The sequence below is a fragment of the Acanthochromis polyacanthus genome, chromosome 11, assembly GCF_021347895.1.
Source record: "Acanthochromis polyacanthus isolate Apoly-LR-REF ecotype Palm Island chromosome 11, KAUST_Apoly_ChrSc, whole genome shotgun sequence".
NCBI lineage: Eukaryota > Metazoa > Chordata > Actinopteri > Pomacentridae > Acanthochromis > Acanthochromis polyacanthus.
This window is the reverse complement of record NC_067123.1, coordinates 24,900,496-25,030,588: the sequence shown is the minus strand read 5'-3', so window position 1 is coordinate 25,030,588 and position 130,093 is coordinate 24,900,496. Positions and strand designations below refer to the sequence as shown.

General features: G+C 41.7%; 9 protein-coding genes across 16 annotated transcripts; 1 reads left to right on the top strand and 8 right to left on the bottom strand.

Moving 5' to 3' along the window:
* The first annotated feature begins 13,249 nt into the window (after positions 1–13,249).
* heyl (hes related family bHLH transcription factor with YRPW motif like) lies at positions 13,250–17,602 on the top strand. The gene is made up of 5 exons (XM_022218248.2): positions 13,250–13,794; positions 15,834–15,900; positions 15,985–16,068; positions 16,182–16,263; positions 16,513–17,602. The coding sequence occupies exons 1-5, from the start codon at positions 13,715–13,717 to the stop codon at positions 17,196–17,198; spliced, it is 999 nt and encodes a 332-aa protein (XP_022073940.1). The 5' UTR covers positions 13,250–13,714; the 3' UTR covers positions 17,199–17,602.
* Positions 17,603–25,641: 8,039 nt separating this feature from the next.
* LOC110968374 (coagulation factor XI-like) lies at positions 25,642–32,239 on the bottom strand. Its single transcript, XM_022218238.2, has 9 exons — positions 32,103–32,239; positions 31,787–31,943; positions 28,772–28,881; positions 28,504–28,666; positions 27,933–28,054; positions 27,335–27,467; positions 26,961–27,067; positions 26,024–26,183; positions 25,642–25,819 (listed from the first exon to the last, which is right to left on the bottom strand). Exons 1-9 carry the CDS (start codon positions 32,164–32,166, stop codon positions 25,696–25,698), a joined length of 1,140 nt encoding a protein of 379 aa, XP_022073930.1. The 5' UTR covers positions 32,167–32,239; the 3' UTR covers positions 25,642–25,695.
* A 754-nt stretch (positions 32,240–32,993) lies between these two features.
* On the bottom strand, positions 32,994–72,823 carry LOC110947741 (glutathione S-transferase A-like). Of its 8 annotated transcripts, XM_051955668.1 has the most exons (7): positions 42,099–42,338; positions 40,895–41,129; positions 40,674–40,739; positions 39,600–39,705; positions 38,644–38,765; positions 37,773–37,852; positions 37,324–37,657 (listed from the first exon to the last, which is right to left on the bottom strand). In XM_051955668.1, exons 2-7 carry the CDS (start codon positions 41,060–41,062, stop codon positions 37,528–37,530), a joined length of 672 nt encoding a protein of 223 aa, XP_051811628.1. In that variant the 5' UTR covers positions 41,063–41,129; positions 42,099–42,338; the 3' UTR covers positions 37,324–37,527. The 8 variants fall into 8 exon arrangements, with proteins under 8 accessions (XP_051811622.1, XP_051811623.1, XP_051811628.1 ...); XM_051955662.1 differs by lacking the exons at positions 37,324–37,657; positions 37,773–37,852; positions 38,644–38,765; ... (1 more) ...; positions 40,674–40,739; positions 42,099–42,338 and adding exons at positions 32,994–33,331; positions 33,469–33,548; positions 34,218–34,339; positions 34,936–35,041; positions 35,216–35,281; XM_051955663.1 differs by lacking the exons at positions 37,324–37,657; positions 37,773–37,852; positions 38,644–38,765; ... (2 more) ...; positions 40,895–41,129; positions 42,099–42,338 and adding exons at positions 32,994–33,331; positions 33,469–33,548; positions 34,218–34,339; ... (1 more) ...; positions 35,216–35,281; positions 35,438–35,684.
* On the bottom strand, positions 42,888–46,367 carry LOC110968380 (glutathione S-transferase A-like). The gene is made up of 6 exons (XM_051955687.1): positions 46,111–46,367; positions 45,891–45,956; positions 45,600–45,705; positions 44,711–44,832; positions 43,727–43,806; positions 42,888–43,594 (listed from the first exon to the last, which is right to left on the bottom strand). The coding sequence occupies exons 1-6, from the start codon at positions 46,276–46,278 to the stop codon at positions 43,465–43,467; spliced, it is 672 nt and encodes a 223-aa protein (XP_051811647.1). The 5' UTR covers positions 46,279–46,367; the 3' UTR covers positions 42,888–43,464.
* Positions 56,888–60,450, bottom strand: LOC110968379 (glutathione S-transferase A-like). Its single transcript, XM_051955670.1, has 6 exons — positions 60,206–60,450; positions 59,816–59,881; positions 59,526–59,631; positions 58,597–58,718; positions 57,713–57,792; positions 56,888–57,588 (listed from the first exon to the last, which is right to left on the bottom strand). The coding sequence occupies exons 1-6, from the start codon at positions 60,371–60,373 to the stop codon at positions 57,459–57,461; spliced, it is 672 nt and encodes a 223-aa protein (XP_051811630.1). The 5' UTR covers positions 60,374–60,450; the 3' UTR covers positions 56,888–57,458.
* Positions 63,434–66,576, bottom strand: LOC110968377 (glutathione S-transferase A-like). Its single transcript, XM_051955692.1, has 7 exons — positions 66,326–66,576; positions 66,113–66,178; positions 65,828–65,933; positions 64,886–65,006; positions 64,366–64,372; positions 63,895–63,974; positions 63,434–63,777 (listed from the first exon to the last, which is right to left on the bottom strand). The coding sequence occupies exons 1-7, from the start codon at positions 66,491–66,493 to the stop codon at positions 63,648–63,650; spliced, it is 678 nt and encodes a 225-aa protein (XP_051811652.1). The 5' UTR covers positions 66,494–66,576; the 3' UTR covers positions 63,434–63,647.
* Positions 72,824–75,750: 2,927 nt separating the features above from the next.
* Positions 75,751–78,871, bottom strand: LOC127536140 (glutathione S-transferase A-like). The gene is made up of 6 exons (XM_051955691.1): positions 78,622–78,871; positions 78,409–78,474; positions 78,120–78,225; positions 77,375–77,496; positions 76,666–76,745; positions 75,751–76,533 (listed from the first exon to the last, which is right to left on the bottom strand). The coding sequence occupies exons 1-6, from the start codon at positions 78,787–78,789 to the stop codon at positions 76,404–76,406; spliced, it is 672 nt and encodes a 223-aa protein (XP_051811651.1). The 5' UTR covers positions 78,790–78,871; the 3' UTR covers positions 75,751–76,403.
* Positions 78,872–94,513: 15,642 nt separating this feature from the next.
* Positions 94,514–99,117, bottom strand: LOC110972856 (glutathione S-transferase A-like). Its single transcript, XM_051955679.1, has 7 exons — positions 99,047–99,117; positions 98,776–98,966; positions 98,563–98,628; positions 98,273–98,378; positions 97,302–97,423; positions 94,973–95,052; positions 94,514–94,849 (listed from the first exon to the last, which is right to left on the bottom strand). The coding sequence occupies exons 1-7, from the start codon at positions 99,105–99,107 to the stop codon at positions 94,720–94,722; spliced, it is 756 nt and encodes a 251-aa protein (XP_051811639.1). The 5' UTR covers positions 99,108–99,117; the 3' UTR covers positions 94,514–94,719.
* A 15,502-nt stretch (positions 99,118–114,619) lies between these two features.
* Positions 114,620–123,697, bottom strand: LOC110972855 (glutathione S-transferase A-like). Its single transcript, XM_051955693.1, has 7 exons — positions 123,662–123,697; positions 117,281–117,471; positions 117,066–117,131; positions 116,776–116,881; positions 115,813–115,934; positions 115,098–115,177; positions 114,620–114,980 (listed from the first exon to the last, which is right to left on the bottom strand). The coding sequence occupies exons 2-7, from the start codon at positions 117,446–117,448 to the stop codon at positions 114,851–114,853; spliced, it is 672 nt and encodes a 223-aa protein (XP_051811653.1). The 5' UTR covers positions 117,449–117,471; positions 123,662–123,697; the 3' UTR covers positions 114,620–114,850.
* Positions 123,698–130,093: the final 6,396 nt, after the last annotated feature.

Genomic DNA, 130,093 nt, shown 5'->3' with positions numbered 1-130,093 from the left:
TAAAGAAGGAAAAACCCACAATTCTCACTGAAATCACTTGAAACTCACAAAAGTAACAATAAATAAAAATTTATTGAAAATTAAATAATCAAAATCAGCCATCACTTTTGAATTGTTGATTAACATAATTATTTAAAAAAACAAACTAATGAAATAGGCCTGGACAAAAATGATGGTACCTCTATAAAAGATTGAAAACTATTTGACCAGAGTGACATGATTAACTCAGGTGTGTCATTTAATTGACATCACAGGTGTTTCCAAACTCATAATCAGTCAGTCTGCCTATTTAAAGGGAGACAAGTAGTCACCCTGCTGTTTGGTGAAAAGGTGTGTACCACACTGAACATGGACAACAGAAAGCGAAGGAGAGAATTGTCCCAGGACATCCGAAAAAAAATTATAGACAAACATCTTAAAGGTAAAGGCTATAAGACCATCTCTAAACAGCTTGAAGTTCCTGTGACAACAGTGGCTCATATTATTCAGAAGTTCAAGACCCACGGGACAGTAGCCAACCTCCCTGGACGTGGCCGCAAGAGGAAAATTGATGACAAATTGAAGAGACGGATCGTTGGAATTGTATCCAAAGAGCCCAGAGCAACCTCCAAAGAAATTAAAGGTGAACTCCAAGGCCAAGGTACATCAGTGTCAGATCGCACCATTCGTCGTTGTTTGAGCCAAAGTGGATTTCATGGGAGACGACCAAGGAGGACACCACTGCTGAAAAAAACTCATAAAAAAGCCAGACTGGAATTTGCAAAAATGCATGTTGACAAGCCACAAAGCTTCTGGGAGAATGTCCTTTGGACAGATGAGACCAAACTGGAGCTTTTTGGTAAGGCACATCAACTCTATGTTCATAGACTCAAAAACCAAGCATACGAAGAAAAGAACACTGTCCCTACGGTGAAACATGGAGGAGGCTCAGTAATGTTTTGGGGCTGCTTTGCTGCATCTGGCACAGGGTGTCTTGAAAGTGTGCAAGGTACGATGAAATCTGAAGACTATCAAGGCATTCTGGAGAGAAATGTGCTGCCTCGTGTCAGAAAGCTTGGTCTCAGTCGCAGGTCATGGGTCTTCCAACAGGACAACCATCCAAAACACACAGCCAAAAACACCCAAGAATGGCTGAGAGAAACGCGTTGGACTATTCTAAAGTGGCCTTCTATGAGCCCAGATCTGAATCCCATTGAACATATGTGGAAGGAGCTGAAACATGCCATTTGGAGAAGACACCCATCAAACCTGAGACAACTGGAGCTGTTTGCTCATGAGGAGTGGGCCAAAATACCTGTTGACAGCTGCAGAACGCTCATTGACAAATACAGAAATCGTTTAATTGCAGTGATTGCCTCAAAAGGTTGTGCAACAAAATATTAAGTTATGGGTACCATCATTTTTGTCCAGCCCTATTTCATTAGTTTGTTTTTTTTAAATAATTATGTTAATCAACAATTCAAAAGTGATGGCTGATTTTGATGATTTAATTTTCAATCAATTTTTATTTATTGTTACTTTTGTGAGTTTCAAGTGATTTCAGTGAGAATTGTGGGTTTTTCCTTCTTTAACTGAGGGGTACCAACAATTTTGTCCACGTGTGTGTGTGTGTGTGTGTGTGTATATATATATATATATATATATACACACAGTCACCAAAAAAAAGTTATTTCTTTCCATTTCTCATCATCAAATTTGGGTTTCTTTTTTATTAACATGATCCCTTCCTGCCTTACTATGGCTCAAACACTGCAAAACTACATAACAAAGTGTTGGCGCATTAGATTAATTCAGTCATACATGTTCTACCTACAAACAGATTCTGTGGAAGAACATAGTACAGAAGGTCCCAACCTGCGAGCTGACTTGATTGGTCCCTTAGGTTTGCAGCACACTGCATCTTCAAGATGGAAATAGTCAGCCATGATATTGACTTTGAGGTATAAGCAGTAGTACATAAAACACCACATGAACATGTTAACTAGTTGAAACAAACCACATTGTCACCAGACGGGGGCTTTAAAGTTAATGCCAGTCTTCTTTTGCCCCCTTAGCCCCGACATTCCAGCAGCACAAGCTGGACAGAGTTAAGATGACCACAGTGTACACATATTAGCTGGTGGGTTTTTACCTAATTTATGGAGTGTCTGATTAAATCCAGTATGTCCTATCTTCCTCCCAACAGCAATTGGCCTCATCAACAAAGCCAGAGACCTCCAGTGACCTCTGCCCCCCGCTCCCCACAATAGACACTGACTTTATGTGTTACATGAACACACCACTGTTTACATTTTGTGATCCCTTGATGTACTGCATTTGCTGTTGATTTGACTTGTAACACGCATTGTCTACTGACTTGTTTGCATTATTTAAAAAGGTGTCTACATGTTAGGACTTTCTGTTATGGACCAAAGCACCAGGTCAAATTCCTCATATGTGAAGACCTACTTGGCAAATAAACTGATTCTGATTCCTGAGACGGGGGAAGACTGCCTTTTCTTTCTGTTTCTGCTCAGTCTCCTCCCCAAACCAACATGCTTCTGAGCATTATAAAGATGTCTTTCTGCATCATTTATTCCCCAGTATTCTTGCCATACTTTTAGCATTTGTCTTTGTGATGGTTTCACCCTCTGCTGCAGTGGAATTTTCATTTTATTTTCGCAGTTCGAGTGAATACTAGCTCAGTATATCTGCATCTGTATTTCCCTCTGCTGCTGTATAGGCAGAAACAGAAACAAAGCAAACTCTCAGATCCTTATTGTACAGGCTGTATACTGAATATTGTAATTCAAAAAGAAGATGTCGCGGGATTTCACCGATTTGATGCTTATGAGTGCTGTCCGATTATCAGATGCAAGTAGTGCATTATTATTCCACCAAGGAACAACAGAGTTATGTGATGATTGGTATACATTTGTCTGGCTGTCTGTCTATCTGTCTGTCCGTTAGCAACATTACTCAAAAATGGATTAACGGATTTGGACTAAATTTTCAGGGAAGGTCATGAATGACACAAGAACCAAGTGATTAAATTTTGGCAGTGATGCAGCTTAATAGTCTGGATCTACGGATTTGTTAAGGATTTCCGTATCATTCAGAGCGAGCGTCACGGCGTCACTGTAACTATGACAGCAAGTGAACACTACATCAGCTGCCTGCTGACGGTCACATGATTGCGATCCTACTATAAATTGACCGAAATGACACAAGGAACAATTGATTAAAATGTGGGGATGTTTCCAAGTCCCTTCAATTCCCGCCGCCCGCTACATATTTAGGTCACATGATTGGGTATCCGTACATAACGTACACATGCATAACACACGCCTGTTCTCAGTGCAAGGTCATTTTGTTTGTGGGTACATCTATTTTAAATGACCACATTCTATGTTGCTGTGATTTCTGCCACAAATTTTTTCAAGGTTTCAACCGTTAGAAATGATACGACTGAGCAGCCTTGGTGGAGTACTGCGCTCTCTGAGTGGTTTTCTTGTCTTTTTTTTAAAATTCTGTTACAGCAAATCCCTCCCCTGGTTGTTTTCTTTATAACTTGTTCAAATTGGGGGATTAAAAACTGAAGCTATTGCATATCTGGTCTTTTGAGCCGTCTGTATATAAAACCAATTGATCCACAGCTGCACATTTCTGTTCAGACTTCAGTTCTTCCTACATTACTATTATTTGTCATTTGTGCTGCCATCAAGAGAAATAGAATAACCAGGGAAGTAAAGCTAAAGACTAAGAGAGACTATATTGTACAGTATATGACATCAACCTACACTTTTAATATTTCCTATTCCTCCAAATCTTCATAATTGTTATGCTCTCAAGAGTCCTGCAGAATGGCCTTTGGAGGATATGAGTTTAGCACAGCTTCTAATTGTACAGACAGCACCTCATTTCATTATATGTGAACCGTGTACAATGCACTAAATAAGCTCACAATATTTGTAGCTAAGTTATGAATCTTAATGATTAAGTTTTTAGAAAAATGTTGGATAATTAAAGCATTTTGCATTAATGTTGTACTGATCATCATCAGTGAATTCTTGGAAATCACACTCTGCTCTCTAGTAATATTAGTTGCAAGCCTAATTGATTGATTAAAATCTTTGGTTAATTTGGCACTCACAAGTCTCCACGAGGTTTTGAAAGAGTCGTTTCAAAAATCACAACAGAGACTTTGCTAGAAGTGCAACGTTTGTCTCACATTAATATTTTGCCTCAGCAGTTAAAAAGGTTGTTCTTGTTTTCATTGATATGGATGATGACAGTGATGCTGATGGTGTTGATGTTTTGAGGGAAGAACCTCCGAGTGTCACCCTCCAACCGAGTCCAGCATGCCGCTGAACGACCACAAGCTGCTCGCGCCTGCCCACATTGTCTGCTCAAGAATACTTGTTTATTTGCCTTCCATTTCAGAGAGAAAATAGTTCCTTTTTTATTTTCAGACATAGCAAGAGTAAACAAGAGGTTCCTTTAGCGCTGCACCACACCCTCTCAGCACAATCCACAACTCTTAGAAGTGTTTTTACACTGATGGGTGCCGACCAGGCAACTTATTTGTTTCAGATATTTTCCCATGGCAAACAGGGCGAATACAAAGGCTTCGTGGTGGCCTAGAGAAACCACAGGGTAGGCGTACATGAGCCTCCACACTCACCCTTTTTTTGAAAATGAAATTTATGGCACCTCATAAAAACTCTATTCATTCTTATACGCACTAAATATAAACTAGTATAAACCAGTAGGGTTTCGCTCAGCCCTTGTAAACTTGACCTAATGGAGCATTGTGTCCGGCTGAAGGCAAGGCCAACTGTCAGCTGACCCAGCTGCCCGTCCTGAACACGAGTCTGTACCAACACAAAGCTAGAAATGGGTTGAACTCTGAGGTGGCTCTGGTTGCTGACCTTCTTCTTGCTGTGACTCAGGGAAACACAAAGCCTTTGTTTTGGTCGTTTGTTGACTCCGGGGCAGGAAACTCCCTCTCTGTAGAACTTTCACAGCCAGGCAATCGCCCTGCAGTTCCTACAACACTGCCCTATCTGTGTGGCAGTTTAATGCTCGTTTACACCCAGCAACCCCATAGGAACAAATAACATTCATGATTTGCGACTGGGTTTTGGCTCATGCCTGTGATTATGATGCCGTATGATTTAGTGATCGAAGCCCAGACAAAAAGTAAATAGATGTAGCGATGGCTGTTATGTAAGGCAGCATCCAGACTTGGGACCTCACTCATTGTGTGTGTTAGCCACTCTGAGACCCATGGCTGGCACAGAGGGCTCCAGCAGCACCCCTCTGGGTCCCTGTGGTCTGCGCCTCAGCACATAACAGCCACTTAGGCCGGCATTTTCCCAGGCTGAGACAACACACCACGGTGGCAGCGCGAGCCACAGAGAGGGCCTGATTAAAGAGTAGGGACAATGGAGGGAGAGAGAGCCGGGGACCGTGGTGGCATTTTCCATCTCCGCCGCTGTCTCCTGGGGGGACCAAGTATGTGCCGTGAAACGTTTGAATTATCCCAGAATCTCTGGAATTCAGACAGAGGCACCGCGGAGAGGACCCTCGACCAGGGATCAAAGAGCTTTGAGAGGAGTGCGGTGGACTGGTGGTGAAGTCGGGTACATAGGGGAGCATGAGTGTGTGTGTGAGAGAGAGAGAGAGAGAGAGAGAGAGAGAGAGAGAGAGAGAGAGAGAGAGAGAGAGAGAGAGAGAGAGAGAGAGAGAGAGATTCAGAAAACTAACTTGAAAAAAGATAAAGACAATATTTGAATCATATTTTCTTTTATGGCTTCATGTCTGAAGATGTTTTTCAAGAAAGCCATGTTTGACTTCTGAGGAGGCAGCGATCATTGAGCAATGAAATACAGGCATGTGGTGTGTGTTGCCGTCCTTTTATCCCTCATGGGATCAGATAATGCAATCATGGCCAATCATTGAGAGTCTAATACAGTGGGCGCCCCTCTTTAGTTCGGAGACGCCACTCTCTGTGGTGGTAGAGGAAGAGGAAGAGAGAAGCGAGAGGGGGAAACCTCGCCTCTCTCTTTCTGTCTATCTCTCTCTGTAATTATCACTTAATTTCTTTGGTAATCTGGAGACGTCTGTCTCTTGCTTAGTCCTTTCTTCCCTCACTGGAGAGGAAATGTATGAGTCTGAAATAAATCTGCCAGCCTTTTTATTATTATATATTTAGCACCAGAACAGAGTAGTAAATGGAACCGACCCAGACCACAAGCTTCCGGTAGCGCAGGGCCTCAGCGCTGGCTGGCTGTCTTTGCCACAGCCAAGTCCAAAGATCAAAGCCTCTCGTACTATATGCAGTTAGCTAGTTGTCCTCAGGATCTGACCTCAAGCAAGTTTTCATGTCTGAGAAAGACAGCTTGTGTTTGTGCCCGAGCTACACATAGAGTGTATGGAATTAGTTCACTCTACAAATATGCCTTTCAACAAGTTTTTCAGTTTTGTGTGGGCATCTGAATGTTTTTTTTGAATGTTTGCAAGCACTTCTCTGTCTGTCTGCATCCACGTCACTGAATCTGTTTGTGCACTTCAATAAAAAATATGTACAAAGACATGGCACGGTAGTCAGTGAACATAATGTGCATCGTATATGATCTAATACAGCGTTGGATTCACAGTCACTGCTTGTACTATGGTGGTGCACCTTTAGTTGTCAGTGCATATGAGAAAGCCCAGTTAATTTAATTTATAAGAAAAATCCCAAAATTGAGCAAACTAGATATTCAAATGGGATTACAAATTGCTGTGATGCTGCACTTTAGCAACTTTACAATGATCAGTGAATTGCCTATAGTAGCTGTAATATATTAAGGCCTTCAGTGCATCTGCGTGTGTGAAAACAAGTGATAAGAAATAGCAAGTTAAATGAGATCAAATAAAGCAGCAGAAGCAGAAAGTGATACATTTTTTGTTAAAATAGTTAACTAAAGCAAGAAATATGCAGTTTACTCTCAAGATTATGGGCAAACAGTTCAATTAGTTCAAAGTAAGCTGAAATACTGGCGGCACAGCTCAACCAAAGAGTCTAAATTTACAGTTCAATTCTGTTGAAGATATAGGAATCATGTAGATTTTTATATAATAATAATCATCATTTTATAAAAACAAATATTTGGAACATAGTTGTGTTGGTAAAAGCGGACTTGAGCTCATCCGACAGGGTTGTGGGTGTGTCTGGTGAGACGGGCTGGGAAAACTCTGTTCAAAAGAGGATCATATTGGTTTTTTTTTTGGCTTTAGATGAAATGCAAGTTTATAGATCAGCTGTCTCCATCTGATTTGGACCCAGTTTTGCGTCATTAAAAACAGTAAAACACCACAAACAGAAATCCAGATTCAGCATTCAGTGCATCCCTTATTTCAATTCCAGTTATTTTTAATAATAAAAGCCACTACCAAGACCAATAAAAAGTGGTAGCAACTCCCCGAGGAGATGAAAATGATGTTCGTCATTACCCACATCCTTCCTCCATCAAAGTCCTCGTTTCATTCCGCGCACACTCACCCATAATCCCTTTCCAGGAACGCTAAAAATGACCCGGCAGTGTCGTGGCGGCAAGTTTTTATGCCGGTTTCTAGGGGCTTACGCTTGCTCTCCTGAGCTGCCGTCTGGACGAGGTGTTCACAGGATGCCTCATTGATAAGGCTGTAATCTGAGGTGTAAAGTTATAAGAGGGATTAGGGGAAGTGAGAGGCTGTCAAAGAGCAGCAGCCAGTGGGGCAGCGAGAAACATGGAGGAACCATGAAGGTTTATGGCCTTCTCGACTCCGGTTCTTTTCAAATCTCTGAATTTCAAGTACAACGGAGCAGCTGTGTGTGTTTTCTGTGTGGAATATGTTAGCTGCATATTCTACACTGGCTGCCCTTTTCTGTTGGTAAAAATAGAAAGCTGATCAAGGAATGAGGCATCACATGACCCCACGCACCAAAAATTAGTCTCCTCCATAAACTTGAATAATAGTCAGAATGCTGAAGTAAAAGTAGTTTTACAGCAGCTAATATTAGCTGAGTCTTAAACCTCCTCTGCTCATCAAATCAAGCAGCATGCATGACTGAGGAGGAGAAGGAGGCCGAGCAGGCTAGCCCCCAACTCTTTCATTTTTCACTTTCCCCTTTTCCTCCTCCTCTTTCTCTGCGGCTCATAAAGGATTGTGTCCCGTGTGTGATGTGGCAGAGGAGCCGTGCAGTCAGAATGAACTGATTACGGACGAGGGCCAACGTGCCTTTGAGTCATGGCACCGAGCAGCATTCTTCAAGCGCTTAAAAATAGTAACAGTTGGCTTTTTTCAGGTTTGTTTTTCTCATTGGAGGACTTTGGGGCATCCACTGTCAGCTTTTTTGGAGACTCAAATCATAACCAGATTCTTTTTTTTTCTTCTACTTCCCCTTCCCAATCTCTTCCCCCCTCCTCTCCAATTTTCTTCCATCTTGTTATTGGTTAGTTTGTTTAATCTTGTGAAAATTGGCTTAGCGTGGGAAAGGCAGAATTCTTTTGGGGATAGGTTGTGTTGTTTTTGGGTTGCGCGTATTGTTGCTTTTTTTTTTGCCGTTTGTTTGTTTGTTTTCTTTGTCAGCGCAGGAAGAAAAAGTGCCAGCTTGTGCCAAAACCTCATGAAGTACAGATAAAAAGGGGCTGAGTGAGAGGGAGGCCGCAACACCGCGACAAAGATATGGGCTGTCTAAGCAAAGAGCTTTACAAATGACAATCTCCAGGGGGAAACTGGAGGGAGGAGGAGGGGTGAGGCAACATGAGGGAAGGAAGGGAGGCGAAGAGGAGAAACAAATGTGGATGGATTGGTGGGAGGAGAAGGGGAAGATGGGCACCGGGGGGGAAATAACGCCGAGCAGCGAAGAGTAGGAGGGGGACGAGAGGGGAAACATTCCCCCTTGCCCACATTAAAGACATAAAAAAGAAAACAAACAGAAAAACATGTCTGACATAAAGAGGCTGGTTTCCGCGGCGACAGCACAATGGCTGCCTGTGGCTCTCGGGGCCCTCGCCGTCCCGTCTGGGGCCCGGCACCAGCGAAAGTCACCGCAGTCACAGGGCCCGTCCAGCGAGTGTGTGTCTGTGTGTGTGAAACATGGTGAATGTCATCACAGGCCCAGTGCTGTGGGAACCGCCATGAAAGGGACCCCACTCGGAAGCCACAAAAGCTCCTTTCTGCTCCTTCTCTTCGGCTTTTAGCCTCTTTATTTATCTTTGCATAGGGGGGAGCCGGATGAGGAGGGAGGACTCTCTCTCTCTGCCCCTCTGTCTCTGCTCTCGCTCTATATCTCTCTCCCTCTCTGACAGACAGTATGACCCATCGCTGCAGCCATCCCGCCCTCTTGACACCTCGAATCACAGCATCCGCTACTTCCAACATGTATATACTGACTGTGTCTAACAGCGTTTCTCTGCTGCTTTATTCACACCTCATATCAGCTCAATCAGAGCATAAAAAAACACAATGCACCTCTGTGGAGACGCCCTATAGGAACAAACCTGGCCTTTCCCGGAATGCCTCGTATATTCAGGTTATTCCGAGTGAATCGTGGAGACGGCCAGACAGCCAGTGCCACAGGTCCCAGGCATTCCTTATGTGTCTGAAAGGCAGATAATTCCCTCATGGGTCCAGACCAGAGAGTGCCAAACTACTCCGGTGCCAGTTCCCATGCCAATCCAATCTGGATCCTAGTGACTGAGCGGCCAGCTACAGGCTGACTATTACAATGGCCTCATACCAATAAGGAATCAACAGATTTTGAGGGTTTACTGTATGTCAGCAGCACTTGCATACAGCAGGGCTCCATGCAGGGCTTCTTTCACCACATTTGGCCTTTCACTAAATCCTCCACAGGGCTTCGAGACAGTGAATAAACTTTTGAGTGGCTTGATGCTACTTGATGAGATTTGGTCGAATTTTTGGGATGCCTTGTACTTTAAAATTTATATTTTATAAACATAACAGGCCACAGCTGTGAATAATATGGAGAATATTTAGAAAAATCTGTATTTTTACTCTTGATTGTACTTTTACTGTATTTAAATTAACAACAATGTGATTGTTTTACGGGCATTTGCTATTATTTGGAGGAAAAGTTAGTTTTCTTGGTTTGTTAAATAACAAGCAATAGTAAAATCCTCTAGCAAAATCACCACCGTCCATGTCAGAATTCTATGCTTTGACAAATAGTAGATTGTTTTTTGCATTGTGTATCACTGTAAAATGAGATGTTTTTTTATGTATTTATCAGCTAAAGAGTATAACTCTCTAGAATTCTTTACAGTTTTTAACATTAAAGCACCACAAAAACATTTTTACAATGCAGCAGTGATACAAATAATAACAAAATAACATATGTGAGGTTTTAAACCTTTAAACATTGTGATTTTTCTTTGTATTTTTGTATTAAAACACTATCTCTAATCAGTTGTTTTTGTTGCTGCATGTTATTGCTGATCAGTGAACTCTGGGTTTCTGCACTTGCAGTGATTTTTTTATTTTTTGGGTTTGTCATGAATGATTACATTCTTTGTTTCTGACTGGGAAATTTCTCCTTTTAACTTTCAAAGGAAGTTTAGAATGAAATGATGACATTTTGCAAATGTGAATGATATTCCATTTTAAGTTATTTTATATTTGCTTCCTCATTGCGACGACATTTTAAATGTCTCTTTCATAACAGCCTGTTTTCCTAATATGTCTTGTTTTAATGTATTTTTGTGCCTTATGTAAATCATTTCAAATTGCATATCTGTGGTAATGTTTTCAGCAAGTAAGCTTGCGCGGGATATTTTTCATTGATTATATTAAACCATTATTGCTTATAAAAGTGCCCTTTTGGGCAAAATAAAGGTTTACTGTGCGTTCTGATGTATTAATTTAATCCACTTTTATTTGTGTTTCTCTTTCAACAGGTTTGAATTCTTCTGAGTGTCTTTTAAATGTGGAGTATATAATTTGGGGTGGGAATAATGTCACTGGAAGCTGGTTTTCTGTTGCTGAAGCACACAGCGCAAGTAATCAGAGACATATCTGATCAGTTATTCAGCTTAACACGAAGGCAGAGAAAAAGTCACAAACAAAATATCCTGCTGAGCTGGTTCCATCTCACAGACTTTCAAACAATAGCAATAGTCATGCATCAGAAACAATAATTGCAGCCGAGTGTTTGTGTCTTATAAATTGTGGCTTTGCACTGTCCACATTCGTGTGAGGGAGTTGCGTGGTGTGTGTGTGTGAGTGTGTGTGTATGAATCAGTTCATGGCCTCATGTGTACGTCCTTGAGCGTTTGCACGTTCATATTTGAGTTGTGCGTGTGTGTGCAAATTGTAAAAGTATGAGCTTGTTAATTTCAATAAGGGACGTTTGCCTTGTTGTGGTTTGGTGGGATGGGAGGGAGACGACTTGAAGTGGCCGACCAAGATCGCCAGAAATCTCCCAGAATTCCATCCCACCATCCAGTGCCAGCATTCCCTCTCTTCGCTCTTCTGTTGAGTCTCCATGCGCCCCCCCCCCCCATCCCTCCTCCCCCACCCCCACCATGAAACCATTTTTATAATTAATGTATTTATTTATTCATTCATCTTCTTAATTACTTTCCATTTCTTGCTTGGGTTTTCATGCCTCATCCTGGAACGGTTGGGAAGTGTGGCCGGCCTCGCACGAGTCAAAACCAGAGTGATCTCATTAATATAAAATGGTGATACAGAGAGGAAAAGTTGATCTTTGAAGAGAAGGAGCAAAGGGTGGGTGGGTGATAAAAATAACAACAGAGGAGACTGAAGCTGGACTTCATAGATGTGTTTTTCCCCCCTCTTCCTTTCTTCCCAGTTTTCTCATGCTGAAATGAGATCCAGATCTGAATTAAGGAATGATTGGTAATGAAAGGATATGTGGATGGGGGTTGTTTAGAGGGAGAGAAGAAGGGAATTCTCTTTTCTGTTAGTCCTGACTCATACTCACCACACTGCGAGCCCCCCTGGTGATGGTCACACTGATTACTGACAAGTGGGTGTACAAACACACGCACAAGCACATGTTTTCAGTTATTTTACTACTTTACACATATGACATGAGAAAATGCTGGAGGATAGGGCTGAATTACACCCAGTGTAAGCCAGATGAAGATTAAAAACGTGAAAGTATTTTTTAAAAAACACCTGATTTAGGGAGCTCGTTACCACTCAAAAACGACACTTTTCTCGCTCAACAAATAAACACAAAGATCTGGCGCATTGTGCTACGTTTAAACTAACACACCCTTCCAGTCTGCCAGGCAGGAAGAGACACACTCAGCTGGGCATTGTGTGGAAAGGGGGGCACGCCGCTCGGCCTCCCTGCGTCTTTCACATGCACATATGAACACACACACCGCTGGGTCAGTCAGGCATCGCTCCTAACAACCGGCGCCTGGGTCTCATGTTTCCATGGCAATCTGTAGCAGTAATCTTCCCACGGTGGCAGCGGAACCAAGTGTTGCAAAGAGCGGTGTGTGTGTGTGTGTGTGTGTGTGTGTGTGTGTGTGTGTGTGTGTGTGTGTGTGCGTTATAGAGTGTGTAGAGAGAGAGCGCTATCTTGTCCGGTGAAGAGCCCAGATGTTCAGACACTCACTGGGCTGATTCCTCTCTTGACCTCCTTGATGCCATGATCCCAGACTAGAGTAAATGTGGGGCAAAAAGTTTTCAAAAGTTGGCTTTAAGCAGGTTTTGTGGTGCAAATCTGAGACTGGCAATTATTTGAGACAATTAAAGAGCTGAAATAGCTAAATCATGTAGTTCAATACAAGAATATTGATTAGAAGTGGAAAACTAGCACAAATCTTCATGTTTTTATCTCTGCATTTCCCCTCTCAGCTGTTTGTCTTTCACTTTCTTACAAAAAGTCGCCTCCTGTACTGGTCACCTGTGTGTCTCTACCATCACAAGAAGTTCATAATTCCCACAGCCCTCACCTCTCTCCTTCAGCCTCCCTCCCACCGCCATTGTTCCACAAAGCAGCATAATTAAAGGAGCAGAAAAGAGAAAGGAGGACAGAAAGAAGGGAAGGGAAAGCAGGATGAGATTGGAAGGCTAATTGACGGAGGATGACTGAGCAAAGGAGGCGGAAAGATGGGGCTGTATGGGGGGTGTGGTGGAGGAGGGAGGGACGGAGGGACGGAGGGACGGAGGGGGCGACAAGCCGGGGAAGGGCAGATTAAAGGGGAGGGAGGGAGGGACAGGGAGAGGAGGCAGCGCGGGGGGGAGCCAAAACTGGCAACCCTGCCCCAACTGCCAAAGTCCTATTTTGTCATTGGGTGGCTGTGACAGAGAGAGCGAGCCAAGGGAGAAATAACAGAGAAAGGGAGAGAGAGAGAGACACTATGATTGGATGCCAGTGATAGAGGGAAAAGACTAAAAGCAGCTTGTGAATTTTCTTAGTTGTCATGGGCCCTTGGGGGTTGATCAAGTGGTACCGCTGACTCACCGAGGACAGGAGAGGAGACACGCGAAGAAACAACAGCAACAAAACAAACACCGCTGACAAGAAGTAACTAAGGACAACAAGGCTTTTATAAGTAACCGGCGGAAGAGAGACAGAGAGTGAGGGGCAACCCGGGTGAGTTCTTCGTCCAGAGCGAGACGCTCAGCAGAGAGAACGGCCGACCAGATCATCAGATCCGTCATCCATCATCAATCCTGCCAGTGAGGAAGAGGCAGAGAAATGAAGAGACCTCACGACTACAGCTCCCCGGACTCGGACACAGACGAGTTCATTGACGTGGGACAAGAAGACAGCTACTGGTGAGCATCTGCCAAACACACCTGAGTCCGCAACACCTGCAATCCTGTCACACCTTACAGGGAAATTACACAGCTCAGTTTACAAGCAAATTTGACTTAATGTTGCAGTAGAATGAGGCCTTTACACAAAAAGCAACGGGAAAAGTGTCAGTTTTAGGTCCCAGACGCCTTGAAGAGAAGCTGCTTCCTAAAGAAACATTAAAAAAAACTTTGACCGTGTTAGTTAAAAGTTTTCTGCATTTAGATTAGTTTTTCCACGTAATTAAAAATCCTGTCATCCAGATAAACCTAAGCTGTCAGTGTAAAAATGAGTTTCCCAGAGATCCCGTCTTCTGTGAAGTCATTCCTGCTTTTTGCTACTAATACACGTGCACATCAGTAAGTACAGAGGCTGTGGTAAAAATTATAGGTTAAAAATGACGTTGGGCCTGTCATGTCTGAATCGTGGAGACAGGAGCTGAGGTCACGAGCAGGATTTTCAAACTCGGTCCTGTTTGAAAGTAAATGTTTTGTAGATATATATGTATATATATAATATTAAAAAAATATTGTCAAATCAAATGAAATAATGTGAATACAGTTCAGATTTTTTTCCTTATTTCTGGCTGATTCGTAATTGCAAACCAAAAAATGAATTTAAAAAAAATAATCTTTTCCTGTTCTGGAAGTCTCTGATGCCACATAAAGCAGAAAAAAACTAACTGTCCAATAAAGCAACAGGCAGCAACAACCCAAAAATTAAATATATTTCGTGGCATTTTGTAGGAACATATGATGCACACGGTGTTTGTGAGTACAGTGAGATGATTTTATTACATAGCCTTTCTTTGATTTATGTCAGAAATGGTGAGATTTAATTCATGATCAGAAATGCTGCAGTTTTAAATGTTCCTTTTTCTTGTCAGTGGAGCTGTACTCAGGTTATAAATTTATCCAGGAGGGTTTTGCTCATTATTAAATTCTGTTCATTTCAATTATATTTGAACTGAAAAATGAACAAAAACATCCAAGTTTCCTGTGCAAATTTATAGGAAACTTGGGTGTTTTTGTTCATTATTCAATTTTTTTTAATGAATACAGTAAAATACAGCGTTTTAGAAAAATATGCTGGAAAATTAAGACAATGAGAACTTTTAAATTAGTGATAAGTTATGAACCTGTGTATCCTGTTTCAGTGTTGTAGAAAACTGTCTTAAAAACACTGAAATTACTCTGCAGACTCTCTTTTAAAATCCATTATACCATTTTACTTTTTAAGGTGAATTAGTCCAATTCTTTGGTCCACATTCCAGACATTCGGATAAAAGTCATTAATGATTAAAGTGTATTGCGTAACAGTGCATCTACAGAAAAACACATTCACAGCAGTTCTGGTTACATCACAGGCCCTGAACAGGCCAGTAACACTAAAGACGGTTTGGATAAATTAAATTGCCATGTGACATGCAAACAGAAGACAGCGCTGCCTTTTCAAGTCAGCCCCATCAAACATAAACCTAAACAAAAACACACAGCTAAACTGGCAGCCTTCATGTTCAAATCTAATAGAAACGCAGTAAGTCTCTGGTGGGGCAGTTTGATGGAAACTCCAAGCTGTCAGGCTCTTTCAGGCCCGTAAGATGAGAGTTCACAAACAAACACAATCCATATTGAGTGACTGTACTCGGCGCAGCTCAGATCCCATGCTGCATTGCTGGAGCCCCATGCGAGCGAAAGCGTCGCCCCGAGGCTATATAATCATCTTTCTAAAAGTGCTTTCGCTCAGATGGAAAGGAGAACAGCATGTCATTTCACTGAGACTAATGTCCAGAAACGCATTAAACCAAAAACAATCTCATCTTCCCTCCTCTCCCGGGTACTCCTCTGTGCCCAAAAAACAAATTAGATTGAAGGGGAGCTGATGTGCCATCCAGCCTCTGTGTCATATTAAGGAGGGTAATAATAACAATATGCAGGAGAATCAAAGATATTCTCTCTCTGTGTGCCACCTCCCATCTCCCTCATTGCTCTGTTTCTTTTACTCTATGCGCATGGTACAGTCCAGTCACCGGGTCCATGTCTCCAGGCAGCGCCTCACAGATTCTGGCCCGTAAGAAGAGAAGAGGGGTGAGTGTTTGACACCTCCCGATCTTCATCTGTCCTAGTTCTGTCTCTTTGCTTGGCTCTGAATGTCCTCTTCTTGATGTGTAGATCATAGAGAAAAGACGCAGAGATCGCATCAACCACAGTTTGTCAGAGCTCCGGAGGTTGGTGCCCAGTGCCTTTGAGAAACAGGTAACTGCCTGTAAAGAATATTTACAATTCTTTCAAAGTTGCACAATAAAACTAAACTTTTAACAAAAAATCATAATTTTGACAAGTAAAATGTTGCTCTGCTTCACCTGTAGGGTTCATCGAAGCTGGAGAAAGCAGAGATTCTGCAGATGACAGTGGACCACCTCAAACTGCTGCATGCCATGGGAGGAAAAGGTGAGAATTCTGTTGAGTCTGTTGAACTTTTTAACTTTTTTGAATTGTCATTCACTTTCTATGGAGCATTGACAAAAAAGCCCTTGAAGCAAAGCTGGAAAAGAAACTAAAATTTAGCAGAAAGCAAAGAAATATTATTTATTGCCTTCGTTTTACTTGGAAAGCTTGAAAAATCTAGGGTGGGTTTGTTTTTATAGCATTCCATTAGGTTTATTCAGTGCATGACTAAACTCTGTTGTTCTCCCTCAGGGTACTTTGATGCGAGAGCTCTGGCAGTGGACTACAGGACCCTGGGCTTCAGGGAATGTGTTGGAGAGGTGGTGCGGTACCTCAGCTCGCTGGAGGGGGAGTCCCCGGACCCTATCGGAGCTCGCCTGGTCTCCCACCTCTCCCACTGCGCCAGCGAGCTGGACCCCCTCCTCCTGCAATCACCCCCGGCCTCCACCCTGCCCTTCCCTCCGTGGCCCTGGGCGTCCTTCCCTCAGATCTCCCCCTCATCGCCAGCGTCCTCCTCACCTCCTTTCCCCGGCGGCCGAAGGGATCTGGCCCTCCTGGGCAGCTACCCGTCACCCGCCTCCCTCCGCCTCGCTCCCCTGGCTGGGTGCCAGCAGGGTGCACCACCGCTCCTCGCACCCACAGCTCTGGCCACCGTCCACAGGGTGCCCTCCCTCACAGCGTCCCCCAGCTTAGCCCCCTCCAGACCAACCCAGCCGTCCCCTCACAGCACCACCCGGGCCTCACCTCTACCTCTCCCCACCCCTTCCTCCTCCTCCCCCTCCACCTCCTCCTCTTCTGCCACTTCGTCATCTGCTGCCCCTCCGCAAGTCTCTTTTAGGCCCTTTGCACCTCTGGGGTCGCCCACAGTGCAGCGCAGGGGCTTGAGCGGATCAGCCAAGGCGGCCCAGGGATGGGGGACTGAGATCGGAGCTTTCTGAGAATCAACTCCGTTTCCCAAATGAACTCTGTGCAGTGGACATGGACCTCTCATGTGCACCATGTAGCAAACATGATACCTTTGGAGCAAGAAGTGTTGAACCTTTTATGATGATTGTTTCTGCTTTTGAGGGATTCTAAAAGCCATATCAGACTGTGGGTGAAGTTTCTGAATATAGCAATCAGTATATAATGGAGTAATGAAAGAATGTGAAGGTTTGAATAAACAAATAGAAGAGGGTCCAACAGAGCCATATATAAAGTCTAACGCTCAACAGAGGGATGTTGAGTTGTTACTGATCTTTGGACCGTGATCTTTCCTTTTTTTTCCCTCCAAAACATTTATACGTTTGATTAATTTTTTCTTTTCTGAAGAATGTTTGCCTATAAAGACAGAGTGCCTTTACCGCTGCTTCATGTTTTCTCTGTTGTTGTTTTTCCTCTCTGTCTGTACAAGTATATGCAAACATGTAATTGCAGCTGTTTGATCTGCTGTCAACACAAATGGCAAAGGAATGGTTAAAAAAAACTGCACATTTATCCATATTCGCCATGTCTCCAAACACTGCTTGCATGTTCCCCAGCCGTAACCCCCTTCGGTATCTAAGCTGTCTCCAGTGATGGCTGATGGGAGCTGTGGTCTTGTGGCTGCTGAGGATAAACATGGTGGGAGATGGTGATGTTTTTGGGATGCCGCGGCGAGGCAAACAGACCCATCACTTTGCCCTCTAATTGGCAGTCCCCTGTAATTAACTTTACCCTCATATCAGCCTATGTATCTTCCTCTCCTCCACTGTCTCTCTGCCATTCTTTCTCTCCAATCTTGTGGTACACCAGCGGATATCTTCTCTCCCTGTTTGTCTGCGCCACTGTCTCCTCAACAATGGACAGACAGAAAAGAAGAGGGCAAGAGGGAGGAATGGAGAGAGACCGACAGAGAGAGAGGGGAAAACAAAAGGAAAAGATCTGAGGAGCTGTGGTTGGGTGACTGATTCGGCGTAGACGTTCAATAACAGGGTGGAAGGGAGGCAGGAGACAGGGTTAATGGGGAGATGAGAGGGACTGTGAGGGGGTTGAAAAGGACAGAAGGAGAAAGAGTGTGAATCACAGAGAGTTGGCCAGCATGTACAAGGGCGCACAAGAAACCCCTTGAACAATGATGAATGACAGTTGCGACGAGTTGTTTCTCAAGAAGATCAGCATAATTGTGCCATGCTTCACCAAAAAGTGCTCGGCGGGGATGAGAGAGCAGAGAAGAGGCTGGTGTGTGTTTACTGCTGGAGAACGCTTTGATCTACTTCAGGATGCAATGTCTGTGGTCTGCGGTCCAAAAAATGTGTGTGTTCCGCAAAGTGCATATTGTTTATTTGAGTGAGTGTGCTTGTGTGTGCTCAAGCCAGTCTCATGCGCTGTCCTTCCCCATGTGTGTGTGTGTCTGTGTGCTTTTGCTGAGTATTTTGTTTATGTGGTGTGCACACACGCCGTGTGTGTGTGTGTGTGTGTGTGTGTGTGTGTGTGTGTGTGTGTGTGTGTGTGTGTGTGTGTGTGTGTGTGTGTGTGTGTGTGTGTGTGTGTAATGTGAGTATTCAGGGCTGGCGTCAGGACTGAACCGCGGTGACGGCGTGGCTCTCGTGCGAGGCCGGCCGGCGGTTGGACGGACGGTATGGTGGTGGAATGTTTGTGGAGGGTGCGAGCACACACACACAGAGACGTACACACAGACAACACACAAACGCAGACACACACAGGCTGGATGGCACTATTCTAGCCTCTGAGCGGAGGAGCCAGAGTCACCACCACAGCTTCCAGGAAGGACAACCACAGTCACACTGCGCTGGGTTTCCCACGGGGGAGGGGAGGCTGGAGGGAGGCGAGGAGGAAGGAGGGAAAGGAACGGGGGAGAAAGTCGGAGGGAAGTGCTGTGTGTTCGTGAGGGGAAGGGGGATATGGCACAAGCTGGACGAGGAAAAGAGAAGGGCTCAGTATGCAGGGAGGAGGGCAGAAGTGAGAGGGGGAAAACTCAGGAGGTGAGAGAACAATTTTTTTCCACACAAACTCATCCTTACTGACGCGTCACTGCTGAGTCTTTCACCTGAGCAGATTTTTTTTATAACAGAGTTCTGGCCAGTTTCTTTTGACTTTCCACCATGATGCTGGTGCCTGAGATCACTTGACCAAATACCCCAATTAGTGTAATTCCACAATTAAGAATTTGTAGCAAAATTTTGTTTTAAATCTTGTCTGTCCAGACTTGTTTAAGTCTCTCAACCTCCACATTTTCACTTCTTTTAACCCCCCATAATCCAGAGACTTCATGTCAGAAATATTGCATCTCAAGCATTTTTTTTTTTGCCTTAATAGCAGCATAGTTCCATATAGTGTTTTATAAATTCCAGAACAGATGAAATGAAACAAGCAGCTAACATCATGACAGAGCATTTCTACCTTCACACTGCAGTAAACGTAACAGTCTCAAAAACATGGATTTGAGGCACCAGATTTCAAATATAACAAAAGTTCTCCACATCATTCTTTTCAGAATCAGTTTCTGCTCCGAACATGTATGAATTACTCCAATATTATAGCAGAACACTGTGCAGCAAAGAGGAGCTTTGAGCACTTTTTAGACGTACGATCAGTAACATTTTTGCCTCATCAGTCCATTAAAACTCTTACGCCATCATTCCATGATTGTTCCTCGTGTTTACATTCAGGCATCTGATTTTTGTCACTCACGCCTGATTAGACTTTACACCAAGTGATGTATAGTACAAAGTTTAGTTGGCAGCTGAGTAGCTTTCAAATTATGAAACAGAAGTGAGTGAGTAACGTGCTGAGTGATTTTTGGTGTACAAACTGTGTCTTGTCTTCTCCGTTTTGCTTCGGACGAATATTAGTGCTGAAACGTGGAAAAAATCCTTCCCTAAATCACTTCACACAGCTCAAAGTATCGCTGCTTGTGCGCGTCTATCTGTTAATGCGACTGTGCAGTTCAGACTCGTGCCATGTTGAAAGTGATACGGAAATGTTAATAGGTCCAACCTAGTAAGATTGACGGTGCGACTCTTTCAGGGGCATGACCAGGGTGCTCGTTCAGACACGATGCCGACATGTTCAGCAGCTGTCAGATCTACAGAACAGAGTCAGTGCCTAAATCTGCACATTCCATTGGAAGCCTCACTGTGGAGTTATATCGAAGCCATTTTAAGACTGCAGTTATTTTCATGTAAATAATAAACAAAAACAAATAAGTTTTCAGGGGTTTCATCAAAGACTTAAGAGGGACTTTAATTGTTAAGAACCTGCCTTCAGAACCACAGAAGATGTTATGTGACAGACTGACAAGGACTACAGTACTAATCATTCTGCAGTAGTACTAATCGAAGTATTTTAATCTGAAACTGTAAAAAAAAACTAATCATCACATTTGCAACAAAAATAGGCATAAAAGACTTAAACAAAAATATTAGGGAGAAAAGGTCTTGTGCAATATATACCAGGCCTGGAATTAAGCACATCTGGGATGATCCTGATATACGGTGCATATGAAGGTGAGAGCAACACCATCAGGCTGGCATTTAACTGCGGCCAAGGAAGAGAGCTTTTGGACAACAGTGAGGTATGCCTGTTCACAGCTGTGTAGATTTGAAGTTACAACTTTTGCTTGAAATTCTAGGGAAAGTAACATGGTACAGTTAAGTAACAATAAATCGCTGGACTGAATAAAAGGAATCCTTTTTCTTCTGAAATTACTTATCTGAAATATCTAATTTTGAGTCCTCAGGTGTAATTAAATCTGAGTTCATGACTTCATTATTCATTGTATTTCCATGAGAAGTGACTCTCCAGCAGTGGCTCATGGATATAGTTTAGTGACCTCTGCTGTCAAAACTACAAAGGTGCAGGAAAAAAAGAATTCCAGAGGCAAAGATGTATTTTCCCATCCATCCATTATCAGTACACCGCTTACTCCTCATTAGAGTCACGGGGAGGCTGGAGTCTATCCCAGCTGACTTAGGGCAAAGGAAAGGGAAACCCAGGACAGGTCGCCAGTCTGTCACAGGACAACCCGATGCTCACCAGAGAGCTTCACCTGGAATCTGTTCCTCTGCCTAAGCCTCTTGAAGCCATGGTTCTCGATGGCAAGCTCCTCTGGCAAGAGTGCCCACCACACCATCCATCCATCCATCCATCCATCCATCCATCCTTTCTCTATACCCGCTTTATCCTCATTAGGGTTGCGGGGAGGCTGGAGCCTATCCCAGCTGACTCAGGCGAAGGCAGGGGACACCCTGGACAGGTCACCAGTCTGTCACAGGGCTACATATACAGACAGACAATCACACTCATATTCACACCTATGGACAATTTAGAATAATCAATTAACCTCAGCATATTTTTGGACTGTGGGAGGAAGCCAGAGTACCCGGAGAAAACCCACGCATGCACAGGGAGAACATGCAAACTCCACGCAGAAAGATCCCCACTACGCCACTGTGCAGGCCCCCACCACACAACCTCAGTAAAAAATTACATTCTTGAAAAAACACAATGAAAAGCTCAGTTTTCACTTTGTGAATTCAGCTCAACACTACCTTTTCTGGCTTCAGAAAAAATAACGTCTACAGCAGGATTACTGCCTCAATCACCTCCAGGACTTTCACGTCCTCCTCCTGCTCTTTGGTCGTGTTTTTGTTGCCCTGTTTTATTGCCACTTCCTGTTTTGTGTCCATACTCACCTTCTGTCTTGTTTCAGGTCAAATGAGGCTCCCATCTTTGTCTGCTTTCCCACCTGTGTGATCATCTGGCCCTAATGTGCTCCACCTGTATGTCATTGTCTCTCTTGCTCCAGTGTATACATACTCACCCCTTACTCGTGTTCCTCACAAGTTTGTCTTGTGCCTCCGTGCCAACATCCCAGCCTTGCTTTTAGTGCTTAGTGCTTTTGAATGTTGCCTGTATTGACCACCCTTTATGCCTATGTATCTTCTATACCTCTGCCTAGTAATGGTGCTTTGCTGTACAATGAACTATTACTTTTACCTTAGTGACGAGTTGTGCGTCCTTAGGTCCTACTCCTGTTTGTACACATGTGATTCATGGGAACATAACTAACAGCAAGAAACAAAGAAAACCTGCTATTACTCGTGCAATCTTGAACAACACAAGAAACGCGCTGCTTCTTGTTGGTGAATTTTAATCTGTTGTTGTATACAGAACTCAGAATTTATGACACTTGTACACAGAATTCTTATCCATTGGTTTGTTCTGAATGTGTCAACAATTTCACTCATGAAATTCTCTGACCTTATCAGAAACTTTTAGCCTACATTACATATGTTGACAAAAGAGCATTGTCATATCGGAACCACATTCAGATAAGCGTCTGAGTTTTCTATTTTTGACCTGAATTATGCAACTCACACTGCACATTACTGAAAGCACTGGCCAGCTTTATCTTTAAAATACATAAACATATATTTTCTCTGCAGATGAGTCAACATAGTAATTCAGTCATTCTGAGTAGATAACATATAAAGTAACACAATAACATGTCAGTAGCATAAATGATAAGCAATGCACTTACAGCTGAGCATATTTTCACATCATCGTTTTTGACCATTGCATAATCAGAAAAAAGAGTTTTGTAAATAATATTTCAAGAAATACTGTAGAACAATTTAAGAAACAAACAGAATCTTAGTAATTGCAAACATTTCACTACTTTGTTTTCATTCAGTTGACAGTGCTGTGCATCAGGAGAGTAGAGAGGATGTCTGCCTGTTCCAGGGAAATCCACGTTCTCCTGGAGCTCTCGATTGCATTCTACAGCCATTAAAAAAGAGACGTATCCATGTATCAGAAAAGTAATCCTAATGTAATAACACATTTTTCAAACCACATATTACTGGTGAAACAAAGACATGTACATGTGATCAAACATGGGTAACACTAGGTCCTGTCAATACCATACATGTTGCATGTATTCCCTTGACTGAAGGAAAGACTGCAGAGGGAGAGCAGACAAACCACAATCAAACTGGCTGCCATCATTTAGTTTTGCTGGTACTGAGATCCTGAAGCATAACTATAGCTAAAGAAATGGCTAAGTTAATCAAAGGACTATTTCCCAGTAACAGCTTTGATCTGTTTGCAGATCTGATTGTTGATACACTCAGCTACTCATTTACAGTGGTCTAATGTCCAGCTACCTTTGTGTGCAGTGACCAAGGAAACAAACCTGATTTCACCCTAAGGGTTCATTTTTGTTTATATTATATTTACCAAAAAATCCCACACTATCTGATTTTTATGATGATGTTTATAGTAGCGCTTATGTGAACTTTATATAATCTACACTGAGGTTGTCCTTTCACCTTTTTCGGGTATCACTTTGACTAAAAGCTTCACAGTTTCTCTGCTTTGTGTTTTCATGTCTCTGTTGCAACATGCAACAAAATATAAAGCCTGTTACTGCCTTGTTTCAGTCACTTCACTGTTTTGCAGGAATAAACACGGGTAAAACTATGCGTATATTCCAGTAACTATACTTAGTATCCCTGAACTAAATAGAGCACACACACATGGGATTTCATCGTGCAAACAAATCTTAATCACAACATTATTGTTTAGCCCTGTGTCTAAGTTCTATCCATACTCCTGACTTCCCAAATGAATACTCAGAATCGTCTCTCAAGTCAAAGCAAAATGTTATTTGCACAAGGAATCACTTGAACACAGCAGAGTCTGAACGAGTGACTGGCAATAGGTGGAAACACTTTAGTTCTTAAGCAGGCACATGAACAAGTTACATTGGTATTATCAGTTGCTGAGCAGCCAGTTTCAACTGGCTGCTTACAGGATCAACTTGTTATAGTTTCATGTCCAAAGTTAAATCATGGAAATTTACTGAGCACAGGGTTACAAGAGTTCAGTTACACAGGTACACAGTAGTTTGAAATCATTAAGAGGATTTAATCATTAACAGCTGACTCCACCTCCCCTCAAAAGTTATATAAAATATAGAAGTTCTTCAATTAACACTTGAGCCGTAAGCAGAGGTGACTGTGAGGCTCCACAGAGAAAAACTGTCATTGGTCGAAATGTTCTGTCTTATAAAGGCAGCGTACAGTGGAACAGTCTGCCAATGACAGTGAGGGAGATCCCCACCTTTACAGCTTTTAAAATTAAACTAAAAGATTGGCTTAGGTTAACCCAAACCTGTGAGCATAATTAATGTAAAATAATAAATGCACCTTAGGGTAATGTGCAATGCACTATGGCACCTTAAGAGCGAATGTGCAATGCACTATAGCACTTCATGGGAAGTATTTTTAGAAATTATACTGTATATTTTTATAAACCAATTTAAATAATTTCTATTTATTAGTATGTACACCACTAAATTCACCTTAGGGCAAGTGTGCAATGCACCAAAACACTTAAAAAAGTCCATTTACTGTGATATTTTGCTTTGTTTGGGTGACTTTGCGGGGATCCTTTGTTTGATCTTCTATGGAGTCTTGTGGATGTAAATTGTCCTTGTATCTTGTCCTCACTGTGTCTGTCCTACATATAGTCTCTCTTTATTGTTATAGTATTGTTATCAGGAGGTTATGTAATCACCGGAGTTTGTTTGTCTGTCTGTCTGTCCATCTGTGTGTGTGTGTGTGTGTGTGTGTGTGTGTGTGTGTGTGTGTGTGTGTGTGTGTGTGTGTGTGTGTGTGTGTGTGTGTGTGTGTGTGTGTGTGTGTGTCTGGTGGCCATCTCTCAATTGTCCTTCGACCTTCAAAAAATTCCTGGATCCAGACGGTGATTCGGATCACCTCCAAAATCTAATCGATTCTTACTCTTCCGGACATCCTGTAAAAATTTGGTGAAAATCCGTCCATGACTTTTTGAGTTATGCTGTTAACAGACAAACAAACAGACAGACAGACAGACAGACACACACACACACACACACACACACACACACACACACACACACACACGCACACACACACGGACACACAGACGGACAGACAGACAAACGGCATGGCGGAGGTATGCGCTCTCCGAGTGCTTTTCTAGTTGTGATTTGTGATTCCTCTGTCCTCCTTTGTCCTTTTGTATTTGTGAACTGTTTATTTCATGTTTTATGTGACACATTACATCAACCTGGCAGGGACAACAGATGGAAATTAGCCTTTGGCTATAATCTGGCATATTTACACTTGTGTTCATTAATATGTACTGTCCCTATGAAATAAATAAATAAAAATAAAATAAAAATAAACAACATCATAATTTTAGAACAATACTGCATACGGAAGGATAAAAGAAGAAGTGTGGTTTAAAAAGCAGTGTTCATGTACACACATGGATTGATTGGGAAGTGAGATGCAGTCTTAAACCGATGTGTGCAGGCTTTAGTCAATAGGGTGAGAAAACACACAAAAAGAGTAATGTTTGCCTGTTAGCTGTGACAACTTTAATTAGTTTACCACAGGATTTAACTTAAACTGGTGATGTTTCAAGTTGGTTACAGTTCCTCAGAGAGAATCCAGACACAACATTGGTCAGTTTGGTAACTTTGGGGAGAGCAGGCATGGTGATGACACGCTTCAGATAGCAGCGACGCCTACAACACAAGAAACATCTTCAATCAAGCACCAGAAATACAACTGATATTGAATTAAGAAAACAAGCAGGGTTACAGCAACATCTTACTACTGAATGTTAAATGCCAAATGATTTCTGGGTAATAATGTAATGGCTGACATGACTGGATTTTGAGCAGATTTGAAGCAGATTTGCATGCATGCATAATGAGGAAATACTGTACCAATAATTCTGGTCAGAGAAGTTGTTATGGACATAGGTGTAGAATTGGCAGGTAGGATCATCAGTACAGGTCCTCTGACATTGGTCTGCATCATCCATCAGCTCAAAGCGAATATCAGAACCTCGGAAATCTACTCCCTCCTGAGCCACCTTCAGCCAGTCTGTTAACAGAGATGAATAAGGTTAACTTCTGCTGCAACCTGAACACACAAACAACATACTGAAAGGACAGATAGACACAGCATGTGTACGTGGTGAATTATTTAGATACTATAGACTGCAAACTAACCAAATCTGGTGGGAAACTGTATTGTTTGTGAAATGAGAGAGTACCGTGGCCAGGAAGCTATTTTCTGATAAGTACAGAAAACGACAAAATCTTTTGGTAAATGGTTGTATTTATATAGCGCTTTCATCCAAAGCGCTTTACATGATATGTCACATTCACCCACTGATGGCGGAAGCTGCCATGCAAGGCACTAACCACAACCCACCAGGAGCAATTAGGGGTTAGGTGTCTTGCTCAGGGACACCTCAACATGAGCACGACGGGCCAAGGATGGAACCGGCAACCTTCCAGTTACAAGACGGCCACTCTACCCACTGAGCCATGCCACCCCTTTTGAGATGTTTCAGTTAAAACGACAAGTGTGAAGGTCAAGCTTGTGCTAGAAGTCACCAAAGAGGATCATTAAGGTCAAGATAAATTGTCTATCAAACATAAATAAGCCAATCTCTCTTGAGATATTTCACTGGAAAAGTAAAAGCAGGATCGAGCAGGTCACCATCTACTAGCACTGTTTGAGCCTGATTAAAAGAAATGGGTAAATCTATAACTTGAAGTTAGACCATAAACAGTTAGCATGGTATGTGGTTTGTGATGATCTCCTCAAAGCGTGTCCTATCTCACAGGTCCGGTGTTGATCAGTGGTACATACTGTTATCAGGCTGACAGAAGCGTGTTGGCAGTCCTGATGTGTATCCATCTCTTGCTTTGGTCACCATTTGGTTTGGATTGTTCTTCAACTGACAACTGAAGGTATTACTGCAAAGTCAATGATAATTATTAACAATTAAAGCATGTCTGAATTTTGACGTATCCACAAGCAGAGAACAGATTTGACTGAAAAGGAAAATCGGCGTCAGGACGGTCAAGATAATGATGCCGGAACAGTGAATAGGCAAATACAATTCAGGGCACAACAACTTATTGGAGTTTTATTGGACTACCAGTAACTGTGGCCAGCATTCGACATGAAAGATTGTTTAAACATTTGTGTCACTCTGAGAGAATGTGTCAAAAACACAGTACCTGACATAAGTGAAGTAGGTGCAGCTGTGATGATGAGAGCACAGAGCCTGACAGTGTTCAGGAGAGGCAGCATCTAGGACAAGGCTGTTTTGTCCTGAGATTTCAATGCCTGGGAACAGTTTGCTCCGACATACTGTTAAAAATATAATCAATACAGTGAGAAAAGAACCACATACAGCCATGGCCATAAGTTTGGACACAGCATGATTACTATGTCTGTTTTGATGTCTATTACAGAGCATAACTAATATTTTTTGACAGCACCAGTTTAATTAGTCAACAAATCAACAAAGGATATAATATTTTCAATAAATTCCAACAATTGGAACAACTTTGTTCCCAAAACATAATATTAGAAGAAAATAACAAAAAAAATGCAGTACTTTCACAACCGAATTTGGTAAGAATAACAAAATGACACCAAACTCTTTTGATGTTTTTTTAAAATATGAAACTTAATATAGTTCTCAGGAGTTGTGTACTGTATTGTAAGTGACAATTTTGTGGTATTTTCTAAGATTCACAAGGGTCATGGTACTTGTGTCCAAACTTATGGCCATGGCTGTATCTATGACACTGGTTGTGACTGTTTGTGTACCTGTGTCATAGTTTTGAGCTGTCATTTGTGCATTGTGGGAGAATCCAGATGTCACACCAGCCTTTCTTTCTACAATATCAGTCCTTGGTATATTCCAGCTGAATTTAAGATGACATTTATACCTAGAACAGAGCAAGAAATGACAGCATTATTAAAGATGGAGGCTATGATATCATGCCGCATATGTACGGATTCCTGAGCTAAATTGTCTTTCTCACTAAATGGATTCATTCAGTTCATTACTAATGAGGAGGTCTACTCAGCCAGGAGGAGCTTTGACAAGTCTAAGCAAACACAAGAGTTATATTAGCTTGGACACAGAAGTAAGAATTGTTGAATAGAAAGCTTGCATAGAAAGAAACCTCGGCATGGAGCTTGAAAGAAGACTCTATCAAGCTGAATTTTAGAAAATATGGGGTCAAGAAATATTGGAGCTGGACTTGTAAGAGAGCATGTTTCGTCTTTTTAAAATCTCTCTCTTATGAATCCACCCAATGGGAATAAACCTAATTTTTGCACCAATGACAAAGTGTTTCAAACTGTAATGTACCATTATGTGATTCTGATTTACCTGATTACCGTGTTTGCGAAGACCTCATTTGCAAAAGTAAAGTACTGACAGATTGGCTCCTGAGTGCAGACCCTCTGGCATTCCTCATAGTCAGCTGTGAACAAGAATCTATAGTCTGCACCTGGAAAGTCAATGTTCTGGTAGACCTGAGAAAAGCAAAGTTCTTTTACAGACAACAGAAACACAAACAGTGAAAGTTAAAAGGATGCAACCATACATTATGAATTAATCAAAGGCGTCTGTGGTTCCATAATGGTTGTGAGCTTACGGCTGTCTGGGATGCAGGGTTTCAGAGAATAGCCAGAGGTGACACCCAGTAGTGGAGTCTCAACATTGGGCTTCCCAGTGGGAGTGGACTTCAGGTAGCAGTAGAAGTGCCTGTAGAAGGGGGAAGATGGTTTAAGGCAGTACAGTGATGCAATGGTTAGCATTGTCACCTCGCAGCTCGAAGGGTCTACTTGTTTTGCTGGGGACAAAGCAAGAAACTGAGAAGTCTCGTATGAAAGAAATTTTAAATCTGCACTACTTGAGCCTTATGTACCAATGACAAGTCTCTTGAGGAAATGCTGGATTTAACCATAAGCTTCAGTAACAGGAAGAATGTGTGTGGTCATGTCAATAAATTCAACATGGCATGCAGATATAGATGCCAAATAAACTTTAATTGTTCATTAACAATGAAAGTTTACTGCTCAAACACCTCAAGCAGCCCCAGGTGGTTGATGTGCAGTTTGCACTGTGCCAACATTTACAAATTTCTCGATATCCTTCAGTAGTCTTTCATCTCCTCAGGAAAGCTTCTGTGGATACCACCTTTCAAACACACCCTCCCTATTGGGGAGCCCTGATGCAGGAGTGTGGGCTTCCTCAAAAAGTGGAGAGCTAACAAGCAAGTTGGAGTTATTCTCAATCTTGCCTGGAAGTGATGCAGCTGGTAAGAACAAGTCTAGCAGCAATGAAACACTTTGTTCAACCCTTGCTCCAATGGAGTGGCATGTAGGTTGAGTGGGTGGCTGCAGCTTCATCGACTGGGAGCCTAAGCTTGTGGACAGTGCTGCCCTGTTGGGAGTAGACCGTGGTGTTGCAGGACTGCAAGAGATGGAAGAAAATTTCGGCCTTACATCATACTGAGGCACAGAATCTGTTTCTTCTTCAGCTCCAATTTCACCTTTTGGCATCACCTTTTGCGAAAATCATGGTTGCTTGAGAATCAAGTTTGTACTCATAGCTAGACATGATTTGTTTTAAATTGTTTTTATTTTGTGCTATCTGCCTGCTGCCAATGTTTGCTATGTCTGCATCTATCAATGTTATTGTGATGTTTGTTGTATGATGCTGTGCTGTGTGGCTGTTGTGACTGGTATTGGTGTTATCACTGTATTTTAATGAATTATTTACTCTTATTTTGTTATGCTGTTGTTGGCATTTTCATCTGCCCAGGGACTACAGTTGGAAACTAGCTTTATAGCTAAAACTGGTACATTTACAGAAATGTTGATTAATGTGCACTGTCCCTGTTCAAATAAACTAATAAAATAAAATAAAATACAATGTCCAAACAGGCTCAGTGGAAACTGACTTATTTCGATTAATGGCCCTGTCTCTACATCAGAGTCAGCCACAGTTATCTCTTTGTCACCATCAAGGAAACCATCTTTCTTCAAGGAAGGTGGACCACACAAACAATATGATCTGCAGTGATCTTAGTGTCAAAGGACTGTAAGGATGTAGCAAAGACATAAACTTTTCCAAACACATCACCAGGTGTTTCTGCAGCATGATGATGGAGATCAACACATAGGCTCTGCAAGCTTGAGCTCAATAGATTTTCTGCAGCTGTAACATTGACAACATGCATTGCCTGGATGGGAGATTTGTGGAGATGCATATGCTGTGGTTGCAGGACAGCCGGCATTGCAGTGGCAGCATACTGACAACGCTAATCCTTGTGCTCCTTCTTTGTGAAAACATGCATGTCTGAGCCAATGTGCAACATGCCATCATCATCATGGTGGGCTGCTAGTCCACAATGTGCTAGCTCAGTCAGAGGGCTGTGGCCCAAATATATTCCACATGGTCAGCACAGCTAGCAATGGGTACTTCAATCAGAAACTCCTCATGGTCAGACAAAGTTGAGTTCTTTGGAGAGGAGGGGAGAGGGTCATGCAGCAAATTGTCTTTAGTGTAACTTTATCCAGAAACATGACCCATCTCTCCAGAGTTGAACACTGAAGCTGATGTCAGCACTCACACTCAGTCACATGAGCACCTAAGCGGACAATTCCCAAACATATGAGAGGTGCTTTGTTCTGGTCCTCGTGATGGAAAGAGAAGTCGTGCAAACAGACGACTTCTTCTTCGCTTTGGGCTTGGTGCTCATACTGAGACACGAAGCTCACAACTTACAAGAGAACATCAAAATTAGTGTTCTGTGAGCAGCCACACTTAACAACAGAGGGAGCAGCGGCTTACACCAACTGGGACCATTAAGTTAAATTTGAGTCAGCAGTAAAAACAGTTAAGTAGCAGTAGCTAGCTAGCCCGTCTTAAAAGAAATGTTTTCGGACCACAAACAGCATAGGAACTGAGGGACTGTGCTGACAGGTGCTTGTACAGCCATGCAGGACTTTGAAAATGTTATCACAGATCATCTGCCCTACTGACGTGAATAGAGATGTCTTCAGTTAGGCCAGGCGTAGTCTCACTCTCCACATGTAGGTTCCAGATCGAAGTCTGCCAATGGCTGATCATTTTTAATCAACATCTCCTATATGCCATGTCAAACACTTTGAGTTAGTCAACCAAAGGGGAATCTTCCATGACTTTTCTGATTGTAAACAATAAAAGACACACTTGACTGGTCACTGGTACATTTTAATCTACTGAAACAGGTAGAAGTACAGAATTTGTCCAACATCTCTCAGAAAAGTATGAGAATAACAATCAGACTGAATCATTGCATAATAATCCAGTATTTTTTTTAATGGTATCTCTAAATCGACTGAAAAGTAGTTGAATAAACAGACACTTAGCACTGGAAGAATGTGTACTCCTCTCACTTCTGTAACAATCTTTATTCACTTTCTTGACATCCGAAAGTATAATAGCTCTGGATTTAAAAAAAAAAACAAAACGTGTGAACACATTTGCTTGTGACGGTGGGTTTGACGTGATTTTTTTTCAAGTTTTACAGCGTTCCAGATTTGCTTTCAGTGCTTTGTTTTGTGGAAACATTTTAAATCAAATACATCACTCTTCACAAGTACTACTTAAAGTACCGTACCTGTTATCTCTGGTCCAATCAGCCCGGATGAAGGTGAAGAAGAGGCAGGAGGGGTGCTGGGTGCACAGCTGCTGACAGTGCTGCGCATCAGAAGAGTAGAGAAATTTGATGTCTGTTCCAGGGAAATCCACATTCTCCTGGAGCTCTCGATTGCATTCTGCAGACATTAAAAAAGAGATGTATCCATATATCAGAAAAGTAATCTGAACGTAGTAATACATTTTTCAAACCACATATTACTGGTGAAATAAAGACGTACATGTGATCAAACATGGGTAACACTAGCATCAATACCATCATTTTTTTTAAGTATTACCTTGACTGAAGGAAAGACTGCAGAGGGAGAGCAGACAAATCACAATCAAATTGGCTGACATCATTTAGTTTTGCTGGTACTCTGCAGGCGAAATGAGATCCCGAAGCACAGCGACAGCTAAAGAAGTGTTTCTGCAAAGACAAACTGGTCAAAGTACTATTTTTCAGTCCTAACTCTGATCTGTTTGCAGAATCGATTGTTGACACACTCAGCTACTCACGTGCAGTGGTCTAATGTGCAGCTACCTTTGTGTGCAGTGACCAAGGACACAAACATATTTAACTTTGTAGCACTGATAAACCATTCATTTAAAGCACACTAAAAACACACACACACAGCTTGATATAACCTGATATTTCTCAGGTGAACTTCGACCTCTCGTATCTATTAATAATTTTAGAGTACAGATGGAAAAGCGTTCGAATGTTCTGGCACCAAGACCTCAGGACAGTCTTCTGTGTTTCATTATCGTTTTATTGCTGGTCTGCAGACATATTAGTTTTTATGTCACGCAGAATGTGGTGACTGCATTGTATTTGACCTCTTATTGCCTTTTTATTGAGCAGCATGATTAAACCAATTACAACCATTGAAACTTACAATCACACCATGAGAGGGAAATAAATCGCCTGCTTTGATATCAGTGAGAAACCAAACACCAGAAGTGATGTTTATTGAAATTTAAAAAGAGTAGCCAAATCCCACTTGCTGTATTTAATGTCTGTGGTCAAATATCTGTGTTGAAACATGCAAGTGTAATTCCACAGTATTACTCATTTTATTTTAAAGGTATTACTCTCACTTGTTCAGATCTTTTACTCACATTTTATACATAAATGAGCCAAAAGAATTCTCTCTGAATGTGTTCCTGGAAATAATTAAGCAGTCAAATGAAATTCTCTTTTTTTTTATTGCTTTGATTCGGAGCACAATAAGAATCTTTTGCATTAAAAATCACAAACAAATGATGGAAGTAAATTGCTCTTCACAGCAGAAGACAAGTGTAGTCTTTAAACAAAAAGTAGTGCAGTGCAAAGAGTGGGTACATATCGAACCACAACAGAAACAGTTAGTGTGTCCACTGAGGAGGATTTGGATCTCAGACTGTTTTCAGCGCGTCTGGCTTGACGAGACTATACCAGGCAGGAGGCCAGGTGGCTTTGATGCTGGGTCTTTCCTTCAGAGAGTTGTAGTATTTTGCCAGTGCAGGGTAACGCTCACTACTTAACCTACAGTAAAAAAAAAAAAAAAAAGAAAAAAAATGGATAAAACTGGCTGTGACACTTCCAATTGTGCAATTGTTACTGTTTATTATTCCATTCTGACAAGCAGCTAAAAGTCATTTTTGGTTCTTTAACCTACTCACCCATAATGGAACATGTAAGGAATGAATGGATAAACAAGCACATCAGCCAGTGTGAATTCTTTTCCTGCCAGGTAACAGTCCTAGAAGAGAGAACAGAAGAGTTAATGAGAAATGGGGCCAAACAGGTAGTCTGACTATGTCCAAAGATAAAGTTAACCAGACAGCACCTGTGAAACTCATGAATTACCACATCATATTTAATCTATGTGACAATGACAGAAAAACAGTTGAAATAAAACAAACTATTTATGGTTTTACAGAGGTTTGTGATCCTAACAGACAGACACTACGCCCAATAAAGAAATGGTCCAACAGCCTACGTAATTTTTTAGGTAAAATAATTAAAAGAAACAACAGCAAGCTGTAGGTCTTGATATAGCCTTTTCTTACCCAGGCTAAGCCCAACATATCAATGTTCTCATCTAATTGTCAGTGGTAGTGATTGAGCATTTTTCCTCAATTGCTGAGCTGTTCCTGAAACATTAAGTCATTTACCTCCATCTCATTTACCTGCTAAGATTAAAGTTAAATTTGTAGAAACTCTGGCCGTAAAACTTCTCCCAGATCATCCAGTTTCATTATGATTCTTGGAGCAGCACTTAGATCAACATCTAATATGGCTAAGAAAGACAACAACAGTAATACAAAGTGCTGCTGCTGTATTGTAACATTATATTACAGCCTCTTGCTTATTAATGTCTCCTTAGGTTACACTCTGTAGTGTGTGGTGTGAATGTTAAAGCATTTACCGTTTTTTTCAGGTATCCCTCCCACAGCTTGAGCTCAGCTGTCAGAGCCTCCCTGTTTCTCTGAACAGCAGAGTCGTGTCTCTCCCCCTCTGGGACCATGTCGTTGTAGTACATAAAATCCACTGGAAAATGTCAACAGATGTTTAGTTGTGACAACCATTTTCTGAGATATGAGGGCTATGAGGCTAATCAAAGAAATCTGTACACATGTTGCATAACATGGGATTAACATGTGACCCTTCAACATCACTACCTGTTGTGAAGGTGTAGATTCATATATACATAGATTTAATGCATTATGTTGTGAATTCATTAAGTCAGTGCATGACTCTTTAGTGCATATCATGTGTTTTGAATACCTCAGGTCTCATAGGGAGAGATGAATGATGTAAAACTGCCTCTGAGGAAGCTGGCATGAAGTCTCAGTGGTTTAAAGGCAGCAGAGTTGGTTTATGATGTTGTTAAGTGCACTGAAGTCCCAAAAGGATGAACTCTGAATGGCAACAACTGCTAAGTCCAATAACTATTAGTGAGCTTTAGTAGCCTGGATAGTCTGCAAAATTTCACTAAATCCAAGTGGTTCAGATGTAATTTGGAGAAAGTTGCAGCCTTTGGCCCATTTTTTATTATGATGAAGGATTTTCAGGAAGTGCACGGAAGTCTTACCTTTCAAAACAAGAGCCAAATACTTCAGTTATGCATATCAGGGTTAACATACCTATTTTCTGATGGAGTGTGAAAACCTCAAACATGCGCTGGTACACCAGTGCTTGTGCATCGGGGGAGTCAGGAATCAGCTTGGTTCCCTGGGACTTGTACTGGTTCTGGTGTGAGGAACAGAAAAAAGAGGAAGAACAGCATAGAGCTCCTGTTTCTTTTCCTCTGCAGTGTAGCATGTCTGTCTGTCTGACAAGAGGAATAGCCCTCCTACTTATTAACTCCTTGGCTGCATGAAATATTAACTAGAGCCAAGTTCAAGAAATCGGCCAAGTTCTCACCTCCAGGAAAAGGCAGGCGGCAAAGGACTCATTCAGGATATGGTTGCCACATTTGAAGGCAGGAAGCTTTAAGACAGAAAGGAGGGAGTTAAAGCTTAAGATAATTACTTTAAGTTCAAGCATGTATTGTATAAATTCACATATCTAAAAAAAAATGCAGACTGAAGTTGTGAGAGGATTTGACTGGTTTCTAGGTAAACGGCTAGTTTGACTTCAACCCACCTGACCTCTGGGGTTCATGTCCAGGACTTCCTGGGACTTGTGCTCCATTTTCTCAAAGGAGAACTGCTTTTGGTTGTAGCCCTGCAGCTGCTTCTCTTCCAGTATGATCTGGATCCTCCAACAGGGAGGAGAGCCGGAGCCCCACAGCAGAGTCATGTCCTTGGCCATAGTTTCAGAGTGAAGTGCAACAACTGACAGAAGACAGAAGATGTTGTGGTTTGGTGAACGAAGTGAGGAGTGGAACTGAAATACACAGAAGCCTGGTTTTATTTCAAACTGGGAGTTTAGTCCCATCCCATTATTGTGTCACCACCAATGACAAGTCAAAAAAAAAGGGAGTGTTCACGGAGGGAGAATTTCTTTGTGCCTGTTCTTGAACTGTGGACAATGTGACATTGAGCAGCTGCCAGTATCAACAGAACGGTGAAGTAGTGCAAACTGTGTTTGGAAATAATCAATAGTTCAGTCATGTTTTCAACACAGTTTCTAATCAAAAGATAACTTGTTGAATGAGAGAAGGCTGCAGAAATCACAAGAAAAACACATGGTTCTGCTCAGGGATCTACCTTCAAACAACACACTCAGCTGCTATCCAGTAACCTTTCATGTTTCTTCGAAGTTCAACTAAAAGTCTGCATCAGAAATTTAATCTTTAAGACACTAACCAATCAGTGTGCATCACAGGCAATCCTCCTCCTGATACTGTTCTCTTCATACCATAATCTCATCGACGATAAATTTATATCTGTGTCTTCATCAGTTGCAGTCTGTCTCATATGACAACTCCTCAATGTGCATGAGTTTTCATTTTGCTCATCTGGCATGTAAACATTTTTTGTTCGAAAAGCAGAGGCAGCTCATGCTGGTTCATACAACTGGTTCTTCTCTACATACATCAGTCAAACCAGGATATAAATCGATGTACAGTCATAAAAAACACTTCTGCAAACCTGATACACATCTAGTGTTCATTTAAGTGACATAGTTGAACATACAGTATGGCTGGTGTGTCTCCAAGAGGCTGTGCATGAAGCTGAAAATGCAAAAATCATGCAAAGGACGCAATATTGAATGTTTTAATTTGTGCAAAGTCATGCCAACGCAGGATATTTGAGTTACCTTTGTGCAGAGCAATTCACTTCTGACATTAAAATAATAAACACAAAGGTCACATCCTCAAAGATTCCACCCACCTTTTCTACTACGACACGGAGGAGATGTGAGATTGGAATTGACAGTGCAAACTGATTATATTATAGCCCCATATGTCAATATATCAGTTAATTTAGTATGAATTCAGAGAGCCGCCAAGAAATGCTAACTGATATGAGTGGATTAAAAGCTGTTATGTCATCATGACAGTCTCCCTGCTGCTGTCACCCTGCAAACGTCTAATGATGTACAGCAGGGCTATTCAACTGAAATTCAAAGCGGTCCAGTCACTGAAAATGTATTAACGGAAAGGTTCAGAACATTATAATGTCTAACTGTCAAATAAATTCATTGTGGTTCAAAAACCTTCTGACAATATTTATTAACAAACAACTTTCAATATAACTGTACATCTTTAAATAAAGTGTAGAATAGAAAAAATAATGACTGAACAATCTTAGCCAGCATATATACATCTTTAATAATATCTAAATCTAAAAAAAAATAGGAAAATGTTAATTGAAATGTAAAAAGAGCACCCAAATCCCACTTGCTATATCGAGGCCAACAGTCAAATCTCTGTGTAGAAACCTACAATTCTGATTGCATGGTAATATTCATATCATTAAAAGGTATTACTCTCACTCGTTCAGATCTCTGGCTCATATTTTTTGCACAAATGGTCTGAAAGAATTCTCTCTGAATGATGACCTGGAAATAATTAAGCAGTCAAATGAAATTCCCTTGTTTATTGCTTTTGTTTGAAGCACAGTAAGAATCTTTTACATTTAAAATCACAAATCAATGATGGTAGTAAACTGCTTTGCATAGCAGAAACAAAGCGTAGATTTTTTTAAAAAGTAGTGCAATGCAAAGAGTGTTTACATGTCAAATCACAACAGAAACAGTTAGTGCGTCCACTGAGGAGGATTTGGATCTCAGATGGTTTTCAGTGCGTCTTGGTCAGCGTATTTCTGCCAGTAAGGAGGCCAGGTGGCTTTGATGCTGGGTCTGTCCTTCAGAGAGTTGTAGTATTTTGCCAGTGCAGGGTAACGCTCACTGCTTAACCTACGGAAAAAAAGAGAAAACTGGTTATTAAATTTTAAATTGTGCAACTGTTGCAGTTTGTTATTCCTTCCTGACAAGCAGCTAAAAGTCATTTTTGGTCCTTCAACCTACTTACCCATAATGGAACATATAAGCAATGAATGGATAAACAAGCACATCAGCCAGTGTGAATTCTTGTCCAGCCAGACAACAGTTCTAGAAGAGAGAACGCAAGAGTTTATGAAGGATGTTAGCATTAATAATTAAATTTCACATCCATTATTGGTTCAAGTGTTTGTTTTTTTTAAAGATATAGTCTGACATTAAGGGAAAGCTCTCTTGTGATGGTCTGATGGAAGATCAACACCAAGCTCCGGTCAGCTTATCTTAACAAAATAGGACCAAACAGTCAGCCTGGCTGTGTCCAAAGACAAGAAAGCTTACCAGACGGCACCTGTGAAACTCATGAATTAAGACATCATATTTAATCTACGTGACAATGACAGAACAACAATTAAAATAAAACAAACTGTGGTTTTACAGAGGTTTGTGGTCTGAACAGAGAGTCACTGCACCCAATAAAGAAATGATGAAGCAGCCTGCGTATTTTTTTAAATGTCATAATTAAAAGAAACAACAGCACGCTGGAGGTCTTTTGTTGCCTGGACTAAGCCCAACATATCAATGTTTTCATCTAACTCTCAGCTGTAGTGATGAAGCATCTAATTAAAATGCTGAGCGGTTCTCCAAGCATTAAATCATTTACCTCCATCCTGCTATGATTAAAGTTAAATTTGTAGAAACTGTCGCTGTAAAAACTCTCTCAGATCATCCAGTTTCATTATGATTCTTGAAGCAGCACTTATGTTAGCATTTAATATGACTAAGAAAAACAGCAACAGTAATACAAAGTGCTGCTGTATTGTAACATTATTTTACAGCCTCTTGCTTGTGATTGTCTCCTTAGGTTACACTCTAGTGTGTGGTGTGAATGTTAAAGCGTTTACCGTTTTTTTCAGGTATCCCTCCCACAGCTTGAGCTCAGCTGTCATAGCCTCCTTATTTCTGTGAATAGCAGAGTCGTGTCTCTCCCCCTCTGGGACCTTGAAGTTGTAGTACATAGCATTCACTGGAAGATGTCCACAAGTATTTAGTTGTAGGGACCATTTTCTGAGATATGAGGGCTATGAGGCTAATCAAAGAAATCTGTGCTCATGTTGCATTACATGGACTCTGACATTGTGTTTGGGCCTTATCTTCTCTTTACCAGCAGTGGCTGGGGTCAGTCAGGACATCATTATATAACATCGGCTTCACAGTGAGGACAGTAAAACGGTTTAAATAACAGCCTGAAGTGCTGCATTTATCTATTGTAATGAACTGGGAATTCAACTATGTTGGTTTAGCATCCCTCCTCAAGAAATAAAGAACCCGGTCACCTGACTTTAGTTTTACATGTAAACCAATCTGAGCATGGGATCCTTGTGGGATTAACATGTGACCCTTCAACATCACTACCTGTTACGAGGGTTTAGATTCACATATATATAGATTTAGCGCATTATTTCATGAATTCATTAAGTCAGTGCATGACTCTTTAGTGCATATCATGTGTTTTGAACACCTCAGGTCTCACAGGGAGAGATGAATGATGTTAAACTGCCTCTGAGGAAGCCGGCATGAAGTCTCAGTGGTTTAAAGGCAGCAGAGTTGGTTTATGATGTTGCTAAATGCACTGAAGTCCCAAAAAGCAGTCCTCTGAATTGCAACAACCACTAAGTGCTATAACTATTACTGAGCTTTAGTAGCCTGGCTAGTCTGCAAAAACTCACTAAATGGTTTAGATCAAATTTGGAGAAACTTGCACCATTTGGTCATTTTTTAAATTTAGATTCTCAGGACCAGCACAGAGGTCTTCCCTTGCAAAACAAGAGCCAAGTTGTGCATATCAGTGTTAACATACTCATTTTCTCGACGAGTGTGAAAGCCTCAAACATGCGCTGGTACATCAGTGCTTGTGCATCGGGGGAGTCGGGAATCAGCTTGTTTCCCTGGGACTTGTACTGGTTCTGTTGATGGAACAGAAAAGAGGATGTCACACCTGCAGCTGTGGGTTCCAGGCAGCAGCAGTACTCTCCCCTCCCTCTGCAGTTTGGTTTCCCTCTCTTATTAGGTGTACATGTGCACAGAAGCCTGGCAGGAGGTGATGGCAATCGGCAATCGGCAATCAGCGAGCGCAGTGCACAAGCAGGTGAGAGCAGTCCAATCAGCCACTCCAGTTCCTCCATAATACCTGATGCCACTCACCACAGTATCCTGTAGCAGCCACGCCACTCGCATACCACATTTCCCTGCCTTCCATGCCATCAGACTCCACCAGTTAAGTTTCCAACATGTATAATACCAGACTCCAATTCACTGATAGCTCCACTCCTAAATTTTACTGGCATTATTGATTGGGCTCCGGTTCTAGCAGACCCATGGTCGTTGTATTAGTATTTATGGTAGTTTGTATTCACGATTTATCTTTGGGCCTGTTTCTTGCTTTGTGTCGTGGGCTGCAATTACCATAAGTGGATCTACTAGTTGTAAAAATAATCTTGATTATTGTATCGAGTCATTCTTGATTGTATTCCTGCCTTGGTGTTACCATAGGTAGGTCTGCTAATGTTATCTTTGTTCTATTCTTGTATTTAATCTGCCTCCCCGCTCTGAGGAGTCGTATCATCCTGCCGCCTTAGGCAAAACCTGTTGCTTCTGTGCACCAGTGTAGTTTTCCATTTCCGAGTTGTAGTTCTGTATCTTGTTCCTGTCTTGTAAATAAAAGTTCCTTTAAATTGCTCTTCTGTCTGAAATCTCACTTCCAGCTCTTGGGTCTGTATATACTATAACAGAGGAAGAACAGCATGGAGCTCCAGTTTCTTCTCCTCTGCAGTGTAGCATGTCTGACAAGCAGAATAGTCCTCCTACTTATTTACTTCTTGGCTGCATGAAATATTAACTAAAGCCAAGTTCAAGGCCTCGGCCAAGTTCTCACCTCCAGGAAAAAGCAGGCGGCGTAGGACTCATTCAGGATATGGTTGCCGAATTTGAAGGCAGGAAGCTTTAAGACAAACAGAGGGGAATGAAAAACTAAAATAATTACTTTACGTTCAAGCATGTGTTGTCTATATTCATACATTTAACAAAAATGCAGACTGAAGTTGAGTGAGGATTTGACTGGTTTCTAGGTAAAAGGCAAGTTTGACTTCAACCCACCTGACCTCTGGGGTTCATGTCCAGGACTTCCTGGGACTTGTGCTCCATTTTCTCAAAAGAGAGCAGTTTTTGGTTGCACCCCTTCAGCTGCTTCTCCTCCAGCATGATCTGGATCCTCCAGCAGGGAGCAGATCCGGAGCCCCACAGCAGAGTCATGTCCTTGGCCATGGTTTCAGAGTGAAGTTCTACAGCTGACAGAAGACGTTGTGGCTGGTGAATGAAGTGACGAGTGGAACTGAAATACACAGAAGCCTGGTTTTATTCCAAAGTCCAGCCCACCCCATCCGGATTGGTGGAATTTAGTCCCATCCTATTTCTGTGTTATCAAAGATCTATAAATCAAAAGCAGTTTTCAAGGAGGCGAGAACTTCTTTGTGTCCTTGAACTGTGGACAATGTGAAATTGAGCAGCTGCCAGTATCAACAGGGCGGTGAAGTAGTGTAAACTGTGTTTGGAAATAATCCATAGTTTGGTCATGTTTTCAACACAGTTTATAATCGAAAGATAACTTGTTGAATGAAAGATGGCAGCAGAAATCACAAGAAAAACACATGGTTCTGCTCACGGATATACCTTAAAGTAATACACTCAACTGCTGTCCAGTAATATTTCATGTTTCTTAGAAGTTCAACAGAGATTGCATCAAAAATGTTATCTTCAAGACATTCACCAATCAGTGTGCATCACAGACAATCCTCCTCCTGATACTGTTCTCTTCATTCCATATTCCCACCACTGACAATAAATTCATATCCGTGTCTTCATCAGTGTGCAGCCTGTCTCATGTGACAGCTCCTGAGTGTGCATGAGTTTTCATTTTGCTCGGCTGGCATGTAAACATTTTTTGTTCGAAAAGCAGATGCAGCTCATGTTGGTTCACACAACTGGTTCTGCTCTACATGCATCAGTCAAAACAGTTAATCAAGATCTGATCCAGATCAGAATCAGGACAACAAGATGGCTGCTCATACACAAAGGAGGGAGTCAGATGCCCAGAAGACAACCAATCAGAAGAAAGACACATCCTGAATGCTTACGCACCTGTGAAACTATATATAAGGCTGGGTTAGGGGAAGAATAGTGTGTCAGACTTCATAAACTGACAAGAATCCTGTTGTTGTCAGGGATAGAAGTTTGGACCCAGAGCCCTGTATGCTATATTTAATCAACTGTTAAATACACATGTTTAATGAGACCTAAATACCTTCTCCTTTCCCTTCATTCAGTGAATGCGCACGAGCTGTCTCATACATAGTCTGTTTGTGGGGAGAATGAGGATCAGCTCCAACAGTGCACAGCTGCTGACAGTGCTGTGCATCAGGAGAGTAGAGGAATGTTATGTCCGTTCCAGGGAAATCCACATTCTCCTGGTGCTCTTGATTGCATTCTGCATACATTAAAAAAAAAGAGACATATTCATAAATCTGAAAAATGTGAATGTAGTAATACATTTTTCAATTCATTTTTCACTTTGATCTCTTTGCAGAATCGATTGTTGACACACTCAGCTACTCACGTGCAGTGGTCTAATGTGCAGCTACCTTTGTGTGCAGTGGCCAAAGAAACAAACATATTTAACTTTGTTGCACTGATAAATCATTCATTTAAAGCACGCTAAACACACACACAGCTTTATATAAGCTTGCATTACTCAGGTGAAGTTTGATCTCTCATGTCTATTCATAGCTTTAGAGTGCAGATGGAAAAGTGTTTGAATGTTCTGGTACCAAGACCTCATTACAGTCTTCTGTGTTTCATTATCGTTTCATTCCTGGTCTGCAGACATATTAGTTTTTATGTCACGCAGAATGTGTTGACTGCATTGTATTTTACCTCTTATTGCCTTTTTCTTGAGCAGCATGATTAAACCAATTACAACAACCATTGAAACTTACAATCACACTATGAGTGGGAAATAAATCACCTGCTTTGATATCAGTTGAGACACCAAACACCAGAAGTGATGTTGAAAAAACAAAACAGTCTATCTTCATGCTGTGTGATTTAGTCTTTTATTTGTAGTCTTGGTATGAAACATTCCACAGTTCATGTTCTGACTGTGGTGTTGGCATTTGCAGTTTTCCTTTACTGACCTCTACTGTCAAAAATGTAAAAATGCGGGAAGGAAGTCAAAGCTGTTGTGTTTAGTGAAATGTAAAAAGAGTACCCAAATCCCACTTGCTGTATTTAATGTCTGTGGTCAAATATCTGTGTGGAAACATACAAGTATAATTCCATAGTATTACTCATTTTATTTAAAGGTATTACTCTCACTTGTTCAGATCTTTTGCTCACATTTTATGCATAAATGGACTGAAAGATTTCTCTCTGAATGATGACCTGGAAATAATTAAGTAGTCAAATTGAAATTCTCTTTTTTAGCGCTTTTGTTCAGAGCCCAATAAGAATCTTTTACATTTAAAAATCACTAACAATTGATGGTAGTAAATTGCTCTTCATAGCAGAAGAAAAGTGTAGTTTTTAAACAAAAAGGAGTGCAATGCAAAGAGTGTTTGCATATCGAATCACAACAGAAACAGTTAGTGTGTCCACTGATGAGGTTTCGGATCTCAGATGGTTTTCAGCACGTCCGGGTCGATGAATGTAATCCAGCTTGGAGGCCAAGTGGCTTTGATACTGGGTCTTTCCTTCAGAGAGTTGTAGTATTTTGCCAGTGCAGGGTAACGCTCACTACATAACCTACAGGAAAAAATAAATAAATAAAAAGAGGAGAAAATTGGTGTTAAGACTTTATATTGTGCAGTTGTTACTGTTGATTATTCCATCCTGACAAGCGGCTAAAAGTCATTTTTGGTTCTTCAACCTACTTACTGATAGTGGAACATATAAGCAATGACTGGATAAACAAGCACATCAGCCAGTGTGAATTCTTGTCCCGCCAGACAGCAGTCCTAGAAGAGAGAACGCAAGAGTTTATGAAGAATGTTAGCATTAATTATTAAAAATTTCACAACTATTATGTTTTTATTTCATTATGTTATTATAAAGTGTTTTTTAAGATATAGTCTGACATGAAGGGAAAGCTCTCTTTTGATGGTCTGATGGAAGATCAATACTAAGCGCCAGTCAACTTATCATAACAAAATGGGGCCAGACAGGCAGCCTGGTTATGTCCAAAGATAACAAAGTTTACCAGGCGACACCTGTGAAACTCCATTCTGATATTTGGAGCAGCACTTATATTAACATTGAATATGGCTGAGAGAAACAACAACAGTGTTACAAAGTGCTGCTGCTGTATTGTAACATTATATTACAGCCTCTTGCTTGTGAATGATTACACTCTGTAGTGTGTGCCCCAGATAGCAAACTATGGGTGAATCAATGTTGAATCTATGTTGAGACCTAACGTCGAAATTATACAGAAAGTGCAAGGTTGATAAAATGTTAAGTCAACGTTTGCTTACATAGATTACATGTTTGCAAACATAGATTCAACATTAATTAAACATTGACCTGTCAAACATTTTAATTAAACCAAAATACAATGTAGAGTCAATGGCATCTTTTAAACACAAACTTCAATGTTGACAAAATGTTGTTGAATCAACGTTGATCCAACCATCAGTCTTCAACCGTAACCAAAATTCAACCTTCTTAACCCTAATTCAACATTGATTTAACATCTTTTGCTATCTGGGTAAAGTGTGATTTATGGTTGAAAAGCAAACCTTGACTCAACATTTTATCAACCTTGCGCTTTCTGTATAATTTCGACGTTAGGTCTCAACATAGATTCAACATTGATTCACCCATAGTTTGCTATCTGGGTGGTGTGATTATTCAAGCTTTTACCGTTTTTTTCAGGTATCCCTCCCACAGCTTGAGCTCAGTTATCAGAGCCTCCCTGTTTCTCTGAACAGCAGAGTCGTGTCTCTCCCCCTCTGGGACCCTGAGGTTGTAGTAGATAACAGCCACTGTAAAATATCGACAGGTATTTAGTTGGAACAACCATTTTCTGAGATATGAGGGCTATGAGGCCAATCAAAGAAATCTGTGCACATGTTGCATAACATGGACTCCCACATTGTGTTTGGGCCTTAGCTTCTCTTTACCAGCAGTGGCTGGGGTCAGTCAGGACATCATTATATAACATCAGAGTCACACTGAGGACGGTAACAAATGGTTCAGACAAGATCCTGAAGTGCCGCATTTATCTATTGTAGTGAACTGGGATTTCAGCTACTTTAGTTTCCCATCCCTCCTCAAGAACATGTGACCCTTCAACATCACTACCTGTTGTTTAGATTCCTATACACATAGATTTAATGCATTATTTCGTGAATTCATTAAGTCAGTGAATGACTCTTTAGTGCATATCATGTGTTTTGAACACCTCAGGTCTCATAGGGAGAGATGAATGATGTTAAACTGCCTCTGAGGAAGCCGGCATGAAGTCTCAGTGGTTTAAAGGCAGCAGAGTTGGTTTATGATGTTGTTAAGTGCACTGAAGTCCCAAAAGCAGAACTCTGAATCGCAAACTGCTAAGTCTTATAACTACTACAGAGCTTTAGTAGGCTGTTAAGTCTGTAAAAACTCACTAAATCCAAGCGGTTCAGATGTAATTTGAACAAAATTGCAGCATTTGGCCCATTTTTTGTTAAGATGAAGGATTTTCAGGGCGAGCACGAAAGTCTTGTCTCACAAAACAAGAGACAAGTTGTGCATGTCAGGATTAACATACCCATTTTCTCAATGAGTGTGAAAACCTCAAACATGCGCTGGTACATCAGTGCTTGTGCCTCGGAGGAGTCGGGGATCAACTTGTTTCCCTGAGACTTGTACTGGTTCTGGTGTTTGGAACAGAAAGAAAGAGGAACTGTTATGAATAACAGCATGGAGCTCCAGTTTCTTTTCCTCTTTGGTGTAGGATGTCTGTTTGTCTGACAAGCAGAACAGCCCTTTTACTAATTAACTCCTTGGCTGCATGAAATATTAACTAAAGCCAGGTTCAAAACCTCAGCCAAGTTCTCACCTCCAGGAAAAAGCAGGCGGCAAAGGATTCATTCAGGATATGTTTTCCACATTTGAAGGCAGGAAGCTTTAAGACAGACGGGGGAATGAAAGCTTAAGATAATTACTTTAAGTTCAAGCATGTGTTGCATAAATTCATATATTTTAAAAAAAATGCAGACTGAAGTTGTGAGAGGATTTGACTGGTTTCTAGGTAAACAGCAAGTTTGACTTCAACCTACCTGGCCTCTGGGGTTCATGTCCAGGACTTCCTGGGATTTGTGCTCCATTTTCTCAAAGGAGAGCAGTTTTTGGTTGTAGCCCTTCAGCTGCTTTTCCTCCAGCATGATCTGGATCCTCCAGCAGGGAGGAGAGCCCGCACCCCACAGCAGAGTCATGTCCTTGGCCATGGTTTCAGAGTGAAGTGCAACAGCTGACAGAAGACAGAAGATGTTGTGTCTAGGGAACCAAGTGAGGAGTGGAACTGAAATGCACACATGCCTGATTTTATAACAAGCTCCAGCCCATCACATCCGATTGGTGGAATTTAGTCTCATCCCATTTTTGTGTCATCACCAAAGATCTGACTCAAGGGAAAAAAAAGAAAGGAGCAGAGTGTTCACGAAAGTGACAATTTGTTTGTGTCTGTTCTTGAACTGTGGACAATGTGACATTGAGCAGCTGCCAGTAACAGCAGAACAGTGAAGTAGTGCAAACTGTGTTTGGAAATAATCCATAGTTTGGTCGTGTTTTCAACACAGTTTCTAATCAAAAGATAACTTGTTGAATGAAAGAAGGCTGCAGCAATCACAAGAAAAACACATGGTTCTGCTCAGGGATCTACCTTCAAACAACACACTCAGCTGCTATTCAGTAACATTTCATGTTTCTTCAAAGTTTAACAGAGATTGCATCAGAAATGCTATTTTCAAGACATTGACCAATCAGTGTGCATCAGAGACAATCATCCTCCTGTTACTTTCCTCTTCATTCCAAATTCTCACCACTGACGCCAAATTCTTGTCTGTGTCTTCATTGGTATGTTCGGACATGTCCAGAGGAGAGAGAGGGAATATATTGGTAGAAGGATGCTGAGTTTCCCACTGCCAGGCAGGAGGCCTAGAGGAAGACCAAAGAGGAGGTTTATGGATGTGGCTAAAGAGGACATGAAGGTAGTTGGTGTGAGAGAAGAGGATGCAGAAGACAGGGTTAGATGGAGGCAATTGATTCGCTGTGGCGACCCCTGAAGGGAAAAGCTGAAAGGAAAAGAAGAAGTCTTCATTGGTATACAGTCTGTGTCATGTGACAGTTCCAGAGTGTGCATGAGATTTTATTTTGCTCGGCTGGTTTGTGAACATATTTTGTTCGAAAAGCAGATGCAGCTCTTGTTGGTTCATACAACTGGGTCTTCTCTGCATGCATCAGTCAAAACAGGATATAAATCCATGCTCACATTAAAAAAAAAAAATCCCATGCAAACCTGATACACATCAACTGTTGATTTAGTAATATAGCTGAACATACAGTATGGCTGGTGTGTCTCCAAGAGGCTGTGCATGAAGCTGAAAATATAAAAAATCAAGCGAAGGACGCAAGGAAGATTAACACTTTTTAAATTAAATAAAAATTATTGAATGAGAAGATGTGTCCACACTTTTGACTGGCAGTGTACTTAACTGTACTTTGGTTTTTCATTGAGGTTACTAATTATCTGAAGTGCACAGACTGATACCATAAACCTCCTTTTTGATCTTCCTCTAGGCCTCCTGCCTGGCAGTTCAAAGCTCAGCATCCTTGAACTAATATATTCACTGTCCCTCCTCTGTACATAGGATCTCCCCATGTTTGAGCCCATATATGTTTGAGTCACAGCCTCCCTCAGAGGACGGCGGCTCCAACATATTTCACATGGTCAGCACAGCTAGCAGCGGGTACTTCAACCAGAAACTCCTCACTGTCAGACTCAGACAAAGTTGAGTTCTTTGAAGAGGAGGGGAGAGGGTCATGCAGCCAATTGTCTTTCCGGTCACTTTATCCAGAAACATGACCCATCTCTCCAGAGTTGAACACTGAAGCTGACATCAGCACTCACACTCAGTCACATGAGCACCTGAAGGGACAATTCCCAAACATATGAGACATGCTTTGTTCTGGTCCTTGTGATGGACAGAGAAGCTGTGCAAACAGACGACTTCTTCTTTGCTTTGGGCTTGGTGCTCATACTGACACACGAAGCTCACAACTTACAAGAGAACATCAAAATTAGTGTTCTGTGAGCAGTCACACTTAACAACAGAGGCAGCAGTGGCTTACACCAACTGGGACCATTAAGTTAAATTTGAGTCTGCAGTAAAAACAGTTAACTAGCAGTAGCTAGCTAGCCCGTCTCAAAGGAGGTGTTTTAGTAACACGAAGAGCATAGGAACTGAGGGACTGTCCTGACAGGTGCTTGTACAGCCATGCAGGACTTTGAAAATGTTATCACAGATCATCTGCCCTACTGACGTGAATAGAGATGTCTTCAGTTAGGCCAGGCGTAGTCTCACGCTCCACATGTAGGTTCCAGATCGAAGTCTGCCAATGGCTAATCATTTTAATCAGCATCTCCCATGCCATGTCACATATTTTGAGTTAGTCAACCAAAGGGGAATCTTCCATGACTTTTCTGATTGTAAACAATAAAAGACACACTTGACTGGTCACTGGTACATTTTAATCTACTGAAACAGGTAGACGTAATGAATTTGTCCAACATCTCTCAGAAAAGTACAAGAATGACAACCAGACACAACCAAATGAGCATCTTTAGACTGGGTCAGTGCATAATAAGCCAGTAGTTGTTTTTTTTTAATGGTATCTCTAAATTGACTGAAAAATAGTTGAGGTAATAAACAGACACTTAGTATTGGAAGAATGTCTAATTATCCATTTATTTCACTATCTTTATTCACCTTCATGACTTCTGACAGTATAAAAGCTCTGGATTAAAAAAAAAAGATACTTGTGAACACATTTGCTTGTGACAGTGGGTTTGACATGATTTTGTTCAAGTTTTACAGCATTCCAGATTTACTTTCAGTGCTTTGTTTTGTGGAAACATTTTAAATCAAATACATCACTCTTCACAAGTACTACTTAAAGTACCATACCTGTTATCTCTGGTCCAATCAGCCCGGACAGGAGGGGTGCTGGGTGCACAGCTGCTGACAGTGCTGTGCATCAGAAGAGCAGAGAAAGTTGATGTCTGTTCCAGGGAAATCCACGTTCTCCTGGAACTTTTGATTGCATTCTTCAGACTTTAAAAAAAGAGATATATCCATATGTCAGAATTGTCCGCTCATATATCAGAAAAGTAATCTGAACGTAGTAATACATTTTTCAAACCACATATTACTGGTGAAATAAAGATACGTACATGTGATCAAACATGGGTAACACTCGGTCCTGTTAATACCATACATGTTGCATGTTTTACCTTTCCTCAAGGAAATACTGCAAAGGGAATCAAATTGGCTGCCATTGGTTATTTTTTGCTGTTACTCTGCAGACAAAATGAGATCAAAAAGCACAGCTACAGCTAAAGAAGTGTTTCTGCAAATACAAGCTGGTCAAAGGACTATTTTTCAGTCCCAACTTTGATCTCTTTGTTGAATGGATTGTTGACACACTCAGCTACTCGCGTGCAGTGGTCTAATGTGCAGCTGCCTTTGTGTGCAGTGACCAAGGACACAAACATATTTAACTTTGTAGCACTGATAAACCATTCATTTAAAGCACGCTAAAAACAAACACACATAGCTTTATATAATCTTGTATTGCTCAGGTGACGTTTGATCTCTCAGGTCTGTAAATAGCTTTAGCGTGAAGAACAAAAAGCGTTCGAATGTTCTGGCAGCAAGACCTCAGGACAGTCTTCTGTTTTTCATGATTGTTTCATTCCTGGTCTGCAGACATTAGTTTTTATGTCACGCAGAATGTGGTGACTGCATTGTATTTGACCTCTTATTGCCTTTTTTTCTTAAGCAGCATGATTAAACCAATTACAACAACCATTGAAACTTACAATCACACTATGAGTGGAAAATAAACCACCTGCTTTGATATCAGAGTGAGAAACCAAACACAAGAAAAGGTATTTTAAAAAAAACAGTCCATTTCTTCACATTGTGTGATTTAGTCTTTTATTGGAAGTCTTGGTATGAAACAACCCACAGTTCATGTTTTAACTGTAGCTATTGACAATTTTCTTTTAGTAACAACTACTGTCAAAAGTTTAAAAGTGAAGGAAGGAAGTCAAAACTGTTAACATGTTTATTGAAATGTAAAAAGAGCATCCAAATCCCACTTACTATATTTGAGGCCAACACTCAAATCACTGTGTAGAAATCGACAGTTTTGATTGAATAGTGTTACTCATTTTATTTGAAGGTATTACTCTCACTTGTTCACATCTCTGGCTCATATTTTATCTATAAATGGTCTGAAAGAATTCTCTCTGAATGATGACCTGGAAATACTAAAGCAATCAAATTGAAATTCTTTTTTTTTTTTTGTGCTTTTGTTCAGAACACAATAAGAATCTTTTTCATTCAAAATCACAAGCAAATAATGGTAGGAAATTGCTCTTCAAAGCAGAAGAAAAGAATAGTTTCTAAAAAAGTTGTGCAATGCAAATAGTGGGTGCATATTGCATCACAACAGAAACAGTTAGTGTGTCCACTGAGGAGGATTTGGATCTCAGACGGTTTTCAGCGTGTCCTGCTCAATTAATTTATGCCAGTAAGGAGGCCAGGTGGCTTTGATGCTGGGTCTTTCCTTCAGAGTGTTGTAGTATTTTGTCAGTGCAGGGTAACGCTCACTACATAACCTACAGGAAAAAAATAAATAAATAAGGAGAAAACTGGCTGTGACACTTCAAATTGTACAATTGTTACTGTTCATTATTCAATTCCGACAAGTAGCTGAAAGCCATTTTTGGTTCTTTTACCTACTTACCCATAGTGGAACATGTAAGCAATGAATGGAAAAACAAGCACATCAGCCAGTGTGTATTCTTTTCCAGCCAGAAAACTGTCCTAGAAGAAAGAACACAAGAGTTTATGGAGGATGTTAGCATTAATAATTAAATATTTCACATACATGATGGATTAAAGTGTTTTTAAGACATAGTCTGACATGAAGGGAAAGCTCTCTTTTGAGGGTCTGATGGAAGATCAACACCAAGCTCCAGTCAGCTTATCTTAAGGAAATTGGGCCAAACAGGCAGCCTGGCTATGTCCAAAGATGACAAAGTTAACCAGGCAGCACCTGTGAAACTCATGAATTACCACATCATATTTCATCCTTGTGACAGTGACAGAACAACAATTAAAATAAAACATACAATTTTTTGGTTTTACAGAGGTTTGTGGTCCTAACAGACAGACACTGTACCCAATAAAGAAATGGTCCAGCATGTAATTTATTTCATGTAGTAATTCAAAGAAACAACAACAAGCTGGAGGTCTTTTGTTACCTAGGATAAGCCCAACAAATCAATGTTCTCATCCAACTCTCAGATGTCGTGATTGAGCATTTTTATTAAAGCACCTCCATCCTGGTCAGACTAAAGTTAAATTTGCGTCTCCCAGATCATCCAGTTTCATTATGATTCTTGGAGCAGCATTCACATGAACATTTAACATGGCTGAGAAAAACAATAACAGTAATATAAAGTGCTGCTGCTGTATTGTAACATTATATTAGAGCCTCTTGCTTATGAATGTCTCCTTAGGTTATACTGTAGTGTGTGGTGTGAGTGTTAAAGCGTTTACCGTTTTTTTCAGGTATCCCTCCCACAGCTTGAGCTCAGTTGTCAGATCCTCCCTTTTTCTCTGAATAGCAGAGTCATGTCTCTCCCCCTCTGGGACAAAGAAGTTGTAGTACATAAAGCCCACTGGAAAAAATCAAAAAGTATTTAGTTGTAGGGACCATTTTCTGAGATATGAGGGCTATGAGGCCAATCAAAGAAATCTGTACACATGTTGCATAACATGGACTCCCACTTTGTGTTTGGGCCTTAGCTTCTTTTTACCAGCAGTGGCTGGGGTCAGTCAGGACATTATTACATAACATCTGCTTCACACTAAGGAAAGTAAAAACAGTTCAAATAACAGCCTGACGTGCTGCATTTATCTATTGTAATGAACTGGGATTACAGCTGTGTTAGTTTAGCAGCCCTCCTCAAGAAATAAAGAACACGGTGTGATTTTAGTTTTACATGTGAACCAATCTGAGCATGTGATCCTTTGTGGGATTAACATGTGACCCTTCAACATCACTACCTGTTGTTTAGATTCATATACACATGGATTTAATGCATTATGTCGTGAAGTTATTTAGTCAGTGCATGACTCTTTAGTGCATATCATGTGTTTTGAACACCTCAGGTCTCATGAGGAGGGATGAATGATGTTAATTTGTCTTTGAAGAAGCTGGCATGAAGTCTCAGTGGTTTAAAGGCAGCAGAGTTGGTTTATGATGTTGCTAAATGCACTGAAGTCCCAAAAGCAGAACTCTGAATGGCAACAACTGCTAAGTCCTATAACTACTACTGAGCTTTAGTAGCCTGAATAGTCTGTAAACACTCACAAAATCCAAGCGGTTCAGATGTAATTTGGAGGAACTTGCACCATTTGGTCCATTTTTTATTTGCCTTGCAAAACAAGAGCCATGTTATGCATATCAGGGTGAACATACCCATTTTCTCGACGAGTGTGAAAGCCTCAAACATGCGCTGGTACATCAGTGCTTGTACATCGGGGGAATCTGGAATCAACTTGGTTCCCTGGGACTTGTACTGATTCTGTTGATAGAACAGAAAGAAAGAGGAACTGTTATGAAGAACAGCATGGAGCTACAGTTTCTTTTCCTCTTTGGTGTAGGATGTCTGTTTGTCTGACAAGCAGAACAGCCCTTTTACTAATTAACTCCTTGGCTGCATGAAATATTAACTAGAGCCAGGTTCAAAGCCTTGACCAAGTTCTCACCTCCAGAAAAAAGCAGGCGGCGTAGGACTCATTCAGGATATGTTTCCCACATTTGAAGGCAGGAAGCTTTAAGACAGAAAGGAGGGAGTTAAAGCTTAAGATAATTACTTTAAGTTCAAGCATGTGTTGTATAAATTCATGCATTTAAGAAAAATGCAGACTGAAGTTATGACAGGATTTGACTGGTTTCTAGGTAAACAAGAAGTTTGACTTCAACCCACCTGACCTCTGGGGTTCATGTCCAGGACTTCCTGGGACTTGTGCTCCATTTTCTCAAAGGAGAACAGCTTTTGGTTGTAGCCCTTCAGCTGCTTCTCCTCAAGCATGAGCTGGACCCTCCAGCAGGGAGCAGAGCCAGAGCCCCACAGTAAAGTCATGTCCTGGGCCATGGTTTCAGAGTGAAGTGCAACAGCTGACGGAAGACAGAAGACGTTGTGGCTGGTGAGCGAAGTGAGGATTGGAACTGAAATGCAGAAGGCTGGTTTTATTCCAAGCTCCAGCCCACTACATTCGATTGGTGGAATTTAGTCCCATCCCATTTTTGTGTCATCACCAAAGCTCTGTGAGTCAAAGGGGAAAAAAAGGAACAGAGTGTTCATGTCGGTGAGGATTTCTTTGTGTCTGTTCTTGAGCTGTGGACAATGTGCAATTGAACAGCTGCCAGTACCAACAGAGCAGTTAAGTAGTATAAACTGTGTTTGGAAATAATCCATAGTTTGGTCGTGTTTTCAACACAGTTTCTAATCAAAAGAAAACTTATTGTATGAAAGAAGGCTGCTGAAATCACAAGAAAAACACATGGTTCTGCTCAGGGATCTACCTTCAAACAACACACTCAGCTGCTGTCCAGTAATATTTCATGTTTCTTAGAAGTATCAACAGAGATTCCATCAGAAATGTTATTTTCAAGACATTGACCAATCAGTGTGCATCAGAGACACTCCTCCTCCTGATACTGTTCTCTTCATTCCATATTCTCACCACTGACAATAAATTCATATCTGTGTCTTCATCAGTGTGCAGCCTATCTCATGTGAGAGCTCCAGTGTGTGCATGAGTTTTCATTTTGCTCGGCTGGTAATAAACGTTCTTTGTTCGAAAAGCAGATGCAGCTCATGTTGGTTCATACAACTGCTATGCAGTGGTGTGCTGGGGATTGGGGTGCTCTGAGTGGTATAAGAACAGACTCAACAGACTGATACAAAGAGCTTGCACAGTCTGTGGCTGCCCCCTGGACTCCATTGAGGTGGTGGGAGAGAGGAGGGCTGTGGCCAAACTGTCCACTGTCATAGGAAACTCCTCCCACTCTCTGCATCAGACTGTGAACTCCTTACGCAGCAGCTTCAGCAACAGATTGCTACACGTAAGTGTAAGAAAGAGCGTTCCTGCAGGTCCTTTAGATCAACATCAGTCAGACTTTGCAATGCCACATTATAAACTTCGTTTGTCTATGTCTGTTTACTGCTGCACTTTTTCGTCTCACATATGTATTCCATCTCCTTATGTGCAATAACTGGTACAACCTTCCTCAAGTCTTCTTGAAAAAAAAACCATCTTCAGTATACAGTGTTCTCTCCAATTTGCACTGCGTGTTTTTTCGTATATATTTTTGGATTGCTTTTGTATTTTTTCTTTTGCAGCTGCTGTAACGGTGAACTTTCCCCACTGTGGGATCAAGTTTATCTTATCTTAACCTATAAAATTAACTGAATGAAGCCCTGCATTAAACATTTAAAACTCGTTTATTTCTTGTATGCTCGTAAAATACTTGTCCTACTGCGCTCACATTAAGACATTAAATTAATAAATAAGCTTATAATATCTTGGCATGAAAATACTACATCCACTATAAATGTACTTCACTTTATCATTGCTTTTTAATTGTTAACTTTGCTTATTTTTTATGGTGCGATAGCAGTGAACAAAGGGAACTCTGGCACTGATAAGGAGGAAATGCGCAAGTTCATTCATTCATTTATTTTACAAAAGCTAACTGAAAAATGGAAGGCATGCCAAATTAAATAGTCCATTATTGGTATTTGTTAAAACTCTTCTATTTGATTCAAACAGGTAAACCTACATACCAAAACTGGAAATCATTATCACATTTTTTTGAAAGGACTTTGGCATTAAGTACCATCCAGGGCAACAGTGCTTAACTAGTTGCTCCTAAGAACAGGAAGCTGATAGGATTATTATGCGCTAATCACGATGTGATAATAAGAAGCAGAATATATTATTACTACGCCAAGGAATGGTGAAGTTATGTGACGATCGGTGCACGTTTGTCTGTCTGTCTGTCTGTCTGTCTGTCTGTCTGTGTGAAACATTAGTCAAAATCGAACTAACAGATTTGGATGAAATTTTCAGGGAAGGTCAGAAATGACACAAGTCCCATCCCACCTGACCTCCAGCAGTGATTAGATTTTGGCAGTGATGCAGCTTACAGTCTGGATCCACGGATTTGTTAAAGATTTCCCATTGGGAGACATAGCTGCCGGCATGGTGTCGCTGTAACCATGACGTGAACACTGTGTCTGCTACCCACTGACGATCAGGATTGCGATCCTACTACAAAATGAGCGTGGTTTATCAGTTGGAAATCATACAAGGAACAAATGATTAAACTGTGGGGTGTTTCTGAGTCCCATCAATTCCTGCCGCCTGCTACATATTTAGGTCACGCAATGTAGGAAACCCCAGCCAGACACTTAAGTTCAGCCATCAGCCTTAAATTGAACGCAAATTCACCTTTCTGTCCTTCACTCATTTCTTCACCATAAGTGCTTGTCCCCATCCCAGCTCGCTGCTTATAAGTTCAGACATATCCTTTGCTAGACAGCAACAGCGTGGAACCGTTTTCTTTCAAATTTTTAGGTGAATTCTTGGACTTTTCGGCAGCGTCTTCATTGTGTCAAGAATCTGCTTCTTAGATAGACATTTCCTGTGCTGCTGGAATGGTAACAAAATTAAAGCCCATAACGTTAACAATATGCCTTCAAAATAAAAGCATGGAGGGAACAGCTATTTTAACACGAGCAAAAGAAAGGCTTGCCAAAAGTGATGAACTAATCAACAAACCTTTATAAGATTAATTTAGATGTAACTGTAAATGTATCCATATATAACATGCACATGCATAACACATGCCTGTGCTCAGCGCAAAGTCTTTTTAAAAAAAAAAAAAGATTTCATCCGTCGAAAATGATACGTCAACTGAGCAGCCTTGACAGAGTACTGCGTAGTGCTTTTCTAGTTATTGTTGTTGTTATTATTACACACTATGTCCTGTCAATACCATATATGTTGCATGTTTTACCTTTCCTCAAGGAAAGACTGCAGAGGGAATCAAATTGGCTGCCATTGTTTAATTTTGCTGGTACTCTGCAGATGAAATGAGATCAAGAAGCACAGGTACAGCTTAAAAAGTGTTTCTGCAAATGCAAGCTGGTCAAAGGACTGTTTTTCAGTCCCAACTTTGATCTGGTTGCAGAATTGATTGTTGACACACTCAGCTACTCACTTGCAGTAGTTCAATGTGCAGCTACCTTTGTGTGCAGTGACCAAGGAAACAAACATATTTAACTTTGCCGCACTCATATACCATTCATTTAAACCACACTTTAAAAACACAGCTTTATGTAACCTTATATTACCCAGGTGAAGTTTGACCTCTTGGGTCTATGAATTGCTTTTGACGACAGCGTTCAAATGTTCTGGCACCAAGACCTCCCGACAATCTTCTGTTTTTCCCTGTCATTTTATTCTGGGTATGCAGACATATTAGTTTTTGTGTCACGCAGAATGTGGTTACTGCACTGTATTTTAACTGTCATTGCCTTTTTCTTGAGCAGCATGATTAAACCAATTACAACAACCATTGAAACTTACAATCGCACGATGAGTGGGAAATAAATCACCTGCTTTGATATCAGAGTGAGAAACCAAAGACAAGAAATGGTATAAAAAAAAACAGTCTATCTTTATGCTGTGTGATTTAGTCTTTTATTTGAAGTCTTGGTATGAAACAACCCACAGTACATGTTCTGATTGTGGTGTTACCATTTGTAGTTTTCTTTTACTGACCTCTACTGTCAAAAATGTAAAAGTGAAGGAAGGAAGTCAAAGCTGTAATCATGTTTATTGAAATGTAAAAAGAGTACCCAAATCCCACTTGCTATATTTGATGCCTAAGTTTAAATATCTGTCTGCAATCTACAAGTATAAATCCATAGTATTACTCATTTTATTTAAAGGTATGACTCTCACTTGTTCAGATCTTTTGCTCACTTTTTATGCATAAATGGACTGAAAGAATTCTCTGTGAATGATGACCTGGAAATAATTAAGCAGTCAAATTGAATTTTTTTTAAAAATTGTTTTTCTTTTTGCAGAACTATAGGAATTTTTTGCATTTAAAATCACAAATAAATGATGGTAGTAAATTGCTCTTCATAGCAGAAGCAAAGTGTAGTTTTCAAAAAGTAGTGCAGTGCAAAGAGTGTTTACATATCGCGTCACAACAGAAACAGGTCGTGTATGCACTGATGAGGATTTGGATCTCAAATGGCTTTCAGCGTGTCCTGTTCAATGAATTTCTGCCAGTAAGGAGGCCAGGAGGCTTTGATGCTGGGTCTGTCCTTCAGAGAGTTGTAATATTTTGCCAGTGCAGGGTAACGCTCACTGCTTAACCTACAGGGAAAAAATAAAGAAGAAGAAAACTGACTGTCATGCTCTAACTTGTGCAGTTGTTACTGTTGATTATTCCTTCCTGACAAGCAGCTAAAAGTCATTTTTGGTTATTTTACCTACTTACCCATAATGGAACATATAAGCAATGTAAGGAAAAACAAGCACATCAGCCAGTGTGAATTCTTTTCCAGCCAGACAACAGTCCTAGAAGAGAGAACACAAGAGTTTATGAAGGATGTTAGCATTAATAATTAAATATTTCACATCCATTATGGGTTAAAAGTGTGTTTTAATGATGTGGTTTGACATGAAGGGAAAGCTCTCTTTTGAGGGTCTGATGGAAGATCAACACCAAGCTCCAGTCAGCTTATCTTAACAAAATGGGGCCAAATAGGCAACCTGGCTATGTCCAAAGATGACAAAGTTAACCAGGCGACACCTGTGAAATTCAATTACCACATCACATTTCATTCTTGTGACAATGACAGAACAACAATTGAAAAAAAAATAACTATTTACGTTTTTTTAGAGATTTGCAGTCCAAACAGACAGACACTGTTCCCAATAAAGAAATGGTCAAGCAACCTACGTAATTTTTAGAATGTAATAATTAAAAGAAACAACAGCAAGCTGTAGGTCTTGGTTTGGCCTTTTGTTACCTGGGATAAGCCCAATATATCAATGTAGTTGTTTAACTCTCTGCTCTAGTGATTGAGCATTTTTATTAAAATGCTGACCTGTTCTTCATGCATTAAATCATCCACCTATTTCCTGCTAAGACTAAAGTTAAATTTGTGTAAACTGTAGCTGCACAACCTTCTCCCAGATCATCCAGTTTCATTATGATTCTTGGAGCAGCACTTATATGAACATTTAATATGACTGAGAAAAACAATAACAGTAATTCAAAGTGCTGCTGTATTGTAACATTATTTTACAGCCTCTTGCTTATGAATGTCTCCTTACGTTACACTCTGTAGTGTGCGGTGTGATTGTTCAAGCCTTTACCGTTTTTTTCAGGTATCCCTCCCACAGCTTGAGCTCAGCTGTCAGAGCCTCCGTGTTTCTCTGAACAGCAGAGTCGTGTCTCTCCCCCTCTGGGACCCTGAAGTTGTAGGCAACAAGATCCACTGAAAATATCAAGAGGTATTTAGTTGTAACAACCATTTTCTGAGATATGTGAGCCATGAGGCAAATCAAAGAAATCTGTGCACATGTTGCTGGGATCAGTCAGGACATCATTATCCAACATCGGCTTCACACTGAGGACAGTAAAAGTGGTTCAAACATGACCCTGAAGTGGTGCATTCCTCAATTGTAATGAACTGGGATTTCAGCTATCTTAGTTTAGCATCCCTCCTCATCAATAAAGCACCTGGTCTCATGACTTTAGCTTTACATGTAAACCAATCTGAGCATGTGATAGTTTGTAGGATTAACATGTGACCCCTCAAAATCACTACCTGTTGCGTGGGTTCAGATTCATATATAGATAGATTTAACGCATTGGGTCATCTTGACTTCATTCGGTATGTGATTTGAACACCTCAGTTCCAAAAGGGAGAACTCTGGATAGCAACAACTGCAAAGTCCCATAACTATTCCTGAGATTTAGTAGCCTGGATAGTCTGTAAAAACTCACTAAATCCAAATGGTAAAGCCGTTATTTGGAGAAACTTGCACCATTTTGTCCATTTTTTATTAAGATGAAGGATTTTTAAGGTGGGCTGCACTGTGGATCGTTGGTTAACACTTTCGCCTTGTTGCTAGAAGATCCGCAGTTCGCTTCCCCTTCCCGGGATTTTTCTGCATGGAGTTTGCATGCTCTCGTTGTGTACGCATGGGTTTTCTCTGGGCTTCCTCCCACAGACCAAAAACATGCTGAGGTTGACTGGTAACTCGAAATTCTCCGTAGGTGTGAATGTGAGTATGATTACCCATTTTCTGGACGAGTGTTACAGCCTCAAACATGCGCTGGTACATCAGTGCTTGTGCATCCGGGGAATCAGGGATCAGCTTGTTTCCTTGAGACTTGTACTGGTTCTGTTGATAGAACAGAAAGAAAGAGGAACTGTTATGAAGAACAGCATGGAGCTACAGTTTCTTTTCCTCTGCAGCGTAGCGTGTCTGGCTGTCTGACAAGCAGAATAACCCTTCTACTTATTAACTCCTTGGCTGCATGAAATATGAACTAGAGCGAAGTTCAACACTTCAGCCAATTTCTCACCTCCAGGAATAAGCAGGCGGCGAAGGACTCATTCAGGATATGTTTCCCACATTTGAAAGAAGGAAGCTTTAAGACAAACAGGGGGATAATAAAATTTAAGATAATTACTTTAAGATCAAGTGAGTGTTGTATGAATTCATTTAACAAAAATACATTTTCATTTCATTTCATTTTATTAATTTCAGGCTCACGACCATTTTTGGTTTGGAGCACATACACAACAAAACAAAACAAAACAAAACGAAACATGGCAAAGTATATTACTTTAACAGAGGTAGGACATTTTTCAAAAAGGCACCGAGCCTACAGATAATATTTGTATGGACAGACTGAAGTTGTGAGAGGATTTGACTGGTTTCTAGGTAAAAGGCAAGTTTGACTTCAACCCACCTGACCTCTGGGGTTCATGTCCAGGACTTCCTGGGATTTGTGCTCCATTTTCTCAAAGGAGAGCAGTTTTTGGTTGTAGCCCTGCAGCTGTTTCTCCTCAAGCATGAGCTGGACCCTCCAACAGGGAGGAGAGCCGGAGCCCCACAGCAGAGTCATGTCCTTGGCCATAGTTTCAGAGTGAAGTGCAACAGCTGACAGAATAAAAGCAGTTTTGGTTGGTGAACAAAATGAGAAGTGGAACAGAAATACATATAGAAACCTGGTTTTATACCAAGGTCCAGCCCACCACATCTGATTGGCGGAATTTAGTCCCATCCCATTTTTGTGTTATCACCAAAGATCTGTGAGTCAAGTTAAAATGAAGGAGCAGATTTTTCACAAAGGCGAGAATTTGTTTGTGTCTGTTCTTGATCTCTGGACAATGTGCAATTGAGCAGCTGCCAGTACCAACAGGGTGGTGAAGTAGTGTAAACTGTGTTTGGAAATAATCCATAGTTTGGTCATGTTTTCAACACAGTTTCTAATTGAAAGAAAACTTGTTGAAAGAAAGAAGGCTGCAGAAATCACAAGAAATGACACATGGTTCTGCTCATGGATCTACCTTCAAACAACACAATCAGCTCCTGTCCCGTAACATTTCATGTTTCTTAGAACATTTTTTGTTCAAAAGCAGATGCAGCTCATGTTGGTTCATACAACTGGTTCTGCTCTATGTGCATCAGTCAAACCAGTTCATCAAGCATTTCATGTGGTGTCCTGTCCACCCTTTCTCAACTCCAACCGTATCTTTTGTTGTAAGTTGTATATTTATCCAACTGTTGTACTTTTTATCTCATGCTTACAATGTACACATTATACAAGAGAGCAACTACTCACTGCACCACCCTGTATGAATAAAGGTTGAATGAATGAATGAATGAATGAATAAATGAATGAATGCAAAGAAGAAAATGCAGTTCTTTGATAAATTGTAAATGTGGACATATTTCTGCATCATGGGCTCATATTGTAAAGGTCTAGTGTTTTCGGAGGAAAATTATTTTTGATTACTTTTCCCACTATTTGGCTCATGTTTTTGAAACTCAAACAAAAGTTCTGGTAGAAGGATTTTATGCATGTGATCATCTGCATGCTGCACTAATTTAAACACCTTCGTTACTAATAGCGAGACCTGGAGCTAAGTTGTGCCAGTAATGAACTCCATTCACAGAAACAAATCCTATAATGAGAAGTAAGAATATGCAAAGTGATCCCTATAAACAGTTTATTTCTTCTCTTCTTATCAGCAGAGGCTTTTGCCTTGAGTCAGCTCTATGATGGATATTTCACCTCTTCCATATGAAATAACAGTTATTCCGGTAATTATCCACATTTAAACTGGATAAAAGGGCAAAGACAAGGATCAGAGCTTGGATCAAACTTGCACTTCTCCAGTGTGAAGGATATAAATCCATGTTCAGTCATAAAAAAAAAAACTCCTGCAAACCTGATACAAATCTGTTGTTTATTTAAGTGACATAGTTGAACATACAGTTTGGCTGGTGTGTTTCCAAGAGGCTGTGCATTAAACTGAAATTACAAAAATCTTGCAAAAGACACAACATTGAAATATTTCATTTGTGCAAAGTCATGCCAACGCAGGATATTTGAGTTACCTTTGTGCAGAGCAAGCCACTTCTGACGTTGAAATAATAAAATACAAAGGTCACGTCCTCAAAGATTCCACTCACCTTTTCTACTAGGACAAGGAGGAGATATGAGATTGGAATCTACAGTGCACACTGATTATATTATAGCTGTAATATATCAGTAAATGTGGTGTGAATGCAGAGAGCCTACAAGAAATGCTAACTGCTATGAATGTATTAACGCACACTGACTTCACAGGAACCCTAAATGCATTAGAATTTTTTAATACTATAGCCTGCACGTGTGAGTCGACACAGACTGATCTTAGTTACAAACACAGTGAATGGGGGCAACAAAAGCTGTTATGTTGTCATGACAGTCTTCTTGTTGCTGTCACCCTGCAAACATCTAATGATGTACAGCAAGGGGTATTCAACTAAAGTTCAAAGAGGTCCAGTCAGAGAAAATATTTCAAAACAAAAGTCTGGAACATAACAATGTCTAACTTGAATTAGTTTCATGTGTAACCTGATAGTTTTATTAGTGTCTGCATGTAATTAATACCATTTTATCAAATAAATTCAGTACGGTTCAAAAACATTTTGACAACATTTATTAATAACTAACTTTTGATAAAACTGTACATCTTAAAATAAAGTGCAGAATTTGAAAAAATGACGTAACAATCTGAACCAACATAAAACAAAACTGCAGCTTTCAGAGTGTCCTTTTATTGTGGACAGTGTGAGGCACACCTGTGCACTAATCATGGTGTCTAATCAGCATCTTGATATGGCACACCTGTGAGGTGGGATGGATTATCTCAGCAAAGGAGAAGTGCTCACTATCACAGATTTACACAGATTTGTGAACAATATTTGAGAGAAATGGTGATATTGTGTATGTGGAAAAAGTTTTAGATCTTTGAGTTCATCTCATAAAAAATGGGAGCAAAAACAAAAGTGTTGCGTTTATATTTTTGTTGAGTGTAGCTGATGCACTGACTCCAGTCATTAGTATTTTATCAGTTCTTAAACACAGCAGCTTTTTTTTCTAACAAGAGCATAGTGTGGGATAATGTTCGAGACCCTCCTGTTTTACACAGCTCAACACAACTTTTTTTGTTGTTAAGACAGTAATATATTTAATAGAACGATCAAAAATAATGAATCCTAACAAGAGCTGCAGATTTGCTTTGACTGCTTTATTTTCTGGAAGCATTTTAAATCAGGCTGTGTGATTTCGTCTTTTATTTGAAGTCTTGACATGAAACAACACACAGTTCATATTTTAACTGGAGCTATGCCATTTGCAATTTTCTTTTAGTAACCTCTACTGTCAAAAGTGTGAAAGGGCAAGGAGGAAGTCAAAGCTGTTATCATGTTTATGGAAATTTAAAAAGAGCACCCAACACCAACTTGCAATATTTGAGGCCAACAGTCAAATCTCTGTGTAGAAACTGCAAATATAATTCCATAGTCTTACTCATTTTATAAAAAGACATTACTTTCTCTAGTTCAAATGGCTCACATTTTCTGCATAAATGGTCTGAAAGGAATTCTCTGTGGATGATGACCTGGAAATAAAAAAGCAGTCAAATTTAAATTCTCTTTTTTATTGCTTCTATTTGTAGCACAATAAGAATCTTTTACATTTAGAGTCACAAACAAATGATGGTAGAAAATTGCTCTTCGTAGCAGAAGCAAAGCATAGTTTAGTAGTTTTTTAGCAAAAAGTAGTGCAATGCAAGGAGTGGTTACATATCGAATCACAACAGAAACTGTTAGTGTATCCACAGAGGAGGACTTAGATCTTAGATGGCTTTCAGTGTGTCCTGTGCGGGGGTGCCCTGCCAGGTAGGAGGCCAGGTGGCTTTGATGCTGGGTCTGTCCTTCAGAGAGTTGTAGTATTTTCCCAGTGCAGGGTGACGCTCACTACTTAACCTACAGGAAAAATATCGGAAAATTTGCTGTGACATTTTAAACTGTGCAAGTGTTACTGTTTATTATTCCATCCTGACAAGCAGCTAAAAGCCATTTTTGGTCCTGTAACCTACTTACCCAGAGCGGAACATATAAGCAATGACTGGAAAAACAAGCACATCAGCCAGTGTGAATTCTTTTCCAGCCAAGCAACAGTCCTAAAAGAGAGAACAGAAGCATTTATTTTTTTTAAAAAAACACTTTTGCATTAATAATTAAATATTTCACATCCGTTATATTTGAAAGCGTTTTTTAAAGATATAAATTGACATGGGGGGAAAGCATTATATTTCATCCTTGTTATATTGAAAGAACAAAATACAACAAACTGGTGACACACTGTCCCGGTTTTGTGCTCATGGCATTGCTGGCGTGTTTCTCAGTTCATTGCTTTCACAAACAATACAGCAAGTCATTTACTTTGGTTGGATATGCCAATCCATTCATTTCATTCAAAAACAAAAATCAAATGTCCAAATTCCAACTCAAAGAACACCGACAGCCTACGCCAGCTTGCGGTCAACAACAAATGTATCTTTTGGGCGCCACACCTGAACTAATTAGTGTCTCCTTAAAAGTGCACTCGGCAGCACCTCTCAGGTGACCTTCAAAAATGGCTCCACCACAAACTATTTGTGGTATTACAGAGGTTTGTGGTCCTAACAGGCAGTTGCTGCACCCAACAAAGAAATGGTCCAACAAAGAAATGGTCCAGCAGCTTATGTATTTTTTTAATGTAATAGTTAAAAGAAACAACAGCAAGCTGTATCTCTTGGCACAGCCTTTTGGTAACTGGGCTAAGTCAACAAATCAATGTCTCACCTAAATCTCAGCTGCAGTGATTGAGCATTTTTATTAAAATGCTGAGCTGTTCCTCAAGCATTAAGTCATTTAACTCCATCCTACTCAGATTAAATTTAAAATTGTATAAGCTGTAGTTGTAAAAACTCTCCCAGATAGTCCAGCGTCATTATGATACTTGGAGCATCACTTACATTATAGCCTCTCGCATATGAATGCCAGCTTAGGTTAACTCTTTAGCTTGTGGTGTGAGTGTTAAAGCGTTTACCGTTTTTTCAGGTATCCCTCCCACAGCTTGAGCTCAGCGGTCAGAGCCTCCTTATTTCTTTGAATAGCAGAATCATGTCTCTCCCCCTCTGGGACCAAGTAGTTGTAGTAAATAACATCCACTGGAAAATATCAACAAGTATTTAGTTGTAGGGACCATTTTCTGAGATATGAGGGTTATGAGGCCAATCAAAGAAATCTGTGCTCATGTTGCATAACATGGACTTCCACATTGAGTTTGGGCCTTAGCTTCTTTTTACCAGGAGTGGCTGGGGTCAGTCAGGACATTATTACATAACATTGGCTTCACACTGAGGACAGTAAAAATGGTTCAATAAGAGCCTGAAGTGCTGCATTTATCTATTGTAATGAACTGGGATTTCAGCTTTGTTAGTTTAGCACCCCTCCTCAAGAAACAAAACACTTGACATCTGAGCATGTGATCCTTTGTGGGATTAAAATGTGACCCTTCAACATCACTACCTGTTGCAAGGGTTTAGATTCATATACACATAGATTTAATGCATTATTTCATGAATTCATTAAGTCAGTGCATGACTCTTTAGTGCATACCATGTGTTTTGAACACCTCAGGTCTAATGAGGAGGGATGAATGATGTTAAACTGCTTCTGAAGAAGCTGGCATGAAGTCTCAGTGGTTTAAAGGCAGCAGAGTTGGTTTATGATGTTGCTAAGTGCACTGAAGTCCCAAAAGCAGAACTCTGAATGGCAACAACCACTAAGTCCTATAACTATTGCTGAGCTTTAGTTGCCTGGATAGTCTGTAAACAGTCACTAAATACAAGTGTTTTACATGTAATTTGGAGAAACTTGCACCGTTTGGTCCGTTTTTTATTAAGATGAAGGATTTTCAAGGCCAGCATGGAAATCTTGCCTCACAAAACAAGAGCCAAATGCCTCATTTATGCATTGGGTAACATACCCATTTTCTGGCCGAGTGTGAAAACCTCAAACATGCGCTGGTACATCTGTGCTTGTACATCGGGGGAGTCAGGGATCAGCTTGGTTCCCTGGGACTTGTACTCGTTCTGTTGTTGGGAACAGAAAAAAGAGGAACTGTTATGAAGAACAGCACGGAGGTCCAGTTTCTTTTTCTCTGCGGCATAGAATGTCTGTTTGTCTGACAAGCAGAATAGTCCTCCTACTTATTAACTCCTTGGCTGAATGAAATATTACTAGATCCGGATTAATTAGAACTAGTTCTCACCTCCAGGAAAAAGCAGGCGGCGAAGGACTCATTCAGGATATGTTTCCCACATTTGAAGGCAGGAAACTTTAAGACAGGGGTGAAATTAAAAAACTGAAATAACTACTTTAAGATCAAGCATGTGTAAATTCCTATATTTAAAAATATTCAGACTGAAGTTGTGAGAGGATTTGACTGGTTTCTCAGTAAACAGCAAGTTTGACTTCAACCCACCTGACCTCTGGGGTTTATGTCCAGGACTTCCTGGGACTTGTGCTCCATTTTCTCAAAGGAGAGCAGTTTTTGGTTGTAGCCCTGCAGCTGCTTCTCCTCCAGCATGATCTGGATCCTCCAACAGGGAGAAGAACCGGAGCCCCACAGCAGAGTCATGTCCTTGGCCATGGTTTCAGAGTGAAGTGCAACAGCTGCCAGAAGACAGAAGATGTTGTGGTTTGGTGAACAAAGTGAGGAGTGGAACTGAAATACACAGAAGCCTGGTTTTAATCCAAGCTCCAGTCCACCACATTCGGATTGGTTGAATTTAGTCCCATCCCATTTTTGTGTTATCACCAAAGATCAGTGAGTCAAGGGGAAAAAAAGGAGCCGATTGTTCACGTAGGTGAGAATTCCTTTGTGTTTGTTCTTGAACTCTGGACAATGTGCAATTGAACAGCTGCCAGTATCAACAGGGTGGTGAAGTAGTAAAGACTGTATTTGGAAATAATCCACATGTCGGTCAAGTTTTCAACACAGTTTCTAATCAAAGATAACTTGTTGAATGAGAGAAGGCTGCAGAAATCACAAGAACAACACATGGTTCTGCTCAGGGCTCTACCTTCAAACAACACACTCAGCTGCTGTCTAGTAACATGTTAGGTTTCTTCACAGAAATTCTAAATGCATTAGAAACGTTAGGTATAGTCGCCTGCACGTGAGTCGACACAGATTAATGTTAGTTATAAACACAGTGTATGGGGGTAACACAAGCTGCTATGTCGTCATGACAGTCTAACTTGGGTCAGCTCTGACCCCTCACCCTGTTTATAGCAACTTTTTTTGCACTTTTAGCTTTTCTGTGCTGTTTTCTTTTCTATCGTCGTCGGGATGGTAACCATGCTTCCTTGTCTGCCCTTCTCCCTAACTTTCATCAGTTCATGGACTGCCCCACCAGGGACAGCTACTCTCTGGACCTGCTCTGTGCAAAGACAGCAGATGCCTACAGTTCTTCCTCCTGCTTGGCCACTCAGACCACAACCTGGTCCATCTGCTCCCTGCTTACATACCTATGGTGAAGAAACAGTCCCCAACAAAAAAGTGTGTGAAGCAGTGGTCTGAGGAGGACAGTAAGGCATTCAAAGACTGTTTTAACACAACAGACTGGGAGGTGCTCTGTGGGTCACATGGACAGGACATTGACAGTTTAATGGACTGCGTCATGGGATAGACAAATTTCTGTATAGAAACCATCGTACCCATTAGGATGGTGCAGTGTTTCTCAACAAGCCATGGGTGACTCCTGAGCTGAAAGCCTTGCTGCTGGACAAAAGGAGAGCCTTTCAGTCTGGTCACGGAGAAGAACTGAGGAGGGTACAAAGGGATTTCAAAAGAAAGATAAGAGAATGCAATGCCAACTACAGGAAGAAAATGGAGGATCAGCTACAGAATAATGACACAAGAGAGGTCTGGAGAAGACTCTAGACCATATCAGGGCAGGGCAAAGACAAAAAGAGGGACCCTGATCCTGGGAACAGAGACTGAGCCAACAAGTTATACCTTTTCTTCAACAGATTTGATATTGGTCTCACCCTCTCCCCTTCCAGCCTGAGCACTGTCCAGTCTACCTCCAGCTTCTCTGACCTGCTCGCCCCTCACCACTCCTTCCCTCCTTCACCACCACCATCTCTGGGGCTCTCCTCTCTCCCCCACCTTCTCCTCTTCTTGTCACACTAACAGTGGAGGTGGTCTGCTCTATCTTTGACCAAAGCCTGAGATTAGAAAGAGTTCCTGCCATGTGGAGTACTTCTTTTGTGGTCCTGGTCCTAAAGACTTCATGCCTCAAAGAGCCCAACCATTTCAGACCTGTGGCCCTAACCTCTCACCTGATCAGGGCATTTGGGAGGATTGTTCTGAATCATCGTCACCCCCCAAACATGGTGAACCCAAACATGGATCCCCTGCAGTTTGCGAACCAGTCTGGTACCGGGACGGATGATGCTGTCATCGACCTGCTGCAGAGATCCCTGTCTCACCTGGAGGACACTGGAAACACCATGAGGATCACGGTGTTCAACTTCTTCAGTGCCTTCAATACAATCCAACCCTCACCGTTTAGGGTGAAGAACACCTTAAGTTGGCTGCATGGACCATGGACTACCTCACAGACAGACCCCAGTATGTGAAGCTACAGGACTGTGTGTCTGATGGCGATATGCAATACAGCAATTTGCACAAAATAAGTATTTGATCACCTACCAATCAGGAATAATTCTGGCTCTCACAGACCTGTTAGTTTGTCTTTAAGATGCCATCCTATTCTCCACTCATTGACTGCATTGATTGCACCTATTTGAACTCATTACCTCTATAAAGGACACCTGTCCACACACTCAATCAGTGCAGTGTTTTCTGGAAGCACTTTAAATCAAATGCATCACTCTCCATAAGTATTATTTAAAGTACCATATCTGTTATCTTTGCACCAGTCAGCCTGGACGAAGGAGAAATGTCATGTCTGTTCTGGGGAAATTCACGTTCTGCTGGAGTTCTTGATTGCATTCTGCAGACATTCAAAAGGAGATGTATCCATCATACATACATAATACATATTTCAAACCACATATTACTGGTGAAAGAAAGACATGTACATGTGATCAAACATGGACAACACTAGGTCCTGTCATTTCCATACATGTTGCACGTTTTACCGTTCCTCAAGGAAAGACTGCAGAGGGAATCAATTTGGCTGACATCATTTAGTTTTGCTGTTACTCTGCAGATGAAATGAGATCCAGAAGCACAGCTACAGCTTAAAAAGTGTTTCTGCAAATGCAAGCTGGTCAAAGGACTGTTTTTCAGTCCCAACGTTGATCTGGTTGCAGAATTGATTGTTGACACACTCAGCTACTCACTTGCAGTAGTTTAATGTGCAGCTACCTTTGTGTGCAGTGACCAAGGACACAAACATATTTAACTTTATCGCACTGATAAACCCTTCATTTAAACCACACTTTAAAAACACAAACTGCTTTATGTAACCTTATATTACCCAGGTGAAGTTTGACCTCTTGGGTCTATGAATTGCTTTTGAGTACAGATTAAATCAGTGTTCAAATGTTCTGGCACCAAGACCTCAGGACAGTCTTCTGTGTTTCATTATCGTTTCATTCCTGGTCTGCAGACATATTAGTTTTTATGTCACGCAGAATGTGGTGACTGCATTGTATTTTGCCTCTTGTTGCCTTTTTCTTGAGCAGCATGATTAAACCGATTACAACAACCATTGAAACTTACAATCACACCATGTGTGGGAAATAAATCACCTGCTTTGATATCAGAGTGAGAAATCAAACACAAGAAGTGGTATTGAAAAAAAAAAAACTATCTTCATGCTGTGTGATTTAGTCTTTTATTTGAGGTCTTGGTATGAAACAACCCACAGTACATGTTCTGACTGTGGTGTTACCATTTACAGTTTTCCTTCAGTGACCTCTATTGTCAAAAGTGTAAAAGTGCAGGAAGGAAGTCAAAGCTGTAATCATGTTTATTGAAATGTAAAAAGAGCACCCAAATCCCACAGCCAAGATTTGGTGCTGAAGGTCAAATGCCTGTCTACAATTTAAAAATATAATTCCATAGTATTACTTATTTTAAAGGTATGACTCTCACTTGTTCAGATCTTTTGCTCACTTTTTATGCATAAATGGTCTGAAAGAATTCTCTGTGAATGATGACCTGGAAATAATTAAGTATTCAAATTGAAATTCTCTTTTTTATTCCTTTTGTTTCCAGCACAATAACAATCTTTTCTACTTAAAGTCACAAACAAATGAAGGTAGAAAATTGGTTTTCATAGCAGAAGCAAAGCATAGTTTTTTAAGTAGTGCAATGAAAGGAAGTGATCACATATTGAATCACAACAGAAACAGTTAGTGTGTCCACTGAGGAGGATTTGGATCTCAGATGGCTTTCAGCGCATCCTGGTCGATGAATGTAATCCAGCTTGGAGGCCAGGTGGCTTTGATGCTGGGTCTGTCCTTCAGAGAGTTGTAGTATTTTGCTACTGCAGGGTAACGCTCACTGCTTAACCTACAGGAAAAAAATATAAAAGGAGAAAACTGGCTGTGACCCTTTAACTTGTGAAATTGATGCAGTTTATTATTCCATCCTGACAAACAGCTAAAAGTAATTTTTGGTTCTTTAACCTACTTACCCATAATGGAACATATAAGCAATGAATGGAAAAACAAGCACATCAGCCAGTGTGAATTCTTTTCCAGCCAGGCAACAGTCCTAGAAGAGAGAATGCAAGAATTTGTGAAGAATGTTAGCATTAATAATTTAATATTTCAAATCCATTATTGGTGAAAGTGTTTTGTTTTTTTTAAGATATAGCCTGGCATGAAGGGAAAGGTCTCTTTTAATGGTCTGATGGAAGCTCAACACCAAGCTCCTGTCAGCTTATCTTAAGGAAATGGGGCCAAACAGGTGGCCTGGTTATATCTAAAGATAACAAAGTTTACCAGGTGGCACCTGTGAAACTCATGAATTACCACATCATATTTAATCTGTTTGACATTGACAGAACACCAGTTGAAATAAAACAAACTGTTTGTGATTTTTCAGAGGTTTACAGTCCCAACACACACTCCACTCAATAGAGAAATGATCCAGCAGCCATTTTTAAATGTAGCAAATTAAAAGAAACAACAGCAACCTGGAGGTCTTTGTGTAGCCTTTTGTTACCTGAGAAAAGCCCAACATATAAATGTTCTCGTCAAATGCTTTATTAAAATGCTGAGCTGTTCCTTAAGCATTAAGTCATTTACCTCCATCCTGCTAAGATTCAAGTTAAATTTGTATAAACTGCAGCTGTAAAAACTCTTCAAAATCATCATCATGATCATTATGATACTTGATGCAGCACTTAGATTACATTTAATATGGCTGAGAAAAACAATAACAGTAATACAAAGTTCTGCTGCTGTATTGTAACATTATATTACAGCCTCTTGCTTATTAATGCCTCCTTAGGTTACACTCTGTAGTGTGTGGTGTGAGTGTTCAAGCTTTTACCGTTTTTTTCAGATATCCCTCCCACAGCTTGAGCTCAGCTGTCAGAGCCTCCCTGTTTCTCTGAATAGCAGAGTCGTGTCTCTCCCCCTCTGGGACCCAGAAGTTGTAGGCGATAACAGCCACTGGAAAATGTCAACAGGTATTTAGTTGGAACAACCATTTTCTGAGATATGAGGGCTATGAGGCTAATCAAAGACATCTGTACACATGTTGCATAACATGGACTTCCACATTGTGTTTGGGCCTTAGCTTGTCTTTACCAGCAGTGGCTGGGGTCAGTCAAGACATCATTAGATAACATCGGCTTCACACTGAGGGCAGTAAAAATGGTTCAAATAACAGCCTGAAGTGGTTGCCGTTCACAGGCAAAAACATGCTGAGGTTAATTGGTAACTCTAAATTCTCTATAGGTGTGAATGTGATCATCATTGTTTGTCTGTATATGTAGCCTGTCATAGACTGGCAACATGTCCAGAGTGTCCCCGCCTTCACCCGAAGTCAGCTGGGATAGACTCCAGTCCCATTCCACCCTAATGAGGATTAATATTATATAGATGTATATCTACATAGTGTATACATAATGGATAGATGGATGTATTTTTCAGGGCTAGCACAGAAGTCTTGCCTTGCAAAACAAGAGCCAAATACTTCAGTTATGCACATCAGGGTTAACATACACATTTTCTCGACGAGTGTGAAAACTTCAAACATGCGCTGGTACATCAGTGCTTGTGCATCTGGGGAATCGGGAATCAGCTTGGTTCCCTGGGACTTGTACTGGTTCTGTTGATAGAACAGAAAAAAGAGGAACTGTTATGAAGAACAGCATGGAGCTCCTGTTTCTTTTCCTCTGCGGTGTAGGATGTCTGCTTGTCTGACAAGCGGAATAGCCCTCCTACTTATTAACTCCTTGGCTGCATGAAATATGAACTAGATCCCAGTTCAAGACCTCGGCCAAGTTCTCACCTCCAGGAAAAGGCAGGCGGCAAAGGACTCATTCAGGATATGGTTGCCACATTTGAAGGCAGGAAGCTTTAAGACAGAAAGGAGGGAGTTAAAGCTTAAGATAATTACTTTAAGTTCAAGCATGTATTGTATAAATTCACATATCTAAAAAAAAAATGCAGACTGAAGTTGTGAGAGGATTTGACTGGTTTCTAGGTAAACGGCTAGTTTGACTTCAACCCACCTGACCTCTGGGGTTCATGTCCAGGACTTCCTGGGACTTGTGCTCCATTTTCTCAAAGGAGAACTGCTTTTGGTTGTAGCCCTGCAGCTGCTTCTCTTCCAGTATGATCTGGATCCTCCAACAGGGAGGAGAGCCGGAGCCCCACAGCAGAGTCATGTCCTTGGCCATAGTTTCAGAGTGAAGTGCAACAACTGACAGAAGACAGAAGATGTTGTGGTTTGGTGAACGAAGTGAGGAGTGGAACTGAAATACACAGAAGCCTGGTTTTATTTCAAACTGGGAGTTTAGTCCCATCCCATTATTGTGTCACCACCAATGACAAGTCAAAAAAAAAGGGAGTGTTCACGGAGGGAGAATTTCTTTGTGCCTGTTCTTGAACTGTGGACAATGTGACATTGAGCAGCTGCCAGTATCAACAGAACGGTGAAGTAGTGCAAACTGTGTTTGGAAATAATCAATAGTTCAGTCATGTTTTCAACACAGTTTCTAATCAAAAGATAACTTGTTGAATGAGAGAAGGCTGCAGAAATCACAAGAAAAACACATGGTTCTGCTCAGGGATCTACCTTCAAACAACACACTCAGCTGCTATCCAGTAACCCTGAAGTAGTCACCCCTGATGTACAGTTTAACACAGCCTGCATTTATACACTTGTTGCTCAAAGAATTGACAAGAGAGGGCTCCAAAAAAAGAACCACATATCTGCACCTGCACGGGTGTGACACAGATTGAAAGCTTTGCATTAGAGGTCACACCAGAACATCACATTTACAAGTGTGTGTTAATATCAGATGTCCTTCAGGGTGTCCTCGTCTCGCTTTGGGTCCTCCAGCCAATGAGGAGGCCAGCTGATGTAATTTACTGATTAGATCTCCAAGGAGTTTAGGTTCGCTCTGTTTGCATTTTCTGCTGCCTTCAAATGGGGTTTATCATGTTCTTTTAAATACTGACTGAGAAATGCTGTACTCACAAATTTGTAAGCAGAAATTTTCTGAAAATTTTGAGTTCCCGAGTTGTGAGGAATTAGCTGACATCAGAAATGGAGGAAGTCATGGAAACTCATTTTTCAGAGAATGATCAGAGCAGCTCTGTCAGGTAGTCTGCTACATCATTCACTTAATCTTGAGACTAGAAAGAGTTCCTGCCATGTGCAAGACTTCTTGTGTGGTCCCAGTCCCATGTACCTCATGCCCCAAGGAGCCCCACCATTTTAGACCCGTGGCCCTAACCTCTCACCTGACGAAGGCATTTGAGAAGATCGTCCTGAACCATCTTCATCCTTTGGTGTATCCCCTGCAGTTTGCGTACCAGTCTGGTACTGGGACGGATGACACTGTCATCTACCTGCTGCAGAGATCCCTGTCTCACCTGGAGGACACTGGTAACACTGAGGTTCACGTTCTTCAACTTCTTCAATACAATTCAGTCCTCACTGTTTAGGGTGAAGATCACCTTAAGCTGGCTGCATGGACCATGGACTACCTCACAGACAGACCCCAGTATGTGAGGCTACAGGACTGTGTGTCTGATGGTGATATGCAGTACAGGAACCCCTCAGGGTACGGTACTCTCACCTTTCCTCTTCACTTTCTACACATCAGACTTCCGCTACTCCACAGACAGTTGTCATGTCGAGAAGTGCTCCGATGACACTGCCATCATAGTGTGCATGTCAGGGGGGAACGACTGTGAATACAGGAAGGTCATCATGGACGTTGTCGACTGTTACGAGCAGAACCACCTACAAATGAATGCCAGCAAGACAAAGGAGAAGGTGATGGATTTCCACAGGAAACCCTCATACACTCCACTGAACATCTAGGGACTTGACACTGAGAGAGTGAGGACCTATAAGTACCTGAGTGTCCACCTAAATAACAAACTAGACTGGACAGATAACACTGACTCTCTTTACAAGAAAAGTCGGTGTTGTTTATCCCTGCTGAGGAGGCTCGTATCATTTGGTGTGAGCAGGCCACTGCTGAGGACTTTCTACGACACTGTGGTGGCGTCAGTGGTCTCCCATGCAGTGGTGTGCTGGGAGGGGGGTGCTCTGAGCAGGATAAGAACAGACTTAACAGACTGATAAAAAAAAAGCCTGCACAGTCTGTGTCACAGCTCCCTTCTCCTCTGCCCTGTCTGTCTCCCATCCGCTCCTCTGCCCTGTCTGTCCTGCCTGTCTCCCATCCGCTCCTCTGCCCTGTCTGTCCTGCCTGTCTCCCATCCGCTCCTCTGCCCTGTCTGTCCTGCCTGTCTCCCATCCGCTCCTCTGCCCTGTCTGTCTTGCTGTCTCCCATCCGCTCCTCTGCCTTGTCTCTCCCTCTGCAGCTCGGTGCCTGAGTGGAGTCTTGCTTCTCAGCTGACTCCACTCAGGCAATCAACCACCTCTACGGCTCCCGGACAGCTGACAATCATCTACCTGATTACACACATCTGCAATAAGTACCAGCTCATCCTTCCACTCCCTGCCAGATTGTTAAACAAGAACCATGCAGTTCAGTTTTGCTCTCTAGTCTCTCACTAGATCCGTTTTGAGTTCCTGCCTTGTTTTTACTTTGTTTTTTCCTTCTGCCTCTGCCAGATTCAGCTGTCCAGAATCCCTGCTGTCCTCCTTCCCCTCCAGCTCTCCCCAACCCAAGTCATCACCGGTTTTTCTCCTGCCTGGACCCCCCGTTCCTGCCTGGACCCCCCCGTTCCTGCCTGGACCCCCATTCCTGCCTAGACCCCTGCTCCTGCATGGACCCCCCGTTCCTGGACAAAACCCCCCACTTCACCAGCCACTCCCCACTCTTGCAATAAATCACTCTAAATCTCCTCTGGTCTTGGTGGTGTGGCTCTCTGCTCGGGCCCAGCCCTCCCCAGTTCGTGACAGTCTGTGGCTGCTCCCTGGACTCCATTGAGGTGGTGGGAGTGAGGAGGGCTGTGGCCAAACTGTCCACTGTCATAGGAAACTCCTCCCACCCTCTGCATCAGACTGTGAACTCCTTAAGCAGCAGCTTCAGCAACAGACTGTTACACCTAAGTGTAAGAAAGAGTGTTTCCGCAGGTCCTTTAGATCAACATCAGTCAGACTTTACAATGCCACATTATAAACTTCACTGGTCTACCTCTGTTTACTGCTGCACTTTTTCATCACATACACATTCCACCTACTTATGTGCAATAACTGGTACAACCTTGAAATGATGATGATTTTATTGTGGATGCTCCTCAATGAAGAGATGACACAGGTAGATCAAGTTAAGGGTACTTGAATACAGACGAGCTCGTGATCCAGACATCATGCGGTAAATGGACAATGGATGTTCTTCTGAGTAAGATTATATAGGTCGTGTGGACCCACCTACATATGGTTTACATTAAAACACATAGAGAGGGGGTTTCAAGTCTCGAGACTTACTGGACCTTGCCCAGATAGAATAAACATTTAACATAGGGTTTTCATTCTCCCTTACATTCTTAGAGGCCAGAGAAAACACGTACCCCAGAAAAACACATGCTATCAAACTTCATCATCTTGTATGTAGTCTCCTTGAAAAATACAAAACATCATCTTTACATAGTGTTCTCTGCAATATCTTCTTCTTTTTGTTGTAATGAACTGGGATTAATAAGCAGTCAAATTGAAATTCTCTTTTTTATTGCTTTTGTTCGCAACACAATAAGAATCATTTGCATTTAAAAATCACCATTAAATTATGGTAGAAAATTGCTCTTCATAGCAGAAGCAAAATGTAATTTGTAAAAAAAAAATTGTGCAATGCAAGGAGTGGTTACATAACAAATCACAACAGAAACAGTTAGTGTGTCCACTGAGGAGGATTTAGATCTCAGACGGTTTTCAGCACTTCCTTGTCAATGACACTAAACCAGTAAGGAGGCCAGGAGGCTTTGATGCTGGGTCTGTCCTTCAGAGAGTTGTAGTATTTTGCCAGTGCAGGGTAACGCTCAGTACTTAATCTACAGTAAACAAAAAAAAAAAAAAAAAAGGAGAAAACTGGCTGTGACACTTTACATCGTGCAATTGTAACTGTTCATTATTCCATCCTGACAAGCAGCTAAAAGTCATTTTTGGTTCTTTAACCTACTCACCCACAATAGAATAGATAAGCCACGTCTGGAAAAACAAGCACATCAGCCAGTGTGAATTCTTTCCCAGCCAAGCAACAGTCCTAGAAGAGAGAACACAAGAGTTTATTTATTTTTTAAAAGTTAGCATTAATAATTAAATATTTCATATCTATTATAGGTGAAAGTGTTTTTTAAAGATGTAGTTTGACATAGAGGAAGCATCATATTTCATCCTTGTGATATTGACAGAATAACAATTAAAATAACACAAATTGTGGTTTTTCAGAGGTTTGTGGTCCTAACATACAGACACTGTACACAATAAAGAAATGGCCCAGCAGTCCATGGATTTTTAACTGTAATAATTAAAAGAAACAACAACAAGCTGTAGGTCGTGGTATGGCTTTATCTTACCTGGAATAAGCCCAACATATCAATGTGCTTGTTTTACTCTCAGCTGTCGTTACTGAGCATTTTTATTAAAATGCTGAGCTGTTACTCAAGCATTAAATCATTCACCTCTATCCTACTAAAAACTCTCCCAGATCATCTCATATCATTATTACAGTTGGAGCAGCACTTATATGAACATTTAATATGGCTGAGAAAAACAATAACAGTAATTCAAAGTGCTGCTGCTGCATTGTAACATTATATTACAGCCTCTTGCTTATGAATGTCTTCCTAAGTAACACTCTGTAGTGTGTGGTGTGAGTGTTAAAGTGTTTACCGTTTTATTCAGGTATCCCTCCCACAGCTTGAGCTCAGCTCTCAAAGCCTCCCTGTTTCTCTGAACAGCAGAGTCGTGTCTCTCCCCCTCTGGGACCAAGAAGTTGTAGTAGATAACATCCGCTGAAAAATGTCAAAAAATATTTAGTTGTAACAACCATTTTCTGAGATATGAGGGCTATGAGGCTAATCAAAGAAATCTGTGCACATGTTGCATAACATGGACTCCCACATTGTGTTTGGGCCTTAGCTTCTTTTTACCAGCAGTGGCTGGGGTCAGTCAGGACATCATTATATAACATCGGCTTCACACTGAGGACAGTAAAAACGGTTCAAATAACAGCCTGAAATGCTGCATTTATCTATTGTAATGAACTGGGATTCCAGCTGTGTTAGTTTAGCAGCCCTCCTCAAGAAGTAAAGAACACGGTCTCGTGATTTTAGTTTTACATGTGAACTAATCTGAGCATATGATCCTTTGTGGGATTAACGTGAACCTTCAACATTACTACCTGTTGTGAGGGTTTAGATTCAGATATAATGTACATAGATTTAATGCATTATGTCGTGAATTCATTAAGTCAGTGCATGACTCATTAGTGCATATCGTGTGTTTTGAACACCTCAGGTAACATGGATTTTGGCCCATTTTTTATGAAGATGAAGGATTTTTAGGGCGAGCATGAAAATCCTGCCTCACAAAACAAGAATGAAATAGTCAATTATGCCTATCAGTGTGAACATACTCATTTTCTGGCCGAGTGTGAAAGCCTCAAACATGCGCTGGTACATCACTGCTTGTACATCGGGAGAGTCAGGGATCAGTTTGGTTCCCTGAGACTTGTACTGGTTCTGTTGATGGGAACATAAAAAGAGGAAGTATTATTAAGAACAGCATGGAACTTCAGTTTCTTTTCCTCTGCGGTGTAGGATGCTTGTTTGTCTGTAAAGCAGCACAGCCCTCTTACTTATTAACTCCTTGGCTGCATGAAATATTAACTAGATCCCAGTTCAAGACCTCGGCCAAGTTCTCACCTCCAGAAAAAAGCAGGCGGCGTAGGACTCATTCAGGATATGTTTCCCACATTTGAAGGAAGGAAGCTTGAAGACAAACGGGGAATTCAAAAATTAAAATAACTACTTTAAGATCAAGTGTGTGTAAAATAAATTCGGATAAAAAATACAGACTGAAGTTGTGACAGGATTTGACTGGTTTCTAGGTAAACGGCTAGTTTGACTTCAACCCACCTGACCTCTGGGGTTCATGTCCAGGACTTCCTGAGATTTCTCTTCCTTTTTCTCAAAGGAGAGCAGTTTTTGGTTGTAGCCCTGCAGCTGCTTCTCCTCCAGCATGATCATCACCCTCCAACAGGGAGGAGAGCCGTTGCCCCACAACAGAGTCATGTCCTTGGCCATGGTTTCAGAGTGAAGGACAACAGCTGACAGACAATAGAAGACGTTATAGCTGGTAAACAAAGTGAGGAGTGGAGCTGATACGCACAGAAGGCTGGTTTTATACCATGCTCCTGCCTACCACATCTGGATTGGTGGAATTTAGTCCCATCCCATTTTTGTGCTATCACCAAAGATCTGTGAGTCAAGGGGGAAAAAAAGGAGCAGATCGTTTCCGTAGGTGAGAATTTCTTTGTGTCTGTTCTTGAACTATGGACAATGTACAATTGAGCAGCTGCCAGTATCAACAGAGCGGTGAAGTAGTATAAACTGTATTTGGAAATAATCAATAGTTCAGTCATGTTTTCAACACAGTTTAGAATCAAAAGATAACTTGTTGAATGAAAGAAGGCTGCAGAAATCTCACGAAAAACACATGGTTCTGCTCACGGCTTGACTGTAAAATAACACACTCAGCTGCTGTCCAGTAATATTTCATGTTTCTTAGAAGTTCAACAGAAGATCTGAGTCAAAAATGCTATCTTCAAGACATTGATCAATCAGTGTGCATCAGAGAAAATCCTCCTCCTGATACTGTTCTCTTCTTTCCATTTTCTTACCACTGATGATAAATTCATATGTGTCTTCATCAGTATGCAGCCTGTCTCATATGACAGCTTCTGAGTGAGTTTTCATTTTGCTCGACTTACATGTACAGATTTTTTGTTCGAAAAGCAGATGCAGCTCATGTTGGTTCATAAAACTGGTTCTGCTCTACATGTATCAGTCAATCCAGTCAATCAAACATTTCATGTGGTGCCCTGTCCACCCTTTCTCAATTTCAACCTTATCCTTTGTTGTAAGTTGTATATTTGTTCAAGTGTATTTTTGATTCATGTTTACAATGTACACATTATAAAAGACAGCAACTACTCACTGCACCACCCTGTATAAATAAAGGCTGAGCTAATGAATGCAGAGAAGAAAAGGCAGTTCTTTAAAAAATTGTAAATGTGGCCATATTTCTAGATCATGGGGCTGTTTTATTAAGGTCTAGTACTTTTGGAGGAAAGTTATTTTTAGATTTCTTTCCCACTATTTGTCTCATGTTTTGGAACATCAAAAAATGATCTGGTAGAAGGGTTTTATACATGTGATCATCTGCATGCTGCACTAATTCAACATCTTTGTTATTCATAGTGAGACCTGCAGCTGCAGATAAAGTTGTGCCAGTAATGAACTAGATAAACAGAAACTAATCATGTAATGGTAAGTAAGAATACACAAACTGATTTTCTATAAACAGCTTATTTCTTCTGTTCTTATCAGCAGAGGCTTTTGAACTGGGTCGGCCCCATGATGGATATTTCACCTCTTCCATATGAAATAACAGTTATTCCTGTAATCATCAGCGTTTAAACTGGAAAAAAGGACAAAGACAAGGACCAGAGCTTGAATCAAACTTGCACTTCTCAGGTGTGCAGGATATTAATCCATGTTCACAGTCATAAAAAACACTTCTCAAACCTGATACGTGTCTGCTGTTCATTTAAGTGGCATACACACGTGGACAAAATTGTTGGTACCCCTCAGTTAAAGAAGGAAAAACCCACAATTCTCACTGAAATCACTTGAAACTCACAAAAGTAACAATAAATAAAAATTTATTGAAAATTAAATCATCAAAAACAGCCATTACTTTTGAATTGTTGATTAACATAATTATTTAAAAAAACAAACTAATGAAACAGGCCTGGACAAAAATGATGGTACCTCTATAAAAGATTGAAAACTATTTGACCAGAGTGACATGATTAACTCAGGTGTGTCATTTAATTGACATCACAGGTGTTTCCAAACTCATAATCAGTCAGTCTGCCTATTTAAAGGGAGACAAGTAGTCACCCTGCTGTTTGGTGAAAAGGTGTGTACCACACTGAACATGGACAACAGAAAGCGAAGAAGGAAAATTGATGACAAATTGAAGAGACGGATCGTTGGAATTGTATCCAAAGAGCCCAGAGCAACCTCCAAAGAAATTAAAGGTGAACTCCAAGGCCAAGGTACATCAGTGTCAGATCGCACCATTCGTCATTGTTTGAGCCAAAGTGGACTTCATGGGAGACGACCAAGGAGGACACCACTGCTGAAAAAAACTCATAAAAAAGCGAGACTGGAATTTGCAAAAAATGCATGTTGACAAGCCACAAAGCTTCTGGGAGAATGTCCTTTGGACAGATGAGACCAAACTGGAGCTTTTTGGTAAGGCACATCAACTCTATGTTCATAGACTCAAAAACCAAGCATACGAAGAAAAGAACACTGTCCCTACGGTGAAACATGGAGGAGGCTCAGTAATGTTTTGGGGCTGCTTTGCTGCATCTGGCACAGGATGTCTTGAAAGTGTGCAAGGTACGATGAAATCTGAAGACTATCAAGGCATTCTGGAGAGAAATGTGCTGCCTAGTGTCAGAAAGCTTGGTCTCAGTCGCAGGTCATGGGTCTTCCAACAGGACAACGATCCAAAACACACAGCCAAAAACACCCAAGAATGGCTGAGAGAAAAGCGTTGGACTATTCTAAAGTGGCCTTCTATGAGCCCAGATCTGAATCCCATTGAACATATGTGGAAGGAGCTGAAACATGCCATTTGGAGAAGACACCCATCAAACCTGAGACAACTGGAGCTGTTTGCTCATGAGGAGTGGGCCAAAATACCTGTTGACAGCTGCAGAACGCTCATTGACAAATACAGAAATCGTTTAATTGCAGTGATTGCCTCAAAAGGTTGTGCAACAAAATATTAAGTTATGGGTACCATCATTTTTGTCCAGCCCTATTTCATTAGTTTGTTTTTTTTAAATAATTATGTTAATCAACAATTCAAAAGTGATGGCTGATTTTGATTATTTAATTTTCAATCAATTTTTATTTATTGTTACTTTTGTGAGTTTCAAGTGATTTCAGTGAGAATTGTGGGTTTTTCCTTCTTTGACTGAGGGGTACCAACAATTTTGTCCACGTGTGTAGTTGAACATACAGTATGGCTGGTGTGTCTCCAAGAGGCTGTGCATGAAAGTGAAAATGTAAAAATCATGTAAAGGACACAATATTAAATGATTTAATTTATGCAAAGTCATGCCAACGCAGGATATTTGCGTTACCTTTGTGCAGAGCAATTCACTTCTGACATTCAAATAATAAAGACAAAGGTCATGTTCTCCAATATACCGCCCACCTTTTCTCCCAGGATGAGGAGATTGGAGTTTACAGTGCAAACTGATTATATTATAGGCCTAATATATCAGTAAATGTGGTATGAATGCAGAGAGCCTACAAGAAATACTAACTGATATGAATGCATTAACACACACTGACTTCACAGGAACTTAAAATGCATTAGAAACTTTTGGTATAGTGGGTTGCATGTATGAGTTGACACAGACTGATCTTAGTTACAAACACAGTGTATGGGGGTAACAAAAGCTGTTATGTTGTCATGACAGTTTTCCTGTTGCTGTCACCCTGCAAACATCTAATGATGTACAGCAGGGGGTATTCAACTAAAGTTCAAAGAGATCCAGTCAGAGAAAATGTATTAAAACAAAAATCCTAAACATCAAAATATCTAAGTGGAATTAGTGTGATCTGTAACCTAGTAGTTTTATTAGTGTCTGCATGTAATCAATAACTGACCATCACCCTGCGGATGGTATGGTGTAGTTCGTGAATGACCAATACCAGCCAGCTGTTGTAACCTTTTGAACAAGCTGTTGTCGAACTCCTTTCCCTGATCATGGTGAAGCTTAGGATATCCGAAGCGGGGAATGAAGTCCTGAAAAATCTTGTCGGCTGCCGTTTTCCTGCTTTATTTTTTGTTGGATACGCTTCAGCAAAGCGTGTGAAATGGTCTACAATGACAAGTATATACTCATAGACTTGACTTTGCTCCAAGTGTAGATAATCAATACACACTAACTCGAATGGACTGCTTGTGGAGATGTGTCCCATAGGCGCTCTCTGTGGAAGACTGGGACGCTTCTGTTTAAGGCAGACACACCTTTTGTTGACATAGTCTTCTATCTTATTCTGCATGTTGGGCCAGTAAAATCTCTCACGGGCAAGATGAGTCACTTTCTCAGCACCAACATGGCCCATGTCATTGTGCAAGCTTTTCAGTACAATGGCTCTCAACTTTTTTGGAAGGACAAGCTGCCTGTGTTGTTCAGTCTTTCGATAGAGAATGCCATCATCCACCTCGAGCTTATTCCATTCATATAGCAGTCTTTTGGTCTCTTTCCTCATGTTTCTTTTGTCACTTCTATTTGGAGTCCAGTTCCTAAGTTTCAGTGAGACAACTTCTGCAATGGCTGTGTCTTCCTGCTGTGCCACATACGTGTTTTCTGGTGTAACACTGGAAACATTCTCAGGTGTCACAGCATCCACATTTGCATTGTTAAGCTGCAGGGCGGCAACTCAAGGTACATCACTCTCTTGAGCTGCTTTGCTGCCTCACCATATGGTAGAGACAATCTCAGGTGAGATAATCTCTGTATGTTCTTTCATGTCATCCTAAAGGTTCAGGGGACACCTTGACAATGTATCTGCATCTGTGTTCATCTTCCCCGGCCGGTACTTAATATCGAAGTGGAAATCAGTGAGCTCACCGACCCATCTGTGTCCCACAGCATTTAATCTGGCAGTGCTGAGAACATAAGTTAAAGGATTGTTATCGGTGTACACTGTGAATGTTGGGGCATAATACAAATAATCCCTAAACTTATCACAGATGGCCCATTTGAGAGCCAAGAACTCAAGTTTACCAGAGTGGAGGTGGTAATTTCTCTCGGCAGGTGTTAGAGTTCTTGAGCCGTAACCAATGACCCTTAACTTGTTTTCCTGACACTGGTATAACACTGCTCCTAGCCCTTCATTGGACGCATCGGTGTGCAGTACAAAGGGAAGGTCAAAGTTGGGGTAAGCCAGGACAGGAGGGTGAGTTCGCATATCCAACAGCTTGGCCACAGCATCTCTGTGTTCTGCTTGCCATGTGATGGGTGTTTTTGATGGAAGCTGCCCTTTATCTGTCTTCCTGGTCCTGACTGTACTTTTGCTAGATTGTCTCTCAGTGTCACCTTTAATGTCATTTGGTTTCTGCAGCAGTTCAAACAATGGTTTTGTCAGTCGGGAGAATTCTTGGATGAAGGAGCGGTAGTATCCCAGAAATCCCAACAGGGACTTGACATCTCCAACAGTGCGAGGTTGTTTGTCTTTAAGTGCCATCACTGCTGCCAAATCCTGTGGATCGATCTTAACTCCTTCTCCAGACACCAGCCTGCCAAGGTAACGAACCTCTCTTTTGAACAACTCACACTTGGTGGGTCTCAGTTTGATGCCGTGCTCCCTCATGTGGCTTAGAACTTGTCTGAGGTGATGTATGTGATCCTCAAAGGACACTGAGTAACACAACACATCATCAAGGTATGGAGCACAGCATTCGTCTCGAATACCTTCCAACACACTTTCCATACACCTCTGAAAAGCTGCAGGTGCATTAGTTAAGCCAAAAGGGATACGGACCCATTCATACAACCCCCATGGTGTACTGAAGGCTGTGAGATGTCTGGATTCCTCACTCACGAATCCTTGGTGGTATGCCCTGCCTTGATCGAGTATGGAGAACCAGTAACCTGGCAATAGCCAGATTAAAAATTGTGTAGTACTTGATAGTACTCCACAATATCAATCTGGGAACGCTCCATGTAAATCCGTTCGGAGGAAAGAGGCACGGATTGGACAATGCAACAGTATGTCCCGCCTCTGACAGGTTTGTTTTTAGCCAATCGCGGGATCTTCACAACGAGCGGAGCCAATTGGTAGATTAAACTCTTACCAAAACCCGTAGGTAAAAAAGCACAAACATCTTTACCATCCAGAAATGCGCAAAGCGCCTCTCGTTCTTCCTTCAAACAAGCGATAGGAGATTCAGCTAAAATTGACTTAATAGCAGCATCTACACGATCGTTGTCCTCCGTTGCCATGTTTGTTTTGATCTACTGGCGCTTGGTGTCGTCTTCACACCCGGATATCCCGCCCCACACACGAATACTGCTGCGTGATTGGCCCCAACCAACTTGGTGCTGTACGAAAAGTGAAGGCAGGAGTGGAGCAAGATGGTTTCTTGAGAGATTTGTGAACTCACAAATATCGCGAGAAATCAACTTGCTGGCAAGGTTAGAGAACCAGGTGTTCCCCCCCAAACTGTCAAGCAGATCCTGGATTCGTGGCAATGGGTGACGATCTGGAATTGTTTTTTTCGATTCAGCCCTCGAAAGTCCACACACAGACGAAGACTCTGGTCCTTTCTCCTGACACACACCACTGGAGAAGAATATGAAGACACAGATTTGCGGATCCAACCTCTATCCAAGAGATTCTGCACTTACTGTTTCACCTCCTTGTAGAGAGGTCTGGGTATGGAATTGTAGCACTTTTGAACAGGGTTGTCATCCACAACATTGATCTTGAGCAGTAAGTTTGGTATACAGCCTATGTCTCCTTCCTCCCTGGCGAACACATCAGACTCCTCGAAAAGCATCTGGCGCACCACCTCCTGCTGTTCGGGATCAAGATGCTCTAGACTGACAGGAGGGTGCCATTTTTCTTGTGCGTGTGAGTTTGCTGAGCCGTTTGTGCTTTCACTGGTGTTGCCTACTGAATTAACCTGTGCAGTGCACCGATGGGTGCCTTCAGTTGACTTTGCTGACTGCTGGGGTGATGAACTAAAAGTTACTGGCCTGCTGTCAAGAATTTCTTCTATATGGCCCAAGACTAGTTTTGGTGGCAGGAAAATGTCACGCTTGGTGGAGTTGCTGACTGGTATCTTTACAGTTTTGAAAGCACCAATAGGCACATCAATCAATGAAGGAAACAGCTCCAGCCCCTCAGGTAGGACAGTCTTTAGGTCAGGTTCAAATAACATTGTTCCTCCCTTTGGCCATGTTCGGATATGACACTTGATCTCACATATTTGGCCGCTTGGAACTGTAAGACCTCTCTTTCCTACTCTGATGGTGGTATTGGCAGGTTTTTCTTGGGCTGGAGTCTCACTTATGACGGCAACCATGATTTCAGCAGTATCTCTGTGGAGCTTTAACGCTTCTGCCAATAGGTCACTCAGACTAACACTTCCTGGCTGCTCAAGACTCTCAAGGATAATTTCCTCAATTACACTGAACCCCAGCAATAGTCCACTAACACAGCTCTGACTCACTAACATGGGCACATTAATAGCAACTTGGCCATGTTCTGCACTTTTGATTTCCACTAATATTTCAGTCCATCCTTCAAAGGGAACATCAGTCCCATTAGCTGCTGTGATTCTGAGTGGATCGTCTTGCAGAAGATCTTGAAGTGGCCAGATTTCAGCATTTGTTAAGTTTTTTTTCTAACCAGGATTTTTCTAGGATAGTAACTTGTGCTCCACTATCAAGTAGCATGTCAGTTTTCACACCATTAAGATAACAGGAGAGCTTGCATTTTTTTCCAACTAGTTTTGCTATACGATTTCCTCTTGTTGTTCTGTGCTTTAATGGTGGTTGGGCTTTGACTGAAGTTGTGTGATTTTGGTTGGTCTCTGTGACATGGGACTCTGGCTCTTGGTCAGTCACTGGTGGTGCCTCCCCAGTGACCTCATCTCGTTTCCCATGAGCTTAGTCTTTGACAGGCAGCCAACAGCTCTATGTCCCTCTTTACAACACTTAAAACAATGGTGACAGCTTGCAGTGCCCTGGGCTGCACATTGCTTGCATCGTGGCCCCCTAGTGGCAGAGTTGGATGGTTGCACTGTATTTGCTGAGTTAACCTGTGCTGACTCTGGAACACTTCCCACAGGGGTGAGGGCCTTCTCTAGAGCCTTAGCCAAGGCGGCAAAATTGGCTGTTAGTTCATTTATAGCTGTGCGGTTTGCCTGTACTTCTGCTTGGGTTTGAAGAACACTGGCTTCAGTGGCGGTTTTTTGCACAAGCCAACTAGGGCGGCAAACTCAAGGGGGCGGCATGATGAAGGGGAAAAAAAATCATTAAATACAATTCCCTTCATAAGCACGCAGCTGAGTAAGCATCCATTCACACTCTGATGGTGTTACGTTACATAACAAATGGCACCCTCTTTAGGTCAAGACTCAGAGGGGCGCCCTCTGCTAACAAATGGACAGTGGAATATATCAAATCAGGAAAGGCGAGAGGGGTGCGAGTTTACCATAGACTGTATATATAGTGGACGTAGCATCTGGTTCCAGAATTGAAGCCAACCAGGAAGTGTCAAAAACTTGCAATATCACGCTGTCCGCTAGGGTTGGCTCCAAAAAGCTTTTGCTCCATAGACCCCAATTCATTTTTGGAAAAAATAAAATTTGATAGACTGATTTTCTACAGCTCAGGATTTTTTTCCCGTTAGTTTTCATGGTCAAAATGAGAGATCAGGTGGCCGATCTTAAAATAAATCAATGCTGAATTTTAAATAAATCGTTAAAGTTGGCAGAGCCAGGGGGCGTGGCTATACTTGATAGACAGCAACAGAAGCCTCTGCGGTAAAATGTGGTCGGGATAAGAGAGTCCTCAGCCAATCCTGCCCCTAGTTGCTCTCCGGTCCAGTCTGTTTGATGACGCTTTTTACGTCACTGGCTCCAAAAAATCCAAAACGGCAACCAGGAAGTAGCAAAATCCGGGCTTCATTTTCTCGGCGTTGAAACCAACGGGTGACGTCACGGTGAGTTTACGCCTGGAGTTTACAGGTGACTGGGTGCGACAGACTGATGCAAGTTAATTGGTGGCTGTACTAATTCAAAGCCTTAGTAAGAGCCCACTTAGTAGCTACATATCAGACTACTTCGATAAAGCTTTTTTCACACATTCCACCTAACAAAAAGAAAAAAAGCTATTCTCACACATACACCTTGTTTCCAATTACAGACAATAAGATGTTTGTTATTTGGTACAGTCCGCCTCCTGACTGATGCGATGCGATGCTGCTGCAAAACAGTCGATCCGTGTCATCGAAAGATGCTAATGTGTAGTTTGTTCTCGCAAAATGAAAAGGTCAAAACCCTCAGGGGCCCAGTTCAGAAAAAAGAAAAGAGAAGAACAAGAGAAGCGTGAGAAGGGTAAAGGTATGGTATATTGAGAACACTGTCATTATGCAAATTGCTTTAAAAAAAAAAGTTTTCAAGCACAATTCACCGAGTGTAAGTGAATGGTTTGAAACATTGCAAAGTGTAGGAAATAAGTTTGGAGTCCTTTCCAACTTCCAGTCTCTCTCTGATGAAGATCTCACTGCACAGTGTCAGGCACTTGGTTCCACATGGCAGCACAAAGGACAATCTGATCTGGATGCTGATGAGCTTGTAAAAGAGCTAAAACATTTACCTACCCTTCCAAAGAAGCCAATGCAACAATTTGAACTGCTTTCTTTCCTATTTGATTCTGACTTGGTTGAACTTTATCCAAATCTGTGGACAGCTCTAAGGATTTCTCTCACATTACCAGTTACTGTGGCAGAAGCAGAAAGGAGTTTTTCTAAGCTTAAGCTTATCAAAACCTACCTACGCTCAACCATGTCACAAGATTGTTCTTTTCACTTTAAAAGCTTTTTTCTATTATTTTGAGGGGAGGGGTGTGTGTGTGTGTGTGTGGGGGGGGGTGTCAGCAACGTACTTGCCTAGGGAGTCAATAAGGCTAGAAGCGCCACTGACTGGCTTGGACTTCTACTGAAGGCTGGACTACACGTCTGTCTGCTTGCTGAGTGGCATTAACTGCAAATGTTTTAGCCTTGTTTGTTTGACCAAGGCGTGCCTGTCTCGCGACCTCTTCACTAACTGATTTGGTAATGATTTCAAGTATAAAATCATCAGTGACACTTGTGTTGGTCATAACAGGTTTAAGGTCTCTCCTAACATATGCATATTTCTCACTTATTCCCTGATACAGTGAATGAAGGAATACACCACTGACAAGTTTGCTATCATACTGAAACTCTGAACTACCTTGCTGAGAAGCAAACAGTATTCGTTGTTTTAGCCCCATGAGTCGGTACATGAACTGTTGTGGGGTTTCTGTTTCCTGTTGTTTAGCATTGCTAAGCTCCTGGAATAACTCTGCACTACTTTTGTCACGTAAGTGTGCTCTCAGAAAACGTTTGAGCTCTGCTACAGTTAACCCCTCTGTTGTCATAAGCATGTCTTTGAATGTACCAGGCTTGATTATTTTTAAGACAATACGAATAACTTCTGCCTCAATGAAATTCTCAGACAGCCCTTCATCAATCTGTCTACACAGTGATGTATAACTAACATCAGAGTCTGAGTCAGAAATTTGTCCACTGTATATTTTTGAACTCTCTTCGAGGTAGTAAAGCAGCAACATATGTCAACTTTACCACATCAGTCACCTGACTTGTTACAGACGATGATCTGTCCGGCTTTGCAAGAACCACTGGAGGTACCTCAAGCGACGCAGCTTCTGCTGGTAACTCACACTGCTCCTCTGAAGCTGATGCAGGTTGTTGCAGTTCAGTGATCAGGTCATTGAAGATTAGCAGGCGGCTCATGCCACGGTCTTCCAGACTCACCAACGCATCACTTCTCATAAAGTCCACAATGAAGTCGTAGAGTTCCACCTCTGTTGCATCATCCCCTGGAATATCTTCCTGTACCTCATCCTTGATAGACGCTACCAGCTTGTAGAGCAGATCTGTCCTGGTGGCGTTAATCAACTGATGGAGTTTCCTCTGGATCTCCCTCCACAGTTCTTGAAGCGCAGTCATCTCTCCACCTCAGAAGTCAGCGTAGCACGTTGGCCTGGGATCTTCACATCAGGTTCAGTTACAGATGATCAGCTACCACAAGTAAAGGTGCTGATCCCGGACGAGCCCCCAGAAATGTAACCCCCCTGGCCCGGCAGGTGTCAGGTGGGTGTGTTTATAAATCCAGTAGCTGAATGCCTGAATGCATAAACAAAGAGACAACACATTTTAGCTGTCGTTCAGCTCGGCTGCAGGATTTATTCTGCTTTCTTTAACAAGCAAATAATGACACAAAATGTTCTATTAATTGTGCAAAGTACACCAACTGTATAGACAGTACCTCTAATTTCACATCATAAACAACTGTGGGCTTAACAAAACAAATGTACCAAATTTCTCCATGCAAACTTGTCTCTGTCCCTTACATGGCTTTTACATCACACCAAATTACACATGAAACCATATATAAACTAACAGTGTCAAACTTAACTAGTTCTGTGTTAGCAACTTACTAGCAACAGGTCCGCTAGCCTAGCATCGTCGCACACGGCAAAACAGCTGTATCTCAAGAAATAACTTCAACAAAACTCTAAACATTGCACCTTATATCCACGAAGTCACAACACAATGTGCCCTTATTCTGGGGTACATGCATGTGGTTTTGAGGAATATAAACCCACCTGAATGCATAAACAAAGAGACACCACGTTTTAGGTGTCGTTCAGCTCGGCTGCAGGATTTATTCTGCAGCAAGTGTCTCAATGTGGTTTTATGCTCCTCTCTGGCACTATGCGCCATCTAGTGACCTGTTTGAAAATTGCTTTGACACAGAAACCAGAAATACACCATGAAATTCAGTCTTTTAACATACTTAAACACAATGAAATAGTTTTAAAAAATTTTTTATATATGGGGTATCTGTTTTTAAACACATTTTTAACATAACTTATTTTCAGCAATTAGCTGTACCAGTCTCAGTGACTTTTTAACCTTCTCATATGACATTTAACTTTTTAACTGTATTTCAATTCATCTCTGAAATAAACATTTTTAACCCTTTACACATGTTCCAGGTGAGTAATTTTGATTGTGGCCAAATGTTTTTTTAAAATGTCTTTTATGATTATCTTTATAACAGTCCTTTTTAATGTCAGTATTGGAAACCACGGGATATCATTCTCTCTCCTGGCCCCCGAAAATGTCCAATAACCTGAAATGATGATGGTATTCTTTTTGCAGATGTCAGAAGCCGGCTTTCCAAAGTAGCCATGGCTGTTGTCAAAAAACCAAGAGCAAACAGTAAGTGTAGAGTACAGTTGAGAGATTTTCAGATGGCATGGCTAAAATGTAATTCAGACATGTCATTTCATTTTGTACCGGTGGCACCAGTGTGAGCTTAAGAAGTGGGACACCTGCAAATAGGTTTTTATTTGCTCTGCTGATGATGGGGAAATCTAATTAAAATCTGAAATTTACTTTGTTTTACACTGAACGGGCCTTCAAACTTGAAGACAAAGCACTTCACAAGTTAATAATGTATTGTTTGACGGGGGTAACAGGTGACTTGTTAAGTAAGATGAATATGTTCTTTTTACACTCCCCCAACAGAGACTCCTAGCCGTCAGGGTAAAAGAAGAGCACCACCCTCTAAAGCTGTCCGGACTCCACAAGGTATAGATTGACTGTTGAAGTGATCTATATTTAACCGGGTGAGTTACTGTAGTTTCGGAGGGGCCATGAACGCACCGCTCCGTCTCACCCCTGGCCCCACGCTATTTAATCAACAGATTGACACATTGCTTCGAAGCATTTGACACAACCAGAAGAGTGACATCTGCTGGTCCTGTGTCAGAACTGCATCCAAGTGGAAAAAAATGAAGAAGCCTCAGGACTGCTTTTCTCACACTGCTTTGTACTTGCAATAAATGTTTTAAAACGTTATATATGTATGTTTGTGTGCATATATGTATAGTGTGTTTCTATGAATGAATGTGTGTTGTGTATGAGTGAATCTATGCGTATGTATCTGTGTGTTATTTAATGTATGAAATGCAACTAGATATATCTAAACTAAATTCTAACTCAATGTATACTCTCCCAAACTTCTCTCAAAATGACAAATGGCAAATGCACTAGCATAATCTCCTCCTCTTAAAAACACACAATTTGAGGAGTGAATCAGACCCCTATGCCTTTTAAGACCTGGATAGATTGAAATGTCCAACGCCTTCCAAAGTTCGCGCGAAGCACCGCGACACGCGATGTGACGTAACGAGGCCTCGTTCTCGATAGTCACGTGATTGTGGGCGTGCTGAAGCAGGGATCGAAATACCGTCTCGGAACACTTTTGCTTCAAAAGCTCGGCATTGTGTCCAGCAAACTGGCTCGAGCGTAACATCACTAGTTTCTGGATTGATTTGCCTTTTCCAATGGTTTAGTGGAGAAAGAGGGCTACTCCAGTGTGTTGCTCAGAACTCCTAGTGTGAGCTGGTGGTGTGGAGCCGAGTTCTGTCTGTGCTAAGGTAAATCTGTTATATTGATGCACTAACCGTAGTTTTATAAGTGATTGGCTGATTCTCACAACTGCTATTTTGGGTTTTTAAGCTGGCCGCTGCTGTTCAATAAGCTCTCTCTCTCACTCTTTCTTATTCTCTTGAAAATTTCATTAAGCTTCTAATTGGCTCTCTTCTTAAATTAGAGTTTTGTCATTTTAGAGATTTAAATAAAAAGTTGTTTTTACTTGATTTTCCCCTACCCTTTAGATTGTTAGCCCTTTATATGTCTGTAGTGTTTTTTTTTTTTTTTGGTTGAGTTGATTGATGGGATTGCTTTCATGGGTTTAGTGGTTTAGTATTTTGTAGTAACAACATCTACCTCAGTCAGAACGTTAAAAGCCCTTTACCATTTGCCATTTTGTACAGCAGTTGCACTTTAGACTCACATCACTTTAGACTCCTGGTGAGCAAACTGCTTCAGCTGTCTCAGGTGTGAAGGCTGTCCTTCTCCAGACTGCATGTTTCAGCTCCTTCCACAGATGTTCAGTAGAATTCAGGGTTCATTGGAGGCCACTTCAGAACAGTTCAGTGTGTTGTTCTTAGCCATTCTTCAGTGTGTAACTGTGTGTTTCAGGTCAGTGTGTGTCTCCACTTTGTATGCTTCCCTTGACCAGATTTTTCTTTGTATAAAGTTGACTTTAGCACAATACATCATCCAGCAATGTATTGCACTTAGTAATTTTTTGATATTTTGCTCATTGAATAATTATTATTTCACAGAGCACTGATATCCTGCTGTTTATGTTCAGTTGTATTGGGATGGTTACTAAAACTGACTTGATATGGCACAGCCCCACCGACTGACTGACTGAGAAATGCCGTATTCACAACTTTGTAAGCAGAAATTTTCTGAAAGTTTTGAGTTCCCGAGTTGTGAGGAATTAGCTGACATCAGAAATGGAGGAAGTCATGGAAATTCATTTTTCAGAGAATGATCAGAGCAGCTCTGTCAGGTAGTCTGCTACATCATTCACTTAATCTTGAGACTAGAAAGAGTTCCTGCCATGTGGAAGACTTCTTGTGTGGTCCCAGTCCCATGTACCTCATGCCCCAAGGAGCCCCACCATTTTAGACCCATGGCCCTAACCTCTCACCTGATGAAGGCATTGGAGAAGATCGTCCTGAACCATCTTCATCCTTTGGTGTATCCCCTGCAGTTTGCGTACCAGTCTGGCACTGGGACGGATGACACTGTCATCCACCTGCTGCAGAGATCCCTGTCTCACCTGGAGGACACTGGTAACACTGAGGTTCACGTTCTTCAACTTCTTCAATACAATTCAGTCCTCACTGTTTAGGGTGAAGATCACCTTAAGCTGGCTGCATGGACCATGGACTACCTCACAGACAGACCCCAGTATGTGAGGCTACAGGACTGTGTGTCTGATGGTGATATGCAGTACAGGAACCCCTCAGGGTACAGTACTCTCACCTTTCTTCTTCACTCTCTACACATCAGACTTCCGCTACTCCACAGACAGTTGTCATGTCAAGAAGTTCTCCGATGACACTGCCATCATAGTGTGCATGTCAGGGGGAACGACTGTGAATACAGGAAGGTCATCATTGACGTTGTCGACTGTTATGAGCAGAACCACCTTCAAACGAATGCCAGCAAGGCAAAGGAGAAGGTGATGGATTTCCACAGGAAACCCTCACACACTCCACTGAACATCTAGGGACTTGACACTGAGAGAGTGAGGACCTATAAGTACCTGAGTGTTCACCTAAATAACAAACTAGACTGGACAGATAACACTGACTCTCTTTACAAGAAAGGTCGGTGTTGTTTATCCCTGCTGAGGAGGCTCGTATCATTTGGTGTGAGCAGGCCACTGCTGAGGACTTTCTACGACACTGTGGTGGCATCAGTGGTCTCCCATGCAGTGGTGTGCTGGGAGGGGGGTGCTCTGAGCAGGATAAGAACAGACTTAACAGACTGATTTAAAAAAAAAAAAAAAAAAGACTGCACAGTCGATGGCTGCTCCCTGGACTCCATTGAGGTGGTGGGAGAGAGGAGGGCTGTGGTCAAACTGTCCACTGTCATAGGAAACTCCTCCCACCCTCTGCATCAGACTGTGAACTCCTTAAGCAGCAGCTTCAGCAACAGACTGTTACACCTAAGTGTAAGAAGGAGCGTTTCCGCAGGTCCTTTAGATCAACATCAGTCAGACTTTACAATGCCATATTATAAAATTCACTGGTCTACCTCTGTTTACTGCTGCACTTTTTCATCACATACGCATTCCACCTACTTATGTGCAATAACTGGTACAACCTCATCATCTTGTATGTAGTCTCCTTGAAAAATACAAAACATCATCTTTACATAGTGTTCTCTGCAATATCTTCTTCTTTCTATTGTAATGAACTGGGATTAATAAGCAGTCAAATTGAAATTCTCTTTTTTATTGCTTTTGTTCACAACACAATAAGAATCATTTGCATTTAAAAATCACCATTAAATGATGGTAGAAAATTGCTCTTCATAGCAGAAGCAAAGTGTAATTTGTAAAAAAAAATTGTGCAATGCAAGGAGTGGTTACATAACGAATCACAACAGAAACAGTTAGTGTGTCCACTGAGGAGGATTTGGATCTCAGACAGTTTTCAGCACTTCCTTGTCAATGAGACTAAACCAGTAAGGAGGCCAGGAGGCTTTGATGCTGGATCTGTCCTTCAGAGAGTTGTAGTATTTTGCCAGTGCAGGGTAACGTTCAGTACTTAATCTACAGTAAACAAAACAAAAGGAGAAAACTGGCTGTGACACTTTACATTGTGCAATTGTAACTGTTCATTATTCCATCCTGACAAGCAGCTAAAAGTCATTTTTGGTTCTTTAACCTACTTACCCACAATAGAATAGATAAGCCACGTCTGGAAAAACAAGCACATCAGCCAGTGTGAATTCTTTCCCAGCCAAGCAACAGTCCTAGAAGAGAGAACACAAGAGTTTGTTTTTTTTAAAGTTAGCATTAATAATTAAATATTTCATATCTATTATAGGTGAAAGTGTTTTTAAAGATGTAGTTTGACATAGGGGAAGCATCATATTTCATCCTTGTGATATTGACAGAATAACAATTAAAATAACACAAACTGTTTGTGGTTTTTCAGAGGTTTGTGGTCCTAACAGACAGACACTGTACACAATAAAGAAATGACCCAGCAGTCTACGGATTTTTTAAACTGTAATAATTAAAAGAAACAACAACAAGCTGTAGGTCGTGGTCCGGCTTTTTCTTACCTGGAATAAGCCCAACATATCAATGTGCTTGTTTTACTCTCAGCTGTTGTTACTGAGCATTTTTATTAAAATGCTGAGCTGTTACTCAAGCATTAAATCATTCACCTCTATCCTACTAAAACTCTCCCAGATCATCTCGTATCATTATTACAGTTGGAGCAGCACTTACACATGTGGACAAAATTGTTGGTACCCCTCAGTTAAAGAAGGAAAAACCCACAATTCTCACTGAAATCACTTGAAACTCACAAAAGTAACAATAAATAAAAATTGATTGAAAATTAAATAATCAAAATCAGCCATCACTTTTGAATTGTTGATTAACATAATTATTTTAAAAAACAAACTAATGAAATAGGGCTGGACAAAAATGATGGTACCCATAACTTAATATTTTGTTGCACAACCTTTTGAGGCAATCACTGCAATTAAACGATTTCTGTATTTGTCAATGAGCGTTCTGCAGCTGTCAACAGGTATTTTGGCCCACTCCTCATGAGCAAACAGCTCCAGTTGTCTCAGGTTTGATGGGTGTCTTCTCCAAATGGCATGTTTCAGCTCCTTCCACATATGTTCAATGGGATTCAGATCTGGGCTCATAGAAGGCCACTTTAGAATAGTCCAACGCTTTTCTCTCAGCCATTCTTGGGTGTTTTTGGCTGTGTGTTTTGGATCGTTGTCCTGTTGGAAGACCCATGACCTGCGACTGAGACCAAGCTTTCTGACACTAGGCAGCACATTTCTCTCCAGAATGCCTTGATAGTCTTCAGATTTCATCTTACCTTGCACACTTTCAAGACACCCTGTGCCAGATGCAGCAAAGCAGCCCCAAAACATTACTGAGCCTCCTCCATGTTTCACCGTAGGGACAGTGTTCTTTTCTTCGTATGCTTGGTTTTTCAGTCTATGAACATAGAGTTGATGTGCCTTACCAAAAAGCTCCAGTTTGGTCTCATCTGTCCAAAGGACATTCTCCCAGAAGCTTTGTGGCTTGTCAACATGCATTTTTGCAAATTCCAGTCTCGCTTTTTTATGAGTTTTTTTCAGCAGTGGTGTCCTCCTTGGTCGTCTCCCATGAAGTCCACTTTGGCTCAAACAACGACGAATGGTGCGATCTGACACTGATGTACCTTGGCCTTGGAGTTCACCTTTAATTTCTTTGGAGGTTGCTCTGGGCTCTTTGGATACAATTCCAACGATCCGTCTCTTCAATTTGTCATCAATTTTCCTCTTGCGGCCACGTCCAGGGAGGTTGGCTACTGTCCCGTGGGTCTTGAACTTCTGAATAATATGAGCCACTGTTGTCACAGGAACTTCAAGCTGTTTAGAGATGGTCTTATAGCCTTTACCTTTAAGATGTTTGTCTATCATTTTTTTTCGGATGTCCTGGGACAATTCTCTCCTTCGCTTTCTGTTGTCCATGTTCAGTGTGGTACACACCTTTTCACCAAACAGCAGGGTGACTACTTGTCTCCCTTTAAATAGGCAGACTGACTGATTATGAGTTTGGAAACACCTGTGATGTCAATTAAATGACACACCTGAGTTAATCATGTCACTCTGGTCAAATAGTTTTCAATCTTTTATAGAGGTACCATCATTTTTGTCCAGGCCTGTTTCATTAGTTTGTTTTTTTAAATAATTATGTTAATCAACAATTCAAAAGTAATGGCTGTTTTTGATTATTTAATTTTCAATCAATTTTTATTTATTGTTACTTTTGTGAGTTTCAAGTGATTTCAGTGAGAATTGTGGGTTTTTCCTTCTTTAACCGAGGGGTACCAACAATTTTGTCCACGTGTGTATATGAACATTTAATATGACTGAGAAAAACAACAACTGCTGCATTGTAACATTATATTACAGCCTCTTGCTTGTGAATGTCTTCCTAAGTAACACTCTGTAGTGTGTGGTGTGAGTGTTAAAGCGTTTACCGTTTTATTCAGGTATCCCTCCCACAGCTTGAGCTCAGCTCTCAAAGCCTCCCTGTTTCTCTGAATAGCAGAGTCGTGTCTCTCCCCTTCTGGGACCAAGTAGTTGTAGTAGATAACATCCGCTGAAAAATGTCAAAAAAATATTTAGTTGTAACAACCAGTTTCTCAGATATGAGGGCTATGAGGCCAATCAAAGAAATCTGTGCACATGTTGCATAACATGGACTTCCACATTGTGTTTGGGCCTTAGCTTCTTTTTACCAGCAGTGGCTGGGGTCAGTCAGGACATCATTATATAACATCGGCTTCACACTGAGGACAGTAAAAACGGTTCAAATAACAGTCTGAAATGCTGCATTTATCTATTGTAATGAACTGGGATTCCAGCTGTGTTAGTTTAGCACCCCTCCTCAAGAAATAAAGAACACGGTCTCGTGATTTTAGTTTTACGTGTGAACTAATCTGAGCATGTGATCCTTTGTGGGATTAACATGTGACCCTTCAACATCACTACCTGTTGTGATCGTTTAGATTCAGATATAATGTACATAGATTTAATGCATTATGTCGTGAATTCATTAAGTCAGGGCATGACTCATTAGTGCATATCATGTGTTTTGAACACCTTAGGTCTCATAGGGAGAGATGAATGATGTTAAACTGCCTCTGAGGAAGCTGGCATGAAGTCTCAGTGGTTTAAAGGCAGCAGAGTTGGTTTATGATGTTGCTAAGTGCACTGAAGTCTCAAAAGGGGAATGGCAAACAACCAATAAGTCCTATAGCTATTACTGAGCTTTAGTGGCCTGGATAGTCTGTAAACACTCACTAAATACAATTACATGTAATTTGGAGAAACTTGCACAGTTTGTCCCATTTTTTATTAAGATGAAGGATTTTTAGGGCGAGCATGAAAATCCTGCCTCACAAAACAAGAATGACATCGTCAATTATGCCTATCAGTGTGAACATACTCATTTTCTGGTCGAGTGTTACAGCCTCAAACATGCGCTGGTACATCACTGCTTGTACATCGGAAGAGTCGGGGATCAGTTTGGTTCCCTGGGACTTGTACTGGTTCTGTTGATGGGAACATAAAAAAGAGGACGTATTATTAAGAACAGCATGGAACTTCAGTTTCTTTTCCTCTGCGGTGTAGGATGCTTGTTTGTCTGTAAAGCAGCACAGCCCTCTTACTTATTAACTCCTTGGCTGCATGAAATATTAACTAGATCCCAGTTCAAGACCTCGGCCAAGTTCTCACCTCCAGGAAAAAGCAGGCAGCGTAGGACTCATTCAGGATATGTTTCCCACATTTGAAGGAAGGAAGCTTGAAGACAAACGGGGAATTCAAAAATTAAAATAACTACTTTAAGATCAAGTGTGTATAACATAAATTCAGATAAAAAATACAGACTGAAGTTGTGACAGGATTTGACTGGTTTCTAGGTAAACGGCTAGTATGACTTCAACCCACCTGACCTCTGGGGTTTATGTCCAGGACTTCCTGAGATTTTTGCTCCATTTTCTCAAAGGAGAGCAGTTTTTGGTTGTAGCCCTGCAGCTGCTTCTCCTCCAGCATGATCTGGACCCTCCAACAGGGAGTAGAGCCGGCGCCCCACAGCAGAGTCATGTCCTTGGCCATGGTTTCAGAGTGAAGGACAACAGCTGACAGACAATAGAAGACGTTATAGCTGGTAAACAAAGTGAGGAGTGGAGGTGATATGCACAGAAGGCTGGTTTTATACCATGCTCCTGCCTACCACATCTGGATTGGTGGAATTTAGTCCCATCCCATTTTTGTGCCATCACCAACGATCTGTGAGTCAAGGGGGAAAAAAGGAGCAGATTGTTGCCGTAGGTGAGAATTTCTTTGTGTCTGTTCTTGAACTATGGGCAATGTACAGTTGAGCAGCTGCCAGTATCAACAGAGCGGTGAAGTAGTATAAACTGTGTTTGGAAATAATCAATAGTTCAGTCATGTTTTCAACACAGTTTAGAATCAAAAGATAACTTGTTGAATGAAAGAAGGCTGCAGAAATCTCACGAAAAACACATGGTTCTGCTCACGGCTTGACTGTAAAATAACACACTCAGCTGCTGTCCAGTAATATTTCATGTTTCTTAGAAGTTCAACAGAAGATCTGAGTCAAAAATGCTATCTTCAAGACATTGATCAATCAGTGTGCATCAGAGGAAATCCTCCTCCTGATACTGTTCTCTTCATTCCATTTTCTTACCACTGATGATAAATTCATATGTGTCTTCATCAGTATGCAGTCTGTCTCATATGACAGCTTCTGAGTGAGTTTTCATTTTGCTCGACTGGCATGTACAGATGTTTTGTTCGAAAAGCAGATGCAGCTCATGTTGGTTCATAAAACTGGTTCTGCTCTACATGTATCAGTCAATCCAGTCAATCAAACATTTCATGTGGTGCCCTGTCCACCCTTTCTCAATTTCAACCTTATCCTTTGTTGTAAGTTGTATATTTGTTCAAGTGTATTTTTGATTCATGTTTACAATGTACACATTATAAACGACAGCAACTACTCACTGCACCACCCTGTATAAATAAAGGCTGAACTAATGAATGCAGAGAAGAAAAGGCAGTTCTTTAAAAAATTGTAAATGTGGCCATATTTCTAGACCATGGGGCTGTTTTATTAAGGTCTAGTACTTTTGGAGGAAAGTCATTTTTAGATTTCTTTCCCACTATTTGTCTCATGTTTTGGAACATCCAAAAATGATCTGGTAGAAGGGTTTTATACATGTGATCATCTGCATGCTGCACTAATTCAACATCTTTGTTATTCATAGTGAGACCTGCAGCTGCAGATAAAGTTGTGCCAGTAATGAACTAGATAAACAGAAACTATAGCCTTGCCGCGCTAGACCCATGTTCTGAAGACGCAAGGGTCTAGGACCGCTTGACAGGGAGGGAGGCGGGCTAAAAGGTTGTCTTTCAAATCACTCTGCAGCAATTGGGTAGGTATACAACCAATCAATGCAACGAATAGGCTGACGTCGTTCCTAGAGCGCCGGCGGATTGTGGCTAAGTCCCGTTAGCTTCCCAACCAGCGGAGCCAACTGGTATATTCAGGATTTGCCATATCCCGTCGGCATAAGTCCAAATACGTCTTTCTTTTCAATGAAACACTTCAGTGCCGTCCTTTGTTTATCTTTCAAGTTGAATTTTAGCTACAAATCTTTAAGGGCTGTGGCCAAAGCCGAGTCGAAAGATAACTGTTTATTGTGCGTCGGTTGTTTATGTCAGAATCGTCACGCCTCTGTCGTCACTTAGTTACGCCCGCCTTCTGACTATACACGTCATGGTGATTCGTCCGGCCAGTTTTAGGAGCATCCAACCTCGAGCCTTATGGAGGGTAACTAGACCCACCCTGGCAGAGAATTAAATTTGGTGCTGTGGGTTGTCTAGCGCGGCTAGGCAACAGAAACTAATCATGTAATGGTAAGTAAGAATACACAAACTGATTTTCTATAAACAGCTTATTTCTTCTGTTCTTATCAGCAGAGGCTTTTGAACTGGGTCGGCCCCATGATGGATATTTCACCTCTTCCATATGAAATAACAGTTATTCCTGTAATCATCAGCGTTTAAACTGGAAAAAAGGGCAAAGACAAGGACCAGAGCTTGGATCAAACTTGCACTTCTCAGTTGTGCAGGATATAAATCCATGTTCACAGTCATAAAAAACACTTCTGCAAACCTGATACGCGTCTGCTGTTCATTTAAGTGGCATAGTTGAACATACAGTATGACTGGTGTGTCTCCAAGAGGCTGTGCATGAAAGTGAAAATGTAAAAATCATGTGAAGGACACAATATTAAACGATTTAATTTATGCAAAGTCATGCCAACGCAGGATATTTGAGTTACCTTTGTGCAGAGCAATTCACTTCTGACATTCAAATAATAAAGACAAAGGTCATGTTCTCCAATATACCGCCCACCTTTTCTCCCAGGACGAGGAAGAAATGTGAGATTGGAGTTTACAGTGCAAACTGATTATATTATAGCCCTAATATATCAGTAAATGTGGTATGAATGCAGAGAGCCTCCAAGAAATGCTAACTGATATGAATGCATTAACACACACTGACTTCACAGGAACTTAAAGTGCATTAGAAACTTTTGGTATAGTGGGTTGCATGTATGAGTTGACACAGACTGATCTTAGTTACAAACACAGTGTATGGGGGTAACAAAAGCTGTTATGTTGTCATGACAGTTTTCCTGTTGCTGACACCCTGCAAACATCTAATGATGTACAGCAGGGGGTATTCAACTAAAGTTCAAAGAGGTCCAGTCAGAGAAAATGTATTAAAACAAAAATCCTAAACATCAAAATATCTAAGTGGAATTAGTGTGATATGTAACCTAGTAGTTTTATTAGTGTCTGCATGTAATCAATAACTGACCATCAAATCAAATAAATTCAGGACAGTTCAAAAACATTTTGACAACAAATATTAATAAATAACTTTTGGTATAACTGTACATCTTAAGATAACGTACAGAACTTGAAAAAATAATGACTGAATAATCATTATTAGAGAATTACTGGTTTGTGCAGGTGAAATTTAAATAAATGCCATAAGATTTACAAAATACATGTAGCACAGACTGTAGGAATTTCATAGGTGGGCGCTGACTTGACTGAAGATGGCACCAAGTGACAGTCAGTTACAGTTGCTCCAACCCCTCTTTTTGTTTCTAGCAACTTTTTTGTACTTTTAGCTTTTCTGTACTGTTTACACCTCTATTGTCGTTGCTCCAACACACATCCATTCCTTGGTGTAAAGCTGGTGAGACTGTTGTGTTTTTAGTCTTTTCCAGTGTCACGCCCGCAGCATCAGGCTCTAGATAATGGCAGTGCTCTTCCCTCCCCCTTCCTCTGCTTCAGTTCAAGCGTGTCCTTGTGGCGCTGGAGGCGGCAGATGTAACTTATCCCTAATCAGTGTGGCCGGGTGCAAGCATGTGGTAGCAATGCAATCAACCACTTCCTCTGGCATAAAAGCTAGCTGCACTCACTACTTGGTGCCGGACCGTGGACAACCAATAGTTAGTCTGAGTCCTTGGTTTGTCTAGCGCTCCTGTTTTTCTGATCCTCGCTAATTCTTGTTTTGCTGTTTCTCAGTCCTGTCTCCCGCCTGGTCGTGCCTTCCCTGGACCCCCTACTTCAAGCTCCCATTCTCCACCGCCTTCTGGAATCCTGGACCTGCCACCTCGGTCACCGGATCATTCTCTTCCACTCCCGTTTCAGCCTGCCACTCCACGCGCCACGCCACCATCTGCCTCTGCCTCTGCCTCTGCCTCGCCATCGCCACACCGCCAACTCCCTTCACCATCAGCCAACGACCCCTCGGCTCCAGCCCCTTCCTCCCTCACTATTCCCTATTCAGCTAAGTTCCTTAACTCTTGAGCCAGACTGTTATGGCGCTTTTCCTTTAGGACCTACTCGACACGACTCAACTCAACGTGACTCTACTGTACTCTACTCAACTCGGTTTAGGTGGTTTCCCATTACATTGAGTAACCACCTCATCGTGGGTGGAGTCATCATAGCACAGCGGCTCAAAAGTCCCTTAATGTCATTTGTGTGTGACACAAACGCAACACAACAATGGAGGACAGACTGGTTCCATTTTCTAAAAAGTGGACATCCCAAGGCATTTCTCTTCAGTTTATGGTATATTGCATTTTTTGGACGTTTATGGTGTGTTTAACTGATTTCGTGAATATGCCGAGCTAAATTTTACCAAAGTTGCCCTTGGCAATGGACATAAACATGGATCAAATGCAACTTTAGCGCCCAACAGTATTACGACATATACAGTGTCTACACTATATATATAGGTTATGGAGTTAAGGTTAAAGCTTAACTCTATTAATTTTGTATAGGACTAACAGTATATTAACAGGTACACTACCAGTCAGAAGTTTGAACATACCGGGATGCTGTTCAAAACCAGGAAGTCCAGGTGCTTGATTTTTAATAAGGGCAGAGTTACCAGCAAATTCAGTCTCCAAGTTCAGGGCGAGGTGCCTGGGGAAGTGGTTCAATGTGTCACTGATAGAAGGCACCAATGTTGCTCAGACAATGAAGCAGACCAGGCCCGGACTGGCAATCGGGAGAGGCGGGACTTTTCCCGGTGGCCTGCCTCCTTATTGGCCTGCCTGGTCAGGCCAGCCACGGACTGGCAGGCCAATGAAAAAAAGTTGATCGGCTTTTTGGCAGACAGGCCAGAGACAGTGAGACAGCAGCGCTAGAAGCCTTACAGAGTACACACCCACCCTCCTGTCACTCACACAAAGCAAGTGCTCTGAGCTCTAAATCAGAAGGATAGGGATTGGTCAAAGTGACATTTTTTTAGAAGAAACGTGCCATGATTGGTTAGTTGCTTTATGGCCCGCCCCTTCATAGCGAGAACGAACTGCAGAGCAGCGATATGAGAGTGAGGCGAGAGAGTGGAAGGAGTGGAGATTATGGAGCACTCTTACTTCAAGTAAGTTTACAAACGGTCGGTTCTTCTCACAAATGCATCATCAGACTTCAAAGGCCAAAATATAATAAAAAATATCTGGCCCAAATAAGCTCCACAGGTGTCAGGTGGGTTGCAGGAAGCCTGAAAACGTTTGAGACCCCCTCTTCAGGTAGGATAGGCAGTTGACTTACAATTTTCAGTTATAAAATGAACACTGGTGTTTGCATATACTATTAGCTATGACCAGCTGACATCTAAATGATTTGTTGACAAAATAATATATATTTTTTTTAAATTCCACATGTTATATAAATAATAGGAAAAGGAAAACATTGGAAAAATTGGTGAGGGTAGTGAAGAGATTACAGAAGAGAAAAGTACTGGACTGTATGGAGCTGTCGTTATGGTTGTGTTTAATAGACTTACTGTCTGTTTAGTAGTGTTGCAATTGCTATAACATAACTGTAAAAGGCATATTTTTGGAAGGAAAAAAAACAAAATTTTGGTGCATTATCCCACATGACACAACCCTTGCGGTGGTGGAAGTGACCTGACTGATTGGAAATCTCCCGGCCTGAATTTCTTTCCCAGTCCGGCCCTGAAGCAGACTGAGTAGTGGCTAAAGAGGATCAAAAAAATCTTTACTTCTAGGCAAGTTTAAGACATGGCTGTACCAACATGGCCTCTTGCCCAGGCTCCTTTGGCTCTTTACTGTCTATGAGTTCCCCATAACCGTTGTAGAGGTCATTGAGAAGGAGAACAACAAGCATCTAAGAAGATGATTGGGCAGTCCCACAAGTTTCCCCTCAGTGGGCCTTTACATGTGGTCTGGGCAGCTGCACCTTCCCCTGTCATCGACTGTGGAGAAGTACAAGGAGGAAAGGGCAGAGTTGTGTTAAGCCTGAGAGATTTCAGCAATGACCTGGTAAAACAAGCAGGTGTCACAACCAGGTCTGGGTGCAAGTGGGCTGCCAGCGCGGCTGTGGAGCAGGCAGGGATCTCTCTGAAGCTGCAAGACATCATCGGCAACCAATGCGTCCATCGGCAAGGCCTCGGCTCCAACTCATTTTCAATTTTGGGGAGATGCAAAGGCAAGGTCCAGACGAAACATGGTCCAGGTCACGTGGCCAGAGCTGTGGCAACTGGAGCCTGACTGTATCTTCTTCCTCTTGAGGTCTGTATGACACCCTTCCTCCACCATCACATCTGCAGACATGGGGTCTGAGACAGGATCCACTCTGCAAGCTCTGCATCCAGAAGGGGACTCTGGCACACATACTGTCTGGGTGCGAAACAGCTTTAATCCAAGGGCAGTATAGATGGCGCCAAAACAAAGTTCTCCTCTCAACCGCTGATACTATAGAGCAGGAGAGAGGCCAGAAGAGGTCAACTGGCACAGTCACAAGGAGCATGATCTCTTTCCTTGAGGAAGGAGATAGGTCTATTATGACCACAAGAATGAAGCCCAATATCCTTCAAACTGCAAGTTCTTGGGAGATGAGTGTTAATGGAGGAAGGAGGTTGCAGTTCCCGGAGGTGATTCAAACAACACTTCAGCCAGACATTGTGCTGCGGTCAACTAAACGTCAGAAGATAATTGTGGGGGAACTGATGGTGCTATGGGAGAAAGGCTGCGAAAAGGCCCACAAGAGGAAGGCCTCAAAGTACCAGCCTCTTATCCAAGAGTAGCCTAGCTTAGCTAGACTGTATTCCCATTGTGACAGGTTCGCTGTCCGTGGGTCCACTCAATACACACACGCCTGGTTGTCGAGGGAATATTGTTTATTACTTTACTACTTAAAGTTCTCCGCAGCCCGGTACGCAGCCTCCGCTGCCTCTCACTTCCCGCTGTCTCCGCTGTCCCACAGTTTATGCAGCCTCCGCTGTCTCTCCGCTGCTCCCACAGTTTATGCAGCCTTCGCTGTCTCTCCGCAGCTCCTCTCCGTCTTCTCTGTCCGCCCGACCTTTTATCCTCCGCTCCGGCTGCTACTGTGGAGATAATCAGGTCAGCCGATTATCATCACCTGTGTCAATTACCTTGACGCTGCCTCCACGCACCCCTCCACACCTCTCTCTCCTGCAGCTGAGCTCTCCCACGCCCATCGCCACATATCCCCACCGCCCGACTTAGGCCGGGGAGCCATCCGGCCTAACCAACTCCCCCCACCGGCTCCAAGGAGCGGGAGAGGAAGTCAGCCACGGCCATCTGCGCCCCCGGCCTATGAATCACTGTGAACTTAAAAGGCTGTAGAGCTAGATACCACCGTGTGATTCGGGCGTTGGTATCCTTCATGCGATGGAGCCATTGGAGAGGGGCGTGGTCCGAACAGAGGGTGAATGGGCGTCCCAGGAGGTAGTAGCGCAGGGCCCCGATCGCCCACCTGATTGCCAGGCACTCCTTCTCTACCGTGCTGTAGCGAGCCTCCCTCTCAGACAACTTGCGGCTGATGTAAACTACTGGGCGGTCGACGCCCCGCACCTGCTGGGACAAAACAGCCCCCAGCCCTCTGTTCGACGCATCAGTCTGCAGGAAAAAAGGGAGAGAGAAGTTAGGTGTGTAGAGGAGTGGCTCCCCACAGAGGGCCTGCTTTATTCTCTCAAACGCCCGCTGGCACTGCTCCGTCCACTGGACCGGATCTGAGGCACTCTTCCGGGTCAGGTCGGTCAAGGGGCTGGCCAGGTCCGAGAATTTAGCTATGAACCGCTGATAGTAGCCCGCCAGCCCCAGGAACCGCCGTACCTCTTTTTTGGACTTGGGCTGTGGACAGGCTGCGATTGCTGCTGTCTTATCCACCTGTGGGCGCACCTGCCCGCCGCCCAAGTGGTGACCCAGATACCGTACCTCCCTCCGTCCAACCGCGCACTTCTTCGGGTTGGCCGTCAGCCCCGCCTGTCTCAAGGACTCCAGCACCGCGGCCACCTGCCGCACATGCGCCGCCCAGCTGTTACTATGGATGATAACATCATCCAGGTAGGCGGCTGCATATGCTGCGTGCGGCCGCAGCACCTTGTCCATGAGACGCTGGAACGTGGCTGGGGCTCCGAACAACCCGAACGGAAGCGTCGTGAATTGGTACAAACCGTACGGAGTGGAGAAGGCCGTTTTTTCCTTGGACTCCGGTGACAGGGGAATCTGCCAGTAGCCCTTGGTCAAATCCAGTGTGGTGAAGAAACGCGCAGTGCCCAGCCGATCCAGGAGCTCGTCGACCCTGGGCATGGGATAGGCATCAAATCGTGACACGTCATTCACCCTGCGGTAGTCCACACAGAACCGTATAGACCCATCCTTCTTGATGACAAGAACAATGGGGCTACACCAGGCACTGTTTGACTCTTCTATCACTCCCATCTCTAGCATTGCTTTCAATTCCTTCTGAACTAATTTTCTCTTATGTTCAGGCAGTCTGTAAGGTCGTGAAAAAACCCTCACGCCTCGGGGGGTCTCGATGTGGTGCTGTATGAGGTCTGTACGCCCTGGCAGGGGGGAAAACACATCAGCAAACCGCTCCTGCAACATGGCAATGTCGGCTTTTTGGGACTGCGAGAGGTGGTTTTCAACAGGGAGTGAGGTGGAATTGCCCGGCTTTGGAACCTCAGGCCCTAACTCGTCTCTCTCTTCAACTACAGTCACCAAAGAAGCCGACTCCGCCTCTCTCCATGCTTTAAGGAGGTTGAGGTGGTAAATCTGTGGTGCTTCTCCCCTGTCAGAGCGTGCCACCTCATAATCCACCTCCCCTACTCGTCGTGTGACCACGAAGGGCCCTTGCCACTTGGCGAGTAATTTCGAGCTAGAAGATGGGAATAATACAAGTACTTTGTCTCCCGGTGAAAATTGTCTGAGCTTTGCCCCTCTGTTGTACAGGCGTTGTTGTCGTTCCTGGGCCTTGAGCAAATTCTCACGTGAAAGCTGTCCCAGTGATTGGAGTTTTGCTCTAAGGTCCAGGACGTACTGTATCTCATTCTTACTTGGGCTTGGACCTTCCTCCCAGTTTTCTTTAACCAGGTCCAAAACCCCACGTGGCTTCCTGCCAAACAACAGTTCAAAGGGAGAAAATCCCGTGGAGGCCTGGGGCACCTCCCGCACTGCAAACAACAGAGGGTCCAGCCATTTATCCCAATTGCTGCTCTCCTCGTGAATGAACTTACAAATCATGTTCTTCAAGGTCTTATTCAGACGCTCCACCAGACCATCGGTCTGGGGGTGGTACACACTTGTCCGAATAGACTTGATGCCCAATAATTCGTAAAGTTCCCGAAGTGTTCGTGACATAAACGAGGTGCCCTGGTCAGTCAGAATCTCTTTGGGGATTCCAACTCGGGAGATGACCTGAAACAGTGCTTGTGCAACACTCTTTGCAGAGATGGTGCGCAACGGCACTGCTTCGGGATATCGTGTTGCGTAATCCACTAGGACTAACACAAACCGATATCCTCGTGCGCTCCGGTGAAATGGCCCGATGAGGTCCATGCCAATTCTTTCAAACGGAACCTCTATCAGTGGTAATGGGTGCAAAGGTGCCCGCGGGATGGCCGGTTGGTTAGCCAACTGGCATTCAGGACAAGACGCACACCACCGGCGTACGTCCTCCCGAATGCCAGGCCAATAGAATCGGGCCATGACCCGGTCGAGTGTCTTTTCATATCCCATGTGACCAGCCATTGGGTTGAAATGTGCCGCCTGGAAAACAGTTTCCCGGCGGCCCCTCGGCACCAACAATTGGGTGACTATACTCTGTGTCTGAGTGTCACGAGTCACTCTGTATAATCTGTCTCGGATCAATGAAAAGTGTGGATATGTAGGTGCTGTGCCCGGGTGCACAAACTGACCATCAATCTTTATCACTTGGTCGAAAGCTGAGCGCAGAGTATCATCTCGAGACTGTTCCAGAGGAAAATCTTCCATGGGGTGTAGGACAGGAACCCGCGGAGCCTCCTGACGAGGTCCCACGGGATCCCCCTCCCCGTCTGCAGTGTCGGATAACCTCGCGTCACCGCTGAGCACAGCACACATATCACACATCCCTACCGCTCGTGAACGCACTCCCACACATTTCCCAACTGCCCCCTGGAACCCAGGCCAATCCGTACCCAAAATAAGGGGGTGCGTAAGGCGGGAGCTAACCGCGGCCTTTATAATATGCTTTTTTCCCCTGAATCTAACTTCCACTGGCACAACAGGATATTTGTGAACATCCCCATGTACACACCTTATCCTCACCCAGGATGCCTCCACCAATGCCCCGGGTCGAACCAGGTTTTGGTGAATCAGGGACTGTCCACAGCCCGAATCCACCATAGCCCGATGTACACCCCCCTGGATCCTTACCGGAACGCTGTATGTCCCACCCGGACCGGGAGAGGGTGCTGGCGTGCCGGCAACCCGAACCACCTGGCCGACCTCCATGAGCGGACACTCCCGTCGGAAATGGCCAGGCTGCCCACACCGCCAGCACTCCTGTCCTGATGTTTGAGGAGCCCCCGGTGGGTTGGAGACAGCGTCAGCAGCAGCCGGAGCCTGGTGTGGAGGAGAAGCAAAGGAGAGGTTAGTACGGGGCGCCGGAACCGGCGGCGTCGGAGAACGTGGCGCCGATGTCCGCGCAGCCAGGGTTTTCCTGCGTGGCGCTGGTGTTGGTCGCATCCCGGGAGGTGCCCGTCCTTGGCCTTCCGCCTGGACCGCCAGGTGATCCTCGGCCAGCGTCACTGCTGTCCCCAGGTCGGCCGGGCGATGACACCTCACCCAGTTGCTCGTCTCCCCTGGCAACCCCTCGATGAACTGCTCCACCACAATCTTTTCCAGAAGCCGACTCTCCTCCGCGGTCTCCCCGGCAGCAGCCACCTGGTTGCTGCGTCCTTCACCTGCTGGGCGAACACAAACGGCCGGTCGCCCGCGCCCAGCCGAGCGCCCCGGAAACGGCGCCGGTGGTCCTCAGGTGAGAGGCCCGTCCTGTCCAGCACCGCCTTCCTGACATAGGCGAAAGTCCTCCGGGCTGCCGCCGGCAGGCTGATCGCCGCCGTCTGGGCCTCCCCCGTCAGCAGGGGAAGCAGCCGCACCGCCCACTCCGTCTGCGGCCACCCACATGCCACCGCCGTGGCCTGGAACATATCCAAAAATGACTGCGGGTCATCCTCCGCCGTCATCTTCTGAAGAGACAGCCCGGAGATGGAGGAGGAGGAGCCCGGTGATCCCCCTGGTCGAGACAACAGCCGTTCCAAGACGCGGGTCTGCCTCTCCGTCTGCTGGTGCAGCGCCTCCAGGTGCTGTCGATTCGCCGCCGCCTGGTCGGCGTGCATCGCCGCCAAGTCCCGGAGCATCTGGGCCAGCGCAGCCACAGGCTGCACCGGTTCCGCCGGCGGCGCAGACATCCCCGTGTATCAAGTGCCGGTTGGGCGCCAATGTGACAGGTTCGCTGTCCGTGGGTCCACTCAATACACACACGCCTGGTTGTCGAGGGAATATTGTTTATTACTTTACTACTTAAAGTTCTCCGCAGCCCGGTACGCAGCCTCCGCTGCCTCTCACTTCCCGCTGTCTCCGCTGTCCCACAGTTTATGCAGCCTCCGCTGTCTCTCCACTGCTCCCACAGTTTATGCAGCCTTCGCTGTCTCTCCGCAGCTCCTCTCCGTCTTCTCTGTCCGCCCGACCTTTTATCCTCCGCTCCGGCTGCTACTGTGAAGATAATCAGGTCAGCCGATTATCATCACCTGTGTCAATTACCTTGACGCTGCCTCCATGCACCCCTCCACACCTCTCTCTCCTGCAGCTGAGCTCTCCCACGCCCATCGCCACACCCATTATAAGGGATATACGGGAATACGGTCTAGCCCTCCTCCACTGACACATTTTGACAGGTTTTCAAGCTCCGAGCAGATCAGACCGAACCAATCAGAGCACCAGAGGCGGGAGTTAACGATGCGACCGCAACAGAGCGAGGTTTCTCTCGTGCACTTTCCTCTGTTTTGCACGGGCTGAATTTGTCCTTAAAACCTCAACAAGAAGCAGCTCTTAAAGCTTTACTTTTTAAAAAGGATGTATTTTTAATTCCGGCAGGCTGTTCGATAGAATGCGTAATGCTGCCCTCCACTGTTGAAAGGGAGAGCTTAGATTTTCCTCAGGACCCCTGTACGGCGAAGGAAGCTGTTAAAACTACAAAACATCATGGCGGAAAGGCAATTGTTAAGTCGCTTAGTGATTGCGTCACACATGTGTTACGCTGATTGGCTCTCTCCAATTCAAGCTGTGATCGGTAGGCCCGCCTCTGGGCTAGATTTGGTTCAATGGAGCAGTTCCAGACTGACTTTATGTGTATTTGTAATACACAATATAAAGGCTGTCTGGTCCCCAGGCAAATCCAAGAGTGCAGAGACAAGGGCTGGAAGGTGTGGTTGGTCCCAGTGGAGATTGGGTGCCAGGGCTTCCCAGCCAAATCGGCATGGCTTTTGCTGTCAGCTCTGGGCCTGGATGAACGGAGCACATACGCCCTCATACGCTCCACCGCTGAACATCCACGGACTTGATATTGAGAGAGTGAGGACCTACAAGTACCTGGGTGTCACCTAAATAACAAACTAGACTGGACAGACAACACTGACTCTCTTTATAGGAAAGATCAGTGTCGTTCATGCCTGCAGTTTGCACTGTGTGTTTTTGTGTGTTTTTTTCTTACTTACTTTTGTATTGCATTTGTACTTTTTCTTTTGGAACTGCTGTAACGGTGAACATTCCCCACTGTGGGATCAATAAAGTTTATCTTATCTTAACCAATGAAATTAACCTAATGAAGCCCTGCTTCAAACATTTGAAACTCAATTTTTTCTCGTAAAATACGTGTCCTACAAACTTCATATTAGGACATTAAATTAATAAATAATCTTACAATATCTTGGCATGAAAGTACTATATCTACTGTAAATGCAAATGACTTTATCATTGCTTGTATTCGTTAGCTTTTCTTGATGGTGTGTTAGCTAGTAAACAAAGGGCATTTTGATACTGACGAGGAGGAATTGCACAAGTTCATTCATTTATTTATTTTAATAAGCCTAATTGAAAAATGGAAGACATACTGAATTAAAAAGCTCATTATTGTGATTTGGTAAAACTCGTCCATTTGATTCAAACAGGTAAGTTTACATACCAAAACTGGAAAAAAATTTTATATGTCACTTTTTTTGATAGGCATTAAGTACCTTGAAGCGCAACAGTGAATATCTATAAGCTCCTAAGAGCATGAAGCTGATGGGGTTATTATGAGCTTATCACAATGTGACAATAAGAAGCAGAATTTATTGTTATTGCTATTATTATTACATTGCTGTCCTTACCTGCCCCCTCGGATTTATATCTAACACTTCCTGGGATTTGTGCTCCATTTTGTCAAAGCATAGCAGTTTTTGGTTGTAGCCCTGCAGCTGCTTCTCCTCCAGCATGATCTGGACCCTCCAGCAGGGAGGAGAGCTGCTGCCTAGTGATGTGTCGTTCGCTAACGAAACGGCTCTTAGAGCCGGATCTTTCAAGTGACCGACGGGAGCCGGCTCCTTATTGGGAGCCGTGTTGTTGTTGTTTTTCTCTCTCGCACCCTCTCTCTCTCACCCATGCTCTCTCACTTTTTTTCACTTCAAGCCAGACGTGATTGGTCAATACGTGTTTGCGCTGAGCAGAGCGGGGGAGGGGCGGCAGTTACACTCACAGACGCAGCAGCGGTAGATCAGGAACAGAGCAGGAGGGACACAGAGAAAGAGAGCCAGGGGCAGCAAAACCAGACATCGATAGAAAGGTAAAGAAAATGAGTGACACCAGGAAAACGAGTAAAATCTGGAACCATTTCAATTTGATATCAAGTTGATAATACAAAGGCAGAGTGTAGAGTCTGCAAGAAAAGAATATCCTACAGAGCCGGCTCCACAAACAACATCCACAGGCATCTGAGAACTGTCCACCCATCAGTGCAATGGGTTGAATGTGGTACTAATGAAGGTACCAGTGTGTCTACTGTTGCTGCTGCTGCTTCTGCTGCAGTATCTACAGCATCATGTACTATGCCACCACAACCACCAAAACCTCCGATCCAGAGCTCTATGACACAGTTTTTGCAGAAGTCTGTGACCACAGCAAGACAGAACTCAATTGATGAAGAACTGGCAAAAATGATTACCCTTGATTTTCAACCATTTTCAGTTGTGGATGATAAAGGATCCAGGGAGTTTGTTCATGCACTAAATCCAATGTATGTAATTCCAAGCAGGAAAATATTTTCCCAAAAAATCATCCCAGGCCTGTATGACACAGAACATACATTACTGCAAGAGAGGGTTAAAAAAGCCACAGCAGTCTGTCTAATAACTGACAGCTGGACATCCCAAACCAATACATCCTTCTTGTTAGTTACGTGTCACTTTATTGAAAAATTTAAAATGGTGTTCTGTCTTCTGGATTGTTTTGAGTTCAGCGACAGACACACTGCTGAGAACTTAGCAGAAGAGCTGCTCAAAGTGGCAAAAGAGTGGGATGTGGAAAACAAAGTGGTTTGCTGTGTTTTGTGTTGTTTCACTTTAAATTTGTTTAAAAGGAAAAAGCTGAATATTTAAATAGTTGAAAATTGAGTTGTAAATAGTTGTTCTTTGTATTTTATAATTTATTTGTTTTACATTTTTGTGGAGTCGGCTGCACAGTAGTGTAGTGGTTAGCACTTTCACCTTGCAGCAAGAAGATCCCAGTTGGAATCCCGGGGTGGGCCTGGGATCTTTCTGCATGGAGTTTGCATGTTCTCCCTGTGCATGCGTGGGTTTTCTCCGGGTACTCCGGCTTCCTCCCACAGTCCAAAAATATGCTGAGGTTAATTGGTCACTCTAAATTGCCCATAGGTGTGAATGTGAGTGTGATTGTGTGTCTGTATATGTAGCCCTGTGACAGACTGGTGACCTGTCCAGGGTGTCCCCAGCCCAAGTCAGCTGGGATAGGTTCCAGCACCCCCCCGCAACCCTAGTGAGGATAAAGCGGTGTATAGAGAATGGATGGATTTTTGTGGAGTGAATAAAAAAGCATATATATATATATATATATATGTAAAAAACATATATAAATTTAAAAAACACAATCTTTTACATTAGTAATTCATTTTGTGCATAATTTTATATTGTTGTTGATAATAAATTAATTAAAGCAACAAAACAACCCGAAGAGCCGTTTGGGAGCCGAAAGAGCCGGCTCTTTTTACTGAGCCGAGCCAAAAGAGCCGGCTCGCTAAAAAGAGCCGGATTTCCCCTGCCCCACAGCACAGTCATGTCTTTGGCCATGGCTTTGTTAGGATTTGTTTTATAAGGTACCACTAACTGAACACCAAAATTGACATTACATATGAGTGTCACAAAATTGATAATAATAACAATTTAATGTGCAACAAATGCATGAGCTGTGCTTGACCTTTAAAAGGGAGGAGATGGTTTCTGGAAGCATATTTTAATCATGGTGTGTGAATTATTCTTTTATCTGAAGTCTTTGTATGAAACAACCCACAGTTCATGTTCTGACTGTAGTGTTGCCATTTGCAATTTTCTTTTAGTGACCTCTACTGTCAGAAGTGTAAAAGTGCAGGAAGTAAAAACTTATATTTACTGAAATTTAAAAAGAGCACTCAAATCCCACTTGCTATATTTGATGCCTATGGTCCAATCTCTGTGTAGAAACTACAATTATAATTCCATAGTATTATTCATTTTATTAAAAGGCTTTACTCTCACTATTTGCCTCATATGTTATGCATAAATGGTCAGAAATAATTCTTTGGAGATGATAACCTAGAAATAAGAATGCAGTCAAATTTAAATTCTCTTTTTATTGCTTTTGTTTGCAGCACAATAAGAATATTCTGTATTTAGAAAATTGTAGAGTCACAAACAAATGATGGTAGAAAATTGCTCTTCATAGCAGAAGTAAAGCATAGTTTGTTAAAAAAAAAAAAGTAGTGCATTGCAAGGAGTGATTACATCGAATACATCGAATCACAACAGAAACAGTTAGTGTGTCCACTGAGCAGGATTTTGATCTCAGATGGTTTTCAGCACATCCTGTGCAGGGGCACCCTGCCAGGTAGGGGGCCAGGTGGCTTTGATGCTGGGTCTGTCCTTCAAACCGTCGTAGTATTTTGCCAGTGCAGGGTAACGCTCTCTACATAACCTGCAGGAAAAAAATTAGGAAATTTGCTGTGACATTTTAAATTGTGCAAGTGCTACTGTATATTATTCCATCCTGACAAGTAGCTAAAAGTCATTTTTGGTTCTTTAACCTACTTACCCACAATAGAATAGATAAGCCACGCCTGGATAAACAAGCACATCAGCCAGTGTGAATTCTTTTCCAGCCAAGCAACAGTCCTAGAAAAGAGAATGCAAGAGTTTATGAAGAATGTTAGCAATTATAATTAAATAAATCACATCCATTATGGGTTAAAGTGCTTTGAAAGACATAGTTGACAAAGGGGAAAGTATCATATTTCATCCTTGTGACACTGACAGAACAGCAATTGAAATAAAACAAACTGTTTGTGATTTTACAGAGGTTTGCGGTCCTAACAGACATCCCCAGTTTTACCCCCAGTAAAAACATGATCCAGCAGTCTACGTATTTTATAATTGTAATAATTAAAAGAAACAACAGCATGCTGGAGGTTTTGTACTTGTTTGTACTTGTTTAACTCTCAGCTGTTGTAATTGAGCATTTTTATGAAAATGCTGAGCTGATCGTCAAGTAATAAGTCATTTACCTCCATCCTGCTCAGATTAAAGTAAAATTTGTCTAAACTGTAGTTGTAAAAACTCTCCCAGATCATCTCGTATCATTATGACAGTTGGAGCAGCACTTATATGAACATTTAATATGACTGAGAAAAACAACAACAGTAATACAAAGTGCTGCTGCTGTATTGTAACATTATATTACAGCCTCTTGCTCATGAATGTCTTCTTAGGTTACACTCTGTAGTGTGTTGTGTGAGTGTTAAAGTGTTTACCGTTTTTTTCAGGTATCCCTCCCACAGCTTGAGCTCAGTTGTCAGAGCCTCCCTGTTTCTCTGAACAGCAGAGTCGTGTCTCTCCCCCTCTGGGACCAAGTAGTTGTAGTAGATAACATCAGCTGAAAAGTGTCAATAAATATTTAGTTGTAACAACTAGTTTCTGAGAAATGAGGGCTATGAGGCCAATCAAAGAAATCTGTACACATGTTGCATAACATGGACTCCCACATTGTGTTTGGGCCTTAGCTTCTTTTTACCAGCAGTGGCTGGGGTCACTCAGGACATCATTATATAACATCGGCTTCACACCGAGGACAGTAAAAATGGTTAAAGTAACAGCCTGAAGTGCTGCATTTATCTATTGTAATGAACAGGGAATTCAGCTTTTTCAGTTTAGCACCACTCCTCAAGAAATAAAACACCCGGTCTCATGATTTTAGCGTTACAAGCAAACCGATCTGAGCATGTGATCTTTTGTGGGATTAAAATGTGAACCTTCAACATCAACACTTGTTGTGATCGTTTAGATTCATATATACCTAGACATAGTGCATTATGTTGTGAATTCATTAAGTCAGTGCATGGCTCATTAGTGCATATCATGTGTTTTGAACATCTCAGGTCTAATCAGAAGGTCTGAATGATGTTAAACTGCCTCTGAGGAAGCTGGCATGAAGTCTCAGTGGTTTAAAGGCAGCAGTGTTGGTTTATGATGTTGCTAAATGCACTGAAGTGCTAAAAGTCAGAACTCTGAATGGCAACAATTGCTAAGTCCCGTAACTATAACTGAGCTTTAGTAGCCTGAATAGTCTGTAAAAACTGACTAATTCCAAATGGTTCAGATGTAATTTGGAGAAACTTGCATCATTTGGTCCATTTTTTATTAAGATATGAAGGATTTTCAGGGCCTCACAAAACAAGAGCCATGTACACCAGTTATGCATATCAGGATCAACATACCAATTTTCTGGCTGAATGTGAAAGTCTCAAACATGCGCTGGTACATCAGTGCTTGTGCATCGGGGGAGTCGGGAATCAGTTTGGTTCCCTGAGACTTGTACTGGTTCTGTTGATGGAACAGAAAAAAAGAGGAACTGTTATGAAGAACAGCATGGAGTGCCAGTTTCTTTTCCTCTGTGGTGTAGCTTGTCTGTTTGTTTGACAAGCAGAATAGCCCTCCTACTTATTAACTCCTTGGCTGCATGAAATATTAACTAGAGCGAAGTTCAAGACCTCGGCCAAGTTCTCACCTCCAGGAAAAAGCAGGCGGCGTAGGACTCATTCAGGATATGTTTCCCACATTTGAAGGCCGGAAGCTTTAAGACAGACAGGGGGGAATTAAAAATTAAAATTATTACTTTAAGTTCAAGCGTGTATAAAATGAATTCATATAAAAAATACAGACTGAAGTTCAGTGAGGATCTGACTGGTTTCTAGGTAAACGGCTAGTTTGACTTCAACCCACCTGACCTCTGAGGTTCACGTCCAGGACTTCCTGGGATTTGTGCTCCATTTTCTCAAAGGAGAGCAATTTTTGGTTGCAGCCCTTCAGCTGCTTCTCCTCCAGCATGATCTGGATCCTCCAACAGGGAGAAGAACCGGAGCCCCACAGCAGAGTCATGTCCTTGGCCATGGTTTCAGAGTGAAGTGCTACAGCTGACAGAAGACAGAAAGCGTTGTGGTTGGTGAATGAAGTGAGGAGTGGAGCTGAAAATGCACAGAAGGCTGGTTTTATACCATGCGCCAGTCCACCTCATTTGGATTGGTCGTGTCTACAGATACGGACCGTACCCGTAGCCTGTGGGCTACGGATACGGCACTTTCCATTTGCCAGACAGATACGGACTCGTACGCGAGTCAAGAAGCTGCTAACCACTGCAGACTGTTGAAAGGTAAGCAAAACTTCAGTGTACCGCTGGTGGTACACTTACTAATTTGCATAGGAATTTCAAGAATGTCCGACGGCTGCAAACGCGATTATACAAACACTATACGCCGATGGAAAGCTTAGATTCTCATGAATCCGCCGGTATAAACCACTTTCAGATGTGATTACCACAGCGGGTGAGAAAAACACATTTGTCCGACAAACAACAAATATCCATCCATCCGTTCTCTATACACGGCTTCAATGCACACAGCGCGAACCACATTTCCGGGTTCATTATTACACACAGATGAAAATATTCCACAAAAAACGGCCATAATCCAACCTTTTACATCCCGATGACACAAGCCAGTAAACTATTTTGTCCAAAACATGTCCTGAAGTCGGTATAAAATCCACGAATCGGTCGTTTTCAAGGAAATGCACCTCGTGATGCGCGTCCAATATTCCCTGTATTTTTCATTTTTTTATTTAAAAATAGACTATTAGCGATTTTTTTGTACTAAAAATGGCTGGAATTGACTGCAGCTTAAAGGGTTAAGGTTAGGGTTAGTGTTAGGGTCAGGTTTAGGGTCCGTACCTGTAGTACCGATGCTACGGGTCCGTACCGCGAGCATCTACCGGGAGTCACGTGACCAGATCTCGTGTATCTGTCTGGCAAATGGCAAGTGCCGTATCCGTAGTCCACAGGCTACGGGTACGGTCCGTACCTCTAGCAACAACCATTTGGATTGGTGGAATTTAGTCCCATCCCATTTTTGTGTTATCACCCAAGATCTGTGAGTCATGGGGAAAAGAGGGAGCCAGTTGTTCACGTAGGCGAGAATTTCTTTGTGTGTCTGTTCTTGAACTCTGGACAATGTGCAATTGAGCAGCTGCCAGTAGCAACAGGGCGGTGAAGTAGTGTAAACTGTATCTGAAAATAATCTATAGTTTAGTCATGTTTTTAACACAGTTGATAAAAGCTAACTTGCTGAATGACAGAAGGCTGCAGTACAGGGGCGGATCCAGATAAATCTGTGTGTGTGTGTGGGGGGGGGGGGGGGGCGTGGTACAATAGATATTTTGTGGGAGCTACCGAAAAGTTGTAAGAAAAAATGAAAGCTGCTACCAACCTCTCACTTTTGCAAAGTATTTTTCATGCTTTTTTTTTGGCTCTTTAACCCAATAGGAAAGCTGTATATGACCTTTTTATTTTGGACTGTTAACATTCAAATTATGCTGGACTTGTTTCCTTGTTTATTTGAATTTCAGCATCTTTAGCTATTTGCCTGTTATGTAAAACTGGTAAGCTCAACGACAGTATCCTGAGGACAATTAAGTGACAAATATTGTGCAAGAACAGCACTATATACAACCCTGTCAATTTGCACTTCTTAGAATGTTTACTGACAGTTATCACCCATAAAATAAATAATATTCTGTACTTTTAGCAACGAGTTCTCAGCTGTAAACCATAAACATCGTAAGGTTCTGTATGCTAATCAGTCTTAATCAAAATGAATATGACCCAATATATAGTGAACAACAACAATCTGTAGCCTTGATCTGTGGTAAAATAATCTGAAATGTTCTGCGCAGTAAATTTCAAAATACAATAAAATACAGTAAGTTGCACTCTGTACATTCAATAGTAAACCTGAGAGCAAGCTGCTCTCAGTATTCTTTCACAGTGAGCAGATATTCTTGTGAATTGCGGGGGGGGGGGGGGGGTCGGGGGGACTGGCACCGTGTACTTCCTAGAGCACCTCCTCTTTTTGCATTCTTCATATGGGATGGAAATAAAGTAACTTTGGTTTAGCACGTCCATCAAAGGCCTGTAGGTGTGAAGCAGGAAGCCCTCCACAATGAGGATGTGAGTCTCCTCCTTCTCCTTGTGATCGGACTTCAGGACGATCTCTGTGTCCAGGGTTTTATTAATTCCATGAGACTTCTCAAACATCACCTGGTTCTCCAGCCATGCAAAGATCATACTCATCATGGCATCCATGTCCAGAGCAGTGATGACATCGTACTGCTTAAAGCCATCTTCACCAACTTCAATCTAATCTTGGGGCTTGAAGAAGTCATCCTGATGGACTACGCAGCAGTTGAGCAGGTTCTTGATCAGGCGGTTGGTGAGGGTGGTTTTCCCTCCATTGGTTACGCTGGCAATGCCGATGATGTACTTCATGTTCTCGGATTGGTCAAAGTTCGGAAAAAGGGTCAAAAATGTCAGCAAAAGCCGGGTTGGGAGCGATCAGACGTGGAAGAAAGCTGAAAAACAGAAGGTTACAGCAAATGTCAACTACTTGAGTCCTCCATGGCACTTGAGTTTAGTGAGTAAGGTAAGAGCAGAAAGGGAGCTGCCACTCAGACGTGGTTCTTCCACCGAGAGAGGACCTCTTTGGGTTGTTGCTGCTACACATACTGCCCTAGTTGAAGTTTCAGGTGGAATATTCCTTTTAACCAGCCCCTCAGGTCTCTGAGGATTTTGGATGGACTACTCGGTTAAACCAACATTTTAGGTGCATGTCCAGGGATTTTTGGTGGAATGTTACTTTAAGGTTGATGTGTGAGAACCTTGTAGGTGGAATACTTCCTGAAGCCAACCTTTTAGGTCAACATTCAAAGATTTAAGGTGGAATATTCCTTTAAACCAACCTAAATTTCATGTTTTGATCATTATCAAGTGAGAAGCCTCAATCCAGACTTCTCATCATGACATTTGAGATTTATGCTGCTGTTATTTGTTTGGTCCAGACTAAATGACAGAAATCCACAACTGTAATTTTATTTCAGGACTCGGTTATTAAATGTTAAAACAATCCATGTGACTCTAAAAACTCAACAGCTTTACAAACTCCATGATTAGACTCTCCACAAGGATCCAAAATAAGTTGGACTTCTGCATGAGAGTTTTAATTTTTCTTCATCTACTTCCTGAAAAGTTTGGTCAATAAAAAAGATAAAAAACTAATATTTTCAGCTGAACTAAAGACAGACTTTGATTTTTCTGCTCACATGTTGTGTTGTTGTAAATTTACTCTTTCAAATAAATAACCGCCTAAACCCCTGGAAACCAACGGTTGTCCTGTTTTTGTGTCACTCCTCGGCGACCGTAGACAGCCGGGTCGTAATGTTTTTTGAACAACACACCATACTATGATGTTTTTACAATGATGGTTCTACTATGAAACTAATTTGACATGTTCAGGCATTCTATGTGTGAAAATTCAATGATTTCAGGTATCAGAAGGTGGTTTTCAACTTTCTCTGTTAACTTTCTGCTTCAACTAAGCAGAACTAAGGCCCCATCCACACGAAGACAAAATGCTTAACAGTTTCAAAAACTATCGCCATAAAGACAAAGGCGCTCCAGAAAATTTGTGCGTCTACATGAATGCACTCGATACGCATGGAAACGCTGTAAAAACACATGCCAGACCTCTAGGGGCGCTGTAACGATATGACGGAAACACGCGCAAACAAGAAAAAACAGTGGGCATGCGCACATGTGGCAAAGAAGGAGAAGGAGATTTTGCTGCAGCAGGGATAGTAGTGTCACTAGCTTCGTGGCCGCGTGTGGCACATGCGTGTAGATGAAGATACGAAACTATGACATAAGCGTATCTGAAAAGTAGCGGCTAGCCAGTAAACACGGAGCCGCTTGTACGGCGTTTCAAAATCTTTCCACTCTGGAACCTGGTTTCAAAAATGATCGCTTACAGACAGGGGCGTCACCAGACCCAATACTGTGCTGGGGCACACCTAGGGCACAAAGCATTCATGAGAGTGCGCAAAGTGTGTCTCTGCCCCACCTCTTCCAGCACTCTGTTGTTCCACTTTGTCTGGACAGACATGGAAATATATTGAAAAAAATCTAATTCGGGCAACAAAACCCGATATTTTTAGCCATGTTTCTGGTGAAAAATACAGAAATTTTAGTATTTTTTCTGGCAACAAAACCTGAAGCCATTTTTCTGGTGACAAAAAAAGATTCTTTTCGTCAAAGACAAACCGATTAACAAGACAAGTCTGTGCTATTTTTCAGTGAAATAAACTTGAATGGTTTAAACATTTGGCTCACAACTTGATGATAGGGAAAAATGTTTTTCTTCCTGAAGATAGACCATTTGAGAACCACTGCATCATCCATAGGCTGTATCTGTCAACTAACACAAGCTTACTCAAAATCATCATTGATGCAGAGGTCCTGAGCAGAACCAGCAGACCATAACCAACATTATGTTTCATGCTGATGAAACTCACTGGAAATTCCCCCGAAGCTTGTACAGCAAATTAATATGGTTTGTCCTGATACAAGGATAAGATAAGTAATAAAGAAGAAAAATATGTACACACACACACACACACACACACACACACACACACACACACATATATATATATATATACATATACATATATATGCTTAGAAGAGTTATGCTTAGAAGAGTAAAGAGGAAAAGAAACCCAAATTAGGGGAAAAGTGGGGCACGCAGAGTTCACACAAATCAACAAAAATCTGAAAATTTCCAGTGTTATTTACAGGTGATATATATATATACAGGAAAAGACATTGAGCTGCTGCTGTTAAACAGTCTGACAGCAGCAGGTATGAATGACCTGTGGTAGTGCTCCCTCCTTGATGGTGGCGGCAGTAGTTAGTCAGTCTGCTACTGAAGGAGCTGCTCAAAGCTCCTTCAGTGTGGTGGAGGGGTAGCCTAGCCACGCTACACCCATGTTTCTGACGGCACAAGGGTCTAGGGAAGCTCGACAGGGAGGGAGGCGGGCTAAAAGGTTGTCTATCAAATCCCTCTGCAGCAATTGGGTAGGTATACAACCAATCAACGCAACGAATAGGCTGACGTAGTTCCTAGAGCACCGGCGGATTGTGGCTAAGTCCCGTTAGCTTCCCAACCAGCGGAGCCGCGGAGCCAACTGGTGTATTAAGGATTTGCCATATCCCGTCGGCATAAGTCCAAATACGTCTTTCTTCTCAATGAAACACTTCAGTGCCGTCCTTTGTTTATCTTTCAAGTTGAATTTTAGCTTCAAATCTTTAAGGGCTGTGGCCAAAGCCGAGTCGAAAGATAACTGTTTATTGTGCGCTGGTTGTTTCTGTCAGAATCATCGCGCCTCTGTCGTCACTTAGTTACGCCCGCCTTCTGACTCTACACTTCATGGTGATTCATCCGGCCAGTTTTAGGAGCATCCAGCCTCGAGCCTTATGGAGGGTAACTAGACCCACTCTGGCAGAGAATTAAATTCGTTGCCGTGGGTTGTCTAGCGCGGCTAGGCTAGTGGAGGGGGTGAGAGGCGTTGTGAATAACGTTAGCTAACTTAGCATTAACTTAAGACAGACTTATGTTGCCTAGCTAGCTAGGACTTCACTTACCTCTCTCATTCCTCGCTACTTTATCCCTGCTGCGGGCGAATAACTTTCTGATATCTATCTAGGAGTTACAGTTCGAGTCAAATCAAAATCAAAAAAATATATTTAACAAGTTGTCGGCTAACGTTACCTACCTCACGCAGTGATTCTCATCGCCCCCCCCTCGACTTCAGTTGATCGGCTGAAGTCACTACACGTGAATAAATTACCATATTAATTAGCCATGTGCACATTGTTTGAGTGGAGTGAATACAGTCGCAATGAATTACCATACTAAGTAGTATGTGCGCTGTAGTCTGTGCAATGTAGACTTAAAACTCCAAAGTGATTTTTTTTTTTTTTTTTTTAATTGGTGAAATTTTTACTGGGGCACTGCAGAGCAATACTGGGGCACGTGCCCCAGTGAAATCTGTCCGGCAACGCGGCTGAGCTGAGCCAAAGAACATTTGCAAACATTTCAGACTTTTCTCTGTGAATTCTTAGAAATTATTTCCTATTTACTGACAGAGCTACACATCTGAACTCAGTCTCATTAAAACAGACTAATTCATTGTCATCCATCCATATTAAAGTGCAGTTACCCAAAATGCTGGTTGCATGAGCTCCAACAAAACGTGTCCAGGTAGAAGGCCACTTTGACAAACAGGAAGTGGAAGATTCCAAGCAGATTTATAGAAGGGGGAACCGGACTGTACTAAGTGTGGTTGAGGATAGAGGGGTGTTTTGTGGGTTTTTAAGGCTGAAAATTGTTATTAGTGAGACATTTGGAGGAGATATTCATTTGCAGTAAATGAAAGTATTTGAGATCTTGGAGTTGATGGTGTTTTTTCATACCAAAGGCTATACTATGATGCTTTCTAAGAGACTATGCTACTCTGTTTTTATTTTATTTTATTTAGCCTTTATTTATACAGATAATCTCATTGAGACACTGAGTCTCATTCTCAAGAGAGACCTGTCCTAAAATAACATTACAAGACGACAATGAGTCACTAACAAACAACACTAAGGGACCTATACTAGACAATATAACAATACAATATAACACCAAGTTCCAGACAAACAGCAGAGTCATGTCCTTGGCCATGGTTTCGGTTTTAACAGACTCAAGATGACACCTTCGAGACAAACCAAGATGGCGGAGTGAGTGGTTGAGTCCCGAGCAGGTCCGATAGAAAATTCAAATTTAACGTCCAAACTTAACTTTAAAAGATTATTAATCAACCCACGAGGTAGCAAGACTGCTTCTGAATTAGTTTGAAGAGATACTGTATCTTGGAGAAGTCTTCTTATTGATTTTTTTTTCCGAAGAGATGGCTAACCCACAACATGCTAATGTTACTGCTAGCTTCACTCAGGACCATGATTACAGCACCGTGACAGACGAAAGTGAAGATATGGACCAAACCCGTGAAAAACATGATGACCGAACTCCTGTCAACAGCCCAATGAAGAAAAAGGTGAAAAAGAGAGACATAAAAGAAAGAGATAAGAACTCGAATAGCTTCGAACTAGCTATTCAGTCACTTATGCTGAGATTTGACGGCTTGGATGAAAAATTGGAAAAAATTGAGGGACGAATGAATAATGTACAAGAAACTCTGAAAAGGTTTGATGTCCTTGAAGAGAAACTGAATCACATTGAAGAACGCACTGAAGTCATTCAACTGTCTACGGAAGAGAACAAAGATAACATTGAAAAGCTACAAAAACGAGTTGAATACTTGGAAGCAGAAAACAAATCCTTGAAGGAAATGGTCTCAGAAGCGGTCAGATACAAAAAGAGATGGAACCTTCGACTCATGGGTCTGCCAGAAAAAGAGGATGAAAAGATCAGAGATGTTATTATTGGTATACTCACCCGTGTTATCCCCGTGTCTGTTGATGAGCTCCGCCACGAAGTTGATACAGTTCACCGTTTGGGAACGAGAGCCCCAGGGAACACCATGCCGAGACCCGTGATTATGCAGTTTGTGCGGCGGACCATGAGAGACGAAGTGTGGAAGATGTCCAGGCAAGCCAACGTGTGCAAAGAAATGAGGATCACCTTTAAACAGGACTTTTCCAAAGAAGACCGAGAGGCAAGACAGAAGCTGTGGCCACGGGTGGAAGAAGCCAGGCGCCGCAACGTCAGGGCTTATTTGAGAGAGGGTTATGCCATCATCGATGGAAAGAAGATTTATCCTTGATACAAAGACGGTATTTGAACGCACATAATATGTTACAAGGTTTTTCTGTTAATACAGATAACTGACTGAAATATAACTTAGAGTATGGTTGAGCTCAGTTTTAATTTGGACAGTTGGTCAGCTCATTCCTGCGTCTTTTGTCAGTTAGAGAGCTTTTTATAAGGCACTTTATTTTAGTTTTCTATGTCATTCTTGTTTTGTTCTTTAAACGTTAGGGGTTTGAAAAATAATACGAAGCGCAAGGCACTTTTTTTATTTTTGAAGGAAATTAAGGCAAATGTTATTTTTCTACAGGAAACACATAGTGATGCAACAGTTGAGAAATTTTGGAAACAGCAGTGGGGGGATAATGTTTTGTATTCTCACGGTACACATCATTCAGCAGGTGTCATGATTCTATTCAATAGATTCTCAGGAAAAATAATTAGTTATATAGGAGATGAAGAAGGCCATTGGATAATTACAGCTATTGAGTTATGTAACCAAAAAATTATTTTACTCGCGGTTTATGGATATAATAACAAAGTCCGTAATAGGGATATGATGGAGAAACTTGGTAAACTAGTAAAGGAATGGAAAGATTCCTATTTTACTGACAAAATATTAATCGGGGGTGATTTCAATATTGTGCCAAACTCTTGGTTGGATAAGATGCCTATTAAAGGACAACAACCAGAAAACAATGACATATTACATACATTTTGTGAAGTAACTGGCACTTTCGATTACTGGAGATTTAATCACCCTACAGATTTAGAATACACATGGATTAATGCTTCAAACAACAACCAACGATCAAGGTTAGACTATTGGCTTATCCCACATTCAATAAGTAATAATATTCAAAAATGTGAAATCTTGAGGTCTCCACTTACTGATCATTGTTTAATAAGCTTGCATTGGGAAGTTAACAAACAATCACACTCCTTCAATAACCTATGGAAGTTTAACAATAGACTTCTATCAAATGACAGTTTTTGTAAACTTATAAAAGAACTTAGTTCAGAAGTGAAAAAGTTGGATATGTCCAATAAAGGGAAATGGGAATGGTTTAAATTTGAGACTAAACGACTTGCAATCGAAACGGGAAAAAAAGTCATGAATGCTAGCAAACAGAAACAAAAAGAGATATTACAAAGAATAAACTTACTGTGTGGCAAAACTGATGCTTCAGAAAAGGAACTAACTGAATTAAACTTTCTCCAAAAACAATTAGATGAAATTTATTTAGAAAAGGCGAACGGAGCGTTTGTACGATCTAGAGCTAAATGGATTGAAGAAGGGGAAAAGAATACATCATATTTTCATAGTTTAGAGAAATCAAGGCAAATTAAAAAGAAAATCTGTAAGTTGACAAAAAATGACACTGTGATAGAAGACCAAAATGCTATACATAATGAAATCCATTTATTCTACTCCAATTTATATAGATCAAATGCTCGACCAGAGGATTGTGACACATTTTTCATGTTAGTTAAAGATAAAATTAGAAAAATAGAAGAAAACGATAGAAAAAAGCTAGAAGAAGACATTTCTGCTCACGAAGTTGAAAATGCGATTAAAAAAATGAGTAATGGGAAGTCGCCAGGAATTGACGGACTTACTTCGGAATTTTATAAGTTTTTCTGGTCAGATATAAAAGAATTAATAATTAATCTACTTAATGACTGTATAAATGAAAGATGCCTCACAGCAACAATGAAAACTGGTATAATAACCCTGTTACCTAAACCAAACAAAGATATAACAAATTTGGATAATTGGAGACCAATCACGCTGCTCTGCAATGACTATAAGTTATTAGCTTTAATATATGCAGAAAGATTAAAAACCGTTATTGATAAAATAGTAGATGAAACTCAGTCTGCATTTATTAAAGGTAGAAGTATCCACAACAATGTAAGATTAATCTTAGATATGTTAGACTACCAATCTATTCTGGAATCAGAAAGCCTAATTTTGTTTATAGACTACTTTAAGGCCTTTGACTCTATAGAACATAACTTTTTGCTTCGTACATTAGAATATTTTGGATTTGATTGGAAATTCTGTTCGGTAATCAAAATGCTGTATACGGACATCTACAGCTATGTGTTACTCAACCCTGGGTTGACCCCCAGAATTAAGGTGACACGTGGGATACGCCAAGGGTGTCCGATCAGCCCAAAGTTATTCATTTTATGCACGCAGCTTCTAGCTTATCTTATAACAAGTCATCCAAATTTCCAGGGTATAACTTTTTTTGATTATGAATTTCGTCTTAGCCAGTTTGCTGATGACACTGTCTTTTTTTTAAAAGAGAAATCCATGGTAGGCACTGTTTTGAATATTATCTCAGGGTTTTCAAAAGCCTCTGGTCTGCATTTAAATATAAAAAAGTGTGAATTGCTGGCGTTATATGAATGTACTGACACGGATATAATGTCAATCCCTGTCAAAAAAGAAGTCAAATATTTAGGAATTAAGTTGATTAAAGATGAAAAACAAAGAGAAGAGGTGAACATGAAGGAAAAAATTGATCAAATGCAAGCATCATTAAACCACTGGCTCAGTAGAGACCTTTCTATTTTCGGTCAAAACTTGTTATCTAAAGCCGAGGGTATATCTAAAATGATATATCCATGCCAATCACTTTATATTACTCCAAAAAACATTAAAAAAATTAATTCAATCATATATAAATTTATTTGGAGAAACAAAACACATTATGTAAAGAAAGCACAGTTAGTAAAAGAATTTAATATGGGAGGTATCAAAACAATTGACTTTGAGGCAATGATAGGGACTTTTAAATTGAAATGGTTAAAAGAGTTCATTTTGAACCCAAATGCAATATGGTATCACATTCCCAATAATATTTTTAAGAGGTTTGGCGGGTTAATGTTTTTACTAAAATGTGAATTTGAAATATCAAAACTGCCTTTCAAACTATCTGAGTTCCATAAACAAGTTTTACACTATTGGAAAATGACATTTACCCATAATTTTACCCCTCATTGTGCCACCTTGTGGAATAACAGAGTAATTCTTTCCAACAAAGAGTCATTGTTCAACCAACATTGGTTTGATCATGGCATTTTCTTTGTACATGATATTTTAGATACAAATGGTGACATTCTACAACTGCAAGAATTGAAAACCAAATTTAACCTACACAGCTCTAAAAAAGAATATACAAAAATCTGTAAAGCTATCCCTCCAGTTTTGCTACAGATGATAAAAAACACAATTACTTTTTCAAATGTTCAAATTAAACTTCCAACTCTAAAGATAGGAGAGATGAAAATTATAGACAAAAAATGTGATAATAAATATTTAAATAGAGTTTTTAAAGGCCGGATGTATCATGATTATAATAAAAAAGTCAAACTTAAAATACTAGATAATCAAACAATATGTGAAAAACACTTGAAGTTTTTAAAATGGCCCATTGCCCCTAGAATTAAAGAAATGCAATTTAAAATTCTCAATAATTATTATCCATCGGCAGAAACCTTGAGGGGTAGATTTGGTTTTGAAGTTGAATGTTGTGGATTTTGTCAAAATGACCCAGAAAAAACAGAACATCTATTTTTTCTTTGTCCAATTAGTGGAAAATTTTGGCAAAATATACACACATGGTTGAGTAACAAACTCAGTGATCTTGAACAATTTACAATTGAAGATGTTCTACTATACAAATCTAAACTTAAAAAAGAAACTTCACTTTTGATTAACCTTGTCATTATTATGGGTAAATATCATTTACATAAATGCAAATGGAAAAAACAACTACCTAATTTGGAGTGTTTCAAAAACGAATTCAAAATATATTTGTCCTCCATTAATCTTATAAGAAACTCTAACCTGTTGGCAGATAAGATTTGTCAAACTGTGGAAGATTTGTTGATCCTGTAAATCATTGTATTTACTGTTGCCTGCTTGTGTAACTTGATCTTGGGCCTGTGCTTCGATATTTTGTCTCTACGAGAGTTTGTACAATAATAATAACAATAAAAAAATAAAAAAAAAAAGATGACACCTTCTACTGTCCCCTGAAGACACACAAAATGCACAGGACGATTGTGTCTTTCTACCCACTTTACAGTGTTATCAAGCTTTGATTGAGCGCATACTGACACCTACTGACTGGAAGATAGAAGTAAAACTATGAGATTTTAAAAACTGTATTTTCTTTATCTGATATTTTTGATGCACATAATTATTTGATTTCCATAAGTTCATTAAAAAGGACAGCTCTGATACATTTTTGTTATTTTTATTTCACTGAGGGATGACTGTGCGGACAGGTGTTTGTACAGACGTTAAGGGCTTTGCAAATGTTATCACAGATCGTCTGCCTTACTGTCATGAATAGAGATGTCTTCAGTTAGGCCAGGCAGAATCTCACTAGGTTGCAGATCTCAGTCTGCCAGTGGCTAGTCATTTCAATCAGCATCTTCCATCTCATGTCCCTGGGACAGCCAGTAGTGTTTTTTAAAATGGTATCTATAAAATTGACTGAAAAATAATTGAGTGAAATAGTCAGGTAAATAAGCAGGTAATAAACAGTCATTTTGTACTGGTAGATTGTATACTGCTCTTGTTTCTGTTAGTCTTTTTTCACCTTCTTGACTTCTGAAACTAACATATTTGACTTTGACTTGATTTTGTGTTACAGAACTCCAGATTTACTTTCACTGTTATATATTTTCTGAAAGCATTTTAAATCATGCTGTGATTTAGTCTTTAATTTGAAGTCTTTGTATGAAACAACCCACAGTTCATGTTCTGACTGTAGTGTTGCCATTTGCAATTTTCTTTTAGTGACCTCTACTGTCAGAA

Coding starts and splice junctions, on each gene's coding strand:
- LOC110968374 (XM_022218238.2), bottom strand. CDS start 32,166: ATGATGTCAGCCAATTTGATTGTGATTTGTCTGCTCTCCCTCTGCAGT. Junction 28,882..31,786: donor GATTGGACCAGAGATAACAG/GTACGGTACTTT, acceptor CCCCTTCTACAG/GCACTTCTACTGCTACCTGA. Junction 27,468..27,932: donor AGCTCAAAACTATGACACAG/GTACACAAACAG, acceptor TATTTTTAACAG/TATGTCGGAGCAAACTGTTC.
- LOC110947741 (XM_051955666.1), bottom strand. CDS start 72,740: ATGGCCAAGGACATGACTCTGCTGTGGGGCTCCGGCTCTCCTCCCTGT. Junction 72,167..72,349: donor CCGCCTGCCTTTTCCTGGAG/GTGAGAACTTGG, acceptor TTCTATCAACAG/AACCAGTACAAGTCCCAGGG. Junction 70,601..71,383: donor AGGGATATCTGAAAAAAACG/GTAAAAGCTTGA, acceptor TCTCTCTTCTAG/GACTGTTGCCTGGCTGGAAA.
- LOC110968379 (XM_051955670.1), bottom strand. CDS start 60,373: ATGGCCAAGGACATGACTCTGCTGTGGGGCTCCGGCTCTCCTCCCTGT. Junction 59,882..60,205: donor ACATGAACCCCAGAGGTCAG/GTGGGTTGAAGT, acceptor TTTGTCTTAAAG/CTTCCTTCTTTCAAATGTGG. Junction 58,719..59,525: donor AACACTCGTCCAGAAAATGG/GTAATCATACTC, acceptor TGATATTTTCAG/TGGATCTTGTTGCCTACAAC.
- LOC110972855 (XM_051955693.1), bottom strand. CDS start 117,448: ATGGCCAAGGACATGACTCTGCTGTGGGGCTCCGGTTCTTCTCCCTGT. Junction 115,178..115,812: donor AGGGATACCTGAAAAAAACG/GTAAACACTTTA, acceptor TCTCTTTTCTAG/GACTGTTGCTTGGCTGGAAA. Junction 114,981..115,097: donor GCTTATCTATTCTATTGTGG/GTAAGTAGGTTA, acceptor TTTTTCCTGCAG/GTTATGTAGAGAGCGTTACC.
- LOC110972856 (XM_051955679.1), bottom strand. CDS start 99,107: ATGGCACAAAAATGGGATGGGACTAAATTCCACCAATCCAGATGTGGT. Junction 98,629..98,775: donor ACATAAACCCCAGAGGTCAG/GTGGGTTGAAGT, acceptor TTTGTCTTCAAG/CTTCCTTCCTTCAAATGTGG. Junction 98,379..98,562: donor CTGCCTGCTTTTTCCTGGAG/GTGAGAACTTGG, acceptor TCCCATCAACAG/AACCAGTACAAGTCCCAGGG.
- LOC110968377 (XM_051955692.1), bottom strand. CDS start 66,493: ATGGCCAAGGACATGACTCTGCTGTGGGGCTCCGGTTCTTCTCCCTGT. Junction 66,179..66,325: donor ACATAAACCCCAGAGGTCAG/GTGGGTTGAAGT, acceptor CCTGTCTTAAAG/TTTCCTGCCTTCAAATGTGG. Junction 65,007..65,827: donor CACACTCGGCCAGAAAATGG/GTATGTTACCCA, acceptor GATATTTTCCAG/TGGATGTTATTTACTACAAC.
- LOC110968380 (XM_051955687.1), bottom strand. CDS start 46,278: ATGGCCAAGGACATGACTCTGCTGTGGGGTGCGGGCTCTCCTCCCTGC. Junction 45,957..46,110: donor ACATGAACCCCAGAGGCCAG/GTAGGTTGAAGT, acceptor TCTGTCTTAAAG/CTTCCTGCCTTCAAATGTGG. Junction 45,706..45,890: donor CCGCCTGCTTTTTCCTGGAG/GTGAGAACTTGG, acceptor TCCAAACACCAG/AACCAGTACAAGTCTCAGGG.
- LOC127536140 (XM_051955691.1), bottom strand. CDS start 78,789: ATGGCCAAGGACATGACTCTGTTGTGGGGCAACGGCTCTCCTCCCTGT. Junction 78,226..78,408: donor CCGCCTGCTTTTTTCTGGAG/GTGAGAACTTGG, acceptor TCCCATCAACAG/AACCAGTACAAGTCTCAGGG. Junction 76,746..77,374: donor AGGGATACCTGAATAAAACG/GTAAACACTTTA, acceptor TCTCTCTTCTAG/GACTGTTGCTTGGCTGGGAA.
- heyl (XM_022218248.2), top strand. CDS start 13,715: ATGAAGAGACCTCACGACTACAGCTCCCCGGACTCGGACACAGACGAG. Junction 16,069..16,181: donor CCAGTGCCTTTGAGAAACAG/GTAACTGCCTGT, acceptor CTTCACCTGTAG/GGTTCATCGAAGCTGGAGAA. Junction 16,264..16,512: donor GCATGCCATGGGAGGAAAAG/GTGAGAATTCTG, acceptor GTTCTCCCTCAG/GGTACTTTGATGCGAGAGCT.